Source organism: Phycodurus eques, chromosome 8, assembly GCF_024500275.1.
Source record: "Phycodurus eques isolate BA_2022a chromosome 8, UOR_Pequ_1.1, whole genome shotgun sequence".
NCBI classification, from domain to species: Eukaryota; Metazoa; Chordata; class Actinopteri; order Syngnathiformes; family Syngnathidae; genus Phycodurus; species Phycodurus eques.
Window position 1 is genome coordinate 6719800 of NC_084532.1, and position 144179 is coordinate 6863978.

The 144179-nt window shown below is 40.9% G+C and overlaps 3 protein-coding genes across 3 annotated transcripts; all 3 read right to left on the reverse strand.

Annotated features, from left to right (window-relative positions):
* Window positions 1-16020: 16020 nt before the first annotated feature.
* LOC133406480 (contactin-associated protein-like 4) lies at window positions 16021-106625 on the reverse strand. Its single transcript, XM_061684133.1, has 24 exons — window positions 106454-106625; window positions 98371-98481; window positions 84178-84371; window positions 74007-74154; window positions 73164-73358; window positions 68728-68903; window positions 67409-67552; window positions 65115-65382; window positions 61813-61956; window positions 58694-58865; window positions 42609-42715; window positions 40599-40718; window positions 40182-40379; window positions 37489-37651; window positions 37061-37185; window positions 36554-36724; window positions 31185-31403; window positions 28898-29137; window positions 25489-25713; window positions 24783-24916; window positions 24438-24525; window positions 18882-19097; window positions 18000-18071; window positions 16021-16953 (listed from the first exon to the last, which is right to left on the reverse strand). Exons 1-24 carry the CDS (start codon window positions 106527-106529, stop codon window positions 16757-16759), a joined length of 3903 nt encoding a protein of 1300 aa, XP_061540117.1. The 5' UTR covers window positions 106530-106625; the 3' UTR covers window positions 16021-16756.
* A 26935-nt stretch (window positions 106626-133560) lies between these two features.
* On the reverse strand, window positions 133561-141920 carry ncbp2 (nuclear cap binding protein subunit 2). The gene is made up of 5 exons (XM_061683547.1): window positions 141761-141920; window positions 141177-141263; window positions 139487-139581; window positions 139232-139370; window positions 133561-133929 (listed from the first exon to the last, which is right to left on the reverse strand). The coding sequence occupies exons 1-5, from the start codon at window positions 141833-141835 to the stop codon at window positions 133846-133848; spliced, it is 480 nt and encodes a 159-aa protein (XP_061539531.1). The 5' UTR covers window positions 141836-141920; the 3' UTR covers window positions 133561-133845.
* Window positions 141921-142416: 496 nt separating this feature from the next.
* Window positions 142417-143694, reverse strand: fkbp2 (FKBP prolyl isomerase 2). The gene is made up of 2 exons (XM_061683857.1): window positions 143148-143694; window positions 142417-142715 (listed from the first exon to the last, which is right to left on the reverse strand). The coding sequence occupies exon 1, from the start codon at window positions 143589-143591 to the stop codon at window positions 143175-143177; it is 417 nt and encodes a 138-aa protein (XP_061539841.1). The 5' UTR covers window positions 143592-143694; the 3' UTR covers window positions 142417-142715; window positions 143148-143174.
* Window positions 143695-144179: the final 485 nt, after the last annotated feature.

Sequence of the window (144179 nt, forward strand, 5' to 3'; positions counted from 1 at the left end):
TGTGAAGAGGTTCCACACACAGCGAATCAAAAGACTCGATAAATGTTCATTGTTTTGCTAACACCTGCTACGCCACTCACGACGCAGCAAGCTGCTGGCAGAATGACTTTTGCTTCAAAGATGCACACAACTGGGACACTTAAAGGAAAGTTACCTGTTTATTACATTCGCGAGTCAGCGAGCAAACGAACGAGTGAGCTAAGGGCTGGAGCTAAAAAGCTCACTCGACGGCGGCGACATCGTTAAAATGTCAGCGCTCTGAGTTGTGTGTGCGCGTGTTCCCCACAAAACACACGCACACGTATGGGAAAGTTAACTGTTTGTAAACCATAATCACAGCATCGCACTTTTAACTCATTTGCAACGTCATTGGATTGACAGGTGAAGGTGTCGCATCAAAGTGTACCAGCTTGAGGGCGGGCCTTATTTTACATTCTATTTATCCTTTATTTAAATAGGTAAAAGCTTCTCTCAACTGGGTGCAACTCCAGAATGGAAGACAGTCCACCCCTCTCAAGAGGACAGATTCTGGAGCTCAAGCCGTGTGTTAAGGTGAGTCAACTATTTCTAGTTGGAACCTCTTGACCTGTCACAACAGCTCAGACTCATCTCCTACAGCCAGCTTCTGTAGCCAGGGATCTGACTGCCAAGGTCCTGGTCTTCGGCCCAACCCAGCTCACATTGCCCCTTGGCACCACCCACAGGTAGTTGAACCCATGAAAATTTGGACCCACATTGCCTCTTGGAGCTGTGTCCGGCCGAGCCGGACACAGCTCCAACAGCTCCACGAGCAGGTGCAAGTCATCGAGGCCTGGCTCCAGAGTGGGGCCCCAGTGACCCGTGTCAGTAACAGTTGAAATTAATTTGATTAATTTTAAATTGGAGGCGGCACGGTGGACAACTGGTTAGAGCCAGCCTCACAGTTCTAAGGACCGGGGTTCAATCCCCGGCCCCGCCTGTGCGGAGTTTGCATGTTCTCCCCGTGCCTGCGTGGGTTTTCTCCGGGCACTCCGGTTTCCTCCCACATCCCAAAAACATGCAAGGTAGGTTAATTGACGACTCTAAATTGCCCGTAGGTGTGAATGTGAGTGCGAATGGTTGTCTGTTTAAATGTGCCTTGCGATTGGCTGGCAACCAGTTCAGGGTGTACCCCGCCTCCTGCCCGATGACAGCTGGGATAGGGCTCCAGCACGCCCGCGACCCTAGTGAGGAGAAACGGCTCAGAAAATGGATGGATGGATGGGATCATTTTAAATTGACTACCATAATATTTAAACACCTCCTTTTCTGGCAATGATTTGTGATTCTTCCATAGCTGAATGTGTGCTCAGAAGTCATATTGCAATTTACAACTACAGTATTATCAAATTTGTGTCGGAGGCCTCCTGAAGGCTTGAATATATTTGGATGTGAATCATTTATTCCACCAATATAAAAACCTAATTGACATTACTTTTGGATTTCCATTATTCATGTTGGTGCAAGCGGTGGTCAGGTTATGAATAGGCCAGGAATCGAAAGATCAGGGTAATTACAATATGACAAGCAGAGGTGGGTAGAGCAGCCAAAAATAGTACTCAAGTTCTGTTACTTCAGATAATATGACTCAAGTAAAAGTAAAAACTAGTCCTCCAAATAATTACAAGTAAGAAAGTACTCAGTGAAAAAAAATATTCAAGTACTGAGTAACTGTTGAGTAACTTCTGATGTCTTCTTTAAATCAGAGCATGAATGTCAAATAACTGAATATAATATGAATGTACAAATTCAGACAAACCTTATCACTTAATCTAAAACATAATAAATAACATCTTTATAAAATAACAAATGTTGAATAAAATCTTTATCAAATAACAGAAATTAAGGAAAATTCAGCCCCTAGAAATTGTCTTATGCTTATTTTGTTTCCACTTGATAAAAGGCACAATCGGGTCACTGAGCAGCGATCACAAAAACAGTGACATAAAAAGTCTACACTCCCTTGTTCAAATGGTAGGTTTTTGTGATGCAACAAAATGAGTTTTTCAACTTACTATTTCCTTTAAAGGTCCAATGTTTTGGCTATTTCGACCTCCAAAGAGTGAACCTCTAACATGGATTTCTGGTTGAAGATAGCGGGCACTCGACTCTTGTGCAATCTATTTCATCTATCTGTTGCAAATCTTTATGTGCAACACTGTACTGCACATAAGTTCCTTCCGGAGAACACGCTTTGGCTCGCTAACTTATACCCAGTCACCGTGTGCTACACCTGCGCCACAACATACACTCGCACACACTTCGGATGATCTCGTCCTCCGTAGCGCACCTCCGCCATACGCATGTGCAGTTGTGTGCACACACTCACACTGAGCTCCCTGTCACATTGACGCCAGACAATGCCTGTAACAATGGTGTGCCCTCTCTTCCGCTCTGTCACTCCCCCCCAAAAAATAAATAAATACCAGCGTGCAATCTACCAAAGCTACTTTCGTGATCGACTGGTCAATCGCGTATTGGGGACCCCCGGCCTTGTGCCTTTTGATTGGTGAAATGGAGTTAAACGTCACTAGTGGTTCCACTGACACTGACAAACCAAGAACAAATAGATTGTGCAAGCAATTATTGATAGATAAATAAAAGTAGCGAGAGGAATGTAGCTTAATGCAACAGGGAAAAAGTGACATTTATTCTCATTAAAATACTCAAGTAAAAGTAAAAAGTATGTTGCATTAAAACTACTCTGACAAGTACAATTTATCCCAAAAGTTACTTCAGTAACTGTAACAGAGTAAATACAGGATAGTGCATTACTACCGACCTCTGATGACAAGTGCCCAAATGAATCAGCAGACCGAAATGTTTCCCTGCCAAGGTTCTGTGTATTATTGTGCTCTTTTGTTCTTTAGTCTGGCCTACACACCAGACACCTCGTAGATCACAACTATAGTATAACTCTGCGACCACAAACCTTTCCTTCTAAAGGGCTTGATTTCAGGATAATAAATGGCTTTATTAAATTTTAGTACCCAGTTTATATTACCCCTTCCATTTTGGGGTAGGGATAAGTGTCTTTCATCTGAAAAACAATATGACTCTCCTTATACTGCATTTGCAGAAGGCTAATTAGTTGACAGAGTGAAGAGGAGGGATCAATGGATGATTATTCTGCCTCATATTAAGAACAGAAAATCAACCACACAGACAATCATCCATAACTAATGTGAACATTTATGGGTTAAAGTTGAGAATCAAAGCATTCATCCAGTTCTTTTTTTTTTTTTAAATGAGAAGCCAATCTAAAGTCTGAAAAAAAAATGCCTGTGTTCTGAAACACTATAGCTTTCATTCCTGTACAATTGTATGATTCACTGTGGAGTTGTACTTACATACGGATTGGTGTGAAATGGTTACATTAGCGTCACCTTTTATTCACACTGGGTGTTCACGTACCGGGAGTATCATATGATAAAAGTAAACGAGTCAGTCTGAATTAATGATAATTGGAACAACATATTAATGGGCTGAACATCATTGCAATTTTGTGATATACAGCTGTCATATTGATACTGTATATTCAGAGGAGTCAAGTAACGAAATACAAATAAATCGTTGCTGTACTTAAGTAGATCTTTCTGGTATCTGTACTTAAGTATTTATTTATTTTTTAAACAGGAGGGAGGCCTAAATGCTCCCAACTGTAAACTATTATTCAGCTGACCAATTACAATATCTCATCAAACGGATGCACCGCAATGAGGAGCATCATTCTTGGCTAGAATTGGAACCGATAGACTGCAAAAACATCAAACTCACACATACAGAAAAAAACATTTATTTATTTAATTTTATTTAAGTCTCAAACACCATAAATGTTTCAAGAACCCAATTATCGCATCCACCTTAACGGTTTGGTGGAAAAGTCTAGAAGCTACAGAATTTCAATTAGCTCCCACTATGCTCCCCCCCAATCTGGTACAATCCAGATTTTGAAATGAAGAACATATTTATGACCATAATGAATTGTTCCAAGAATTTCAAATAAGAAGCGGAAACTTCTTTCAATACATCCATCCATCCATTTTCTTTTACCGCTCATCCTCACTAGGGTTGCGGGGTGCTGGAGCCTATCCCAGCTATCTTGAGGCGGGAGGCGGGGCCCACCCTGAACCAGCCGCCAGCGAATCGCAGGGCACATTGAGACAAACAACCATTCGCACTCGCATTCACACCTATGGGCAATTAAAAGTCTTCAATCAACCTACCACGCATGTTTTTGGGATGTGGGAGGAAACCGGAGTTCCCGGAGAAAACCCACCCAGGCACGGGGAGAACATGCAAAGGTGGGGCCGGGATTTGAACCCTGGTCCTCAGAACTGTGAGGCAGATGTGCTAACCAGTCGCACTGTGCCGCCCATTATGAAATTAGTTTATTATATATTTTGGTTCAAAACACTATAATTCCAGATATATTTTTAAAGGACATGCAATAGAGTTCCTGTAATATTAAACATTCAAACCAAGTGATCAAAACGCAAAGCATTGAAAGGATTTTCAAGCCAGTTGCATTATAAAAGAACAGAGAATGGAGTGGGACAATTTCATGACAAGCCAAACATCCAAGCGAAGGCGCCTTTTTTGGATAGAATTAAAGAACGAAGAAGAAAGAAGGGCTCCACGAATTTCAACACACTCCACTGCTGAACTCCATCTGTCCATCCTTTTGATTTCAAATCCTCCTTACTCAACCTGCCATCGTTTTGAAAATTGAAATTAAACTTGGCTCCGTGATTGAGGGTGCTGACAAGTTGACTTTACAACGCTGCTGGAATGCTGATTGGTCAAAATGGAAATGCTGCATTCTGCCCCCCCAAAAAAAACAGTCAAAGGTTTGTAATGGAGCTACAGTTCAAACAGGTATATAAGTGGGACTTGAAAAAAGAAAGAAAAGAAAAAGACATTGCAGATACTAGAGCCTGTACACAAAACAAAATTGTATCTCGCAAATTATCTCTGACATCATAATAAATCCAATAATGTCGATGATGTTCTCTACGAACAAGTTGATTGCCTTTTTTTTTTTATTCTTTATGAAGGTGTTAGTCATCCCACTTTGAATGTGATAACCTCTCAAGGATGTACTTAAGACTTTCAACAGGATAAAAAATGATGCCACTGAAGAAGGACATTTACATTTTGAAACAAATAAAACATAAAGGTCATGGAAATGTCAGGTATTGTGTCACCCAGTTTAGATTATGAATCCCAAACTCTTATCTATCAAATGCCAGCCAAACATGTCACGGGATCTTATTGAGTTACGGCACAAAGGTGCAGGTCTTTAGCTCTGAGCTGCTTATCAGATTGTTTTGTTGGTATTGTTTGAAAATGTCAAAATTGTTAGCTAAATCACATATTTAATGTGTTCTCAGGGCACAGCAAGTGTTGATAAAATCCCTAAACTCCACACTACTGCAGATTGTCCATGTTTTTGGTAGTTCACATAAATTATTCAATGTTTCACAAGTATCTTCAAGGAAAGAATAATTATAAACTATATTTTTCATATTAATTTCTTGACCACGAGTGTTGAGAGAGGAAGAAGTTCAAGATAACAACTGTACATGCCAAATTGCAAAATGCAATGCCAAAAATGTGCAGTATATTGTTTGATGATATAATATTAGTCATTCGAACTGCTCTAAGTGCTGGAGGACTCTGCATCTTTTTGCACAATTGTTTTTTGTCAATGTCTTTATGTCTCCAAAGTGTTCTGTAAATTGACTGACTGTTGTACTAGAGCGGCTCCAACTACCGGAGACAAATTCCTTGTGTGTTTTGGACATACTTGGCAAATAAAGATGATTCTGATTCTGATTCTGATAAGAACTTAGCCATGAGCATGTTGCGATAAGCTTGTCGGATGGACTGTTATCTGCAGCTGTGAACTTTCATGGGTTTTGGATTGCCATCAAGCTCCTTCATCTAAACAAAAAAGATATTAACCGTAGACCCTGAGATGTTTTTTTTCTTTGAACTCTAACAACTAGCAAAGTGTTCAACCCAAAACAAAGACAACTGACGTGTAAATCGAGTAATTAAACTCATTTCATGCATCTCCAGTTTGTGATCCAGCAGAATAATGCATAATTAGTTTCGATGCCCCACAGGCCGTCCAGAGTTATCAGTCAGCAGGCCACCTCTGGCCCCCAATGCCAAGCAGCTGAGTATTGTCTGCACCTCTCAGCAGGCCATTAGCTCTCACGATTTATTTCCTGAGAAGTGTAACACCTCCATAGGGATGAAATTAGCAACTTGGACTGTCACTCACCTTGTCCACCCTGGCAACCACATGCTTAGATTACAATCTACTGGGAAATAGGACCCTGTCTACAAAATACAAGATCAACTGCTTTTGCGGAGGGAATTATTCAATAAACCCCCACATATCTGACACAGAATCCTTACAGGAGTCATTGAGCCAGATTATATATTTGTTACTGGTACGCGTATAGCGGAATAGGACCCATACGGGTGTTAACAGGGTTAAATGTCCTGGCCTGCTATTTCAGTCCATCCATCCAGCCATCTGTTAATTTTTGTTACAGACCAATTTGCTCCCAGATTTACAGGCTCCCAATCAAGCTGTGGCATCTACTGTCATAGACAGTGACAGCGCTACTTGAACCCGTAATGATGGAAGAAAGAAAGCTACGCCCACGGTTAAACCACCTTAACCACTAGATTAGGAGATCTACTGATGACGCAAGATAAATATGAACAGGGGCCCTAGTGAGGCAGCACAGGTTAATCTGGTGGTGAATGTGGTCAACACAGTTCTATGATTAAAATTTGAGTTTAAATTGGAAAAATAGCTGCAAAAGCTTGGATTTCTTTTCATATCATTTCCTCCTGAAGCCGACTTGTGATTGGCTCTCTCTGGTCATGTGCCATTCTGCCGTAGTCTCAAACATTCCATCCATCCATCCATTTTCTGAGCCGCTTATCCTCACAAGGGTTGCGGGAGTGCTGGAGCCCATCCCAGCCATCATTGGGCAGGAGGCGGGGTACACCCTGAACTGGTTGACAGCCAATCACAGGGCACATACAAACAAACAAACATTCACACTCACATTCACACCTACGGGCAGAGGAAGAAGAAGAGGTAAACCACAATATCATACCATGTTGACCTAATGACCAATGTGCACAATTTAGACATCGCTTCATATGACAACCCAGATAAGTGAATGTTCCATAAAAAGTCCATCCAGCCATCCATCCGTTTTCTCTACCACTTCTCCTCACCAGAGCCTATCCCAGCTAGCTTCAGGCGGGAGACTGGGTACACCCTGAACTGGTCGCCAGCCAATCATAGGGCACATAGAAACAAACAACCATTCACACTCACATTCACACCTATGGGCAATTTAGAGTCTTCAATTAACCTACCATGCATGTTTTTGGGATGTGAGAGGAAACCGGAGTGCCTGGAGAAAACCCATGCAGGCACGGGGAGAACATGGAAACTTCATACAGGCGAGGCCGGGATTTGAACCCTGGTCCTCAGAACTTTGAGGCAGATGTGCCACCAAAGGCATGTATTGACCCTAAAGCAATCAAAATCCTTCGTTATTTTGAATTTTAGATGAAGATTTATTGCTTTGTTAGAGGCTTGAGTAGTACAGGCTAACTGTTTAAAAATTCATGTGATCATTAGTATTTTCTCCATCATTTAGATTTTAATATGACTTTCACAGTTTAAACTCATAACATTTAGACTAGGTTATTATGCCCCACTGGGAAGCTTCTGGCTTTCCGTTAGGTCTGGCAGTTGGCCTTTGATAAGTGTGCTGCTTAAAGAGCAGAATAATAATCACATTAGAGTTCAGTGTACACCAGATGGGGGACATTTCAGTGCCACTCATAGGGGTTCAGAGGCAGGACAACGTGTTCAATGGCAAATTTGACAAATGTTCTATACAAATGATGATACTCTTTTTTTTAAAGACAGGAATACACATATTGTAAAATGCACCATTCTAACTGTTTCCCAAACTCAAGAATGAAAGGATATTCAAAGCACAGTACAACAAATACAGGTTCACGTTTGTGGTTACTTTTATGGCATTGTTTAGCATAGGTCACTGATAGTGTAATGGATGGTTCACTCACTTGACTTCCATGTAGGCAGCGTGGTTCAGTTTCCTCAGTGATGGTATCAATGTGAGCATGAATAGTTGTCTCTCTGTACGTGCCCAGTGATTGAATGGCTGTCAATCCAGGCTGGAATCTGGCTTTTTAAGTCAGCTGGCATAGGCCACCCCATGGGTTGACTACACCATGCTGTTGTGCTAAAGTAACATCAGTATTGAGAGTTGCCTGCCCCAAGCCCGGGTTAAAAATTTATGGTTTGTGTCAGGAAGGGCATCCAGCAATAAAGTGTCAAACAAATTATGTGTGTGAGTCGCTGTCGCCACAGTGACTCACGCACATAATTTGTTGTCCCTGTTAGGGACATGGGCTGGCGGCCATTTCAGGGTGTACCCCGCCTCTCACCCAGAGTCAGCAGGAATAGGCTCCAACATGACCGCGACCCTAGTGAGGATAAGCGATATGGAAAATGGATAGAATGAATGTTAGGACAAGCCCCGCGGGGAGGGCTCAATATGTGTCATAAAAAAACAAATTTGTAGCGAAACAATGGTTGAAAACTTGCTGCAAGTTACGTGCATGTATTACATAACATATAAACAATGCAAATATGAATTTTAACTGACCTCATAACATCTTTGTCATCTGACTTTTAAATACTTCCATCCACTTGCCAAAAGTATTGCCCAGAAGTCAAAGTAGCACAAAATAGAAAGAGAACGAAGTCAAATTGTAGCCTTCAAACAGAAAACTGACTGACCATTTTGACATTTTATAAGGCAGGATTTGCCATGACTGCAAGCATTTCAAGGGATCCGTGTACAAACCGGTGATCGACACTTAACACAAGTTATAAAAGGAATGTTATTTCATGTATCTGCAGCATGCATCAATTAGCCAGATGCATTTAAATTCCCTTTATAGACACAATAAAACTTTTGGTTAACTATAGGCTCTCTGTACAATCATTAAAGCTTGAGTGTTCCGATTATTATTAAGCTAAAGGGTTAGTCCTGGTACTTAGACTCAACCAGGGGAATTGAGTGTAGGCAGAAGCATCCTGGAAGACAAGTTGTATAAAGTTTAAAGAAACAAAACAAGAATGATCCACTGTGCTTCACTGTACAATATTTATGTATGGATGAACACTTCCTGTTTTGGAAGGAACAACAGAGTCAATTAGGCCAGAAAATGTTGCTGGCCCATTTATGAGTACAGTGGAACCGCAATAAAATGGACCCCGATATTTTGAGTTGGGGATTGAGAATCGAGGACCGATCGGAACTGGGACTAATGTTCCGGTTCTCCCGGAATCGTTCAAAAAAAAAATAATCGGTTCACAGTTTCGATCCGTAGTCCGCCGGCCCCGAAGAAGAAGTGGCAAAAACCAACAAAAAACGCGCACGAAGACGTACTCGTGCCCAACGGCGGTGGCGGCGAACAAAGGTATGTCTTAACTTTGCTAAAATGAATGACCAGTCACCTCAATGCAACACTTGGAATAAGATTATATTGTGCAAAGGAGACTTTCATGAAGTCTAGCGTCTGACACGCTCCAAGCCTCAGCCTACACCGCGCGGAGCTTCAGCGAAGTCAACTCTCAGTCAATTGGGTGAGTGAAACAATAAAATGCGTCTATGCCAACATTGAGACGGCTAACAAGGTAAACATTGGGTTGCACTTTTGCACTGATGGTTTTTAGCATTTTTTTTAGTCTACAAACTGACGTAAGAACCGATGACAGAAACAAAATCTTAACATTGAGCTAAAACTTCACCGTTATTTTAGTCTACAAACTGACGTAAGAACTGATGACAAAAACAAAATCTTAACATTGAGCTAAAACTTCACAGTTGCAACTTAACATCTGAATGAATCTGGACAAAATTCACATGAACGTTGTCTCAAGGCTGCGCCTTACAATCCATTGCGTCTTATGGTGCGGAAAATACGGGATACATTTTTTTATTATTATTACTAATACACAGTCCCCTCCAAAAAAATATTTCAAAGGCGAGGTCAATTCCTTTGTTTTTGTTTTTGTATACCGAAGACATTTGAGTTTCAGATCAAAAGATGAATATGAGCCAGAAGTTCAGAATTCCAGCTTTTATTTCATGGTGTTTACATCTAGATATGTTAAACAAATCAGGACAGGGCACCTTTTGTTAATAAAGTAACAATAGGTAGTAAAGGTAATAAAATACGGTAACATAATTTAAATTCTTCATCGAGAATCATGCTGGCCACGCCGGGCATCCCCATATCGATATTTCAGAATCATAACTGTTGCCACAGTGTCTCTTTGACGGAATCGGATTTAGTGTTTTGGTTTACTAGGCGGCAGAATTATTTCTTGAAGCCTACTTCACAGAGCACATCTCCCAAGTAAAAGAATGTAGAGTAAAAGGGCAAGTTACTTTGCTGCTTAATGTGAGCTTATGGAGAAAATCCAAGGAGAAGCTCCTACAAGAAAAATGACATGAAAGCGCATCAGGACCTGGTAAAGTGTCGCAGTTTCCAGAGATGGAGAAGGAGCTACTGGAGGTAATAGCAGAATGGAGGGTTAGTGCCTGCGCAATCGGCACGTTAGAACTTTGGCCAAAGCTTTAAAGATCATGAAGGGTAAAAATAACCATAGCTTCATTTAGCATTGATTTGAGTCGATCACAGTCTTTGTTCTTTGCTAATATGAGAAATTGCGTAAAAATAGTGAGGAAGCGACATGAACGTTATCCAAGTCAACGAAATTCATTTTGTCAACACATGCACACAGCAATATTTTTCGTTGAAAAGCTTAGTAAAATAAGGATAATACTTCAATTTTTGAGCACGGATGCCAGCAATTCGGGGTTGAAGTATAATACATAAGTACAAGGCAAATCTGCTGTGAGAGGGCGATTTTGGGGATGTGTATTATATAGGGTTGGGAACGATAAACTGATGCGATCGGATGTCCGTTCGTAAAGGCGAAAGATACGACTGTATCGGTAACAGACTAGACTATCGATACAAAATCCGCCAGGAATCCTTAGATACATCGGTTGTAGGGCTGTGGACCGGATATCGTGAGGCTAGGAATCGGTTGCCTCAAGGTTTATGGTTTTCATCTCGTAAAACAAGCGCGAGAGGTCTCACTTGCGTTGTGCTCCACAGGTAAGGTTATGCTTACAACCAAACGCAGCAGTGCTGGATACTAGCAACGCTACTAGTTTAACTACTTTTCTCCGTAGCATCACTCTTTCAACATATAGCTTTTCAGTAGTTAAGTTACTTTCGTGGTTGCAGTGATAGCAAAGTAGTGTTCACCAGGAGTTGTAAACATTGAATGTGATGTGACATTATCTCAAGTCCGCCATCGACACCGGGGCCGGCGGCGAAATGTGCGCCGCAGGTTGTAAACATGCAGACAATATGGCAAAGGTGGGCAATTTCCTTGGGCTGTAACTGAGCTTCTTCTTGAGTCCTTGCGGTCCACTTATACGTTCGTGTTGGTACTGTGGGACCCTAAAAAGAAACTTCAGAGAGGATACACAGCATGGTATGTCCCGAAACTGACGCAACAATCGGCAGTTGAACTAAGCTAGTCATCGCGACTTAAAAGTTCAAAAAGTCAGTCAGCACTCAGCAAGCAGCAAAAAAAAAAAAAAAAAAATGAAAAAAGGTTTGCTTTCACAAGACACACGGAACCTGGTTTATATCATCTGAACCCATAAAACTGGTTGCAAGACTCCTCATGACTTGCACAGCATGATTGGGGGAAGGAAGTGATTGATGGCTCTTGAACAATGGAACATGGTCACCCACCCCCAGTGGTGATTAAAGACACTGCCTGTGGACATTAAAATGACAATGAAGAATTCCCACGCTTGTAACAAGCAAAACAAACCTTCATGAATATTTTAAATGTATACCTGGATGTCGATGTCATCAATGTGTCAGTTTACAGGTCCGGCTATGCGACTTTGAGAACTGCTCCTCTTGATTTGAAGCCAAAGAATACGAAATGATGTTGTATTGAAGAATAAGTAGTTGATTATTTTTTTTTTTTAGTTTAAACACTCATTCTATATGCTTGATCTGTGAGTAAGACAGTTTCAAAGTTGGGAATCCTTTTTTTTAATATGCTGAGTCTCAACCCCCTGCGTGAGTCACGCAGATAGAAAATGTTAACTGGAAACCCGAGTTGATGGGTGTGGTCTTTCCCCCCCCCCCCCGCCTCAGTTGGTAAACAAAAATCCTCAACCCTTCTTCTTGTGGCTCTTGGCTCTCTGCTCTTCCTGGCTAACATCCCTTCAGCTACGGGGCAGCTTCGGCCAACGCCTCACCCCTCCCCTTTTCTTTTTTCCTTTGTTGTGTCACCACACGGCGCGAGCGACCCCGGACCACGACAGAGGTGCTGTACAAACCCTGCCATGGAGCTTCAATCTGTTTTCCCAGCCTTGATCTTTCCCAGGAAGTCACTTCTGGCATTCCGAACAGTTACGCCGCAGTTGAGAGCAAGAACAGGGCCCGCAACAAGTTCAAACGGCAGGAAAAGTTACGAGGGCCCCCACAACGTGACAAGAACTTTCTTTTGTTTTTACTTTTGGTGCATCTTCTTTTTCAACTAAACCTGCCTCCGTTCTTCCTGAGACAACTGAGAAAGACCAGACCCGGTGGCTTGCAGTACGTCGTGAGTAAAACATTGCAGTGATTGCTACAAAGTACAAATTGCTGTAGAGTAATCTGGGGTTTAAATTAGCGAGCTCACACGAGTCGCAACTTTAATCTCCCTCAACTCATTTCACGCTGACATTACGAGTTCAGTCATTCACCCTATAGCTTCTTCTTTACGAATGTTTATCAGTACCTTGTGTTTTTGTAGATTTAATTAAATTTTCTATAAGATTCCACTTCCTGTTGTGCTTTATGTTTGAGTGAAATCGTAAAACTACTGTAATCAATAACTATTCATTTTTATTAATGTAGCGAGCCTTCTAAGTACTGAGATGGATCGAGGTTTTTCGTCGCTTTTCCTAAAATTTACGAATATACAAAGATACGTGGTGCCCTGCACGAGACAGAGATAGTTTGATTGTAAGGTTAGAAGTACGTCAAACTACACCGGAAGTAAATGCAGGCGTTCACTTTCCGACGTATTATTTTTCCAAAATTATTTATGCTTTTATCCAAAACCAATATACCCTACAACAAGGTTATTGTAAATAAATATAAAAAAGCTTGAAAATGTTAAGTTGCATAATGTAAAGCTTTAAATTTTATCCAAATTTACCATGCCGGTGTGCTTGGTACAGTACTCATCAGAGGCGAGTAGCTTTCATGAGCCGTGAGGAATTAATGTGCTTTCTAGTTCCAAATCTGTTGCCATAGATGAACGGATCGACTTTTTTTTTTTTTTTTACTGTACCAAAAATAGCATGTTCCAGATTCCAGAGACTGTATTCTTCAGAGTTAATAACGCCGCCATACCTCTCTCTTTCTTTGCAGCGCTGTATGCACATTAGACAATAGATATAACCATCATCACCATGGCCGTAATGTCAAAGCCCCACATTCAACATGGCTGCCAAATGGGCACGGGAGGCACGTTTTATAGAACTAGATCTCGTCATATTGTATATCTGTGACTCAGAAATACGTCAGTCCCATTATCTGCCTGCATTGTCCCACAGCAGCAGTAAACATCCATCCATCCATCCATTTTCTGAGCCGCTTCTCCTCACTCGGGTCGCGGGCGTGCTGGAGCATATCCCAGCTGTCATCGGGCAGGAGGCAGGGTACACCGTGAACTGGTTGCCAGCCAATCGCAGGGCACATAGAAACAAACAACCATTCGCACTCACAGTCATGCCTACGGGCAATTTAGAGTCTCCAATTAATGCATGTTTTTGGGATGTGGGAGGAAACCAGAGTGCCGTAGAAAACCCACACAGGCACGGGGAGAACATGCAAACTCCACACAGGCGGGGCCGGGGATTGAACCCGAGTCCTCAGAACTGTGTGGCTGGCGCTCTAACCAGTTGTCCACCGTGCCGCCGCAGTAAACATCAATCCATAAATTTTCCTTATCACTGATCCTCACTAGGGTTGTGGGTGTGCTGCAGTCTATCCCAGCTGACTTCGGGCGACAGGTCGGGCACACCTTGAACTGGTCACCGGCCAATCGGAGGGCACAAATAAACAAGCAACCACCCACACTCACATTCACACCTACGGACTATTTAGAGTCTTAAATCAACCTACCATGCATATTTTTGAAATGTTGGAGGAAACCAGAGTACCTGGAGAAAACTGGGCAAGGGGAGAACATGCTAACTCCACACATGAAGTCCTGATTTGAACACTCAACCTCAGAACTGTGAGGCGGATGTGCTAACCAGTCGGCCACCCTGCCGCCTCTGCAGTAAACAAGAGCGGACAATTCTGGAACAGTTTGTCAACGGCAGTTTAAAGTGGCAAATGGAAACTATTTTTGGACACATTGTTCGGCCCCGATGGTCAGTTTATCCGATATCCGTTATATCGGGGTCCATTATATGGAAGTTCCACTGTAGATAGACTGTGTGTGCGTGTCAGTGTGTGTGTGTGAGAAAGAGACTATTGTGCTTCTATGACTAAATAAATGAGCGGAACAAATTCACCTTGACTTGGATCATTATAGAGTACATTCGCTCTCCTTCTTCACTGACACGAGTAACAACAAAAACAGCTAATGTAATTAACTCTTACAAAAATCGATCCAAAATGCTTATCTCATGAACTGTTTATAAGAATTTGATGTTTTCCTGTGACACAACTGTTTCCATTCCTGACACTCAGTTTGAGGTGAGCAGAGGTGATCTGTCTGAGGGATGAATTCCAACTGTGTGCATGCCCAATATCAATAAAACATGAGGCCTTTATCTATGGAACTACTTCTGCATAAATATGCCAAAGATGTAATCAGTGGCGCAGCAAGGCCTGGTGATCTACTGTGTGTCTGTGTCCTTCTCTGCAGGTTCAATGCAGGACACTCAGGTACAAGATTTATTTTTACCAGAGGAGCAGTGACCTAGGCCAGTAACTATGAGGCATACAATGGCAAACATTAGGGCTCGTATCCATGAAATTCTTTTAGCCAGGAATCTAAGTTTAGCTTGTTTGGCTGTGTGGCATAAGTAAAACCAATTTTTACTTAATTTTAATTCGTAGTTAATTAAAATGTTTATTTTTTTGCTGGGAGGTGGATCAGGTGAATGATTGCCATCATGCCTTTCACATTGGCCCTCATGCTGGAAGCAGCATGAACTAATGTTGTTACATTCGTGAACGTTTCGTTCAGAAGAACAAATCTTTTTAGTGAATGAACTGAACCGAATCAGTTTATGAAATGATTCGTTCTTTTAGCTGGTCGCCGTGAGTCGAGCGAGTCGGCTAGGAGCAGAAACGGAACTGCTGAAGCGTTCTATCACTGACTTCTGAATCTTCGGCGAATGACTAATGAGCAGCGAGCGTGCAGGTGGGGGCGGGACTTTATTAAACATACCGCCATGTGATTTGCGATTCGCCAGCGTTGTCACTCACTTCGATTAATATAACTACATATCAATATTTTCTTATTAAGTCTTATAACAGAAATGTGTGTTTATTTTGGACAAACACAGTAACATTACTTTTGTAACAAATCTACTCTTACGTTATCTTGCGCTGTATAGAAACTGGTGGCTCATTCTTGCTTATATTGTTGGGATGCAGTCTTGCTTACATCCTTTCCGCATTCAATGAATGATAAGTCAAACTAAAATAAAACCACTGGCGTTCTCTATTCATTTTCAATCTTCATCTTATGAAACCCCACGGAGCCCTCAAAAAGTAATTAAACCATAAACGCCTAACCCCCTTTATTTTTTTTATTTTTAAAAACCACCAGACAGGATGTCATAACAAATGGAACTACAAAATATCAAACTAGACAATTATATATGATACAGTATCTATGAAAATAATAACGACAGCAAACTGAGGCACCCATTCTGAAATGACAGCTGCAGTACTGTATATCATTGTCTGAAGCAGCAGAGTTTATGTGGTTAGCACGGCTGCGTCGCAGTCTGAAGTTTTGGGTTAAATCTTGGCTGTGACCTTTCCGAATGGAGTTTACAAGATTGCTGACAGTCCATGTTTAAAACTCCACTGCAGAAGTAGCACTGACCAGATGCCTTCACAAATTCAGCTTACAGAAAAAAAAAAAATCAACATTAAGACAGATATTGAGAAACCACTTGAATACTCCCTCTTATGTTTAACAATAACAGTTGTTTACCAATAATCTCATATAGTATGTAAATTAAATTGGTTGGTGGCTTTTATTAAAATGTTGTCAGTGAGACATTATGACAAGTTTATTTTAAATACTGCACACACTTTATATATTTTTTAAAATCCACACTGTTAAAATTTGAATACTGACAGCTTAGAATCCACGTATAATTGATATTTTACCAGTTTGTGAAACACATTCAGTAGTTACAAATCAAGATGAAAAAGTATAGATCATAGACCCATGGCTTCCAGATACAGTGTCTTAAATAAAAAGATACAGATGAGGGCCACTCTGTCCTGTCAGTCACACTTTTTTTTTTTATATGAAAAACTCCTTTTGGTTGTCCCTGCGAGCACTCTGGTAGTTAGGCTCATCACTTAAGTGGACATCGTTGGCAACGTCAGGCTGTGATGCTTTCATGTCCGTGTTCCGATACGTCTCATTTCTGCTGCAGGTGATTCTGGCGATGATGGCCAGTGCAGACAGAGTGATAAATATACCCACTGCTATAAGACCTAAAACAGTGGCATGAGGTGAACATGAATACGACCAGTCTCACAACAACCAAACAGCCAGATATATCTTATTGCTAAGATATATCAGCAACATGTTATCTAAGCATGTTCAGAAAAAAAAAAAAAATCTGTTGACTTGTATAAGAGATAAATTCTACATGTGCGCTGAATAATGTATTAAACATCATCATTGGTCCACCCTATGCAATTTCAACATCTTAAACTCTTCTGGAGAGGCTTTCCACAAGGTTTAGTAGAGTGTTCATGGGAATTTATGACCATTTGACCAGAAGTGCATTTGTGAGGTAACACACTGATGTTAGACGAGAAGCCCTGGCTCTCTGTCTGCACTCTGTCTGCACTCTGATTCATCCAAAAGTGTTCTATAGGGTCATCCATATCAAACTCTCTCATCCGTGTATTTATGAACCTTGATTTGCGCACTAATGCACAGTCATGTTGGAACAGGAAGGGGCCATCTCCAAGTTGTTGGAAATGTCCAAAATATTAGCCCCTGAGCTCCAATGAAAGGAACTCTGAATACTATCCCAAGTTGATAAAACATCAAATATGCTCCTGGAAGAATGGACAAACATTTCCATAAACTCACTCCTAACCTTGTTGAAAACCTTCCTGCAAGAGTTGCAGCTGTTATAGCTGCAAAGGGTAGACCAACATCATATTAAACCATCTGAATTTAGACTGGGATATTACTGAAAATAATATTTGAGTAAAGCCAGGAAACTGAATACTTTTGGCAATATAGTTTATGTGTGTAAATCTGTGTGTTATATATATGAAATCATTGGAGAAATCATTGTGTTAAACATAAATGCCATGTTTGGAAAAACTGAAATCATGCCGTTAATTTACATTGGTGGTTATGTTTGCTCTATTGGTGATAGAATTCAAATTATATAACGCTGTCATTGTTCAAATACTGAACCTAACTATGTTTTATTGTATTGTATTTTTATTTTCTATATAATAAGGAATTCATCCTCCTGAAATAAGATCTTTATAAACACAATAATCTGATTCATTACCTCCAATTAGAGCTGAGTCACTCTTGATGGTATTGACTAAAGGTTGGCTTGGATCCAATGAAGGAGGTGGGTCTGGAAACAATGTGAAAAGGAAGATGAAGCCAAAAACTAACTAAATAAACTCATGACATATGCAAGCCTAACCTAAATACATGCATACAAACATACTGTACATAAATACATACATACATCCTGTATCGGCATAAGGATTCACAATTTATTGAACCTTGAACATTTGAACCTTTGGGTATGGAAGCCAACATGTCAATAATTCGTCTTACTGGATATCAGAAAATGAGAATTAAAATAAACCCAACACAGTAACTTTCTGGCTGTCAAAAACTTGTTCTTTGGTCTTTCCGATTGGATGCTCGCTAAAATAGATGAGAACCCTTGATTAAAGAGGGTACGGACCAGACCTAATGACCACAATGACCAGACCTAATAACCAGAATGAGGGAAAGATGAGTTAAAGATGTATGAAGAATGATAGAGGGGAGATGCACTCTCAATGTCAAATTACCAGACAGTGTTTGTAGACATCCATCTTTCCGTCCATTAACGTATTGTAACTGTGTACAAAACTGGATGTTCTGTGATAGGGATTAAGGGGTGGATTGTGCCCCATTCCAAGGGAGTCAATCCCAGCACTGCCTTACCAAAAGTAACAAATTGTATCTGTTGTTGTTGTTGTTGTTGTTCACTCTGGTTTACTGATCAAGATGTAAAACACGCGCATAAAAAGTGCAAGTAACAGCCCCTCTGAACAATATACAGTACAAAAAAACAAGATACTGTACATTCCCAATATGGTCGAGGTGGGTTAACACTTATACATGAAATCAAATATGGGTTGCGCAAAGATGCATATGATTGAAGTACCTGGTAAAGATTGTGTTGTTTCTGAGGAATGGGGGTTAGCAGAGGACAGAGAACCACAGTTTGCCTGTGTCAGTGGGCCTGTGATGGCTACATGGCTGTCAGGTTGGAGAAGAGCTTCTTTGAGAGGACTGATGGAGTTAAAGTCAACTGCTGACAAACAGCCGGTGAAACCAAGAACGGCCAACCTGGCCAGCTCCAAGTCAACCATATCAGCCTCTGGAGAAACAAACACAAAGTTAAACACAGACAAGGAGATATAGGATTGTGCCACATAGTGATTTGTTTTTGAGCGTCTTCATGTTGACGAGTCAGCTTTAATGACAAAGTTTTTTTTACCTTTTCTGTGTTCAAAATTTTCATTGTTGAAATGATACACGACCACATAGTTAATGTTACTGTCAAGCTCTCATGAGAATTTAGTAGGATTACGAAGAGCACTAAATTACATTGGAGCGAGCCGTGTGTGGTCCTTGCACATGTGGAAACCCCTACAACAATGCAAACTAAGAACATGTTAAGGTCTATCCACCCATCCATCCATTTTCTGAGCCGCTTCTCCTCACTAGGGTCGCGGGTGTGCTGGAGCCTATCCCAGCCATCATCGGGCAGGAGGCGGGGTACACCCTGAACTGGTTGCCAGCCAATCGCAGGGCACATACAAACAAACAACCATTCGCACTCACAATCACACCTACGGGCAATTTAGAGTCTCCAATTCATGCATGTTTTTGGGATGTGGGAGGAAACCGGAGTGCCCGGAGAAAACCCACGCAGGCACGGGGAGAACATGCAAACTACACACAGACGGGGCCGCGGATTGAACCCCGGTCCTCAGAACTGTGAGGCTGACGCTCTAACCAGTCGTCCACCGTGCCACCACGTTAAGGTCTATTGCATTATATTTCAAATACAGCGGATATGCCGCATTTCATAATGTTGTGTGCCAAAGCCACTATTATTTTTTCACAAGTCAGTTTTGGCATATTTTTAAAGTGAAGTATTTATAAAGTTTGAATTGATATGGCAGCTACTTTAAATAAACGTAAAAATGAACGTAAGAAAACTTTCATATCAAACAAGTGTCATCATTTTTGATAAGGTTTAGGGTTAGGAAGGAATGGGCGAGTACCGATACCAGGTATCTGTATCGAGCTGATACCGGCCTTATTTCAAGGTATCAGGTATTTGTATCGGCTGCCGAAACCAGCTACAAATACTTAAGGCAAAACGATCTGATATTGAATAAGTTCTCCTCGCCAATAATTGGAGCTACATTGCTGTGGTTTGACACGGCAAATTATCGTGCGCATCAAAAAGAAAGAAAGAAAGGAAGAAAGAAAGAGAACATTCTTTGTTCTGTATCATTATCATTGTGTTAACTGAAATTTTATGTATCAGAAGTACTAGTGCTATCGGTACTTTGTATTGGTGAGTGGAGTGAATACATGTACTGGTATCGTTCCGAAAAGAAAAAAAAAATCTCTCTACTAAGGACCACATTCAACTCTGGACAACACCCGGCCATATAACCCGGACAGTGAGAAAGTTAGCGTAAGCATGTCTTTAACAGTCTTTTATTAAAGTAATTTAATAATTTAATAACTTGCTGATTGGTGATTGGCCCCCAAAATCCTGATCGTGTAAAGCCTAGTGAGAATATAACAAACATGACATATCAAGTTTATTTGTATAGCGATTAATCACAAAAGATTCTCAAAGGGCTTCACAGAACCACAGTTGGCAATGATTGACGACATACCCTAATCTAAACCCCCCAATCGGGCAAGGAATAACTCAAAACCCCATATTGGGAAAAAATAAACATTGAGAAGGAACCACAGATAGGGGGGATTCCCCCTTCTCGGATGACCAGGCTGCAATGGATGTCGAGTGGGCAACATTTAATACATAGTCTGGTGCTGTTCAATGTTCATTACAATGGCATAAGAGTCCATTTAAAGAGAAAAGGCGCCGCAGGGTAGGCTGACGCCTTCGGCGGTTCTTCCTCAGGACCTGGCCCGGTCGTTCAGAGCCGAATCCTCCATGATGACTCCGATGGAAGTGGTCCACCTCAGATCTTGTCCCAGTTGGTTGGTGCAGAACCCAAACAGCAACAGCCTCAGATTTGGTCAACGTCACCTAGCACTCTCTCCGAGCAGGAGACGAGGGGGGACCAGATATGACAAGGGGCAGGAATTGGGGTTGTACTTTATCTAAACGCCAAAAAGTAGAAATAATTCTTAAGTCGTATGAACCCAGAACTGGGTTAATATGATCTAACTTTCTCGTCTTCGACAAAAGTCTTGCTGCAGCTTTTTGTACTAACTGCAGGCTTTTAATACGAGACATGGGAAGACCAGAAAGCAGCAAGGACTACTGAAGAACTATGCGTTGTTGTCACGTATTATGAACTGGGAAAGGCGCGGAGATAAAAAGAAATAAAAGTTAAGCTATAAGGTATACCTGACCTATCTCTCGCTCATCAAGCTCTCGAATACCCGGCTTTGGTTGTGACTCAGAAACATCCGCACATATCCTTCCGCGTCCCCTCTTCATCCACACAGGCTCCCACCAGCCTGCAAGACTGCATTCCACCGAGGTGGACAGTGTCATTGACACCAGCACCCGTGCTTCCTTTTCACTCACCTTACTGTTGTTTTATAACACCACCGTGGGAAGTCATATCAAGCAGGATGAGAGCCGGCGCTAAAATGACTGAAGTGAAGTGAGAGAGATGACTAAATGCGACAGGAGGATCGAATCAATCTTTTTGAATGTGTGTTACGCACCAACGAACAAACTATCGACTGTTAGAAAACTACAGTTGCTTGTTTACTTTGCAACTCAGCTTGGAACAAACATGACTGACATCATGCATGCTATGATCATGACATCTATGATCCCGGCGCCCTTTACTGGTCAATCGAGACTTCGATCTTGCTCTTCTCTCTCGTCTACTAACAGCTTCACCTCCTCTTTGCTAAATGATAATATAAAGGGAGCTCTTGTATATTTTACTTAGAAAACATTAGTAGGCGGCACGGTGGATGACTGGTTAGAGCGTCTGCCTCACATTTCTGAGGACCGGGGTTCAATTCCCCCGTCTGTGTGGAGTTTGCATGTTCTCCCCGTGCCTGCGTGGGTTTTCTCTGGGCACTCCGGGTTCCTCCCACATCCCAAAAAACATGCATGGTAGGTTGATTGAAGACTCTAAATTGCCCGTAGGTGTGAATGTGAGTGCGAATGGTTGTTCGTTTCTATGTGCCCTGCGATTGGCTGGCAACCAGTTCAGGGTGTACCCCGCCTCCTGTCCGATGATAGCTGGGATTGGCTGCAGCACTCCCGCGACCCTTGTGAGGATAAGCGGCTCAGAGAATGAATGGATGTTTTATGTAGTTATTTATGATTGTATTATCATTTGAATTATTGTCTTTCATATTTTATGTACAGCACTTTGTGCGTTTGTTCTGAACGTGATATTAAATGAAATAAAGTCGAGTTGAGAAAGGTGGCTTGGTCAGGATGCTAAAGAAACTGAGCAACCCCAAACATCCATTGGATGCATTGGATAGGCTTGATTAGAGTAACTTCAATAAGAAGTTGAATGCACTGAAGTGCAGGACTGAGCAATACAATAGGTCATTCCTGCCCACTACTGACTAACACGCACAAATAACCATGTTTTCAATTTGCATCCATGAGAGTGTATGTATACATGTACACAGTACAGTACATGTCTATATTTGAAAGCCATAATGCTACATTACTCATTGCGCAATTGCATTTGGACATCCTTTTCTCTGACTTGGTACACCTTAATTCATGTTTCACCTCCTTTACATATTTTTGTTCAAAGTATTTTCTACTAAGGTGATACAATACCTACACAAACAAACATCAAACATTAACCATAAAACAAAGGAGTAGCTGCAAAGAAATGTCATTGTCATTTAGTGGATATTTTTTAAAAACTGATCCCTTATTCATTTCAATTAAGTATCACAAGCTTTCACACAGAACGGTTTTTCTCAGATTCTTTTATTGTCCACAATAATTACCATAATTACCAATAAAATAAAACAAACAAATCTCACTTTGTCCATTTTATTGAACTCTTATGTAGCCAAAATGCAACATATCTTTGCAGTAAAATGCAGACTGATACTGAACTGTAGTAGGTGACCCCCTGATTCATTTAAGCACCCCACATCAAAAAACCCTTAAAGGTTTTTATGTTGAAAAATAGGGTGCTGACTCCAATCTTGAAAGTAATTTGCTCTTTTCAATCATTCCTCATTACCATACAATGTGGAAGACGTTTTCTAAGGTTATTATCACAACGGCATATTGTATACCACTGGTAGGCAGACATGAAGGATAAAGACACCGAATGTCAACACTATGAGAACAAATGGCTGTGAAAAAATACCAGCGCTATCATAGCCCTGTACATTACTTCACTCAGCCACGTGGCTTAAAGTGCTTTTAATGCCATTTAAATACATAATTAATGTAAGGGGGTGGCTCCACCTTCAGTGATTTCTTTTCTTTGGTCTTTGAAGACCCCTCTTCCCAGCTCACCTTTACCCTCCATTCACCTCTCCCTTCCTCCCCTCGCTTCCTGGATGAAGCTATTTCATATTAATACATATCTGTACCAAATGAAACCAGGCATTTCACAAATACGTATGTATTTATTTAATTAACAATACGAAAGTAAGGCCTATACTAATATCCTCTTTCACTTCTTTAAAAATAGGCCAAAGAATGCTTTAAAACACGAAATGGAAAATTTCATCCTCATCATCCATCCTTTTTCTTCCTCCCTCGCTCCTCCATACTCGTTCCATTCAGCTATTCACCCCTTCTCCCCATCCATTTACTCCCTGCCCTCCTACGTACTATACATTCCACGTGTCCAGGTTACAGGAGAATACTAACTGCCTTGCTGTGCCCCCAACTGTGTGAGGTTCGGGTAGTTTGGCAATGACAAAGTCTGGAAAAGATGGCTTCATCTTTTTCTTTGAAAGTAGAGCTTGGCTGACCATATCCAGCTTTGCCTTTTCTCAAAAACCTGGCCTCTAGCTTCCCACCATCCATCTTCTGCTGCTGGCCAGTGTAGTTGTAACTTCTACCATTGGCTCAACTTACCCCTGCCATGTGGCTCAACTTAACCCATGGTACCATTTTGAATGTATTAGACTCTACAGCTAATATAGCACCAATTCTGCACCTCATAGATATCCTAACTGATGGATAAGAAAATTTAAACAATGTACTTTGATCATTTACACAATCATCATGAACCTCATGATGGAGTAAATTCTCTTTCATGAGTGAAAAACGTTTTTTGGGACATAAGCATCAAACCACTTCTGCCATGTGACTCTTACCTTCACAGATGCCATGAAACTGACTCCTCTCTCTAAATATTTAGTCATATGCTAAATTTTTGCTATGGTTGCCTAGCAACAACGAGTGGGTAAACTTACTCGCTCATTTTACCCCGATCTCCGCAGAATGTTTAAGAAAAGTGTACAAGATTGCCTTACTTACCACTTACTCTTCCCAGAATAATAGAGTTGAGGCTGTTGAATTCTACATCAGATGTCAAGATGAAGCTCTCTCTGTTATTCTTGTCAATCTGTGAAATTATGTCTCATTAAAGAAAAATTACATATAACCGTAAATTGGCTTTTTTTCTCAAGAAACATAAAAGACTGCAAAAAAAAAAAAAAATCCCCATTACAATCTGAACTGTTAAAACAATGGGCAAAAAAGACATTTTCCAATGTTTCATTGTGCACAATAGCAGAAACAACAAGAAAGAGTAAGGTACAGGAAATATCGCTATGAGCTATTTGTTCAGTTAATTTATGGAAATCTGAGTAGCTTCCGGACCTGAATGGAGATGGCGTCTCCTCGCCTCATAATGGCCACCACATGCAGGCGTCCATCTGCCAGGTTCATGACACTGCTTTTAAACACCTCCACATCTCTGCTGTTGTGCAACCTGTACCTTAACTCCAGTCCACCTGACACAAAAAATTATTGAAAAAACAAACTCAAATGACAAACCCAAAAATATGTAGTATTCAAAATGACACAAGTCTCTTCATTGTTTTTGATACTTTTGAAGGCTTAAGTTAAAATATTGTACAAATTGTTATGTAAGATTACTTACCACCTTTACTACTACTACTACTACTACTAATAATAATAAACCATAACATATCGACGCACTAGACATTATATGCAACCTTGGCCAAAGATGCAATGGACTTTCCCACCACCACCGCCCCAGGAGCGTTGGTACCGTTGATCTATTGTAACACCTGCGCTTTGCTGTGCAGCCAGATGTTCATTGCTTTACTCCGGACTGCAACACTACAGTTTTTCATCATCATCATAATTATTGACATGTTTGTACAGGTAGTGTATTTTACTGTATTTTTAATGAAAAATAAATCAAGGTTTGAAGATGTTTGTAAGCATTTCAAATGGCTCAATTATTCATGGGAAGTCGCTATTTGCAGTCAGGTTTGGTCCCTATCCCCGACGGATAGCGTGGGCCCACTGTACTCTAACAAGCCATGAGTGCCCTTACCATGTCTGTTGATGAGCAGGGCGATGTATTCCCTGTAGAATGAGTTGACAAAGAGCAGCAGAGCAGGAGTCTGTCTGGTCCTGAAGTTCAGGGAGATATTTTCTCCTCTCAGTGTCATTTTGGAGAAGATGGATGAAGGCAAGGCACTACGGTTTTGGCTCAGCTCATAGGACTCCTTAAGGGTATATCTTATGGATGTTGTCGACTTGAAGTGGGCAGAAATCACTAAAACAGATTAGAATTCCCTCATCTGTTACACAGAAGGATTTTCCTTCCCTTAAGTGATGTACTGTAAGTATCTCAAAAGAAAGAAACTCAAGTTGTAGTTTTAATTAATAGGTTAGGTTACCAGGGTAGATACTATAATAGCACTACTCATAATTTAATGACAGTAAAATACACATAGTCCCTAATTTTATGAATTTCAACATGCACACTATAGTTAAACTTAATACTCCTGCTAATTATGTTCAGTAAATTAACATTAGAATTCACTTTTTTTTGTCAACAATACAGCTCAGTGCATGTCTCCTGCTCTTAACTTAGTGTTAACTTAATGTTGACTTTTCCCGTTGTAGATGGCCAGTGATGAATTGCATCTCATGTAAAATGACATAATGAGGTGGAGGAATCCTTCAATGTAAGTTTTACGCGTAACCTATTGGACAGCGTGTTCAATATGGTGATTTCAAGGCTCTCTAGAAAAACCAGACAGTGTCAAAGTGGACACGACTAAGTTTCAGGGTTAGTCTAATATCTACTGACTGAAGGATAATCCTCAGACAAATCACGTTTCCTTTCATTACTGCACCAGGTCATGGTAATTTAACATAATTGTGCCTTACGGTACTTTAACCTGAATCCCTTTGTCAGCCCTAAATCAAATAAAGATGGATATTTGTCATAATATACAATGAACAATTCTCTACTACGTCACAGTTGTAATGTCTGCTTGCATCACTGGGAGTGAAGCAATCAGAGAGCAATATAATTCTTTGCCTGTAAATGTATGGTATGCGTGTCTACATGTATACGTGAAAGTATTCATTGTGGATTCATACCAGATTATGGTGGGAGTTTATTTTTCTTCGTTTTTAAGTATGTGCTGCAATAAGATGCCACTTCCACTTACCCCGGGGTTGGGTCGTAGGTGCAGCAACCTAAGCAGAAAACCTCAGACATCCCTCTCCCCAGCCACTTTGTCCAGCTCTACCAGGGGGATCCTGAGACGTTCTCAGGCCTGTTTGGAGACATCGTCTCCCCAATATGTCCTAGGTCTTCCCAGCGGCCTGCTCCCAGTGGGACATGACCCCAACACCTCACCAGGCTGGCGTCCAGTGGTATTCTAAACAGCCTCAGCCACCTCATCTGGTTCCTCTCGATTCGGAGGACCAGCGGCTCTACTCTTAGCACTTCCTAGACAATCGAGCTTCTCAACCTATCTCTAAGGGAGAGCCCGGACACCCTGCAGAAGAAACTTTTCGGCCACTTGTATCCGCGATCTTGTTCTTTTAGTCACAACCCACATGTCTTGACCATAGGTAAATGGTAATTGGACTGCACTTATATAGCACTTTTATCTACACCATCACAGTGCCCAAAGCGCTTTACAAAGCCTCACATTCACCCATTCACACACACATTCATACACCATTGGGCGGCTGCTGCCATGCAAGGCGCTGCCACTCCCAGTGGGAGCAAATTGGGGTTCAGTGTCTTGCCCAAGGACACTTTGACATACAGACAGTTGGAGCCAGGATTCTAACCGGCGACCCTTCGGTCACTGGACAACCCGCTTTACCAACTGAGCCACAGCCGCCCAAAAGGTGAGGATAGGAAGGTAGATCAACTGCTGAAGCGAGAGCTTTGACTTTCAGCTCAGGTCCTTCTTTATCAGATCATAGTGATAAAGAATTTGCATCATTGCAGAAACTGCACCAATCCACCTGTTGATCTCCCACTCCATTCTTCCCTCACTCGTGAACAACATACTAACTTCCACAGCGCGAACTCCAGCCTTTTCTCACTGAGGACCATGGCCTAATATTTGGAGGTACTTATTTTCATCCCAACCACTTCACACTCGACTGCGAACAGCTCCAATGAGAGTTGAAGGTCACAACGTGATGAAGCCAACAGAACCACATCATATGCAAAAAGCAGGGCATGGTAACAGCAGGGAGTCCAACCCTCATGGGAAACAAATCCGACTTTCTTGACAATGTGGATCATACTCTGATATCGGTAGTACAGGAACCGAACAGCCTATATTAAGAGGGCCGGTACTCCATACCGTCCACAGGACTCCCAAGGGACAGGGTCAAACATCTCCAAGTCCACCAAGCACATATAGGCTGGTTGGGTGAAATTCCATGCACCCTCCAGAACCTCGCTGAAGGTGTAAAGCTGTTCCACGGGCACGATGAAAATCACGTTGTTCCTCCTGAATCTGAGATTTGACTTCCTGGATCCTCATCTCTAGCACCCCCCAAACCTTACCATGGAGACTGAGGAGTGTGATCCCCCTGTAGTTGGAACAAATGCTCTGGTGCCCCTTCTTAAAAAGGGGGAAGACCACCCCGGTCTACCAATCCAGAGGTACAGTCCCCGATGTCATAGCAATGTTGCAGAGTTCCTAGCAGAAGCGCTGTCCAGCACCCCCTCCAAGGATTCAAAAAGGGTGGGTACTCTGAGCTGCTGTTTGGTGAATGGCATAAACAACAGTCAGGACTTGTCCTCCCACCCGAAGGTGGAAGGAGGGTACCCTCTCGTCCACCGGAGTTAACCCCAACAGACAAGGTACAGAGCTAGGGAACAATAATATGCCCACACCCGCTCAGCGCCTCTCACCGTGGGCAACTCCAGAGTGGAATTGAGACCAACCCCGCTCAAGAGGACTGGTACCAGTGGACAAGCTGTGTGAGCACGACTATATGGAGTCGGAACTTCTCAATCTCGCACACCAACTCAGGCTCCTTGCTTGTCAGAGAGGTGACATTCCACGTCCCTATAGCCAGTTTCACCAGCAGTGGAGCGGACCACAAAGGTCCCTATATTCTCTCAGCACCCGACCCCATCGGCCCCTCCTACAGGCGGTGAGACAATGGAAAGGGTGCAGGCCCAGCTCCATGGGTGCAAGTCCAGCTTCCAGGAACTCACCACCCAGTCCCACCTCCAGGCCTAGCTCCAGACGGGGACCCCGGTGACCCACATCTGGGCGAGGGAAACCAAGGTCCAAATAAGGAGAGGTTTATCTAATACAATGTGATGTCATGTATCAATTATGAATTTGATCTGTTTTTGGTTATGAGAAAGATAGGATTTTTGTTGTTGTCAGTAATTACAACTCCAGCTCCAATTAACTGATCACTTCACGACAAAATATGATGTCTAATTTGAACACCCCTACCTTTATGGCAGAAGGTTCCAGTGTAGGCTGACTGACTACAATCACAGTAGAAACCATTGTGTCTTTCCACACAAAGACCCTGGTTTTGGCATAGAAACCTATAGCTGTTGCAGTGGCCTGGGCATCCAGGTTGAACCCCAGGCGTGATCCTTGCCCTCTCGTCCAGATCAAGAGTGATTCCGTTTAACTGCAGAGAGCGGATACAACCCAGAAAGCCCTTTTGTCTGGAAGCTGTACCTCCTGAAAACGGAAATAAAAGAAAATAGGAAACTCAAGTCACTCTTCCTTGAATTATTTTTCTGCTGATGCAAGATTTATCAGAAGTACAGTCTTGTCTGTGTTACAAAGCCAAGAATTAGGCTGATAGATGTGCCAACTGGCAGCATTGCAGATAATTTACTCTTTTCACTAAATGAGCCTTTTCCCTCAACAATAAAGATTCTACAACTTCACATTTTAAGATCTGTAATTCCCCACCATTATGGCAACGCAACAACTGAGAATAAATCCTAATCACTATTATGGAGTCAAAAAGGTTCTTGTCTTGCGCCACATTCAGTGCAGTGAAAGTGTGACATCACAGAAATAGATGATTGATACATTAACAAACCTTCCACAAAGTGAGCAGATGCCTTTCAGAATAAATACACAATGCAAATAAAGCAAAAACACAGGTGTATCAAAAAAAAATAAAACAATATCACTCAGTAGAGTGGAACCCTCAACAAAGTTGAATTCATGCCAAATTTTTCTCTTTCATTGGCACACACCTCTGGCACAACACAAGCTCATAATAACCTACTGCTTGGTTGGTGAACATATCTTTACACATTAGTTTAAAAAACACTATGCATCTTTTTAAAATCGTTGCCGGGTGTCTAAATAAAAGGTGTCTGATATTCTTCTGTCAAAATACGGATAACAAATGATATCCACTTGTCACACACTGGGGCGGCACGGTGGGCGACTGGTTAGCACATCTGCCTCACAGTTCTGAGGACCTGGGTTTAAAATCCAGCCTCGCCTGTGTCGAGTTTGCATGTTCTCCCCGTGCCTGCGTGGGTTTTCTCCAGGTACTCCGGTTTCCTCCCAAATCCCCAAAACATGCATGGTAGGTTAAATAAAGACTTTAAATTGACTGTAGGTATGAATGTGATTGTGAATGGCTGTTTGTTTGTGTGTCCCCTCCAATTGGCTGGCGACCAGTACAAGGTGTACCCTACCTCTTGTCCAGAGTCAGCTGAGATAGGCTCCAGCACACCCGTGACCCTAGTAAGGATAAGTGGTATGGAAAATGGATGGATGGATGTCGCACATTGCTTGAAATAAAAAATCTTTGTGTGTTACCATGACAACCGCGGGTGGAGCTACAGCATTTCGATTAGGCAAGGGTTATTCACCCCTCTGTGTCCAGACTACAAAGCCATCATAACCATATAGCCATAATCCCCTTACAAAGCGACGAGGCAGCACTTCATGACCATGATACCGAATTACATTTTTCATTTTATGTTTGGATCTGTGCATGTTGAAGCGGACACACTGACAAATACCACTTCACCCCCACGTCTAAAACTTAGCTGAAAATTCTCGTAATGTAGCAAAATAAAAATACTTTGTCACCGTTCTTAAATTGAATTTTCATGTGTCTGTACTTTACTTCGCTACTTATATTTCTGGCAACTTTCATTTTTAATCCATTACGTCTCACAATATATACTTTTACTCTAATGTATTTCCCCTAACCATCTTCATTACTACAAAATCAAATCAGAAGAAACTGTTCATTGATATAACGCCTGAACTGTGAAGCACAAAGTGGAAGGATAGTCCTGCCCGATGTGGTAGTGATACCGGTAGGGGGAGGTAATAAAAATGAGATGAAGGTAATCAAGTAGTGTTTATATGGGCGCACTGGTAGTGTTTGTGTGTGTCTTTTGGTCCTTCCCACTTGAGGCCAACAGACGCAAGGGTCACATGATGGCCAGACTAACTTCGCTCATTAGCCAACATTCAGATCTTTAACTACACCACTGAAGTAAACTAAAGAAATAAACATTTAATTTAAATAAAAAGCAATCACAATTGTACCCAGTCATTTTTTAAATACCTTTAATTCCAATACTTAAGGACATTTATTATAATTTTGATTAATTTTGATTTTTGATACTTAACTACAGCAATTGTCAAATACTTTAAGACTTTTTTCTACAAGGTGACTTTAACTTCTAGCAAACGTATTCGGGCCTGGCGGAGGTAACAATACAAATACACACTTGCTCCTTACCTATAAACAGTTGACTGTTTAGCTGCAGATGAATTTGGCCATCAGAAGGAGCCTCAAGCGTGGCTGCAGGGAGGTCATCAACATGAAGCATTGCCTCCTTTACATTTCGCTCGGCTCGGACGCTGTGCCAGCGGTTGTCATTCATGGGGACATTTGTTTCCACTCTGACCTCCATTGGCCCGTTCCCCACATCAAAAGAGAAGATCACCTCAAAGGGGGCTGCAGTTATGGAATGAGTTGAGGAAGCGTGATAAAGATGACGATAAGACCAACACACATGAATTATATTAAACTGTTGTCTGAATTCCAATGAACAGATCAACAGATCAACCCCTATTAGTCTGTTCTATCGAGGTTCCACTGTACATGCATTTGAACAAAATTGAATACAATACCAAGCATTACAATTAAGAAGACCCGTTTGGGCCTAGGTGGACTGGTTCATTCTTAATAGCAACTATAGTGGGTTTTCATTCACAACAATCAGTTGGCCCTCTATTGAATTTCCCAAAAAGAGGGAAAAATATCAACTGGATGGGGGAAAAAAAGTTGGACTGGTGGCTGGTTTAAAGTGATAGCAATGCAAATGTAAATCATAAAATCACAGCCACAGCATGATATATAGAGGAGGAAAGCATTATTATATAAAAATAGCACACAGAATATACTATTGTTACATTCAAATGTCTCAGCCAAAAAAAAAAAACAAATATGAATGCAGGGATCCATCCTGACTGCATGATGGAGTCGGTGTATTTCACGAATGTTGGTGCGTTCACTGTATGGAAATAGTCAGTTGATTCACTGTACTTAACTAATCCACTGCCATTGACGGCTGTTGAATTCAAATACCCATATTAACATGGAGGACTGGAAGTGAATGAGTGTTCTCTGAAATCTCAATTTAGAAATTAAAATTGAAATAGTGCTCCGAGAGAACATGACGACAAAATTGGAATTAGTGATTTTTTTTGTCCTGACAAGAAACTGTCATGGTAACTTATTTCCCTCATGTGCCAATCTGAAAAGCAGAACTTCCCATGTTTAGTGGGTGCGAAATAGCTTCTTCTCCTGTCCATCTGTGGACACAACTGTACAGCAGGTGGACCAGCTGGGCCAGCTATAAGAAGATTCAAGGAGGCTGTAATTTCAGGCGCTAAACTGTGCCAGTGCAGTGAAAAAACTAAGTCTCCATCTTATCATACTTTTGGGACATCAGTCATGTCAATTACCTTCTTCAGTGCAGCTGTACACACTTGGCTGGGTTCATGATGACAATTTGCTCGGGCTTGACTCAGTTTCACAATAAGGAAAATTCACACTTGTATACGCCAAAGAATAAAAACAAAACATTTATTTAATTTATTTAGCATCACACTCTTTTGTTGACTTTTTAGATGTTTAGAATATTAACACAACTATTTTTAGAATTCACAAAGGTTTCCATAAAAAGTAATATATTATTTGTATTTTAACTGACAGTCTACTAACAAAGTTCTGGTCTCAGCTATAATCACATTTCTACTGTTATTATCGCTTCTTCAAGTTAACAACTGAAACAGTTATTCTTGACTTGAGACTGTCACTGTAAATATTCTGACATGACAGTATAACCGCACAAACATATTAAGAGCGGAATGGCTCATCATGAGAGTGACTGTCTAAAAATTTAATATGTGTTGATTTGATCTCAAGTTCCTCCAGTATGAAAGCATCCTTGAGTCCGATCCAGACAATCCAGTTTTCATTCTGGTGCTGCTTTTAACTGTACTGTATGTGTTTAACTGGGGCCTATTTTTCTTCCAGGGAAGCATTAACCTTTATTACTGCGTGAGCCTGTGTTGATATGGTGTCTTTTAAATGTGTATTTTAACCCAGAAAACCATGAATGATTTGCAGTGTAAATCAGACCAACGCAACATACACACTTCAATATTAGCTCAACACGGTGACCTATGATAAAGCAATGTAACTCAAAGGTGTCTTTTCCATTAATCATCAAACTACCAGACTGCATGTATCCACATTTAGAGATGAAGTCAGCAGAGTGCTGATTCTTGTTTGAGAACTATCCTCTTATGGAGCATGTAGAAAATGTAAAGAAACTACCGGATAGTGTTGTGGATTTGTGTGACGCCGTGCGTCGCGTCAATGCAGGGTGCATCTGACGCTCACCATCCCGTCATCGGATAAAAACATTTTCCATTCTGGAGGGTTGACGCGGTGACATAAAAAAGTTCTTCCAATGGGAGCGGGGCTTGCGGAGTGATTTCTGATTTCTGTGCTATTTTGATTTCTGTGCTATTTTGGCAGACTTGTACTGTAAACGGCAAGGGGGGTAAATGGAGAAAGGCATAATAACTGTGGTGTCTCTCTATCTCAAACTTTGGGCCAATAGAAAAATAATATATCGAGATATCTCTGTGGGAGGCTTTCAAACTCGCTTTCAAAGCTCCCTGCTCAGCCTGAAATCCACCTCGAAGCGCTCTTCCTGGAACTAGAAAGCTCAAGGACGACTTTAACTCTGAGATGCTGCCGTGAAATTAGTACGGGATATTCCCATTTCCTTTTTTTTTTTTTTTTTTTTACTGCTGTGTCACCTCCTCCTCCTTAAAATAAGCAAAATAAGGGATTTCTTTCGACAAATACATATTGCCGAGTTGTGGTCCATTCAGTGGGGAAAGCCTCCTGACTTGGAACACATGTACCGATACGAATTCAGGATTTAAAATAAATGTAACTGTAATCTGGTACAGTAAAGAAAAAGGACATGAAATCAGATTACAAGTACATTTATTCAAAAATTTTATTATTTCGCAGGATTACATTTTTAATGTGGGGAGAAAGAGAGGCCGATTGTTGATTTGAGCACTCGTCCGCTTTCCCACTACCGGATCGAGCAACCTTGTCAAGAATTTAGCAGAGCAACAAGTGGCTAAATGGTCACAACATAGCTAAATGGACCACAGCCATCACAGCAACTGTTTAAAAGTGAAGGAATTGAATGTGACTCTGGATAGTATTCACTGGACGATTTATTCATTATGGACAACATTTACAAAGAAACCTGTGCTGTCAAAGCCATTCGGAGGAGACTGTAGCTAATTGTCAGTAAACATTTTACTATGACAATCTCGTCACCAATTACTATTACTGCGTTACTATTTAAACACTATTACCAATACCAGCTGCTAAACCTGGGTGTGTTTGTTTGTGTGCACACGTGCTCGTTGTAACAAACAGAGTGTTTGGCTCGTAAAAAGGTTTTAAAGCTTTGTTATGAAGCTAGTAAATGTAATTTCCCTCACGGGATTAATATCGCTCTCTCTCTACATATCCATCCACCCATCCATTTTCTGAGCCGCTTCTCCTCACTAGGGTCGCGGGCGTGCTGGAACCTATCCCAGCTGTCATTGGGCAGGAGGCGGGGTACACCCTGAACTGGTTGCCAGCCAATCGCAAGGCACATTTAAACAGACAACCAATCGCACTCACATTCACACCTACGGGCAATTTAGAGTAATCAATTAACCTACCATGGATGTTTTTGGGATGTGGGAGGAAACCGGAGTGCCCGGAGAAAACCCACACAGGCACGTGGAGAACATGCAAACTCCACACAGGCGGGGCCGGGGATATATATATATATATATATGCCTTGCCAAAGTCAAAACAGCCGCATACAGGCAAATATGGATAAATGGCTGAAACACCCATTTCCTCTGGATTCAGGAGAGGGTTCATATAACACTCTGTAAATGTTATATATAACAAAGCTAGGTTTATCGTTTTGATTTCTTTTTTATATTTTTTTCTTCTTATTATTATTATTTTTTTAGGATTACTTAATTTCAAGTTTAATTTGAGTTAAAAAGAAGACAATGCCTGACAATTACATGGTCAAATTAAGGAGATGAAATAAAATGATTTTCATTCAATAATCAATTGCATTAAGTTCTACTTTTGGAGTATCGTCCACATGCGTGAGGGGGTACTTATGGCATGACAAAACTTTTCAGGGGGTACACAAAGCAAAGCAAAGCAAATTTCTTTATATAGCACATTTCATACACAAGGTAACTCAATGACCTTTATGTGATTAAAAATCATTTTAAAATAAAGGACGAAAACCCATCTTATAAACATTTAAAACAAACAAAGAGAGTGCCTGCGTGGGTTTTCTCCGGGCACTCCGGTTTCCTCCCACATCCCAAAAACATGCATTAATTGGAGACTCTAAATTGCCCGTAGGCATGACTGTGAGTGCGAATGGTTGTCTGTTTGTATGTGCCCTGCGATTGGCTGGCAACCAGTTCAGGGTTTACCCCGCCTCCTGCCCGATGACAGCTGGGATAGGCTCCAGCACGCCCGCGACCCTAGTGAGGATAAGCGGCTCAGAAAATGGATGGATGGATGGAGAAAAAAGTACAATTAAAACAAAGTACAAAAGTACAATTAAAACAGCGTACAGTGCAAGAAATATTTAAAAGTGGAAATGCTCTAAAATGTTTGAGAAAAAAGAAGAGTTTTTAAAGTGGACTTAAAACATTCACACTTGGGGCTGACGTCAATTCTGTTGGCAACTTATTCTATTTGTGTGCAGCATGATAGCTAAATGCTGCTTAACCATGTTATCTTTGGATTCTGTGCTCCACTATTTGACCTGAGTCTGTTGATCTCAGAGCCCTACTGGGTTTATATTTTTCCAATAGCATTTATTTCATGTATTCAGGACTTCAACCATTTAGTGATTTATAGACCAGTAGGAGAACTTTAAAATCTTTTCTAAAACTGACTGGGAGCCAGTGTAAAGACTTTAGAATTGGAGTAATATGCTCTGACCTCTTTATTCTGGTCAGAACCCGAGCTGCAGCATTCTGAATGCGCTGCAGTTGTTTAATGCTCTTTTTGGGGAGTCCAGTCAGAAGACCATTACAATAGTCAACTCTACTTGAGAAAAGCATGGATGAGCTTTTCCTGGTCTGCTTGGCACACGTAAGCCTTCACACTGAATACATTTCCAACCTGTTCAGCAGTATATTATGATCTACTGTATCAAAAGCCGGACTAAGCTCCAACAAGATCAGAATTGACACCTTTCCCAAGTCAGACAAAACATGTCGGGAACCACTGGCTAAGGTATGCTAAACACAATAATATTAATATAGAGCCATCTAACCACCTGCTGCTATAACAACAGCAGCCAAATTGGAGACATGCTCTGCGGTGTTTTTGAATGAGAGAAGGAAACTGAGAGAAGGACAGAGGAAAGAGAAGGCTAAAACCTAGAGCCAAGCTTTTTAAGGTAAAAATGAAACCAAAAACATTCAAATGTTATATTGAGGAGAAGGAGCTGAGCTCTCACTTACATCTCAGTTCAATACGGATAAAATCTTTGATGCCCAGATTTTCCAGGAAGACCCCAGAGGACGATGTTGTTTTGAATAAAAAGGAGATGTCTGCATTTAGTTCTCCATGAAAGGTAGGGAAGTGAAGGTAGGATGTCTCTTTATCAAATAGTGCAGAATTCCAAAAACTTTCTGGAACACAAAAAGTGCACCGGTTTGCAAAGTCCCCTTTGAATATGTTAATCACAAGCTCAATTGAATATTTGCATTGATGCTTAAAACTGAGAGTAAATTTAAGACAACCCAGAAAGTGTTGAGGTAATTAGTTGGGAGCCAAAGCATAGCTGCATCGATGCAGTTTCTACGACAGAAAGAAACCTGACATGTAGTAATTCAAATACAATAGAATTTGAGGATTGGTGAAACCAAAATATATTTTATTACTTGGGTTTATTGTTATAATTGTGAAATCTTTCAATGTTGAAAAATGATTTTTTTTTTAACACAACATATATGAAAAGAACCTACTGTCTCCATGACAACGTAGAGGTCCCACCTTGTAGTAAGCTTCTGAGCCTGGCTCTATGACCCCCAGTACCAGAGATTGGACTGGGAGAGTCTCCTTATGGGTGAGGAGACCTGAGTCATTAGTCCTGGGGGTGGTCAAAAGGAGGAAAAGCAAAAGGATAGAAACATAATAAAGAAGAAGGTGAAGAACAAAATAAGAACCACTTGATTTGGGTAAATCTCTGGAAAAAAAAAATTATATATGAATATGAGTGCCCTGTAATTGGCTCGCGACCAGTTCATGGTGTACCCCGCGTCTCTGCTCGAGTTAGCTGAGATAGGTGCCAGCATACCCACAACCCTAGTGAAGATAAGCGGTATGGAAAATGGATGGATGGAAGGATGCATTAATCAAACACTGTACATAGGAATATCTTAAATTATAACACCATTGTTCACTGTCAGCATCACAGTTGCACTGGACGTTTGAATTCAAACAGTTGTTGTGCAGTCCACAAGCACACTGTTGACTGCCTGGCAAAGCTCCACCCCAATGTGTTTGGATCCGTCCAGGAGCTTGACCTCCAAACCACCAGCTTAGTGGCGTACTGTCTGAAACATAGACAACATTTACCACTCTGTGTTTTACACAGACACTCATTAATGGCACTCATGGCCACAGAATTGGGTAAACCTGCACAATGCAATGATTATTAGCTTTACAGATGTAGATTTTCTTTTTAATGAAGCTCTCTAAGCCTGGTGCATACATACTGATTTTTAACATCTCAAACATTTTTTGTAATATGAAAGACCCTAGACATGACAGGGAAAAAAATGGCATGCATGTCCTTACTGCTCTTTTACAGTGGTAATGTCTTGTGTTGTTTTGTTCTTTTTTTGTATACAGTAATGCCTCGTTTATCACAGGGGTTAGGGTCTGGAAAAGCGACAAAGGAGCGACCACATATTTTTTTAAAGCTGTATGAACCTCCCCTGACTTTATTAATCTTCCTGACACTCCTATTAACCTCTACCATACTATATACTCTTAAATACCTTTTAAAATATAATCATAAATAATGCACATTGTTACTGTACACCATGTACATTTTATTCCTTGTAATATGTATTTTAATGATTTTTTTATTTTTTTTACATTTTTAATGTTTTAGGCTAAGGAAGCATTTATTTTACCACCAATTATAGCATGCTGTACATTCAAAATTCCACAATATGGCGAATTATGTGCGATATAAATATGAAAAAAAGTGTGCAATGCACTGAACTTGCAATAGCTGAACCGCGATATAGTGAGGGAACACTACTTTGGCTATATCACCCTTGAAAAAGAGACCTCGGCCTCAATGAGTTTTTATTTACTGGTTAAATAAAGGTTTTGAATGATTGATTGATTTTAGTGTGTGGTGTACTTGAGATAATCAACACAGCACACCACATACATAACGATACTTGTTGTAATTGTATCTCCAAAAGTAGATGTCTGGTGACTGATGGGCAGAGGTGGGTAGAGTAGCCAAACATTGTACTCAAGTAAGAGTACTGTTACTGAATACTATGACTTAAGTACAAGTAAAAAGTAGTCCTCCAAACATTTACTTGAGTAAGAGTTAGAGTAATCAGTGAAAAAAACTACCACTGAAACTAAGTAAAGAGTAACAGGTGAGTATCTTCTGATTAAAAAAAATAAAATAAATCTGAGCATGGATGTCAAATAAAATAAAAATTAATAATATATGGGAGTCCACACACACCTGCCACAATTTAAATTTTTAAGTGCCCAGAATTAACAACACATGAACTGGGCCCTACAGAAACATTATTTGCTTTATTCACTTAAATGACTGAATGAAGAAGCTAGTTGCTGAACAGACCTATTGATATTGTGTGTGTGTGTGTGTGTATGTGTGTGTGTGAGCGAGAGAGAGATTACAGCATGACATGTACCTCAAAAGATGTTATTATGTTATACAATTAGTTATGACCATAAAATAGGGCAAATGTTGTCATATTCACTGCCAAAACAACAACAGAAACATCTGCTACTTATTGCAAGGTGTTTTCTCAATTTAGAAGTGGGCTGAAATGTGCACGTTTGGGCAGACGCAAGACTACATCTTCATAATCATCATCTGCATTATAAAGCTGTTGTTTTTCAGTCTGTAAAGTAAACACTCGCACGGCTGGTTTTTTTTCTTTCCCCACAATGAGTCGTCCCCGAAGGCTTTGTGTGCAGTCATGTGACTGGCTTGTGCCATCTGATTGGTGAATTGGAGTCAAATGACACTAATGATCTTGTTGGATTGGCGCAATGGCGCCCTATGTGGACGTCGAAGATAAAATCTAAAAACAGGTCGCGCACCCAATAACGGATAAATAAAACTAGCGAGAGGCAGGTTGTTCATTGTAACGGAGTAAAAGTATTGACTCTTCTTAACATAAATACTAAAGTAAAAGTAAAAACTATAGTGCATTCAACCTACTCTGACAAGTACAATTCATCCAAAATGTTACTTGAGTAAATGTAACGGAGTAAATGTAACGTGTTATTACCCACCTCTGTTGACGGGTGAGAGGCAGCATCAAATCAGAGAGCAGCCAGACTGACAGAAAATAGTAGTAGAAGAAGCTAGGATAACTTATCTTATCTTATCTTATCTTATCTTATCTTATCTTATCTGGTAATAACATCGCAGTGGCAAACTCTTGTCATCTTGCTCTTCTATTGTGTCTGGCAACAGCGCAAGCTTCAGGTCGCTTCCTAATTGGCTATCTTTTCATTTAAAGCGAGCCTGTGGCTCGGCTGTCGTCGGTGTTGACAACATACGATTGTCGGCCCCAACTGTTTTCTGGGCAGATTGGGGGGGGGGGGGGGGGGGGCGGTGCAAAAATCAGTCTTAATGCATCACACACTACGGGATAATCCCTTAAAATAATCTTTTAGAGGCATCTGATAATCAGTCCTTTGGTGACTTTGATCAGAAAAAGGGGGAAATGCTCAAATTAGTCCCGATTATCGGTATGTGTGTACCCTGCTTAAATTATGCAGGCTTACCTAATGATGTGTAAATTACAACAATTCATGTTAAGCGGAGCTCAAGCATTAACTTTGAACTTTCACCTGGTTTGTTGAGGAGACGGGAATTCCTGCAATAGTAAGATAGTTCCTGCTCACAATGCTCTGATCGGCTGAGGACCACCGCTAACTGCTCCTCTTCTGAAGCATAATGGAAATGGACTATATGCTGCTTTCTCTCAGGGCTTGAATGCAGTGGGGTCAGTTCTGTATTATTGTGCTTGATCACCGTCCATGCCCTGTCTTAAGTAGTCACACAGAAGACGTTATCATTTGCAAATTCTAAGTTAATGTAGCACTTCTGAAGCAGAAAATTAGAGAGAACAGATTAAGGAAATATTTAATAGTTAAATAAAATAAATATGAACAAATTAAATTTCCTTTAATTAGCAAAGAAAAGATTTAGTAAATGTTAGATTGAAATTGTGTGAATAAATAATGCCGTGTGTGTGTGTGTGTTACCTGTCATGTTACAGTACATGAGCTGAGGTTTGATTGGTCCACTGCCATCCACATCCACATAATAATGTCCTGATGTTTTTCCTTTGTGTTTGTATACCTCACATGACTGTCCATACCTTGCTGTGCAGAAAAATAGAAACCAGCTCAAAATATCCACAAAGTATCTTATTTAAATACTCAACCTTTTTTAAATTGTCTTTAAATTAATTAATTTATTTATTTCCATCCATCCATCCTTTTTCTGTACCGCTTATCCTTCCAAGGGTCGCGGGCGTGCTGGAGCCTAACCCAGCTATCTTCGGGCGAGAGGCGGAATACACCTTGAACTGGTCGCCAGCCTGTTTATGTATTTATTTATTTATTTTACTTCAGACGCGGCACGGTGCACGACTGGTTAGAGCGTCGGCCTCACAGTTCTGAGGACCGGGGTTCAATCCCCGGCTCCGCCTGTGTGGAGTTTGCATGTTCTCCCCGTGCCTGCGTGGGTTTTCTCCGGGCACTCCGGTTTCCTCCCATATCCCAAAACATGCATTAATTGGAGACTCTAAATTGCCAGTAGGTGTGAGTGTGAATGTGTGAATTTGTTTGTATGTGCCCTGCAATTGGCTGACAACCAGTTAAGGGTGTACCCCGCCTCCTGCCCGATGATAGCTGGGATAAGCGAGGTGAAGAGAAGCGGCTCAGAAAATGGATGGATGGATTTGACTTCAGACAACATTGTACCGTTTTGGAAATTCCTGTCCCTGCCTGATGCTTAAAAACAAAAATATTCGGTTATCACCTCCAAGCGGGATTATTTTAAAAGTCATTTCACTGACTTCTCGAGTATTGATTAGAACTTGGAGAAGTGATCGCATTTCTACTGTGGCATCTTTATATATCAAAGTCCATTTCTACATACAGTATTTAATAATGCGAAATAAAAAATCTAAGAAGCTTCCTTATTGTTTCCTCTTCATATGTTCAAGTGCAACAAATAATAAACTCACATCATGAGGGGCACTGACGTTCATTTGGTTAATACTGTGTGAATAACGCAAAACGTTTTTCAAGTAATACTGAACTATGACAGTAGTCTGCTATAATAATAATAATAATATAATAATAATAACACTAGCTGTTGTGTGTGTTTTATGCAGCGCAATACCTTCCTTGCTTACACTGCGGTGCTTGTATTATTTTTGGATAAAGACTTTTATTATGTCCTCAAAACATGTTGAGATGTCAAATATGTATTTACATCTAATATACATATTGCCCTGCCCAATGCTAATGTTGCTGCATGTCAACTGAATCTTAATTGGTCTTAACAGAAAGTTTCACAGCCCTTAGGTTAGCAGAAAGAAAAAATAATGCAGCTTTTCTTAAATTATCTAATTCAAATGATCCGTCAGTGTCTCTAGGGGGTGTAATGAATGTGCAATAAATATGTATACAGTGCATAGAGAGATATACACTGTATAAACACACACTATATATGTGTACTGTACAGTATACAGTGTTTACTTACCCTCCCTGAACTCATTCATTCATTCATCTTCCGCACCGCTTATCCTCACTAGGGTCGCGGGCTTGCTGGAGCCTATCCCAGCTGTCCGAGAGGCAGGGTACACCCTGAGCTGGTCACCAGCCAATCGCAGAGCATATATAAACAAACAACCATTCACACTCACATTTACACCTACAGGCAATTTAGAGTTTTGTTCCATGATTCCATGATTTTGGCATGTGTAACCGGAGAAAACCCACACAGGGACGGGAAGAACATGCGAACTCCACACAGGTGAGGCCGGATTTGAACCCGGGTCCTCTCAACTGTGATAACCAGTTGTCCACCGTGCCGCTTGCCCTCCTTGAACTATTTTATTTATTTTCAATGTACTTGTAGGTGACAGGTGGTAGGTCAAAAGGTTTGAAATGGTTTATCTTGGTCTTGTTTTTATATACATGTATGTCATAAAAACCTGGAATTTGCAACCTGGACTCAACTAGGAGATGTATGTTACTTACAGCTGTGGCAGGTGGCACCTCTGTAGCCACTGTCGGAGCAGTTACAGTGGAAGGTGCGCCATGACTGAGTACATGTTCCTCCATGTTCACAGTGACTAGGGGAGCACCTGAGAGGCAGACAAGCGAACAAAGTAAGAGGGTTCGAAATGTGTTAGATAATCGCTCAACGTTTCTCAAGAACTTTAGAAAGCAAGCTACACTGTTATGAGTTTCTGCAGTACTATAAAGAAAGAACCTGAACAAAAGCACCTTCAAACCCCAAGTTTGTTTTTAGTTCAGCACAGGTGCATTTTCTAAACGTTGTACAGAAAGTTGTAACTGTTATAACTGTTGTAACTGTTGTAACTATTGTAACTGCCACTGCATCACTAAGATGCTAAACTCTTAAACTCCTGATGATAATCAAGACATATGAATTTTCATTTTTTAAGAGCATCAGGCAAAACAAAGCAAAGCAAAGAAAATTTTGTTAGATAGGACATTTCATACATAAGGTAACTCAATGAGCATTTAAAAACAAAGGGAAAAAAAGCAGCTGCTAAACACTGAAAACAAAGAAAAGTACAATTAAAACAGCGTACAGTGCAAGAAATATTTGAAAGTGGAAATGCTCTCAAATGTTTGAGAAAACCTGGACAGAAAAACATTCACACTTATTGCTAGCAGCAGTTCTGTTGGCAACTTATTCCATTTGTGTGCAGCAAAATAGCTAAATGCTGCTTCACCATGTTTGCTTTGGACTCTGTGTGCCACTATTTGACCTGAGTCTGTCGATCTCAGAGCCCTACTGGGTTTATATGCCATTAGCATTTCATTCATGAATTCAGGACCTAAACCATTTAGTGATTTATAGACCAATAACAGAACTTTAAAATATATTCTAAAGCTGACTGGAAGCCAGTGTAAAGACTTCAGAATTGGAGTAATATGTTCTGACCTTTTTGTTCTGGTCAGAACCCAAGCTGCAGCAATCTTAATGAGCTGCAGCTGTTTAATGCTCTTTTTGGGGAGTCCAGTCAGAAAACCATTACAATAGTCAAGTCTTCTTCTTCTTCTTCTTCTTTTCCTTTCGGCTTGTCCCGTTAGGGGTCGCCACAGCGCGTCATCCTTTTCCATGTAAGCCTATCTCCTGCATCCTCCTCTCGAACACCAACTGCCATCATGTCTTCCCTCACGACATCCATCAACCTTCTCTTTGGTCTTCCTCGAGCTCTCTTGCCTGGCAGCTCCATCCTCATCATCCTTCTTCCAATATACTCACTATTTCTCCTCTGGACGTGTCCAAACCATTGAAGTCTGCGCTCTCTAACTTTGTCTCCAAAACATCGAACCTTGGCTGTCCCTCTGATGAGCTCATTTCTAATTTTATCCAACCTGGTCACTCCAAGAGCGAACCTCAACATCTTCATTTCCGCCACCTCCAGCTCTGCTTCCTGTTGTCTCTTCAGTGCCACTGTCTCTAATCCGTACATCATGGCTGGCCTCACTACTGTTTTATAAACTTTGCCCTTCATCCTAGCAGAGACTCTTCTGTCACATAACACACCTGACACCTTCCTCCACCCGTTCCAACCTGCTTTGACCCGTTTCTTCACTTCCTGACCACACTCACCATTGCTCTGGACGGTTGACCCCAAGTATTTAAAGTCCTCCACCCTTGCTATCGCTTCTCCCTGTAGCCTCATTCTTCCCCCACCAGCCCTCTCATTCATGCACATATATTGTGTTTTAGTTCGGCTAATCTTCATTCCTCTTCTTTCCAGTGCATGCCTCCATCCCTCTAACTGTTCCTCCAGCTGCTCCCTGCTTTCACTGCAGATCACAATGTCATCTGCAAACATCATGGTCCACGGGGATTCCAGTCTAACCTCATCTGTCAGCCTATCCATCACCACTGCAAAAAGGAAGGGGCTCAGGGCTGATCCCTGATGCAGTCCCACGTCCACCTTAAATTCTTCTGTCACACCTACAGCACACCTCACCGCTGTTCTGCTGCCCTCGTACATGTCCTGTATTATTCTAACATACTTCTCTGCCACTCCAGACTTCCGCATGCAGTACCACAGTTCTTCTCTGGGTACTCTGTCATAGGCTTTCTCTAGATCTACAAAGACACAATGTAGCTCCTTCTGACCTTCTCTGTACTTTTCCATCAACATCCTCAAGGCAAATAATGCATCTGTGGTACTCTTTCTAGGCATGAAACCATACTGTTGCTCGCAAATACTCACTTCTGTCCTGAGTCTATCCTCCACTACTCTTTCCCATAACTTCATTGTGTGGCTCATCAACTTTATTCCTCTATAGTTGCCACAGCTCTGCACATCACCTTTGTTCTTAAAAATGGGCACCAGTACACTTTTCCTCCATTCCTCAGGCATCTTCTCACGCACTAGAATTCTATTGAACAAGCTGGTCAAAAACTTCACAGCCACCTCTCCTAGATGCTTCCATACCTCCACAGGAATGTCATCAGGACCAACTGCCTTTCCATTTTTCATCCTCTTTAATGCCTTTCTAACTTCCCCCTTACTAATCATTGCCACTTCCTGGTCCACCACACTTACCTCTTCTACTCTCCCTTCTCTATCATTTTCCTCATTCATCAACTCCTCGAAGTATTCTTTCCATCTAGCAAGCACACTGCTGGCACCAGTCAACATATTTCCATCTCTATCCTTAATCACCCTAACCTGCTGCACATCCTTCCCATCTCTGTCCCTCTGTCTGGCCAGCCTGTATAGATCCTTTTCTCCTTCTTTAGTGTCCAACCTGCCATACATGTCATCATATGCCTCTTGTTTTGCCTTTGCCACCTCTACCTTTGCCCTGTGTCGCATCTCAATGTATTCCTTTCGCCTCTCCTCGGTCCTCTCAGTGTCCCACTTCTTCTTAGCTAACCTCTTTCCTTGTATGATTTCCTGTACTGTGAGGTTCCACCACCAAGTCTCCTTCTCTCCTTTCCTGCCAGAAGATACACCAAGTACTCTCCTGCCTGCTTCTCTGATCACCTTGGCTGCAGTGGTCCAGTCTTCTGGAAGCTCCTGCCGTCCACCGAGAGCCTGTATCACCTCTTCCCGAAAAGCTGCACAACACTCGTCCTGTCTCAGCTTCCACCACATGGTTCTCTTCTCTGCCTTTGTCTTCCTAATTTTCCTCCCCACCACCAGTCATCTTACACACCACCATCCTATGCTGTCTAGCCACACTCTCCCCTACCACTACCTTACAGTTGGTAACCTCCTTCAGATTACATCGTCTGCACAAGATGTAATCCACCTGTGTGCTTCTACCTCCGCTCTTATAGGTCACCCTATGTTCGTGCCTCTTCTGGAAAAAAGTGTTCACTACAGCCATTTGCATCCTTGTTGCAAAGTCTACCACCATCTGTCCCTCCAAGTTCCTTTCCTGGATGCCGTATTTACCCATCACTTCTTCATCACCCCTATTACCTTCACCAACATGTCCATTACAATCTGCACCAATTACGACTCTCTCTCTGACTGGGATGCTAAGAACTACATCATCTAGCTCCTTCCAGAATTTCTCTTTCACCTCTAGGTCACATCCTACCTGTGGGGCATAGCCACTAATCACATTACACATAACACCCTCAATTTCAAATTTCAGCCTCATCACTCGATCTGATACTCTTTTCACCTCAAAGACATTCTTAGCCAACTCTTCTTTTAAAATAACCCCGACTCCATTTCTCTTCCCATCGACACCATGGTAAAATAATTTAAACCCTGCCCCTAAACTTCTAGCCTTACTGCCTTTCCACCTGGTCTCCTGGACACACAATATATCAACCTTTCTCCTCATCATCATGTCAACCAACTCCCGAGATTTTCCTGTCATAGTCCCAACATTCAAAGTCCCCACATTCAGTTCTAGGCTCTGTGTTTTCCTCTTCTCTTTCTGCCGAAGAACCCGCTTTCCACCTCCTCTTCTTCTTTGACTTCGACCCACAGTAGCTGAATTTCCAACGGCGCCCCGCAGGTTGACGGCGCCGGTGGCGGACGTTGTTAACCCGGGCCACGACCGATCCGGTATGGAATTCTTTGGATGAACGCTCATATTTGTTTGGCAAGGTTTTAAGCCGGATGCCCTTCCTGACGCAACCCTCTGCATTTATCCGGGCTTGGGACCGGCCTACAGTTTGCACTGACTTGTGCCACCCATAGTCAAGTCTACTTGAGATAAAAGCATGGATGAGCTTCTCCTGGGACCTCATGTACAAAGACTTAGATAGAGTTCCTACTGAAACATGGCGTACGCTCCAATCCAGAAATCGCCGTAGCCACAAAAATATCCAGATTTATGGTGCACTGGTTAGCACATCTGCATCATAGTTCTGAGGACTAGGGTCCCAAAGTCATGCATGGTAGGTTAATTGAAGACCCTAAATTGTCCTTAGGTTTGAATGTGAGTGCGAATGGTTTATATGTGCCCTGCGATTGGCTCGCGACCAGTTCAGGGTGTACCCCACCTCTCGCCAGAAGATAGCTGGAATAGGCTCTAACATGGCCACGACTCTAATGAGGATAAGTGGTACAGAAAATGGATGGATGGATGGACATCGGTTGCATATGATCAAAATGTGTTAAAATTACACAATTTATCCCTCTTCTCCTAAAAAAAAGTATGTCACTTTAACACATTTTAATAATGAGCAACCAATGTACATGTTCAAATTAAGTAATTTCAAAGGACTCTTTTTTTCAGTGCATGTGCTGGAGTCACAAGAAGAGATTGTGAGCGCAAAAGGCGGCATAAATGATCACCTTGATCAATTAATAGGTGTCCTCACAAATATCAGTGGTTCATGAAATACACTGGTTAAAAAGGGCATTCCGAGTCCTTGTCTTTTTCACATTGTTGAAATCAAATATTGCTGGGCATTAATTGTTCATCAGTGCTAATTGTTCATGTGTCTCGGGTATGCAGATTTATGCTAAGTTTCCCAGCATCACCAACTCTGTCACCACAGCACCAACAGCTGTACAAACGTGCGTACGCCAGGCATGAAGGTAGCGTGAGGCACCGCACATTTCCACAGTCATTTCACTCTTGATACATCTGTAAAAAGAACGTACGCCACATTTTTGTGCATACGCACCTTTTGTACATGAGCCCCCTGGTCTGCTTGGCACAAGCAAGCCTTCACTCTGGATATGTTCTTCAGATGGTAGAAGACAGTTTTAGTAATTGATTTGATATGACTGTTGAAAGTCCAGTCGGAATCTATCAGTACACCAAGGTTTCGGACTTGGTCTGGTTTTTAAAGAGAGTGACTCCAGGTATTTACTAAGGCAATCCTCTTTTCTTTTTTGCCAAAAACAATTATCTCAGTTTTGTTGTGGTTTAATTGAAGCAAATTATTTTATTAAAGTTATTTATCTGTTTTAGACAGTGACACACCACCTCAATTGAACTGTAGTCATCTGGAGACACTGCTAGATAGAAATGTGTGTCATATTCATAGCTGATGAGTCAAAATTAAAGTTCTGAAGAATTTGACCCTAGGGTAGCATAGACAGGCTGAACAGGAGGTGTCCAAGCATTGACCCTTGAGGAACCCCATAGGTAATTGCCATTCAATGAGATTGAACACTTTCAACGGTTACAGAATAACTACATTCCTTCAGGTAGCACCTGAACTATTTAAGGACTGTTCCTTTTCATCCTACCCATCTTTCTAACCTGTTCAGCAGTATATTATGATCTACCAAAAACCGTACTAAGATCTAGCAAGACCAGAATTGACACCTTTCATGAGTCAGTATTAAACCTTATATCATTTAGCACTATGATTAGAGCAGATTCTGTACTGTGATGAGTTCGGAAACCTGATTGAAATTTGTCAAAAAGTCAATTTAAGTTCAAGAAATTGCTGAGTTGATTAAAAATAACTTTAAATGTAAATTTATTTCAACTTTTGTTCAATGGTTTTCTGAAATGTAAAACGTGTCTCACAGTTTGTTATATTGTTTTGCACATCCCAGCCACGGTAGAATCTAATGCTGGTAACATTGTTAGCTAATTCTAATCTGGGATAGGAAAGTAGATAAAGCATTGTACTCAGTAGATAGAGAGGATGAAATTAAAAATCACTTGACACAAAGTCTGGAATCGATACCAGTCTTACCAATACTTGTGGGACACTGTGATCTGTACATTTGTGTGTCTCACACAATTTAAATGAAACACATTTTGTGTTACAGACAGCTGCAAAATGGGTTAAATGTATATTGAGAGGCTGCGGAAAAAGACCATTTGCAATTGCTGTTTCATTTCCTTACTTTAATTATATACTGTATAGCAAATATGCTACAAACCACTGTTGTATATCAATAAAATATTATACAGGAAAAAAATATATTGGGGTGTGAACCTGAAAGTACAAGGGCTTCAGGGCTCTGAAACACCTACCAGATGGGAGTAGCGAGAGCAGGTGGTGGCAGGGCTGAGTTATGTTTCTCACAATTTCGCAGGCTGTGCTGTCAGAACAAAACCTGCACATGACTGTTAGAGGGGTCAGGGGGAGGCCAATGTTTTTGTGGGTAGTTTTATTAATATAAGCTCCATTGTGTTAAGGCTATCATCTGGAAGGCTCCTATAGTTGTTTTTATTAGTGTAATTGCTACAGTAACCCATAACACCAGAAGAGCACTCAGTAGAGCAAACACTTCCGTTGTGGTTAACTGTTAATAAAAGGGCAAAGAAATAGGGACTACCATATTTCTGTTTGTCCTACAAACCCCAATGGAAATGTTTCATGTTCATCCATCCAGCCATTTTCTATACCTCTTGTTCTGATTAGTGTCACGGGGGAGCTGGAGCCTATTCCATCCGATTTTGGGTGAGAGATAGGGTACACCCAACCGCAGGGCACCCCCAACTCAGATTTTTCCCATACCCACAGCGTATCCATATTGACTTTATTAAGTCTGAACAGCAAAAATGACATACAATCTGATTTGGATCCCAGACTACATGGTAGTTAGGTGAAGCATAGCAACATGATAGCAAAAGTACAGCCATGGCCATCTACAGGTATGTGCAGTGTTGGGAAGAATACTTTGGAAATGTAGTTGGTTACCATTACAAGTTACCCTGTTGAAAATGTAATAGTAGTGTAACTATTTAAATTATTTTGGTCAAAGTAACAAAATTAATTGAATTTGATTACATTTTGATTACTTTCCTTAAAATTGACTAAATGGATCAACCTTGGCTGTTTCATTTAAAAAGTGGATTAAAACCATAGTTAATTCTTTTGTAATTAAACACATATTTGTTGTTTACACAAATAGTAAACTGATAACAAAACATGATGAAATTTAAATACATAATAAAAAATGTTTCTGTTGGATTATATGTGTACAGCATGTGGAAAACTGCCATATCATACCATGTTGACCTAATGACAAATGTACACAATTTAGACAATGTCGCTTCATATGACAACCCAGATAAGTGAATCCTCCATAAAAGGTCCATAATTATAAAGATGAAACTTCAAATGTCATTGTTCGTTTATGTGTTTAAAAGTGTAGCTATGAGTCTAACTGTTTTAAAATCTGAGACAAATGGGATTCCATCACAATTGGGTTTTCGTGGTAGCAAAAGAAGGAGGATCCAAGTGCATGGGAACAGGGAGGCAGAAGTCACGACAGGAAGGGACACTGACATACCAGGACTCAGGAAATGTGACTTCTGACGACACTGCACCGACACAGACAAAGTTTAAATACAAACAAATTGATGAGACAACGAGGCACATCAGGATAAGACACAAGTGGCTGGAGGGAGCTGACTGGTTAACATGGACTGGGCTGACAAGAACAGGTGGAAACAAAAAACTAATAAGCAAGACATGAGCATGGGACAAGAGAAAACAAGGCATAACATGAAACAAAACTAAATATAATCCAAAGAACAAAAACACAGTGTAGCAGGCACGCCATGAAAAGATGACATCCAGCAACCCAGTCTCCGGCGAGATTCGCTCTTCCCACCGAGATAGACGCCCACGGAGTAGGCGAGACGTAACTTCACATACAGACACTAAATGAATCAACAGCCATAATCAACAGAAGCAAGACACAGACATTTGCGTTGGCATGCCGACGCTAAGTGAATTACCAGCACCCGGAGCTTCAAAGCGGAAACCAAAGATACCGAGTTCGCCCTAGGACACTAAGTTAATTAACTTCCACTGCCAGCCAGCCCTGAGGATTTCACCAACAAAGGCTCCTCCACTCTGCTGGGTACTGCGCCATTTGGAAGTTTGAACAGGAAACAGCGACACCCACAGGCGACGGAACGGCACTACAGACACGGGTTCATGAAACACAGTCTGTACCGGACTTGGCTGGGAGTTAATATTTTAAGAACTTTACCTGAACGCCACTAGTGACTGTATTGCTGCAAACTTGAATGTCTGATGTCGAATGTTGTCAACTGAAACAGATGAAATGTTTCACTCCACACCACACAAATGCCACATTAAAAATAGTTGTGTTCCTCAACAATCACATAACATTTGAAACATTCGTTACAGGTATTAAAGAGGATGAGCGTGGGACAATGCCAAGCGGGGAAATGGTCTCGTTATCTTAAATCCAATCATTAATATTTAATTCCACTTGTTTTAAACCATGAAATATACCAAAATGGGAAATTAACACTCAGAGGTGGTCCAGCTCCCCTTTTGGTCCCGAAGGTGGTAAAGGAAGGCGGGAGGGGGTAAACCAACCCCTTCTGGCTCGCTTCGGCCATAAAAAGGCCGGAGCTATGCTCTCTGGGTCAATCTGTGCCAATCTTCTCTTGCCGAAGATTGGCACACAACTCACCCCGAGGTGACGAGGACACATCGGAGCATTTCCGACTGCAGAGCATCCTGCAAGCGCTCCGAGCTATACTGTTTGGGGGCCTGAGCTCACCCCGAGGGAACGGAAGCGCCCGTTCCAAATGTCTTGCGAGCCAAGACACCCAGGCTCCTGCTGTCCTGTCTGGGAACCTTTTGGGCTCCTTTTTTCCTTTTTCTTCTTCCTTCCCGCCAAATCCACCTGTTCCCAGTGCGGACCGGGCCGGCCGAATACTCGATAGCTTGACCTGGCTCCCTCAAACGTGTTCAAGACACCTAAGTCCAACATTGCGGTCTACTAAAAGTACAGATTAGTGCATAGTTGGATTTAAATTAACGAGAACAGGAACCCCAGCTATATGCATTCACTCCATGCTCATTCTACCAAGCTCACATCACAAGTCAGTTTCCTTTGCCAATGTTCGTCTGTACTTTGTTGTTTCGTGTTTTTCTGTGTTCTTTCCCTATAGATTCCTCATGTTAGATCATTACATTTTCCATAAAATTAATTACCTGCATTATTGTGTGTGTTAGGGTTCGAGGAAAAAACCCTCTGGACGTCTATAACTCTTATCAAAATTCAGATTAGGAGACTGATAAAAAGGTTTCTCGTCGCTTCTCCTCAATTTTATCGACATAAAAAGCGACGTGGTGCCCCTCTTATATATAAAACAGCTTGATTTATAACGCTGTAATTTAAAACGTCGCTTCCGGCTCAGTCTTTCCTCCTAAATTAATTACATTTTCATTTAACCCATATACGCTACAACAGATCATGACAGTCACATTCAATAAGAGTTGAATTGGGGTGAGCAAGGAGTAGCAAGCTGAGACAGGTTGACACAAGGCATATGATGCACCACAATTTACAATGTTCCAATAAACTTACAATATTTGTTTTTGTGTAGGGCAATGCCAGCATGTGTCGTTACCATAACAACCTATGCAGAAAGGTCAGTTAAGAGTGCTGATGTGTGAACACAATGAATCCGATGTAGTCACTTGAGAATGATCGTGCAGACAGAAGAGTGCAGTCCGAACCATATAGACCATATATACATAAAGCAACTCTTACACAAAAAAACATAAACACACATACATAAATTCTTACACCAATGGACAATTTAGTCTTCAATTAATCTGACATGCATGTTTTGAAATTTGGGAGGAAGTAGGATTACCCTGAGATTCAAACCCACCTGGGACTTCTACAATGTGAGGCAGAAAAGCTAACCACAACTGCACTGTGATGCCAAATATTTTATGCACGAAACAAAAACAATTATACAGGAAAATATTTCAAACATCCATCCATCCATATATATATATATATATATATATATATATATATATATATATATATATATATATATTGCCAAGGTCCCTGCCTTCGGCCACCGCCCGGCTCACACTGCACCCGACCCCTATAGCCTCTCCCACAGGTGGCGATCCCATGGGAAGGGGGGCCCATGTAACCCTTTTGGGATGTGCACGACCGGGCCCCATGAATGCAGGCCCGGCCACCAGGCGCTTGCCTTCGAACCCCAAATCCAGGCTTGGCGCCAGACCGACGCCCCGGTGACCCTCGTCCGGGCAAGGGAACCCTATATCCATTTATTTTATTCGTCATAGGGTGTCTTTTAGTCGTGCTTTGTCTGGTCCCTCACCGAGGACCTGTTTGCCCCTCCTTCTCCTCCCTGAGCCGTCACCTTATCATGTTGGAGATGTTTGTGTGACCCAGTGATCCTAAGAGCTAAGTTGTCTGGGGCTTTATGCCCCTGGCAGGGTCATCCATGGCAAACAGTTCCTGGCATTTCGAACATTGCTTTGTATATTTTTAATGATTCTCAGACCAAGTTCAAGGATGTGAATACCATACAGAATAATCCGGATAAAGATGTAATACCAAAGGGAAGAAGAAAAAAACTTTTGGTGAATGAGGAAGCCGCAGGGAGAAGCTGAGAAAGGTGATGAAGTGGAGGCAAAAATACATGAAGAGAATCAAAGTGGGGTGATGACAGTGATTAGAATGCCAACTGTACCTGGAAACTGAAATGAAACCATGGAAAAACGGACTATGTGCCTATGGTTTGAGAGAAATGGTCAAAAGAGACCAGGGGAAAATGTCAGTAAATTATTGTGAAGCATTATTCATTTGGAAATGACCAACCAAGATTCAAATTCTGCAGTCAGATGCTTACCACAAGAGCGAGTGCTGTCCTTATTTGCTCCATTTGAAGAAAAACAGTTATACAATCCAATTTTGTTCTCACTCTTGTTGTGGCCACAATAGGAAATTATTCTCAACTGCTCAACGATGGTCATTATCTCAGCATCAAGTATAGTAATAGTCTGTTTTGTGACGTGGGAAGAAATTTGAAAAAACATCAGTTCTGAAGCCTGTGCCAAGAAAGTTATTTTCATAAATGTCCTTGCTCCGGGGAATGAGCCAGATGAACAGGTTTCAAAGACAAAATACTACATTTGATCGTCAACCACAGGACTCCTGATTTCACTTCGAAAGCTGACCCTGTTTCTGATCACAGTTTCATTTGGTGCAGAGTGGGAGTCCCCATCTCATCAATGTGTAATAGTGGTTATGACAAAAAACAAACCAAAAAAAAGTACCACCTACATAGTCACATAACTGCCCAACTACTAGACTTCAGAATTGCTAAACAATGACATTCATATTGCAATTTAATTTTAAGAAAAGTAAAACCACTTTTCATACTAACTAAAATGTATGAAACCAACTTTTTTTTCTATATTAAAAAAGCTTAAATCTAGAAAATGTTATTGGTTCTTTTAAAATCTTCAGGTTTTCTTGTTACAAACCTAGGTTAAACAACCGTGGGATTAATAGGAGCTGAATTTATAAAATGTCTTTGTTGCAGTGCTTTACTTTTGGCCAGATTGTTTTTTGTATTTTCAGATCTCAATTTTAAATCTGTGGAGTTTTTCTGGAGTAATATACCATTAACCGGTAATATTGCAGTAATTTCATGCAGATATTGGTAGTTTTTATATTATCCTTTAGTACATGCCTCTTCCCAGTCTTTCATGTTCCGTAAGTTCCTTCTCCATGCCTCTACCCTTTCTACAGATGTTCCTCTACATCCATCGACCAGGGATTCATACATTTTGGAAATTAAGCCCTTCTCTAAACACTTTCTAATTATTAGTTTTTCCACGGCAGACACTGAGGGAATGCATCGTGTTTGGTTTAGTTGAGTTCAAATGAATTTTATTACATTTGCAGCAGATATTTAAAGTGAGCTATAGATATTGATTGACCATTTCATCAAAAGACATCATCTCCTTTTGCGAGTTGTCACGATCTCCTATTTTTCATGGAGGTAAAGAATGATTTCTCCATTTCGGACTGCAGAGAGAGAGGAGCTTTCTTTCAGAAACTTCCTAACTTGGTGCCACACAACAACTATCTTCGTTTTTAGCGTTTGCTGAATACAGGTTAAGTAGGAATGGGTAGATTAAGATGGAGTTCCTCCATCTCCTTCCAGAGAGGAACATCTTTTTCTGGAAAGTAGAACAACATTGGTCTCAGATGTGCAGCCCCAAGGCTGCAGTGGATTGGAACATTTAAGCCCCCTCTGTCATGAGGGAAGTGCAATAGTGACAGTCTTGTCGGGGCACATCTGTTATTTCACGTCAGGTACTTAACCAATAGTCTATTTAGTTGAGTGAATACATTACTTGGAGAAGAAAGTGGAACATTTTGAAAAAAATTCAGTCGTTTCCACATTATATTCATCTTAAGGACGTGAATGCTTCCAATTCGTGACACTAATATGGGAGTCCGTATGTACGACGGTTGGGAAATGCACTTTTACATTTCAGAAAACAAAATGAAAGTTGGAACAAATTTACAATTCAGAAACCAAATTAACTAAAGTGGAAACAAATTTAAATTTTAAAAACAAATGAACAAAACAAATTTACATTTCAGAAAACAAATGAACAAAACACAAAACAAATTTACATTTCAGAAAAAAAATTAACAAAACCCTTTTACATTTCAGAAAACAAATTAACAAAACATGAAACAAATTTCAATTTCTGAAAACAAATTAACTAAAAGCCTGTAATTGCTACCCTTGGGTCAAATCCTTCAGATCTATAATGTTTACGATCATAGCTATGCAGATGACACACAGTTATATCTAGCAGTGTCTCCAGATGACTACAGTTCAATTGAGGTGTTGTGTGTTGTGTGTGAATAATTGTGAGCCAAGATTTTCTTCTATTAAAACACAACAAAACTGAGATAACCGTTTTTGGCAATAAAGAAAAGAGGATTGCTGTTAGTAAATAAAATCTCTTTAAAAACCATAGACTAAATCCGAAAACTTGGTGTTCTGACTGACTTTCAACAGTCATATCAAATCAATTACTAAAACTGCCTTCTACCATCAGAAGAGCATATCCAGAGTGAAGGCTTGCATGTGTCAAGCAGACCAGGAGAACCTCATCCATGCTTTTATCTCAGGTAGACTTGACTATGGTAATGGTCTTCTGACTGGACTCCCCCAAAAGAGCATTAAACATGCAGCTCATTCAGAATGTTGCTGCTCAGGTTCTGACCAGGACAAAGAGGTCAGAACATATTACTCCAATTCTAAAGTCTTTACACTGGCTTCCAGTCAGCTTTAGAATAGATTTTAAAGTTCTGTTACTGGTCTATAAATGGTTTAAGTCCTGAATACATGAAAGAAATGTGAATGGAATATGTACCCAGTAGGGCTCTGAGATCGACAAACTCAGGTTAAATAGTGAAGCACAGAGTCCAAAGCAAACATGGCGAAGCACCATTTAGCTATTATGCTGCACACAAATGGAATAAGTTGCCAACAGAAAGTTATGTCAGCCCCAAGTGTGCATGTTTTTAAGTCCAGGTTAAAAAAATCTTTTTTTCATGCTTTTTAGAGCATTTCCACTTTTAAATATTTCTTGCTCTGTATGCTGTTTTAATTTTACTTTTATTTTTTTTCTCTTTGTTTTAGATGTTTATAAGCTGTTTTTTTTCTTTGTTTTTAAATGCTTTCAATCATGAAATGAAATTTGTGTATGAAATGCGCTATATAAATACATTTGCTTTGCTTTGCTAAAACCAAAACACTTTTCAGAAAACCAAAACACTTTTCAGAAAACAAATTAACAAAACACGAAACAAATTTAAAAAAGCCAAAACAAATTACAAGTGACACAAACCGGAAAGGGAACATAGCATATCACAGATTGACATGGATTCCCACATGTATTATTAGGATTCCCATGCATTTTCCTCGCAGGACATGCCCTCCTCCAATATTAAAGGCTCCAGGACATGCGGCGCTGCACTATGATTGGCTGCTGTTACCCGGTAGAACACGCCCTGCTGCTTCCAGATGGTAAAAGAAGTATGTGACTTTTTACGTGTGGCGGCTATAATATAAATGCAATTAACCCTAAAGCCACACTCTGTGTAACGTGGTCGGACCATTGCTTAAAAATAAGAGTTGCCGACACCCCCCCACACACACACACACATTGAGCGATTGTATATATGGACAATGAACAGCGAGCCTTTATTTGCATTTGATGCAGTATATATTATATATATTGTAGTTTATCAGATTTCTTAAACCACAAAAATATTAATTGAGTTAAGAAACAAGCAGGTAACTCAAGAGAGAGGATGTTGTCGAGAATTAAAGTGGATAATGTGGATATTTGTAAGGAAGCTCGCCGGCTCCATTCATTTCAAAGTACATTCTGGTCACAAACTTCGCTTTTTCATCCACAGGCATGAATATAGGTTAGTATTGATGTAAAACAACATTCGATGCTTTACATACTATTTATAAGGGTTGAAACGAGGAGACACGGCGGCACGGCTCGCAAACCCGCAAATTTATTGGTCTTGTTTGACCTCACTTTTTACCAGTTGGCTTCCACCTCATCGCTTCCAGAAGCACTTTAGAATGCTTTGTTTCTGGGATGGAGTACTATTGTTTATTTTTTTATTTATTTATTATTTTAAATCAGTTTATCTTGTGTCGGTCGATTGTTTTGTGTTAACTTGTACCTTCCTTCCCCTGTGGCTCTGTCCACCTCTTTTTTGTTTGTAATTGCTATTCACATTTATTTGTTTTTGCAATTACATTTATTGTCTCACAAATGTGCTCTTTTTCTTTTTTTCCTTACGAGCACGCTGCTGTCAAGGTATAGTGGGAAATTGTTTTTATTACAAACAGCACACGCTACTATGTTTTCATTTGTGTAATTTAACTGTTTTTCTCTCTAATTTAGATAGCTCGAGTTAAAGCGCCCCCCTCCCACCCCCGCCACCCCCCCAGGGACTGACAAATGGTCCGTAATAGTTTGGACTGCATACTAAAAAGATGTTTACTTTGTCAACAAGGTACATGCAATTGTATTTTGTTAGCCTAATAGCATAAGTGACACAGTAAGTCATTTTTAACTTGTTGCAATATCAATATAAAAAAATTTGCTTGCTAAAATCTGTTTGTTTGTTTGTTTTTCTTTATGTTGATTCTCAGTCGGTGACACGGTGGACGACTGGTTACAGCGTCGGCCTCACAGTTCTGAGGACCGGGGTTCAATCCCCGGCCTCGCCTGTGTGGAGTTTGCATGTTCTCCCCGTGCCTGTGTGGGTTTTCTCCGGGCACTCTGGTTTCCTCCCACATCCAAAGAAACATGCATAGTAGGTTCATTGACAACTCTAAAAATGCCTGTAAGTGTGAATGGCTGTTTGTTTATGTGTGCCCTGTGATTGGCTGGAAACCGGTTCAGGGTGTACCCCGCCTCCTGCCCGATGATAGCTGGGATAGGCTCCAGCACGCCCGCGACACAAGTGATTAGATGCGGCTCAGAAAATGGATGGATGGATGGATGATTCTCAGTCATCCATGTCATGGTCATCTGCAGAGGTAGCCTTAAGGCAACTGGACTGTTGAATTTGATTTTTTTCATTTTACACAAATGTTAAATGACTTAGTAAATTATGCTATTAGGCTAATGACTTGTTACTTTTATTGGATTAACTTGATTTACCAAACTTTATTGGGTTCAATGAACAGAAAAGCTGTCAAAAAAAAAAAAAAAAAAAAAAATTAATAAGGAATGACCAGTGTGTTGTGGCTTGGTTTTGCAAGGTCAGTGCAATCATTGCTTTTTGGAGCTTTACCTGTCGGTGATGGCACACATATCAATCTGCAAGTGGCTATAATTTCCCAGCGGCATATGCTGAATCTTGATGAAGTCCACTGGATGTTTATTCACAGTCACAAGGCGCATACAACCCTGGAAGGTTGCAACGGGGTTCCTACACTTGTGATTACCACCCAGTGGAGGACAGCCTGAGGAACAATATGCATGACAACAGTTAATGGAATTGCTACCACTGTTGTTGACTAGTGTCTACTCTGATGCTGATGTATAATTACCACAAAATTAAACTAAATTTTGTCAATTATATGAGAGCAAAGTGCAAATGGCAGCACTCAACACTGCAACATTCTTATGCTGATTAAATTACTCAAGGGGTTTTCAGTCAGAGGCTTCCTGGGACATCATTATGTGAATGTGAGCAAGAGAAATTTAAAAAGAGAGGCAAAATGCAGAGAAGCAACCATATTCATGAATGGTAATGCATAGCTTTTATTTTAAAATATGTACAGTGTTTCAGCATCTCTTTGAGAAAGCGTTACGACTTAACCGCATTTAGGAAAACGAAATTGAGCGTAGGGCAAGCCTTTTTGGACACTTGACTGAAGAGGGGCCATCCCAATATGTAATCATTATAATTAAAGGCAGCAGAGTGGATAGCGGTTAGTAGGTTAACATGTTTTGTTTTTTTTAATCAGTTGTAAGCATCTTTTCGCCACTGACTGTTTTCTGCTCTTTGTCTGCCGTTTGCTTTTGTCGCGTGTCTGTTTTGTCAAACACTTTTGATGACATAGTTCGGATGAGCGCGCCGTGCGCACATATTATATCCACATATGAAAGAGGCCTGGTTTGGATATGAACAATCTGGGAACATTAGTAATAATGTGCAAATCACGATCCCAAAAACAAACATGGTAGGTCAATTGACAAATCCAAATTGCCCGTAGGTGTGAATGTGAATGCGAATGGTTGTTTGTTTGTATGTGCCCTGCGATTGGCTGGCAACCAGTTCAGGGTGTACCCCGCCTCCTGCCCGATGATGGCTGGGATAGGCTCCAGCACGCCCGCGACCCTAGTGAGGAGAAGCGGCTCAGAAAATGGATGGATGGATAGATCAAAGATAGTTTGGCTGTTGGTAAAGTTAATAAAAGATATAATTTTGGTTAGCCCCACAATATCTCTTTCATCAGGAAACTTGAATGTCCAGATTTTAATTTCTCAAATGAAAATAGTTTATTCAACATGGTATCCCACCAATGTACAATGAATATATACTGCAGTTTTTTATATTGATATTTTTAACATTAATTTGTTTGAGTTAATAAATAAGCTACAGTAGGTAAAGTGATCACACTGTAACTGTGCTTTCATTTTTCTATCACAATGCATGAGAAACAAATGGAAATGTCTGGCAGGATATATTGTAATGGGCTTCGACAATGCATTTTTACTTTTATTCGGTTGACATGCACGGTTTTGTCTTTATTCTGCTTGTTTTAAATTAAAAGTGTTTCAGATCATTGATACTGTACCATGTTAATATAAAAGTATTCTCTCCACCACAACACAGTAAACGCCCTGCATATTATCTATCAGATATTCTTTCTTGAGGCTGATGATTATTCCCTGCTGTTCAGGTTACAGGCTTTACATTACTTTAATTATAGTGAGACTATTAGGTGCAGTTTGACAGCTCCCAGCAGAAAAGAGGAGAGTGAGAAAAAATATTAATTGTGTATCCATCCATCCATTTTCTGAGCCGCTTCTCCTCACTAGGGTGGTAGGCGGGGTACACCCTGAACTGGTTGCCAGCCAAACGCAGGGCGCATATAAACAAGCAACCATTCGCACTCACATTTACACCTACGGGCAATTTAGAGTTCTCAATTAACCTACCATGCATGTTTTTGGGATGTGGGAGGAAACCGGAGTACCAGGAGGTAACCCACGCAGACACGGGGAGAACATGCAAACACAAGGGAAGCCGGATTTTTTTTGTTTTGTTTTGTCCTGTTCGGCTGTTAGGTCAAGCAGAATGGAAGATCAGTATCCCTTTTATGCCGGAACAGTTTTACTGTTTCACAGTGGAGTTTTTAAGCTTCCGCTGTGGTTTCTTACTATTATAATTGAAGTTTATTGAGAATCAGAGTCGATCAGTCGAACAGAACAAAGTTTCTAGAGGGGAGAGAGAAACAAAGACAAAAGACAAAGCACTAATTGTAAACAGGTTGAGAGAAGTAAATCATAACATTATCTACAACAATGAAACAGAAATATGAGTGTTGCATGGGCTGTAGTGCTACACCCAGTGAGGGAAGGACAGGACAAGATAGAACAGGACAAGGACAGGAGAAGAAGCATGCAGGACAAGGGTCGTGAACCCGGCTGTACAACTGAAGTCTGGTGGGGTTAACTATGTAAATTATAAAAGTCTACAGAACGAGAGTATAAGTGAGGGGATTCACAAGCGATTTGCATATTCATGAGTTATTTGTCGCAATAAGTGCGTGGCCCCACACCCAGTGAAAGAGTCCCAGGGATTTGTGCCTGCGGACACATGCAAGTGAATTGACAACGTTTTACATGCACAAAGACTGACAGAAGTGTCCTGTAATTGCTGTGCCTGCACCACGGAGGCTGAGGACCCCACCCAATCAATCGAGGGGCGGGATCGGGCCCAGGGGTCCACCTGACAGCAGCCCGGTGGACAGGACACGTCCCACACCGAGGGACCCAGGGCGGTCTACCGGCCCCACCGAGGCGCCCGACAACTGCCTGGGGGGGGGGGGGGGGGGGCCCAGGGACCAAATGCCAGCCCCCCAGACAAAATCCCCCACCCCACACCACGCCCCCCGCACCCCCCCTACACCCACCCTACACCCCCAGGTTGAACCAGATGCCGCCCCCAACCCGCAGGGCCCGCAATGGAGCCATTATGCGCCCAGCCCGAGGGGCCGGAGAGTGTCCCTTGTTTGGGTGTAAGGGCTGCCAGGCACTGCTGCCTAACAGCCAATTACTGATTACATCCCATTTTAAGCTTTTACTATTAAACTGTGGTTTATCCTAGTGTTGACATTTTGCACTGAATCAAAAATATATTTAATATCCTATAATATTGCTTTGATCATGTTTTCTTACCACCAAAGAATAGGTGACCATCAGGATGCGGGATGCCTGCAGTCTGAGCAGTAGCACCTTCATCTTTGTCAACTGCGATACTCAAGTGATCTCGTCCACAACTCAGCTCCACTGAATGCCACTGACCATCGTTCAGCCCCGAACCTGACACACATAAATGTCAACTTAAAATCAAGTTGCCCGATGTGAAACATTGTTTATAAACCCACATCGGATCAAAAACATTTAACATGACATTTCTGGAATATGATCAATAGCAGATTGATCTTTCTTACATGAGGAAAAACAATTATATAGAAAGTTCACTCATCATGAGAAGGGTTCGGTACAGCCTAGTTTAATGTCATCTCTGACAGAACAAACCTGAATTCAGCTCAAGGCTTGGCATGGAGACTAAAAATATAAAGCTTGGATTAATGCTGGAAAGACTACTTCAATCTTAACTCATATTGCTTCTGGAGATATACTGTACCTTGACTTACCAGTTTAATTTGTTCCGTGACCACTCGTAACTTAATTTACTTTGTATATAAAATACATTTTCCCAATTGAAATGAATTGAAATTCCATTAATGTGGTCTGGCGTGCACAAAGAACACCCCAATTTTTTTTTTTTTTTTTTAAATTAAGAAATAGAGCACTGTATTATAAAAAAAAACAAACTATAAAACATAATAAAAGAGAATGTACTATAAACTGGGGTAATAAGAGGTTTTCTGATTATTCCAGGAAACAAACACCATATGGACGACAGAGACATATGCCATTTTGTGACTACCTGGTCACTCTTCTAATTGGTTTAAATGGTGATCGGTTATTTTCATCCCATTATAATTATTATTTTTTTTTAATTGACTGTCCCTTATTACCTCAGCTTTGGGCTTTTGGGGACACAATTGTTTCAGTTGATATCCCTCTTTCACCTAAGCGGGTTTTAATATTGTTTTTAGAAACGACAGGTGAACAACAAATGTATGTCTGAGATTCTGGAATGCCACAGAATCTCACATTTCCTCCTAAAATGCCGTTATCAAATACAAACATGAACATTGAGGTTGTATGAGTTTGTGCTTAAGTTCCTTTATTTCCAGGAATCCTTTGTTGAGCTCTTTGGGGCTCACAATTTTATGTGTGACGTTTTCCACTGGATACCAGAGGACATCCTCGTGTTTTGGCTACTTCCAGTTTGAGCCACTTCTTACCATTGCTTGTCTTCTTTTTCTGTCACAATCCCTGGATACATTTCATGATCGTACTCAAACAGGACATACCCGTCATTTGTCTTCTTTTTGCAATTTTCATAAGAGGTTCTTGTCTCAGAACTGTCTGACTCTAATGAATCACTGGTTTCTCTACTTTCGTCCGCACCATCACTTTCTTCACTCAGTTCCAAACTGTTCTGCAGCTTTCCTATAGCTCATTCCCTTGTCTACAGCCTTTATAGCGTTCAAAATGTCCTCTTTGGCATGTGTTTTGAGAGTCCTCCCTCCCGGATGTCCGAGCTTCTCACCCTATCTCTAAGGGAGAGCCCGGACACCCTGCGGAAGAAACTCATTTCGGCCGCTTGTATCCAGGATCTTGTTCTTTCGGTCACGACCCACAGCTCATGACCATAGGTGAGGGTAGGAACGTAGATCGACCGGTAAATCGAGAGCTTCGCCTCCTTCTTTACCACAACGGACCGATACAAAGTCCGCATCACTGCAGATGCTGCACCAATCTGCCTGTCGATCTCGCATTCCATTCTTCCCTCACTCGTGAACAAGACCCCAAGATACTTCAACTCCTCCACTTGGGGCAGGATCTCATCCCCGACCCTGAGAGGGCACGCCACCCTTTTCTGACTGAGGACCATGGTCTCAGATTTGGAGGTGCTGATTCTCATCCCAGCCGCTTCACACTCGGCTGCGAACTGCTCCAGTGAGAGTTGGAGATCACGGCTTGATGAAACGAACAGCCGGATTTAGACCAGAATTTACTCAAAGCCGTCCGAAAGTCATTTTCCATGGCCTCACAGAACTCCTCCCATGTCCGAGTTTTTGCTTCAGCGACCACCAAATCTGCATTCTGCTTGGCCAGCCGGTAACCATCAGCTGCCTCAGGAGTCCCACAGGCCAAAAAGGCCCAATAAAGACTCCTTCTTCAGTTTGACGGCATCCCTCACCATTGGTGCCTTCGGCCGGGTGCACCCCGACCCTGTAGCGAGCGGCTCTGTGCAGCAGGGGGGAGCGGCCCCTCCTCCGCCTACCCGGGGCCAGCCGGGGTACCAATAATACAAAACAAATGCAGGACATAAAAACGCTCTTTTCAAAAACACAATAAAATCACAAAATAACACCACACATTAACAACTCTCATACATGGTCTGGTAAAGCCAGGGAGAACATTTATTTATTTTTTCATTGGGGGGGTTAATCTAACCTGCAGGGTTCCAGAGTTTGGGCCTGTGTTTCAACTTTGCTCTTGGAACGACGAGGAGAGATCTATCGGCAGACCTCAGAGACTGTGTTGGAGTATAAGGGTGTAAAAGTTGAGAGAGGGAGGATGGAGCCAGCCCACTTAGTGCTTTAAAATGCTGTTTTTAAATTATTTTATTTATTAAGGGGGGAAAAAAACTATGCTACCTCACCCTGTGTGAAAAGATAGTTCCCCTCATCACATATTTTGGTTCCTTTTCACTAATCACACACAAGCCTGATTATCTCCACAGCTGTTAAATTGGGTACTGCAGCAGGACAACGGTCCAAACACACCAGCAAGTCAAACTTCTGGATGGCTTAATAAATGAATGAATGAATGGATGAATGAATACGTAAATAAGGTTTTGGAGTGGCCTTGTCAAAGTCCAGACTTGAATCCGATTGAAATGCTGTCCATGACCTTAAACAGGCCGATCATGCTCAAAAACCCTCCAGTGTTGCAGAGTTAAAAGAATTCTGCAAGGAAGAGTGGGCCAAAATATCTCCATAGAGATGTGAAAGACTCATTGTCAGTTATAGAAAATGTCAAAATGCTTGATTTCAGTTGTTGCTGCTGAGGTCCAACCAGTTTTGAGGTTTAGGGGGCCATTACTTTTTCACACAGCTCCACGCAGCTTTGAATAGTTTCCCCCCCCCCCACCCTTAACACATAAAATCACCATTTTAAAACTGCATTCTATGCTTACTTTGATTATTTTTGTCTGATATTTTACATTTGTTTTATGATCTTAAATATCAAAGGGAGGAAACTATGCAACAATCCGAATTTGATAAGGGGGCAAATACCTTTTCACAACATACTGCACATACTATATGACCAACCTGTATTGAGCTCGAGCAGCACCCTGACAGTGTCATTGATCTGTAGTTGGAGTCTGGCATCACTCAGGTATAGCCAGAGAGTTCTATGCTGCTGCAGAATGTTAAAGGTGAGCAGTAGTCCCTCCTCATTCCATGTCCGGAATTGTAAAGCTATAACGACGAGCCCTGATGCCTCCGTTGTGTGTCCAGGCAACTGGAGGAAGCTCTGGGAGTCAGTGAACGTTACAGCCACTGAAATTGGCTCATCACAAGAAAAAGTCACATTGCCCTGAGAAGAAGAAAGAAAGAAAGAATGCAATATGAAAAAAAAAAAAGACCTTTTGGTGACACGTCTCATTGGGAGCTCTCTGAAAAACAGGTTCTCACAAGAGTTTAACAGTCAAATGTAAATAGTGAAGCACTATATAAAATTCAAACTTGGATCAAGCTGCACTTTTGTGATGCACCTAACCAAAAAATGCCAAGTTTAGTTGGAAAAACAAAACAAAACATTGCAGACATGTTGGGTCGAAGAAAATGCTAGGGAAGTGGAATGCCCAACGTCAAACTCCTCAAAAGTTGTTCAGGATCATTATGTCTCGAAGTCAGACTAAACGGTGGTTGAACAGCCATCACGTGTGATGCCACGCGAGACATCACCAACACGTAACTAAAAGTCAAATTATAAGTATGTTTTTGTCCCCCCCCCCGATGTTTTTATTTTCTTTTACTTTTAATTAAAAACACACCCAATTCCAGTAATACCTATAAAACTCCACTAGGTGATGTTAAACTGTTATCGCACTGCCAAAAAAGGTAAGTCATTTTACTTTAAATGTATTTAGTTCTTAGGGTGAGAAGCTCGGTTATCTAGGAGGATCTCAGAGGAGAGCCGTTACTCCTTCACATCGAGAGGAGCCAGATGAGGTGGCTGGGGCATCTGATTCGGATGCCTCCCGGACGCCTCCCCGGTGAGGTGTTCCGGGCACGTCCCACCGGGAGGAGACCTCGGGGACGACCCAGGACACGCTGGAGAAACTACGTCTCTCGGCTGGCCTGGGAACGCCTTGGGATCCCCCCGGAAGAGCTGGATGAAGTGACTGGGGATAGGGAAGTCTGGGCGTCCCTGCTAAAGCTACTGCCCCCGCGACCCGACCTCGGATAAGCGGTAGAAGATGGATGGATGGATGTATTTAGTTCTATTATACAGTGGTGCAGTGACTATGGCCCGATTGTCACTGCAACTGTTATTTTTGTGCATCTTCTTCTTCAACCAAACCTGCTTCATTTTCCGTCTGAGATGCAAGGAGAAAGACCATGCCAAAAGACCCACGGATCTACAGTCATGAGTAGGACACAACAACCGTTGCCAGCGTGTACACAATTAGTGCCTAATAATTTTGGGGAAGATATTAGCTTCACCCAAATATCCCAACTTTGCGCTCTCTCGCTCTGACTCAAAGCATTAAACGCTCACATTTTCAATTTTAGCCCAGCAACACACAATATCCTATTTCCCTTTTCGTCCACCTATTTTTCTTTCTTTCGCCATTTTTTGTTTGCCCTTGGTGTTATTTTATTTTTGTAGTTAACGCCTCTGTGTGTTTCCCTATAGATCCCTCATAGATTTCATTAAATATTCTATAAAATTTCAATCCGTGTTGTGTTTTGTGTGTGTTTGGAGTTTAATAATGAAACCTCTGCGATCTAGAATTCCTATTTCCTAAATGTAGCAACCTTCAAATTATGAGACTGATAAGAGTTTTTTTGTCGCTTTGTCCTAAATTTTAGACATATAAAAAGAGACGTGTTGCCCATTTTGAGACAAAAATAGTTTGATTGTGACCTTAAACCGTAAATTGAACTAACCCGTTTGACGAATTTATTCCTTATATGTTTTATACAAAGGCCAATATATGCTACAGTGGTTATCTGCGCTTTATACTGTACTTAAATGATGGTTTGGAACACTGATTCTGCAATTAATGAAAGTTGTATAATGGCAGCAAATTGAGACAAGAACAAATTCATTTACATTACGTAATGAAAGAAAAAAAAATTCAAAATTGATCATTTGGAAGTTATGGGACAGACTATGCTTGTCAACTTGTTCCAGTGTCTTTTGCCATTAAAACAATATATGTTTCTATTACACATTTCATACAACATTCTTGGTATAAAAAGCTGAAAACAAAACAAATGATCTATATAAAAAAAACAACAAGCTATATACAGGATAAAGGAGTCGATAACTACTTGATGGCACCACAGTTTAGCAGTTGTAGTACATTAAATGTGAGAAGATGCTAACTTACCACCACAGTGACCTGAGGGTTGTTTTGTTTTGCCATGTCTATCAGGTTGAGGTCATTGTAATGCAGGTTTTCCACACAGCCATTGAAATTCTTCTTGTAGGGGTTTGACTTAAGTTCAGGACTTTGGACGGCTCCTACACTTAACTGCACAAAGAAAATCACTGCATAAGCAGGTACCCCAGGTAACTTCGAATGATCTACACAAAAGCTAATGAATTGGTTCAATTCCATCTCGGGACTTTGCTTGGTGATTAAAAGATGCAGGTTCAAGACCCCCCAAAAAAGGCCCAACACCGAAAAGGATGAAAACTGGGACTAGTTATTAGTGGGATTAGCTACTCTGGGTATGACGCTGCTTTCATTTTTGTTATATTTCAAAATTCTACAGACATATCAGATAAAACAATGCATTTGAGGAGACATTAAAGGGTTATTCTTCTTGTATGTAAAACCCATCTACTGTATCCTACAGTACCTTTACACTACAGTAACTACCTTTTATGCTGGAGTAGAATGAATAAAATGTGACATCATGGATTCATAAAATGTCATTTTTTTTGTCAGCTGCATGTAACTATGGAGGGCATAATATTTCTCAAATCCACGCATCCGTCCATTTTCTATACCATGCAAGCACGGGAAGCTGTGCAAACTCAACACAGGGAACCCTGAGCCTCTCAACCATAGGTATAAATAGGTTTATATGACATGACCCTTTTGAGCTGCGTTCCTACGGCGACGCTAACCTAGGAGGGTAAAAGTCGTCAGCTCATTCCATGTGTGTGGGTGGCAAGAAAACCAAAAGACCAAGGATGTCGGTGCACTGCCGTACAATTACAACAGTTCACCGTTTTTGTTTTTTTGGCTTTTGTTTAAATGTTATGTATTGATAGCACACGCTTTGGCGTTGACAAAAAAGTAAAACTCGAAGAAAAAAAAAAACACCGACCTGGGAGGTGGTGGGAGGGTCATCCAAAATGGGTTTGAGTGGGCATCCAACTCACCCCCCTGTCCCCTGACGATGTGGCCACAATGAAATTCGGTTGGTCACGTCATTACATCATCCTCCCCATCCTCGATCGGCGATTGGTAGGGGGGGGGGAGTTTGATACGCACGCATATGTGTGTGCGTGTGCGCGCGTGCATGCGTGTGTCAGGAAAACAAGGGATTGACGGTTATAGACCTTATTCCTGGCATAGTCAACATGCTTTAAATAAAATCCATTCATCTATGAATGTTGTACTGCGCATTGTCTTTAGGGTCATATGTCTGACATGTCAAAATGGTTGTTGATCGTGTTGCGTAGTTTTTTTCTCACCCAGTGAATGTCCCAGTGACTGAGATCAGCTGGTATGACAACGTACTGGGTATTCTTATCCACAGTAAGGTTGAGGTGGGTGCCAATTCGCTCTAGCTTTACATGGTGCCAGTGTTGGTCGTCAAGTAGACTACCCATTGTTGAAAGGACATGACCGCCAGAGGATGAACTCCAACCTGTAGTATGGAAGACATGGGGCAGTGTATGTCAAAGTGAAGATATTTTCAACTGTGCACATACTTTCCAGACAAATATGACGATAATGAATGCCTCTAAAATGCATAAAAACTGAGAGTATGAACTGTCATTCATCCATATCATGCAAAACCTCAGGGTATGTCACTGAACCACAGATCTGCGAGCATCAAAACATTGACTAGCGTGCAACTAGGGCGATTTTTCTTTGGCTGACGTTTTAGTAATTTTTTCCCCCCAATGAATAACATTGAGACAAAAAAAAAAAAGAATAACTGAAATTTATGGCCATTTTTCCCTCTACCTACTACCATACTTTGTCCAGATAGCCAGGGTCACTTTATTGAAAAAAAAATATATATTTTGTTTTATTTATTTTTTATTTGAAACATGCTTACAAACTCCACTGTGACACACTAAAACTGTTCCGGCATAAAAGGGATACAGGTCTTCCATTCTGCTTGACCTAACAGCCGAACAGGACACAAAAAAAGAAAAAGAAAAAACACACGTCTGTTATGGTTTCATAGTCTAAACTGTGGACAAAAGATACCCCTTTACAAAACATCCAAAAATGGTAGACTAATTGTTTGCCTCTCTGACGCTGTTCAAATGTGGTCAGCAACACTTATCAGCAATTGTCCATGAAGCACAGGGGCAGCACACACTCACTGGCCGCTGTGTATTTGCTGCCTTTTTATTACAGCGTCTCTTGACAGCTGAGAATTGATCTGAATTGGCAAGCAGTAAAGTACATTACAGCGAACTGACATTTTGATGAGTCCAAAACAAGGAAGAAATGGGACTTTTGAAGAAAGTACTGGTACGTAAATCTTAATGAGCTATCATTTTATTCCAACTTCTTGCCATATTGCGTGTTTGTCTCCGTTTTGCTGTTACTCATTCCTCCCTTCTTATGTATGCATACAATAATCATTGTATGCGTGCACAAACAAATGCCCTGTCTCTAAGTTCTTAATGAACTTATGTTCAAATTTATGGGTTATACATGTTTGATTTGCTTTTTTTTTTTTTTTCTCCAGCTCACAAGTTGTCCTCATGTGACATGCATTAGTATTTAACAGTGCCTTAGGACCAGAGAGACTATGAGCAGCTTCTTAGAAGTTCTCAAACACTGCTAGAAATATAATAAATATCTCTATTCTCGTTTTTTCCCCCTCTCCTTAACTGTTGAGCTGCCAGCAGACAGTGTCTCTGGATGGATGCATCAAGCTATTGAGTTAAATTACACTCTCTGCCCACTGTAAACCCATGGGAGAGTGGAGAGACAGATGTGGTATGCAATAGAGAGGCGTTGCGCACAACAAGCATGCTCCTGAAACTGGCCAGTGATATACCTAACAAGGAGCAGGAACAGCAATATGTGCAATGTATGAGAAATGTTGGTAAACAAGAATAAAAAGTCTAAAGAATGGAAAAAATATAGTAAAAGAGGGCTGCGAGGATAGCAGGAAAACATCAACAGATTAGAAAGATTGGAAGATTGGACGACGTGACTTTTTTCCCTCTCGCTTTGCAATACATCAATGCATTGTCATTAATATTTTCTGTGACTCTGTGACAAATATGATACTTTTTTTAGCCACCCTTCGAGCCAGGTTAGCAAAGGTGACAAAAAGATTTTGTCATGGAGGGAGATGTGACGGGCATCACACGCTGAGAACAGATTAGATCTCAATACAGGAGAGTGACAGTCGCCAATGCCACCAGGGAATTAAAACTCCTCCCAAATAGAGAGAATTCAGAAATAGTCTATTTTCATTTTGTTGTCAGGTTCTTTTTGCTGTGTGGAGAAGGTCACTTAACAGAGACAATCGTAAGAATCGTATTAATGTGACATATGCACTATGTGGATAGAATCATGGGGCATGTCTTTTAATCAATAAATTAACCAATCAAGGACTGGTCTAAACCCATTTTGGTACTGACTGAATGGCCAAAAATTCCCACAGATAATCTAAAATGAATGTAGACTGTAGACTGTAATTCTTAAAATAATGGAATCAACAATTAGTGAAATTAGTCTCCATGGAGGTGAATTTTGAAGCAAAATTTGCCGCCGAGCACAGCAGGAGGTGTCTCCTCACTCATCTTTGCGCTGACGTAGGCATTACCCTGATCACTGACCTTGTAGCAACCTGCGCCGCATTTCAAATATGCATCCGCGTTTAGGGTAAAGGAGCGTGTGTGATCAAAAGAAATTGTGTGATTAATCTTAGTTAATACATGCTTAATGCAATAATTCTTCTCTGATTAATCATGCCTAAAAATTAATTCCAAGTTCTTTAATAGAGCCAAATCGAGCGGTACAGTTACGTCGTGAGATACGAGTGACTCCAATGCCGAGCGATTTTTTTTGCTTTGATATGTGAGGGTAGACTTGGGAAAAGAGCGCTGTATGGTGGCAGTGAACTCAACTCAACAGACAAATAGTGAACAATTCAGATTTAAAAAAATATTTTTTTAAAAAAAGAAGAAGATTCAAGCTGTTTAATGCCGCTGCCAGTTGAAGTTTACTGTTAAACTAAACATAAACAAAAATAATGAAATCCTTTTCACACTGCACTTGGTTTTCTTGCGGGGCAGCATGCAAGGACGAGAGCGCCCTGTGGCAAGCTCGCCCATCTACAGTATTCCATCATCTTTCTGGCCAGGGTGGATGCAAGCTACCGCTTCAGAATGTTGGATGTGGGGACTTTTGGATGCAGCGGCGGTGGGGACATTTTTGCTGCATCGGCACCTCTTCCTTGTGCGGATCACCAGGGCCTTATACATGACCCGTTTTCAATAGGAAAAGATGATTTCGGACAAGTGTATTGAGTTACGAGTGTGGCCACAGAATAAATTCAACTCTCATCTCAAGGCACCACTGTACATGTCATATTCTGCTTGCTTCATTACTTAACATGCATAATCAGATCACGTTGCCATGGTGATAAAGTCTCCATGGCAAAACCAACATAGAGTAAGGCAGGGGTAGATGTTGCAAATACAGAGAATTGAACACACACATCAATAACACAGTCTCCCCAAAATGTCTTTTGCGCACTGCTCTACACTGAAAGAGACCAAGGGACAGAAAATGCAACACACTGTGCTCCAAAGGATTCATCCTAACACGTTGCAGCATCCATCAAACATTAAAGGAGAAAGCACGCGAGGGGAGATGTCAAGCAGACACAGAAACACAAAAGAAAGTGTCACAGTATAAACTGAAGGAAAACTCAAGAAGGAATAAGCAAAAAGAGGAGTTTACATGTCAGAAAGACTCCATCCTCATCTCCAACGTTTACCTAATTGTCCAATTTAGTGTGAAACACTGCTTATAGCAACCACTACTCAAGCACCTACTGAGAACAATGAACAAGCCATGCTGGTATTGACAGTGCTGAAAAGTTTCCAAGCAAAACAACGTTAACAGTAATTTATGAACATGTGTCAAAAGTTCCAAGTTCACTGCAGTTGTGGGTTTCAGCCCTAAAATTGAGAATGCTGCCTTTTATATCATAATAGTGTAAAACTTTCAAATGGAATTTCTTCCATCCATTTTCTATACCGCTCGTTCGCATTAGGGTCACGGAGGAGCGGGGTACACCCTAAACTGATCGCAAGCCAATCGCAGGGCACGCAACCATTCACACTACATTTAAATTATTCCATCCTACAATATTCACATTTAAAGTTACATTTCGTTCAAATAAATGGGAGAGGCACATGTAGACACACGTTCACACTCACAAACAATTAAAGATATTGAATGAAAATTAACCACAAAAAGAAGTCGTTTCACAATGCCAAATTTCTGTTATCTATATTTTGTGAAAACATCCCATTTACTCAACTTATGAGCTCTGCTGCATCTAATTGGAAGTTTCTTCTCAAGAACTGTTCAATAATCAACACCAAACAAATAATAATTATAGTAACACAGAGCCAAAATTACATTAAAAATGACTCATTTAAGAAAAATGTAACATAAGGACACTCGCTGTCCGTGATAATTCTTTGAGCTCATCAATTTATCCACTAGAACCCTAAGACTTAATGATCCTAATGTTTTAATACTTTGATGACTTTTAAAAATACAGTATGTGTGACATAGTATGCAGCAAATACTACCTAATTATATTACACATGTAATTCCTCTCAATCTTGTGAAAAATTGGAATAAAAGACAAAACTGCAATACCCTTAACTTGCGGATTGAAAGAAGAATGTACCATGTTGGTGAAAGAGCAGAAGTTTCCCTTTTTCCAAAGCGAGACTGAGGCTGTGATCTCCCTTTCCCTCAGCATGGAGCAGGATCCCAACATTCTTTGGGGTTTTCAAATTCAGAGAAATGGCCATCGCGCTCGACCGAGCACTCAGTCTGTATAGCACGCTGCTGCTGCCATCAAAGTTTGCTACATCAGAAGCTACAGGAGCAGAGTTCAAACAAAGAACAACATCAGAAAAGAAAAACATTATCGAACACACAAGATGACCATAAAAATGCTTTCGATCCTGCCTGGGACCTGAAGACTTTTACTGAAGGAGCAACAGAAATACAATATTCTGTATAATCATAAATAATTCAATCATGATATCGCCATAAAACAAGTTTCAATCATGTATCAATTCACATGGATGTTACCATTTAAACTGCCTTTTTGTGTTTACAGATGTTCAGTTCAGCACTTTGTATCAGCTAAAACAATTTCAGACTTTGTCTCATTCTTCTGATTCCCAATTCTAGAATATTTTTTAAGTCCTACCCCTTGAAATAGCATCTCCCTTACACCATATACCCACCATATGCTATTATGGGTTGAAACCTTTCTGACTCAGTCTAAAGTAGTAAGAAGTATCCATGTGGGAAAAAGAAATATCGGCAATATCAAGCACAATCGTACAATGTTAAATACTTTGTAACTTATTGAAAAAAAGGATTTGATATACTATAATTACTGTTGTTTGATGATGAGTCTAATTTAGCTAGAATCAGTGAAAAATAATAATCCATCTTCTTTTCTTATGGAAATAATGCATGCATAACACAAATTTTGTTCAGACAGGTCAATTACCATAGTGACAGCCATATATTTCTAGTCTAAGTCCAATCCTCCCATTCGGGTTCCAGGCCAGAGGGATGAGGCGGAGAAAACGAGTTACCACCATCTGTTCAAGTTTGTACTGGGCCACAGTGTCAGCATTGCTGTTGCCTGGAAGAGCCTGGAAAAAGCAGGTCTTTTTTTTTAATTAAACTGTCCACATTTCACAAAACGTTCAACAGTGAATGACAGCGTTATGAGAGCGATAACCATTTCAAATAAATCCGTTACTTATTCACATGGACACACATCAGGATTGCGTTTCCAATCTGCAAAGCAAACTAAGATGGAGCCATTGTTAATTATGTTGGGAGCTCCTGTATTTAAAGCAACACTTTTCGGCAGCTTAAATGCGGCCTTCTGGTTCTCAGGTGAGCAGCTACAAGTTTATCAAAAGCTCTAATCTTCTGAAGTATTGTGCTTCTTCATCATTAGACATTAGAATGTCCCTTCCTTTTACAGTTTTTAAGTAACACCACGTCTTTGAAAGATTACAGAAGAGGTATTACCAAAAGTTGCTTTGTTTACACGACATGGTTCAAGGGCACCAGTCCATTTTTTTATGTATTTTGTTTTATTTGATTTCTTTTTAATTCTTTTGCTCTCTCTAGGCACTATTTGGTTATGGGTCGTGCCAGGATAAGAAAAACAAAATGAATGGAATCAGATATCCGCAGACTGTAACACGGCTTCTTTTAACTGTGAATAATAATCAGATATGAATCTGAAATATGCCAATGTGACTGCAGGGTAAAGGCACATATCGGCTCTAAAATGAGCTTGATGTTATTTAACATTAATGAGTGATATATATATATATATATATATATATATATATATATATATATATATGTGTGTGTGTGTGTGTGTGTGTGTGTGTGTTTTGTTCTTGTTTTTTTGCGGCGCGGAGACCGGGCAACCTCTGTTAAGCATTGATATGAGTGCGCCCTTACGACACTAAATGTCCTGTTGACGTTCTATATGTGATGTGATGATGTCATCACACTCAAGCAGAGAGCAGAGCGCGCAGTGTTGATGTGAACGCACCATAAATATTGGAGGCTAAGAAGGCAATCATGCCCGTTCTACATATTCTCCACAACGCAAGGACGGGTCGGGAAGATGTCGGGGACACTGCATCGCTTTCCAACGCTGCGGCGGGCGTGTCCGCTGAAGGCTTTGAAACCACACCCTGTTCAGCTGTCAACTATCAATCGAATACCCCTGCTAACAACCTAGAAAAATGGATGTTACTCCGTCTGTCTTTATTATGCCTCCACATTTTGTACAGCTTACCTGCGTCTGCAGTTGTCATAGTGACAGATGGAGTTAGATGTCATAGATATGCCTGTTACAAACATTGCATGTTGCCATTGTCTTTTCCCCTATTTTATCAAAAACATTATCTTGAATCCAAAAGCAATCATCCTTGGCGCTCCCTCCGTAATAGTCGCTCTTAGGGCCATATTCTCCGATATCCTTAAGTTCGAAAAGCCGCACAGCTACGCAGCTTTCCATTTATGTCTATTATTTACACACCTTCTTGACAGATACGCAGTCTGGGTGGAGAAACCTTCAAATGTGGGTGTTCCCAGTCAAATCTGTTCATCTGCGCATTCTCCCGTCGACTTATTCAAATGTCCTTTTATGTGCTGCGGAGGCTGTGGTAAGTTTCGCGGCCATAAAGGTGAAACGTCATATTGTACTTAAAGTTTTTCAATATCCGCCGCACGTTGTAAGACACTTCCAGAATGCTATGAAATGTATATGGAGAGAATGAGCAAAAAAAAAAAATTATTTTATTGTGCTGACCAAAGAGTCACTGTATCGGCTATTACCGGGTTTTATTCGTGATATTTATTGGCGAAGAATATTGGCGCTCGATTACCTTTTTTCCCTTCTACAACTGCATAAAGCGATATTCTGCTTCAAACATGGAGACTTTGGAGTTTTTTTAAGTGCAGGGCTCCCACAATTAAAACAACTACAGTCATAGTGAAGGTGCAACAGTGAGTTAGACATCTAATCATTTACAGTATTTTTATTTGCTTCTACGCCAATTATCAAAATATGAAGTGGGTCGCCTGGTCCGTGGTGCAAGGAAGCTTAGGCACCACTGATCTTTATAACAGCAGGCACACACCCTTGTTTTGTATCTATGTATTTAGGTAGTTATAAGCACAAAATCTAAGGTAAATTATTTTTACTGGCTGTATTCTCCACAGAATAAAGAAAAATGCTCTCCTTCGAAGTGATTGCATGTTAGCCAAAGCGGTGCACACATTCAGACAAGCTGATGACACATTCAATACCTTATATATACTGAACAAAAATATAAACGCACCACTTTTGTTTTTGCTCCCATTTTTAATGAGCCGGACACAGGTGTGGCATACCAAGATGTCGATTAGACAGCATGATTATTGCACAGGTCTACCCTAGGTTGGCCACAATAAAAGGCCACTCTGAAATGTGCAATTTAATCACACAGCAGAATGCCACAGATGTCGCAAGTTCTGAGGGGAGCGTGCAATTGGCATGCGGACTGCAGGAATGTCCCGTGAATTGAATCCAAAGGCGTTTCAGACAATTTGGCGGTACATCCAACCGGCCTCACAACCACTAAGAAATGTGCAAAACTGCACATTTCTTAGTGGACTTTTATTGTGGCCAGCCTAAGGCACACCTGTTAATCATGCTGTCGAATCAGCATCTTGATATGCCACTCCTGTGAGATGGGATGGATTATCTCGACAAAGGGGAAATGCTCACTAACACAGATTTAGACAGATTTGTGAACAATATTGGAGGGAAATGGCCTTTTGTGTATGTGGAAACAAAGTTTTAGATCTTTGAGTCCAGCTCACGAAAAATGGGAGCAAAAACAAAAGTGTTGCATTTATATTTTTGTTCAGTGTATGTAAAGTGGGCTACAGTATATATTTCTGATGGTTTTAAATGACATTCACAAGTCAAACATTAACAGCGAGCCTCAGAATTGAATGAATCACAGCTCTTTGGTGTTTGCGCACTAATTCCCAGGTTACGCAGGGTGGGTATGTCAGACGTCTGGACAGGAGAATGTGCGTCGATGAAAAGTGTTCAAGCCCAGGTGTGTAAAAGAGACTTAAGCACCAACAGGAGAATAAGCCCTTAATTAGGTTGCCTCAGCACTCCACCTCTCAGTTAGCCAAGTTTGGGGTGTGCACAACACAAAAACAACTTCTCTTTCAAAAACAAAAGGCACATCCATCCATCCATTTTCCACACCACTTATCCGCACTAGGGTCCGTATGCTGGAGCCTATCCCAGTTAACTGCGGGCAGGAGGCGGGGTACACCCTGAACTGGTTGCCAGCCAATCGCAGGACAAATATAAACAACCAACGATTCTCACTCACATTCACACCTAAGGGCAATTTAGAGTCTTCAATTAACCTACCGTCCATGTTTTTGGGATGTGGGAGGACACCGGAGTAGACGCACACAGACACGGGGAGAACATGCAAAGTCCACACGGGCAAGGCCGGATTTGTACCCGGGTCCTCAGAACTGTGAGGCGGATGTGCTAACCAGTCGACACCACGTGCCGCCACAAAAGGCACACTATATGAAAAAAAATCCGATTTTCAAATGTCAAAGTCAAATCGAGTCTCATGAATACCAAGCCAAAGTCAAGTCTTGCATAAAATGTAGCCAAGCAAGTCCTCCAATTGGCAACTCAAGTCTGACTCGAGTCCGTCACGTCAAAGCAGGCCCTCAGAGTGTAAATGCAGCCTAAGTGTAATGATACTGATCAGTCTCTCCCTTGGGAGATTAATAACTCCACAACCTTAAGGCTGTCCTTTGGTTACTGATTATGACTTGTAAAATCACAAATACTATAGCCATTGCAACTGTGAAATTAGGCTCTCTGGGTGACATTAAAATGTTTTAAAAATAATTCATATGAACTGTGGTTATGTGCCATACAATTATTCAAGTGCATAACCTTTGTTTCTGCCATCTTCTTCTCTTGAGAAGCTGAGTGTTTGATAATGTGCGTGTGGATGTCTGTTAAGTACAATTGACGTGCTGCTCTGTGACTGAAATTGGCTTATCTGGTTGTGTGTAATTGTCATCTCAGTGCCGCCTTCAGCATTCTGAAGGTCTTATCTGTCTGGGCAGTGAAGCATTAAGTTCACCAAATAGCTTTGAGTAGCATCTCATTTAGTTTTTCTCAGCATTTTTGAAAGATGAGTACCCTCTGACAAGTCTTCAGTAAGCCAGTCGAGGGTGAGAGCAGGAAGACAAGCATATGGAAGAATCACAGGTAAAAGGTGACGTAATCAGATCATACCATCCATGACAAAAATATGCTGTTAAAAATTCATGGGATTATTTAAAATTGTAAACCATTGATTTTCCACCAAACACTCATTCCGTACACTCTAATCACGATACTGTGTAGGGATCTTTATATTGTGGACTTTATAGTTCAGTCGAGTAGTTTTCAAACAATAACAACAACTGTCTGCCAGTTCTTTTTTTTTCTTTTCTTGTAATGCACAGTGCATCATAGGATATACGTTATTGCTTTTCTAGTGACCATTTGTTGTTCACTACTTTTCAAGATCCATTATTGCATACTTTGAGGGCACTATATAGGAACAGCACTATACTGTAGTGGATAGGGAGGTATTATGAACACAGCCCCATTTTTTTTTTTTTTTGGGATTATAAGAAGCACCAAATTGGGTTTGCAAAGCACATTAAAAACAAATGAATGTAAACATTTCTTACTTATTGAAGTTACATTAGTTTTGAATTGTGAATTACCATAAATAGAATGCAGTCCAAATACAGCACGAATGTTCCACTGGAATTTGTGGTTCACTTATTTCACATGGATTTAAAAAATATATTAGTCACTTCTATACAGTGAACAAACTACTACATTGCAGTTTGTTAAGTTTTCTTTCATCGGCTGAGTATGTTGCTTTTTCTAACCTGTGTCCTTTTGGGTGAGTATTAATCAGTCCATAAGGTCTTTGTTTCATGTGGTATTGCTTATTCGCGTGAGCTGTGAACACATTGTAAGTAAAACGAAGTTGACAAATCCTCACCAGTAATTGGAAGATCGATGTCAATCTCAAAGACCATGTATTATAAGTGAAGGAAAGGACTGGGACAAAGTGCCTTTTCATTGTTAGAAACAAGCAGAGTATCAATGTGACGCAGGGTATTTTCCACAATTTAGAAGATACAACACTGACAGGCAGCTAAAGACTCAAAGCAGAACAAGCCGCACACCAGGAAACATAACAACACTGATGAGAAACTGAGGAATTAATCACATAGATGAGACACAGCTGGGTCGAACACAAGGACAGGCAGGCAGCTGATTGGCTGACACAGAACGGGGCTAACAGACCAAGTAGCGCTAATGAAAGACCAACACAATGGGAGTTTAATACCAATCAATCATATCATGAGGGACATGCACAGTCAGGCAGTGTTTCCCAACCTGTATTGACCCAATGCACCCGTTTAACATTAGAAAAAGTGCACGGTACACCAAATAAAAATATCACAAAAAGGATGAATACTAACTTAATGATTCACAATTTGAGTTACTCAATGTGAAATCTGGGTCTGTGTAATTATGATGATATACTCACAGGAAGCCATGCCTTGTGAAAAGATTTGTTATGCTACTTTTATACAGATTTGAGAGATTAAGTTTCGGGTAATAGACTGTGTTCAGAATCGCTCCATATCCACTTTAAAGTGCCCTATATTGTGCGTTCGCTATTTTGTAGTGCTGTTGGAATATAGTATCAGTATAGGTTATGTCCTATGTAAATGTATGTATCCCACAATGCATTTTGAACAGCAAGGAACAACCGATTGTCACTAGAAAAGCAGTACAGTTGTGGCTTGAGGTGCGAGTGACCCGACACACACCAGAAAGAGCAGAACAATGTGCATTGAATTGAATGAGAAAGTGTTTGTTTATTTAAATTATGTCATTACTGTATGTTTTTATAAAGTATAAGATGATAGAGTGCAATTTGTCTCATTGAAAACACATTACATAGAGAGAGAGAGAGAGACAGAGAGAGAGAGAGAGAGAGAGAGAGTGGAATGATGCGATGCTGGACGTTTGTCAGTTGAAGCCAACCACCTGTTAAAAGCATCATAGTTTTTGAGCAGACAATATAGGACATACGATATAGGACATGCAGCTTCACGTATTTTGTACATTTTTATTTATTTTCATTAAACCGTGAACTCCAAGTCGTTGTTCTGCCGTTTTGCGTTCAAGACTCAACGTTACTCTGGCTTCAAAGGTGCTTTGTTTCTGCACCAACATGAACGAAAGAGTTCACGATGAAAAAAAAATTAAAAAGAAAGAAAAGAAAAGAACTCAAGTGAGAAGGGAGTTGGGCAGTGTTTATTGGGCCCAGACACCCATTTTACAATAGAAAAATTTAATGGTACACCAAAGAAAAATGTCACAAAAAGTATGCATACTGAAGCTGATATACTTGCAGAAAGCTACGACTTATTCCGTTGTATGGCAACTGATGGATACACAGCATTTTATTTTTCCTCCTGTCTCTATATGTCGCTGGCATGAATAGATGAACAAAGATATACTGTATTTATTATTAATGAAAAATAATTTCCTGACAAATTAAGTAAAATTGGCTGATTTCCCCACTGCAACCCTTTAATACTGTGTCTCTCGGCACACTAGTGTGACACGGCACCCTGGTTGGGAATCACTGGAGTAGGAAATGCACTAATGCAGCTATAGAGTTATGACACAAAACACGTGAAGTGGATTGAGTGAGGAGTTTAACAGTGAAATAGTTATAGTTGACACATGTCTGGTCTCAGTGGTGTCCACAAAAATGCTCCCTGATTTTTAAGCAGACAAAAGATATACGTACTTAATAAGATTTTTATTGTAATATTCTCTGATTCTGCATATCCGTTCAAAACGCACTTTTTAAGATGTATGAGGTCCAAATCACTTTTCACGTTGACAGTACTTTTTACAAAGAGTCACAAGAACCAGACAGCCCACCCATAAAGAAGAGAAAACCTATTTGACCGTGAGGCCGAGAGACTTACTCATTGTATTTTGCTCAGTGGAGATCCTACATTCTGCAGTCTAGTATTCTTGCTTTTATTTCACAGATCCTATGAAATGCTAACAGAGAAAACAGTAATTGAATATTTGTCATGATCTGTATTTTTGTAGGTTTTTCAAGATTTAAAGTGATTTCAATTGTCTTTTGTAAGGGATTGTGATGTGGTCCCGGTTTGGTTTGTGCTCCTGTGTCTCCTGTTTGTGCCCGTCTGCTATTTAGCGGTATGTCTCTGTCTCCACCTGGTCTTAACGGTTCTGCTGCTCATGTATCAACCCATCAGCTCCCTCCAGCCACTCGTATCTTTTCCAATTGTACTGTACCTCATCTCAGCGTGTTTGTATTTAGTTCCCTGTTTTGTTTTACTCAGTCTCTGTCCTTTGTCCTTTGTCGTGTCATGTAAGCCGTCGTCTGTAGGGGTGGGCCTTTCCCTCGTGCTTATTTTTTCACTTTTTTTAATCAGTTGTTTCGGACTTCCCATCATAGTTTTTGGATCCTGCACTGGGCTACCATTGTTTGACTTTTGGAAAATTAAATACTTTTATAATATTACCTCTGCACTGCTGCCTTGCCTTAAGCGTGTCTCCTTCCTTGAGCTTGGGTCCATCTGCCTTTTCGCCTGCACTCCACCATAATGAAACCCGTCATGTGACAATATTTGCAGATATGGAGAGGCTGGAGAAAATACTGTATTATGGCAAAAATAACTTTTAATGGGTACTTGGAAATTACGAAGTCTGATATTAGGGCTGGCTCATCAAGGCTGACACACAATGACTGAAAACAGTAATTGACTAATAAAACCACATAGCTTTTGTCAACAAAGGTTAAACAGATTGACAGTGTCTCCGTGCAGTCAAATTGAGCCATTTACCCTTTCATTGTTCACTCCACTGGAAAATGAAAAACTAACAGCTCCCAGTGAGCGGTCAAAAAATGGTAAAAAAATAAAAATAAAAATAAAAATTGTACCAATAAAAACCTTCTGTTCAGGAAGAAACCCCCACCATTGTCACTGAAATAACTTCAATCCGACAAGCATAACATAAATAAAGCAAACACTGAAAATCGACTTGTGAAAATCAGGCAAAGCTTTTTTTGTGGTACATCATAATTATCTTGAAATTAACTCATCAACTGGCCTGGACAAAAATAATGATACCTTTAACTTAACATTTTGTTGCACAACCTTTACACTACATTCCAAAAATAATTCACTATGAGACTTGTACAATTGTCGACAGGTATTTTTGTGCACTCCCCTATAGCAACCTGTTGTCTCAGTTTTTAAAGCTCCAGCATCCATCCATCTTCTTCCGCTCCAGGGTCAGATCGTGGGTGAAGCAGCATAAGCAGGGAAGCCCAGACTTCCCTCTTCACGACTACATCGTCCAGCTCTTCCAGGGGAATCCCTGCGCGTTCCCAGGCCAGCCATGATACAAAGTCTCCAGAGGCATTGTCATCAATGTCCACACAATGTTGCAGAGGCATGCCAACCAAGAGAGCCCCACAATATCCAGAGCCTTTTGGAACTCTGGGCAGATTTGATCTACCCCCGAAGCCCTATTACCAAGGAGCTTTTTAATCACCTTGGTGACCTGAACACCAGCGATAGGAGAGACCTCCTCAGAATGGCCAGACTCTGCTTCCTCATAGGAAGGTCTGTCTGTGGACTTCAGGTGGTCTTCAAAGTATTCAAGTATACGGTGGTGTGTGTTTGTTTTGGCTGAGACACAAGTATTCCTGACAAAATCAAAATGTTTCTGAAAAATTATTCAGAATGTTTCTGATAGGTGATGACAGGGGTTGGCATCTCTGCAACTGCTCAGTGCGAATGTGGATTTAAAAGTGTTCGTTTGGTGGTGTCCTCCGCTCCGCGGTGCGGCCACAGCGATTACAGGACACTTCTGTCAGTCTTTATGCATGTAATACGGTATCAATTCACTTGCATGTATCCGCAGACACACACCCTAGGACTCTTTTTCACTGGGTGTGGGGGTCACGCACTTACTGCGACAAATAACTGATGAATATGCAAATCCTGTGTGTATCCCCTCACTTATACTCTCGTCTTGTAGACTTTTATAATTCACATAATGCCACCACACTTCAGTTGCACAGTCGGGTTCACGACCCTAGTCCTGCATGCTTCTTCTCTTGTCCTTGTCCTGTTCTATCTTGTCCTGTCCTTCCCTCACAGGGTGCAGCACTACAGCCCCATGCAACACTCATATTTAATGTTTCATTGTTGTAGCTAATGTAATGATTGACTTCTCTCCTGTTTACAATTAGTGCTTCGTCTTTTGTCTTTGTTTCTCTCTCCCTTCTAGAAACTTTGTTCTGTTCGACTGGTCAAGTCTGATTCTCAATAAACCTCAATTATAATACCACAGCGGAAGCTGAGAAACTCCACCGTGACACAGTAAAACTGTTCCGGTATGAAAGGCATACAGATTTTCCATTTTGCTTGACCTAACAACCGAACAGGACAACAACAAAAAAACTTTGGTTCAGTTCAGTTCAGTAATGTACGCATTGATTTTTCCATTCTTAGGCATCTGAAACTCTGCTAACCTAACTGTCCCACTTTGAACTGGTTGCAGTGGTACGATTCTGTACGCTTGCACAGGGTGGAGCTACAGTTGATTCGCTGCTGTCATTCAATTGGTTGGCTGAGTAAAATGTCTGCCCAGCTTTTGTTTTACGGTTTGTTTGGAATTAATTGAATATCAGAAAATAAGATCCATCACAAAATTACTGTGGCTTATAACAAAAGAAGGATTTAAAATCCATGTTTCTTGTGTACAGATAATGGCATCATACCGCACTTTACACTGTCATGTTTATCTTCTTTGTTAAATTACTTGGTGTCTTGCTCGTACGATGTCACAATATTTACAAAACATAGCGAAAAACATAGCAAAGCTGATCAGAAGTTACCAATCCAAACTGTATCTTGATAAAGTAAAGTGAACATTAAAATGTATATGCTGGAGATTTAATTACCCCAAAACTGTCTTCTTGACGATGCTGTCTCCAATTGTGGCCCGTGTCGCTAAACATCAACAGGTAGGCCGTCAACCAGTCAGAGCTGCCGTAGCGTCCCTGGGTGGCAACAGTTGTGATACGTGTCCTCCTCCCCAGGTCCACCTCCAGCCACTGGTATTCGTCTGAGATGAGAGGAGACCAACCTCCAGCTCCTGCAACGAGGAAAATATTACTTCATACAATGGTGAGTGTCTGCGACAGAGAGGAAGGTGCTGTGACAGATCAACTGAGACAATAGGGAAACTTAATTGGAAAGATTTGCACTTATCAGGCAGAGTTTATCGGGCTTAAACACAACAGCGGTGTAGGCCAATGGCAACATTGTCAAATGCCGCTCAGTATTAATTCTGTATACTGCATGTATTAAATATAAAATACAGTACACACTGGAAAGAAACAGCTTCAGCAGCTTTACCAGGTGAAACTGGCAGGGGATTGCCCATCATGTAGACTTGCCACTGGATAGTTTTTAATTGTAGGTTTGGAGCAAAGAGCAAGGACGCATTTAATGTGTACTTTTTACAGACTGTAACAGTACCTGTTTGTACACTGGAGCAGCTATATGTGCATATGTTCGTAGCATTTTAGACTAACATCGGGGGAGTTGCTCCAGTGTAACCATCTAAGCTTAGCAAAGATGTGTTTGTATATCCCACGCGCAAAATTCTTCTCTGGCAGAATTGTCTGTAGTGTAATGAATGCTGTTTCAGTAAGCTTTCCAGATGCTTTCTTTTGTGTTAGGGCATATGTATTGCCTGTTGAATACATCTTACCCCCTAGAGTGGGTAATCAGACTCCCCAGTTCAATCCCTAGTTCCTCGTGAGGCTGTGCCAAAGTGTCCTCAAGCGAGATTTGCTATCAGTGTGCGATCTGTTGTTAAGCACGTTGAGTGCTTCGTAAAGTCGAAAATCCATAATAACACCCCCGATGCACCAACACATTCCACCCGATGCAGAACAGTCCTTTTAGCAACAGGCTGCTGCAGCCACACAGCCAAAGGGAAAAGTCCACACACTTATTCCTTCCAGCTCCTATCATAGATTATCATAGATTCAATAGAGCTCTCAGTTGGCAACTATCTCCTTGTTTTATATAGCAACATCTTTGTCATGCTGACCTGATAGTATAATATTCAGTTGGCAATACTTTGGCTAGTATTAACGAGTTTGGTACATTAATTCCTTATGCTGACACTCGCTTATTCTTACTTAACTCCTTTTTACTGTTACTGTAACATTGTGAAAGTGATATATATAGTGAAGTATTATTTTATCATATCTCAGGCTTTTGTAGTAGTACTCTTTCTTAGTGTCTGACGTGTTTTTAACACGAAAAGAGCAGTATACATTATTATGAAAATGTTATGTGATCACATACTGATCGAGACAGACAGACTTTGTTATCAAAGACCTACATTGAGTAGTCTACCTTTAAGCAAATAACACAAAATTCAGAACAAATGAACATGCACAAGGACATTTTGGAAGACAGCAATTGGCTCAATGCCAATTATGTTTACGCCAAAGGCAGAGAGCCAGACTGTGCGACGGCCATCAATTCATCAATTGTGCCCCCTTGGCCGATTGTCAATATGGAGGGGGTGGGGGCGGGGTGGGGGGGTAGCTGGAGGAGATTTGCATCTGGAAAAAACAATGTCCGACTGGCGTCGCGCCCTATGCAACGCCACCCCCCTGAACGATAGTCAACGGGGGCGCCATGTGTGCCGAAACCTCACAAATGCATGTTGAATCATTATCCTGGTTATTTAACAAATTAATTTTTTTGCTTGGCAGAATCTTTCATAAATTATTAAACAGGGGACTCAGGGGACCTATAGTCAGCTGAAAAATAATTGAGTCAGCTGACAGAAATAGACGGACACACACGCAGGAGGACATTAGTCCTGAAACAGCACTATTCGGTTTTTGAGGTAAGATTATTCAAACACATTGGATGCCAAATGAATAAACATTTAGTCTTCATGGATTAAGCAGCATTGTTTTAACACAGCAGTAATAACTGGATCTAGTTGGGCACTGGTGCACATGAACCAAATGCAAAATCAATTCCGCATCTTTCTTCATTTTGTGTACTGTTCTAATCAGAAACATTTGGCTACGTATATAATAAGGATTGTTTACATGTTTTCAATGTATTTTTCATCAAGACTCACATGTTCACTGACACATGGTTATTTCAAATCAGAAGCCTGTTTCTTTAAGTTTTCCCTTCTTCAGTTACCAATGTGATGATGATGATATATTGTAGATGTTACCCCCAAAAAATATATATGTACACACACACACACACACACACTTATATATACTACTTTCTTCCCATGGTCTTCCCATGGGCTCACCACCTGTGGGAGGAGCCATAGGGGTTGGGTGCAGTGTGATGACCTAGACAGTGGCCGAAGGCAGGGAGCTTGGCGATCTGATCCCCAGTTACAGAAGCTGGCTCTATGGATGTAGAATGTCACCTCTCTGGCAGGGAAGAAGCCCGAGTTGGTGTGTGAGGTCGAGATGTTACGACTAGATATAGTCGGTCTCGCCTCCACACACGGCTTGGACTCTGGTACTAGTCCTCTTGAGAGGGGTTTGACTCTCTTCCACCACTCCACTCTGGGCAACCACAGTGAGAGGCGCCAAGCATGTGTGGGTATATTTATTGCTGCCCGGCTCATTGCCTGTACATCGGGGTTCACCCCGGTGGATGAGAGGGTAGCCTCCATCCGCCTTCAGGTGTGGGGACTTGTCCTGACTGTTGTTTGTGCCTATGCACCAAACAGCAGTTCAGAGTACCCACCCGTTTTGGAGTCCTTGGAGGAGGTGCTGGAGAGCGCTCCCGCTGGGGACTCCATCGTTCTGCTGGGGGACTTCAATGCTCATATGGCCAATGACAGTGAGACCTGGAAGGCCGTGATTGTGAGGAACAGCCCCGCGATAAGAACCCGAGTCGTGTTCTTTTATTGACTTCTGTGCTCATCACGGATTGTCCTTAATGAACACGATGTTCAAGCAAGGGTGTCCACACATGCACCTGGCACCAAGACAACCAAGGTCGCAGTTCAATGATCAACTTTGTGGTCGTGTCATCTGACTTGCGGCCACATTTCTTGAACACTCGGTTGAAGAAAGGGGCAGCGATGTCAACTGATCACCACCTGGTGGTGAATTGGCTCCGATGGTGGGGGAAGATGCCGGTCCGACCTGACAGGCCCAAACGTATTGTGAGGGTCTGCTGTGAAGGTCTGGCAGAATTCACTGTCAGAAGGAGTTTCAACTCCCACCTCCGGCAGAACTTCACCCACGTCCCGGGGTAGGCGGGGGACATTGGTCTGTTACAACTACAGGGGGCTCACACTCGTCAGCCTCCCTGGTAAGGTCTATTCATGCTGGAGGGTCTGCTGGGAAGTCGAATCTCAGATTCAGGAGCAGCAGTGTGGTTTTCGTCCTGGCTGTTGAACAGTGGACCAGCTGTACACCGTCGTCAGGGTGCTCAAGGGTGCATGGAAGTTCGCCCAACCTCTTTACATGTGTTTTGTGGACTTGGAGAAGGTGTTCGACCGTGTCCTCAGAGAGTCCTATGGGGGTGCTTTTGGAGTATCGGGTACCGAACCCCCTGATACGGGACTGTTCGGTCCCTGTACAACCAGTGTCAGAGTTTGGTTTGCATTGCTGAAAGCAAGTTGGACTCCTTTCTGGCGAGGGTTGGACGCTACCAAGGCTGCTCTTTGTCACCGATTCTGTTTATACGTTTTATGGACAGAATACAGGGGCCCAGTTTGGTGGCCTTAGTATTACATTTCTGTTTTTTGCAGATGATGTGGTTCTGTTGGCTTCATCAAGCGATAATCTCCAACTCTCACTGGACCGGTTCACAGCTGAGTGTGAAGCGGCTGGGATGAAAATCAGCTCCTCCAAATCTGAGACCATGGTCCTCAATCGGAAAAGGGTGGCGTGTCCTCTCCATATATATATATATATATATATATATATGTATATAAAATTTTGTTTTGTATTGCATCAGTTCCCACGTAATGTCCCAGACAGTAGCTCCGTAGTTGTATTTTGTCTGCATGTGTTTACATGCTGCAGTAAGGTCTAAAACCTTTAAAAACGTTGCGTTGCATTTTGTTTGTGTTGCAGACTAAATTGTGATTCAGATGAAAGTAGATGTAATTTTGTCTCTTGCTCAGTTTTATCAGCAGACGAGTCAGTCATACTCTTCCTGTTCATTAGGGGAAGCAGCTTAAGGCCACCGCTAATAAGTGCCTTAATAACAGACAAGCGCACTGACAGCACAACAGCAGAGAGCAGACACTCTTGACCTTTGCTTGTTACAGATGGCAGAATTGCAGAGGAGTTAGAGAAAGACAGCAACTTACAAAGACACCAGAATCAAGACTATGCTAGGCAAAGTATTGTAATGAACATAACTTAATGTGTCTTGCTGTACCTCACTACCATTGAGTGAATTGGTTGAAATAGTCGCAGACTCAGACTATAAAAAAATGGCAATGGATGAGTGCTTGCTTTTGCAAGGTGTGACCCAAAAGATTTGGTTGATTCTTACCAAATATTTTATAAATTCTACGACCAAAAAAAAGGTGCTGGTGTGATCTAGAAACAGAAAAAAAGGTGTGCTGGCTCTAAAGTATATTGTATGGGTATGGTGGAGAGAAAGTGGTCCTCACTCTATATGGGTAGTAGCTTGTGTTTGTTTTTGGGTTTTTTTCCTGTCTGCATGTTTGTGGAGTGTATTGCACCAGGAATTAGGGAATTGCGCATCTGCAGGTACAGAGGTACCTTGATTTATGAGAATATACTGTATTCTCACAATACATCAATTTTACCTACTGAAAACATTTGAAATGCCATTATTCCCTTTCAGACACCTAAAAAACACACTTTGATACTGTACATGTTTTTGATAAAACTAAATAGCACGGTATTGTAAATATATATAAATATATATATATATATATATATAGTAATAACAATATAATAACACATACTAAAACAGAATAGAAAGAACGAAACTCATTTTTATAAAGTCTACTTAAGGCAAAAGACACACATGGCTCATAACTTTAAAAACTCCTCATTTGGGGCATTCATAAGTCAGGGTACATGCACTATACCTCATACAAGTCCAGTTGCTGAACATGAGTGCAGGAATGCTTAAAATATGCTTCCCTTTTTCAGTGGGACTTCAGTGAGGGTTCAAAGTTTGAATCTTGCTGCAGATAAAAAAAATGAATAAATAAATAAAAGGTTGGAAAGAAATTCCAGATCCATGCACTCAGTGGTACCAAATGTAAAAAGCTTTTGCTTGCTGCAGATCAAGTTGGAACATTGGGACTGGTTGTTGGAGAGAGTCGCCTTCTTGACAACTGTTGAGGTGCTTTTGCGCAAGGCACAGAACCTCCAAACTGTTTAGAGCGACGACAAAGTTGAGCTCCCTATCTATCCATTGCCTGCATGTGACTGTATTGCTCAAAATGTGTGGAGTAATGTACATAACATTAATATACTGTAGCAGTGTCAAACATTTCCTGTCAGAAATCAATATTGTTCATTATTTCATACTTTAAATAAACCAGTGGTTTCCCAAACCTTTTACACCAAGTATCACTCAAAAGATATGTAGCGCTCCAGGTACCACCATGATGACCGACATTAAAATACAGTAGCATAGGATTAGGTAGGCCTAAGTGTTAAAAAAAAAAAATTAAGCAGAGAAATGAAGCACATTTAAACATGTATAGTTTCAAGTAAAAATTCCACCGAAAAACACAGTCCTTTGAGTTTACTTAATTTTGTGCAGGCGGCGTAGGTGACAGTGTAAACGCGAGTGTCAATGCTTGTCTGTCGCTAAAGTAGACACAGTATGCCCTGCCCCAGTCAATCATAACTGGCAACCAGTCCATTTTGTAGTCTGTCTTTCGTCAAAGTTGACTGGAACAGACTCCAGATCCCCGCAATTCTGATTTGGATAAGTAGCTATAGAATTGGATGAATGGAAGAACAATTACAATATTGTGGAAAAACATATTACACAAAACTGTACTTTATTTATTTATTTATTTTTTTACTTCAAAGTTAATGATTAATCAGAGGCATTGTTCCACTACAGGCAATTTACTGTACAAACCGAAGTAACAGAAAATGATCTTCACATTAGATTCGAATTAGAACAAAATTCAAATTAAACTGACTAAATATGTAATTAATTTCGGAATCAGTGAAATGTCACCGAATATTTGCTCTATTGAGCAAAACTGACAACCTATCATGCCAAATAATCTACACTGAACCAAATGAGTTATGTTGTATCATAATTTTGTTAATTCACAGCTTCTTTTTGGCTAAATTGTAATCAGTAGGCCACCACCTTTCTGAATTTGAAGGCAACTGTTTTATTTATGGCCCCACAGACCTAACCTGTAAAAAAGCAATTGTGCATAATGAATATTTGTAAATATTCTGAAATATGCATATAACTGACATAAACTGTGTGTAAGCGGTCACTGGACCGCAAAATAATGCATTCAATGTCTGGATTTTGGGTAGCTGAAATGTTTGCATTCCACAAGCATATATTAATGGGACTTGACTGGTCAACGCAACAAAATGTTTCAATTCAATTATAAAACCCTATACAACACAAAGACAAACAACTTTGTGTTTTGTACAATTTAATTGAACACAACTCCCAATATCTTATTATCTATGGAGATTAAATGTATGCTGTAAAAAAAAGTGCTGCTTTACCCATGAAGAATCTGTTTTAAGAATGTACCCAGATACAGTTTTTTTTTTTTTTTTAAAGCTAGAGAACTGATTCTGTGATTCATCAAAATTAAATTAGACATGCTAGAAAATTACGTGAGATTAATGGGTAGTTATCAGTATGGTACAGCGAAGTTCACAAGCCATTTGGATGTTAAATACCACTGTTGACATTTTCCTAGAAATGTTAAGTGCATTCATTATCATTTGGCTGGACCAGTGAATTAGGTTATCCCAGTGTTTTCCCTGTAACTTCCATTGTAACGATGAATAAAACATTATTACAAATACAAAACATAAGGAAAGGGAGGAAATAATTGAAATCTTTAAATTAAATTAGCTTGTCAGGATTTACATGTTGAATGGGGATTGCATTGGTTTTCTCCAAGGACTTTGGTTTCCTCCCACGAAACTGAAGTGCCTGGAGAAAACCCGCACAGCCACGGGGAGAACATGCGAAACTCCACACAGGTGAGGCTGGATTTGAACCTGGGTCCTCAGAAGTGTGAGGCAGATGTGCTAACCAGTTGACGCCATGTGAATGTTTTATTTTCTCTACATAATACCTTGCAATTGACTGGCGATTACCCATGCCAACCCAAAGTCAGCTGGGATAGGCAGATTGCATCCTGAGATATGTGGCTATGTGAAAATAAAAAATTGAAATCTGAAAAAGATGTGAGATGAACAACTACCATTCCATTAATTGTCAAGCCACAGTCGCCATGTAAATTTACTAGGTTCAGTTTTGTATTGTTGAAATGAAAGTTTGGCAATATGCAACACAGATAGTTACAGTATATGAGATGCCCAAAATATGTCACAAAATCAGACATTGTTTAAAAAACCCCCAACAACTGTAGTTTCCCACACCACAAAAACATTTCCTGACCTTTTCAAATGATCGTCACAGAGGGAAGTCAAAAGCAATTTCGATTTGTTCCACTGGAGCATTAATGCAGCAATTATAGCTGGGGTGACTGTGTTATCATAGTAATTACCATAAGCTCAATGACCTCCTCACATGGGAAAGGCTTGAGCCGTTTGACAAAGATTTGGCTTAGCTTGGATGATATTGAAATACAGTATGTGCAGGGGAGACTGGATTTCAGGCTTCTCCCTTTTTAATTCTCAAAATCTTGAAAATCTTCACTTAAAAAAAATAAAATCATCAAAAATACTTTTACAAAGTAATCAAAAAAAAGGAGTGGTTTACATTTTGGGTGTGGAGGTACAATACAGGGGCTCCAGCGCGCTTGTGACCCTGGTGCATGATAAGCAGGACAGAAAATGGGTGGAGGGATGGATGCACGGTACAGACATATTTTACATCATGATTATATGAGGTTTGTCAGGAAAGTTCGAGGACTGGTCAAACAAAAGATGTATTTTAAATCCAAACCGTAAACCATCGTTTCTCCTCTACAAAGAAATCCTCCTGGTGTCTAATGCACTTTCCCAGCCTTCTCTGCCACACCTCTTCTGGGATCCTCCGCAACTCTGTCGTCACGGCCCTCTTGATGTGATCCACATCTATAAAAACGGGTCCCCCTTGATGACGCCCTTAATCTTGGGAAAAAGTGTGTGTGTGTGGGGGGGGGCATTTTAGTCACGTATGCGCCCAATGTATAATTTCTCTAACCAAATGTATTTTGAAGCAAACAATTATTGTGTTGTGAGCCAAAGTCATGTCATTATCATCTATATTGATGAGTTATTAATATATATGTTTCAATGTATCTTGAAGGGGAAGAATTCAGTCATGCAGTAATACCAATCGAAAAAGACGCACTTCAGCATCAGAGTCACGACACAGTGATAGACCAATTTGTCAAAACAGACCTCACAGTTCTGAGGACCGGGGTTCAAGTCCCGGCCCCGCCTGTGGGGAGTTTGCATGTTCTCCCCGTGCATGCGTGGGTTTTCTCCGGGTACTCCGGTTTCCTCCCACATCCCAAAAACATGCATGTAGGTTAATTGAAGACTCTAAATTGCCCGTAGGTGTGAATATGAGTGTGAATGGTTGTTTATTTGTATGTGCCCTGCGATTGGCTGGCAACCAGTTCAGGGTGTACCTCTAAAATGGATGGATGGTTGTTCACTTTTGATAGAATTGCTGCTATAGAATGACCGCCATTGTACCTGTATAAAAGCTTGCAGTCATTTCTTGCTTTTGTGACATAAACTACACTCATTCTTCAAGCATATCTCCTCCTAAATGCTGACTGATTCACTATACACCACTATTCTTGTCTATCAAGCTGTCACTCCAAAGCCTTGTCTTTTTCAAATATAATCTCACAGAAGTGTAAAAAGAAAAAAAAAGAGGAAATGGTTTAGTACCAGTTTGTCACCGAGCAGTATATGTCAAAACTGCAAAACGTTCCCTCCAAAACAAATCAAGATTTTCCTTTTCTACACCCAGCATCTGTCCACTCCTCCTTGCATCTATTTATCTTGTCTACATGCATACAAATGCAAATTTTCTGACTCCCCATCATCACGAAGCTCTCTCAGACGGTGTGAATCCAGCACACTCGCCTTTGAAGTGTTGTTCTCTGTGTCCTGGAGAGCCAGAGACGCTTGCACTTCTGCGATCCGCATCACAGAACAAAACAGTCAGGGTGAACAGGACAGGCAGGGGACATTGCCTTTTGAAGAGCTCAATTTTCAGTCTGTTCACATCAGTTCACTCGCCTGAAGCGTCTTCTTGACAGTCAGTGTCAGCAACTGTAGCAAGTGCAAGAAGCTTAAGATGACAAAAGGGCAAAACGTTTTATTGATGTTCTCGACCAAAACAATTTGTTGTTTCCGTGTACAGAGCAGGCAGTTGGGTTAACCACGGAACCTAATTGATTTTGCATATCTGTTGGAATTGGTTCAATGCAGCTCCAGCCTCTTTATTTATTTCACTAATGCAGGTCTGTCTCTTTGGTTGACTTTGACAATATTTAATTCTCAAGAGAAGAAGAACTATTAACAGGGGTCAACTTGTATTATTTGTACACCTGTATGACTGTTATTTAAAAAAAAAATTCATAACATTGATAAAGGTTTTACCGTGGCAATATTTTGACACCGGAAGGAATTTTTTTTTTTTTCTATTTTCATTCTTCCTTATGGAAAGAAAAATTGTTTTAGATTGAGGTATGGATTATGTTTGACCTCAGAGGTTCCACGGAACCATCAACAACAACAAAAAAAAAAAAAAAAAAAAAGTTTTTCAAGCAATGTTATTCATAGACACAGCAGTGGCGGGTCCTCGTCAATAAGGCCGCTATGGGCACCGCCCTACGGGTCAGCTGATTCACTACCTTGAATAAGGAAAAAAGTTAAATAATTACAATTCACATGAAATATTATAATAAAAGTATTACAAATTATATGTATTTGTAGTGTTACTTGAGCAGGATGAATTGAATATTGTTAACAAAGAGTAAAAAGGATTTACTTCTTGCTGCTGTCTTGTTCTATGACGTAATTTTCAGTCTAGGGATGCTCAGACATGAATCGGTAAACTGTCGTTAAAAGTTTGACATGCGCATTGGGTCCTAGTGGAAAATGGTGGCAGAGACCTTAAAAAGGTCAGAGGACAAAGATGTTATGGGGTCAGTTAAAATTCATATTTGCATTGTTTATAAGTTTTGGAATACATGCACGTCACTTCCAGCAAGTCGTCAACTGTAATTTAGCTAAAAATGAGTTTTTTATTCAGCGTATTGAGCACTCCCCGAACCTACCCGATGCTCAAGACACCGGGGTGTGGTTACTCTATCCACCGCATGGGCTACCGGAAGTGACGTTGCACTTGACAAACACAGCGTCCTACACTCTATAAGCAATGGCGAGCAACGTGTCGGGATATGAGGAGGAGGAGGATCGCGACGTACAGGAGCACGCCACTGAACTCGGCATCGTCAAACCGTACATGTCGGCTGTTGGCTTGTCATATAGGCAAAAGTACAGACGACAGGACTGAAAAGTACCGCGTGGGTCTTGTTTTCCCCACTGCCGAGTGCATAATAACCATAATAGAATCGTAGGTATATACGAGGAAATCCTCACCTCTGGTCTGCGCCGCTTCACTGCTGCACCGTGGCGGGTGCGAGATTTAGTTTTCTTGCTGGCAGGTTGAGGTCCCGATGGCCGTAGGAAAAAATAGTTGGCACCGCAGCTGGTTTCAGCCTCTGCCAAACTACACCTGTGTATCCCATGCTTTCTGCTAAGTCTTTTTCAAAACACGCCGATTCCAAGTGGTCGGCACAGAGTTTGGAATGCTTGCTGACCACATTTCTTCCCCTGTCGATTGACTTTCCCCTATCTACTGGTCACGTACTCCTTTTCCACTTGGAAAGCCAAGTCACTTCTGGGCACACATACATATGCAGGGGTGCCTGGGGGACTGGTATGGGGTGCGGGTGTCGGACAGGGTTTCAGTATGTCTGTGCTGTTTCCCGGTCTGGGCGCCCTGCCCCTCCGCCCTGCCTCCCCCCCAGGATTTTAATGCATCACACACACTCATCCCCATTGCTTTTAATGTATCACATACACACATCTCTGGGGGGGAAGTGGGTCTTGGGTGGGGGGGGTTTGGCTGTTAGGCAGCAATGCCTGGTAGAAGGCGCATTCTGAATCATATTTGTAGATTTGACTGCTGTATATCTGCTATATAATCACTTCAAAATGGCAGATGTAGTTTGTAAAGGGGTTCTAGAGTTATCAAGAATTTTTTTTACATCTTTGTCCACTGACCTTTAAGTAACTCAGTGAAGTCTCTTAAAGTAGCACCTTTTGAGAGAAGACTGTGAACACAGCTGCGGTGTGTCTCAGCATGCCGAGAAACGTCGCACATGTATTTAATCATTATAGTGCTATATTGCAACAAAGTGAAGGAACAGTGCTATTAAATGACAGATCGATAGATTGATAGATAGGATTGATAGATGGATGATAGATATTTTATACATTCCGTGAGGAACCAGCCACACCAGCAGTCAATGTCTCCGTAATCAATGTACAGTATATTCCTTGGGATCAATCTCGTGGTGACAATAAATAGCACATTTTAAACAGAGCCGCTGTGTCATCAATTATTTTCTTCCATGAGGTGGTTGGAATTAAACAGTCATTGACGATATGTAAAGTGGACTTGTTTAGGGTATATTTGACAAAACAAAACAAGTTGGATACAATAAAATTAGTGTATATACACTTTGTGAATATATATATTGGCGGCACGGTGGGCGACTGGTTAGCACATCTGCCTCAAAGTTCTGAAGACCCGGGTTCAAATCCGGCCTCCCCTGTGTGGAGTTTGCATGTTCTGTCCGTGCCTGTGTGGGTTTTCTCTGCGTACTCCGGTTTTCTCCCACATCCCAAAAGCATGCATGGTAGGTTCATTGAAAACTCTAAATTGCCCGTAGGTGTGAATGTGAGTGTGAGTGGTTGTGCCCTGTGATTGGCTGGCGACCAGTTCAGGGTGTACCCCGCTTCTTTCCCGAATATAGCTGGGATAGGCTCCAGCACACCCGTGACCCTAGTGAGAATAAGCAGTATGGAAAATGAATGGCGATATATATATATATATATATAGAGAGAGAGAGACTGAACAAATAAAAGCAAAACTTTTGTTTTTGCTCCCATTTTTCGTGAGTTGGACTCAAAGATCTCAAACATTTTCTACAGACACAAAAGGCCATTTCCCTCCAATATTGTTCCAAAATCTGTCTGAATCTGTGTTAGTGAGCATTTCTCCTTTGTCGGTATAATCCATCCCAACTCACAGGTGTGGCTCTCATACTCTCTGTGCATTGAAAATGCCATCAATAAAATGCACCTGTGTTCGTTGCCCATAACATACGCCTGCCCCATACCGATCCACAACGTGTGTGTGTGTGTGTGTGTGTATATACATGGATATATATATATCCATCCATTTCCCCTACCCCTTTATCCTCACAAGGGTCGCGGGCGTGCTGGAGCCTATTCCAGCCATCTTCGGGCGAGAGAGAGGCGGGGTACACCCTGAACTGGTCGCCAGCCAATCACAGGGCACAGTGCACATATAAACAAAAAACCATTCGCGCACACATTCACACCTAAGGGCAATTTAGAGTCCTCAATCAGGTGGAAGGAAACCGGAGCGCCCGGAGAAACCCCACACAGGCACGGGGAGAACATGCAAACTCCACACAGGCGTGGCCGGGATTTGAACCCGGGTCCTCAGAACTGTGAGGCTGACGCTCTAACCAGTAATCCACCGTGCCGCCTCCTGTAGAATATTAAATCATTGAAAACACGACTCACTCAGTGTGGTGAAAAAACAGCAAAGAGCTCCACCACTGTGGAACCAATAACTTAAATCAATTCACCCCAATGAAATACCGGTCATTGTTGTGTGCAGTCAGCCAAATACATTCTTCCCACGAAATGACAGATTTAACAATGGATCGTTGTAAATAGGTTATTTTTAAACTAAAGTGACAAAGCACCCCTTACTCAGGAAAGGTGGACTCAACTATTAATTAGTTTCATCACCTTTCCCACTCTCTTCTCACTCGGAGTCCTGTTGGCAGATGAGGTGGGGGCTAGTACAGTTTGGGTTCCTCAACATCTGTGTTCTCCCTTAGTATATTTATTTCGCTGATGCAGGTCTGCCTATTTGGACAGTACCGAGTCTTTTAAAGCAAATGTAGTTCCAATTGAATTATAGAAAGACTCAAGCCACCAACCAGTGAGATGCCTACACAGATATCATGTGCAGTTTTGTGAGCATAGCTGAGAAATCATTGTTTTCCATACAATCCCCAGACACGGTTTTATGAAATAAAATGTACATATAGCCTCTAACCTTACCTGACACACTCATAATACAAGCAGGGACAAATCTAAGTAATGATCAACGTTCAGCTAAGCTTATTGTCCCATATGGTGCATTTTTCTTTGTCGTTTTTTTCTCTCTCTTTTTTTCATTTGTGCTGATTCGCTAGCTAACAACCAATCTGAATGATCAGTTGTCACAGATGGGTGACGTCCTTTTGTGCTGATGAGCAGATGACACGTCAGCCAATAAGTGCGGCATGTACGCGTCATGTGATGCATATTGTACCAATGGCTTTTAGGTGGCTTTCACTCATTTTTTCTTGATAACACTTTTTACTGTTGTCAAATAGGTAGTGGAGGTAAAATGTACCCTAATTCTTAGGGTACTCTAAAATAGTAATGTCAATTTTAGATGATTTTCATGGATTATATTTACCACTCTCCAAAGCCATTTTTAACAGTGTATTAATTGTCTTTGTTCACCCTGATTGTTCTCCGTGGATCATTGCATTAGCTGATCGATAGTCTCACCTTCTCTCCTGTTGACCTTTGCGTAGACTGGTCCATGGCTACCAGACAGCTGTGATGAGCTTCGGAATGATGAATGGGGCAGATTAGACACCAGCGGGCTGTCACAAACATCTGTTGACAAATCAAAAAAGGGAGGCATGTGGGATGAGGGGAATGCATAAACATTAAAAAGTTGGTATTGTCACACAGCCAAGAGTGAGGGAATTTTTTATTTTCTTTTTTTTGTCATAAATGAGGGTTTTTGTGGTGATGTGGATGCAAACGTGGGCCCAAATGACAGACAGGGGAACTGGAGTAAGCTTTAAAAAAAGTCTTTACTTACAAAAATGCAAAAAAAAAAACAAAAAAAAAATGTATGTGGTAGGTTAAAAAATACAAAACTAACAAAGTCCATAACACAAGACTCTAAGTAACAAAGAAACATAGGAAAAACACTCACCACCACAGACTATGGCCAACATGATGTGACAAAATCTCCTGAAGTGCATCCCAAAAGTTTAGGTCAGGGTTTCAAAGTTCTGTCACACCCAACTCATCCAAACATGGACTGAAGGACTTTTGTCAGAAAGTATAAAAACACGTGAAGGAACAACTTTGTCGTGTTTTATTTAATTTTTGACTTACAATCCCTTTTGTATTGCAAAATCACATTTCCTAAAAACAACAACTTGCAGTAATTTTACCTAAAATTAACAGCTTTAAATTTTTATTCAGGGCAAACTAGCTTGTAATAAGAATAATAGCATCCATTATATTGCCATGGTGACTCATGATCGCATACATTAGCGCCCTATATATATATATATATATATTAGTCCTCAATAATTGTCTGCAGCTTTATACAAACCTTTTCCAGCAGGCTACTGTTAATGTACAGCAAAAACATTCACTAGTTTCTTACTTTCAGGTCATTAAGCTCACTCATAAAAATGCACATGTAACACTTACTACTTATCGCTCACTGGAGCATTACATACGCCTATGTGAGTGTTGTAACGCAAGCTGAGTCAGCGTTTAAGTATTTCTGTTCATAAATCACAGTGCCCTTCCAAAAAAAAAAAAAAACTTTGCCTTTTGAATGTAAAAACAAGTAAGTGCAATCATCATGAAATCGAAGTCTAATATCGTTCTGCACACACACGTCCTTGCAAATGTGTGACAGATAACTCATGCCCTATTCTATTTGCTAAGACATTTGCTAAAATTGGATTGGAATACCTAATATACTTGTTCACACTTTATTCAGTTATCCTGGGCAACCTAATGGTTAAAAAAAGAAATCACTTTCTGAGTAAAGAAAGCTGACTCGAGCTTTTTTTAATGCTTCCTTTTTCTTTATTCAATTGTATATGGGAAGCCTTTAAGTGGCCCTTAATGGCTGTTGTATGAATAGATTGAGGTCGATATACCAGAAAAAAATACAGCTATCCCCGCGTTGGCTTAATATAAAATTATCGGCAATTTGACATTTTTTGGTTTATGACTGATCGACTCTGATTAAATTTTATCCCTAGAGAAATGTATTAAACTCTCTGAATAAGACTGGCCCCATTATTTCAATCGACAACAAAGAGTTCATGAAACTTTTCAACTAAAGACACCCTTCTGAATATTGTAATAGACATTATACAGAGCCTCGCATTTAGCATTTCCAGTGGAAAGGTCAGATGTCAAAAGACTTTATGCTGGAAGTATGTTATACGTCTGTTATTACATGTAACAAGATTATGTAAATGAATGACAAAAATGTAAGTCATTGAATCCTTTATATTACTGGGAGAAAGTACTGTATGTACGTTGTAATTAAATTACAGTTGCTTTTGGAATTTTCGATTATTATTGTTTTCGTTACATTTGAAAAATCGCCACAAAACTCCAATTGATCGACTGGTGTGGTATCGTTCGGGACCGCTTCGTTCAGAAGAACGAGTATTTTTAGTGAATGAACTGAACCGAATCAGTTTATGATTCTGATTTGTTCTTTTAGCTTGGCCGGCGCCCTCCGCCGTGAGTCGAGCGAGTCGGCTGGGAGCGGAAACGGAACTGTCGAAGCGTTCCGTCATGCACTTCAAAGTCTTCGGCGAATGACCAATGAGCAGCCAGTGTGCAGGCGGGGGCGAGACTTCATTAAACGTACTGCCTTGTACTTTGCGATTCACCCGCGTTGTCACCCACTTAGGAAAATGACCAATGAGCAGCCGGCGTCAGGCAGCGCCGCGCAGGCGGCGGAGGGACGAGCTGAATATACGATTGAACTGAATCTACTGATGAACTGAAAGTGAATGTACTGTTAGCCACAAGTGATTCGTTCGTTGAACATACAGTGCGCCGCAATAGATTATAGGCTTTACGGTCGTGTTGAACCGTACCGACCAATCACATGCGAGTTCAGCCAGCCCCTTCAGCCAATCAAATGTATTTTAGGGCGTAATCACTGATTGCACAGAGCCCAGACAGAGACAAGGAGAAAATGTAGCAGGGGACAGAGAAATACATTCAGTGTAGAAGTTGAGTTCAAGAAAAGTAGTCAGACATTTAGAACTAAAGGCTCTTAAAATGGAACAGTCAGTGTCATTTTTGTTTAAATTTCTCAATGGGAGGTTCCCACTGGAAGCACTGATTTAAAGTGCATACAGGTACAAAATAACAGACAATGAGTCTGGGGAATTAAAAATAATAGTGGAACATGCACGGAGTCTCGAAAATACAACGTAGTCATGAACCCATTGTTTTGCTTGCTTTGTTGTCAGGTGTAATTGTGCCAACGCATGTAGGAAAAAAATACAAATGTCCTCCAAAACAATTATGGTGTAATGGTAGATTTGTTCCTCCTAACTTAGTCGCTAGTATCTAAATGTGTTTAGAGAAATGCGAGCAGGAGACAACAGAGAATGGGAAAAATGGACCTAAACCGGTTACTGTTGATAAAAGGTTGTTGGGTGGCACTCTTGTGAAATGGAATGACTGAAAGGATGTCATGCTGTTTTTCATTGATCACGTTTTAAAATTAGAAAACATCCGACACCATGGTGGAGTAGTGGTAAACACATCTGTCTCACAGTCAAGAGATCAAATCTCCATTTGAACAGCTCCGTGTGAAGTTTGTATGTTGTCCGGGCGATTGCGTGGGGCTGTCTCTGGATTTCGACAACACAAACAATAAACGCAATAGAATATAATGGATACATTTCACAGGGTTACACGGAAAATAGAAAACTGATTTCTACAAAATCTGGAGGGTTGGCACATAAGCTGCAAAGTAAAGAAGAACCCGTTACATTTTAGTGAAGATCTAGATAAACGTGGATGCGGCAATGTATTTCATAATTCATAGTGGTGTGCCCATCTGTTCGTCATCCTCATAAAACATGCTGACTAAAGAAAGGATGGACAAACAAACAAGAATTTGATGTGCCACAATTTATTTCCACTTTTGTGGGCATTCCTTCTATGCGGCCCGGTAACAAATGCCTCGCGGACCGGTAGCGGGGGGTTGGGGACCATTGATCTATAGTCATCTGCAGACTTCTACATTTATTTGTGTATTTATTTTAAAGACAAGTTTTTGTAATGTCTTGGCATTCAGGCGATTACATTTTTCTTCATACAAGTTCTCCAGCTTTAGAGAGCATCCTCTCACGTGCCTTTTATGGACCTTCCATTCAACATGTGCTATGATGTAATGTAATATTGAACTTGTTACTATATCATCATATATCATATGTCATAAATCATGGGACAGTTTGTATATGTATTTGCTTCTATTTTGCTTTGTTTTATTCTGCTGTCTGCAGCCAGGTTGGCATTGTAAATACGTTACCCGGATAAGGTTGAATAAATAAAGAAATAATACGTAACTTCATGGACAGCTCGTAGTCCGTTTTTAAATACAGCAGTGTGAAGTATTTGGTTTCGGTAAATATTTTTGCACGGAAAAAAAAACCTACGTAGACCTCTCGGAAGACCCTACCCGCCAGGAGGAATGATATAATCCAGGGGGAACCTTCAGTACCCTGGTAGTTTTTTTTCAGTGGCGACACAGGGGGAAATCAAAGTACCGGGGTAGTTACTGTACGTAAATTCCTTCAAAGGTTCCTGCCGTGGGAAAGCCCCTCTTGTTACACAACAGTAAATTGTGCAAAACGTATTGAAACAATGCACAGTTGGACATGTCCATTCCAAAGTTTAGAGAAGTTCACATGTAAAGGCTGTTGTGCATTTCAGGTTCATTCTGAAATTTTACCAGAAGGCCTAACTTTTTGTAAGTAGTGTAATTTATAGGGGGATGAGGGGAAATGTGTGATATTGTGTGAAATGAAAGAATATTGTTCTTTTGAGCTCTCTTATGATGTACTTAATGATTGTGGCTCCAAATGTCCTACACCTTATGAAGACTGGGAGTGAATGATGACCTCAGCAGAATGTGGCTGATCGTTGGCCCAATAATAAGTCATCTTATACAGCATACTGTAATGACAGCGCCTGTTGATGAATGGCTTAGTTTTCGGGTGACTTCCATTTACAGGGAGCAGGCTTTGGCCAAATCTAAAATCCCACAGGTCGCATAGTGCTGTTGGATTGACTGCAGATCTTTGTCACGTTTATTGCTTAACTAGTATTAAATGATTCGTTCGCGACCGTTTCGTTCAGAAGAACGAGTCTTTTGAGTGAATGAACTCCACCGAATCTATTAATTAACTATGAATAAATCAAGATTCACAACAGGCGGCCACAGACTTGCATCACCCCCCGCTGATATCTGTACATAACCTTGACTTAATCACAAGCTCCTTTTAACTCCATTTGTCCAAAACACATTGTCAGAATGACACCAAGTAGGCGTAGGTGATTTATCCACTACTTATCCCAGATCTCATTAAAGCATAAAGGATGGGGCAGGGGCTTCTCAAATCTCTAGCACATTCACAGCAAATTGATTTTATTCCTAGGTTTATGGTATTGTGGAGCCGTACAGCACCAGCTCTTTGAAAAGTTATAAATTCCGATGGGACAGATTTGTTTGCATGAGAAGCAGGGAGCTAAACCCAAACTGAAATCAAACCCGCATGCAGCATGCTTGGACCTCTTGCAATTGAGTCAAAATGACTGCCCCTTCGACTTCAGCGATTTTAATAATCCGATCCCATAGCTCATTTTCTCAGCCAACTAATGAAACACCCATAAGGAAAGCAATCAGTATGGGGATAAGCAGATACTATTGGTAATATTTCAGGTCACCTGCTGTGTAGACATGCTGCAGAAAAAAAGAATGCACACGGTTAAGGTGCCCTTGAGCAAGGCACCGCACCCTTAACTGTTTTATCTAACGATTCTCCAATCACATGTGTTTTATGTAAAACAAAGAGTTCAAACTGAAACTAAAATATCATCGGCATTTCAACAAGACCAAAATAATCAACAGATGAGTTGGATGAAACAGGAGAAGGTCACAAAGGTCATCAAAGCGACTGTCGGGCTTATGAAGCATAAATCTTTAACATTGCGTCAAATAAACCGTTTCCTCTGAATCATATGCCTGATAGTGCAGTAGCCTTACTGTTCAGATTTGATGTATGTCGTATATACTAGTAATAATAGAATACAGGTATACCCATACATGTTATATGAAATCATAATAAGCGTTATAAACATTTGATAATACCATAAGAATATATATTTTTATTTTCGTTAGTTACTGAATATGGAATCATGGTGGCATTTTTATTGCATAAAATTAAAAGAAATTGCTCCTCGCCGCTGTGGCCAACTTCGCGAGTTCATCGCAACATTCAGTGGCTTTTCTGAACTATCTAGCGGCGTATCAAAAAAGCGACCCGTGACAAATCTAGCAACTATTGTCATATTTACTGTATACAACATTGCTGATAACATCTGATATCGGGCAAAGCAAGGTTCCCCAACCACTGGGCCTCAGAGACAGGTGAACCACTCCAATTTATGCTTTTAATCAAATAATTTCAATATGATTTTATTTTTGGACAAAACAATTGCTTTCATCCATGCTTTGTTCCCACATTCCCTTGTCTCAGTTTTCATGTGAAATTGAAAAAAAAATGTAAAAACACTTTTAAGAGGAAAAGACCAAAAGTTGTCAACACAACAGTTGACATCGTCTTCTCTGTGTAATGTGGAGTGCTCCTCCTCCAATGACAACCGAGAATTGCACTTTTTATAATGTAATATTAATTTACAGCAATATGGTTTATAAGAACACATCACCAATGACTGTTGTCAGACATATTCAGCACTAGTAAAAGGATGTGTTTGTTTTCATAGCCATCAGTTTTTGTTATATATTACTTCCATGTAATAATGGCTCTAAATGACAACATTTTATGTTCCTCCTATTAAGGTAAAATGTGTTTACAAAAAGCTCACAGTGTTATCAAACAATGTATGTACATTTTAAAATTCAAATGATCTGAACACATTTATCTGACTCCGTTCACTGGAAATATTATTGTCAATCTTATGCTTAAAACATTGTACTGTACAAGGTTACTGTTTTGAAGGACAATTGTGGCAATTCAATACTGGCAATAAATGGAGATACAGTATACTGTATTGGATTTTTATCAGACAATGGTGATATCTGGATGTACACATTAATAGTTGTATACGTTAAGCCCACCATTGTCATTGATTATCATGATGATAGTTTGATATTGTAAACTAATTTCATTTTTGTTATGCATGGGATTGGACTTTGGACAGCAAAACAAACAAACCAACCATCCCTGGCCTGAACTTAATGTAATATGTGTTGCTGTTCCTTGGAGAAAGAAAAATAATAATAATAATAATAAAAGGTGGCAATCACTGATATAGGGCTGGAGAGCTAATTTTGGAACAGATCCATACGTTGTATGTTGAGTGGCAAAATTGGCTGACAGTTCTGCAGTTGGAGTCATTGCTCAAAATGAACATGTCACATCATGACATGTCAAACCGGATATGGATCTGGTCACTCACGCTGAAAGCTCTTCCATTATCTCATTCTCTCTGCCCTGCTATATCCTAAATCATCTTGTCATCATATCATTTGCAGCACCCCTTAAATCGTACTATAATAATTTCTTTTGTTTTGTTTGTTTTGTTTTGTTTTGTTTTGATGGCAACAGGTCAAGGTGCTGTTGTGTCATGCGTTAAAGAAAGCAAGAACAAATCTCTGATGCTGTTTGACAATGACATACACCCTTTCCCATTAATGAGTTCTCTTGTTTAAGCAACAGAAAATCTGCATGTTTATGTAAATTTGGGTCAGGGTCAGCCAATGTCTTTCCTTCAATATATTCATTTTCTGTTTTGTTGCCTCTCCAAACAATCAATAGTTGAGAAAGTCCAACAGCTATTTATGCTTACAAACCTCCTCTCGTCCTCCATCAATCCATCACTGCTCTCAGCAACCACGTTTCAAACAATAATATAGACAAACACAAATAATGTTTGCTGTCACTTGATACATTTCCATGAGAAGATATTTTCGACTTATTTTCTTTCATAACCATATAAGGTAACTCGGACTGACACACTGTGGAGTAAAAACTCTCAAGAGCATTTTGCGGTGCAACCACACTCTCAAAATTAATGAATAGGATACTATGTATACATGTATGTACTTTATTATAACTCTGCAATGCTATTGCAATGTTTAAAGACCCGTCTATTATTCTTTAACCTTTTTTTTAATCATTTAAAATTAAAATGAATTGGATTTTTGTTTTTTGGTAAAATTTGCCTCTGGTTGATTTTGATGTATCTGTTTCAGATTTAGCTCACGTGCTTCAGGCAAGGGAAAGATAGAACATACCAAGTCATCGGTTTGGACATTCTTGACAATACTGGAGAGAAAATATCAGCTGTTGTACAAAACTGTTGTCCGTATGAGCATTTGAGCATTGCAAGTTTCTTAAATTGATCTGTTTTTCTGACGTACACTTTTAAAAAGCTGTCATTCCTCAAAGTAAGCATAATTACCCCCGTAGATGTACCATACTACGGACATAATAAATCCTTTCAAAAACACCCTGCAGCTCAGGTTGAAACTAGAAGGGCTGCTCACCTGTCCCATGGGAGCTGAGAAGCAACGAGGAGATCAGCACAGCAATCCCAGGCAGTGTCGTACTCCTCAGAGGCATGTCGAAACCACGTTACTGTGCACAATATCAGTCCTAACTGAGAGAAGTCCTCTCCTCTCCTCTCCTCTCCTCTCCTGTTTGCTGCCTTTCTCTCCTCCAGCTACACTCAGCTGCTGCTACAGTCTGTCGGCGCAGGCGGCAAGAAAGGGGGTATGCTCCCCCACCGTCTGCACTTTGTCAGGTGATGGAGGAAGAATAAAGAAGGAGAGCATCAAGGGTGGGGGGCTTTTACCAGACACGTTGAGGATTATTAATGTTTTGGGGTTTGACTCTCACTGTAGTTGTTCTGTCCACTTGCTCTTCTAAGAGTCGTTAACTCCTTTTATTCGAAGTGCGTGCGGCATCTGGGATGCAGAGAGCAGTTCGTGTTCACTGCTTATGTTTTGGAGAAATGAAATAAAACTGCTCAATACGAACAAATCATATTATTGTGACAATATACTTGATGACAGATGCTGAGGGAGAAAATATATCAATATGAAATCTTCACAAAGAGATTATTTGGGCGGCATGAGGGCCTGGCATCTCACAGCCCAGCACTATGCAGCCAGATTGACTTTTGCCAGCTAGAACACAAGGATTGGACGATTTGTGTCCTGTTTCGTCAGAGGGCACATTGGGCCTCATTCCCTAATAAATGTATAGAAATGTGAGAAAAAGAAATGTCGGATTCATGACACGTGAGTACCGGCCAGTTTTCTTCTTACCACTGCGCGTATGTTAGTGAATCAGAATTCATTCTAAACGACGGGCTCGTTCCTGTGAGCTGCAATCTGCATAAACTTCGCCCCTATTTCCCTTTAAAAGGGCATATATGTTTGATGCATCTAATGGCCCCAAAACTTTCATAACTTTCGTAATCTTTATCCGGGTTTCATCAGAAAGCTTGCTACAAACACAAACTGTCAAGATATCATGATAATGTTCATTATTTTTAATTAATTCCAAATTCCCAAGTTCAATAAGAACATTTGGCAATAAACATGCATAGAAAAACGAATTATGAGTTGAGAATGAGTAAACATTTTATAACTTGTTAAAACATAGTAAGGAATAAATATGGCATGGTAAAGAGGAAATTTGTAGTTAATAAAATTCATGAATTGGAAGGGACAGAAAATATCTGAGGCGTATGCCAGTCCACGTTCCATCACAATCAACAACGCCAGCGGCGGTGTGTCTGCAAATCAATCAATTTAAATCACAAAAAAAGATATAATTCAGATTATCATGGGTATTTAAAAGAATAACTTACTCGCCTTTGGTGGTTTTTGACCGTTTGTCAACTGAGAATTTCATGAAATGTTCAACATTTGTCACGTCGATACCAAAACTTTGAAGTCTTGGATAAACTAGGAAATGTGTTCTTTGTCATCAGAATTTAATCTACACCCACATCCCCAAAACATGCATGGTAAGTTAATTGAAGACTCTAAACTGCCCATAGGTGTGAATGTGAGTGTGAATGGTTGTTTGTTTCTACGCGCCCTGCGATTGGCTGGCGACCAGTTCAGGGTGTACCCCAACTCTCGCGACCCGTGTGAGGATAAGCGGTACAGAAGATGAATAAATGAATGAGTCAACTCATTAGCAAATTTCCAGTTTCACTTATTGTTCCAGTTTTTATAAATGGCTGTGTGATGTTTGAGGAAGGAATTAGACGCAAAAGCTGACACTGACTCCAAAGTAGCAAATAAATATTTAATTGAACAAAGAAACAAAGTATCAAAATAAACGAGAGCCGGGCATGGCAGCGACTGAGCTGCAAAAGAACAAAAAACAATCAGTCCAAACACATGTCACTGAGAAAAAGCCACAGGGAAAAAAATCTCAAAATTCCAACAAAGTAATGAACTGAAAATCACTAGTGACTACTAGAAGCCAGAGCGAAAGTTTAACCAAGGGAGGTAATACAACTTGAAGCGAGCAATTCAAACAATTGGGAATAGAAGGCAAACGTCACCAGTACCAGGCAAGTAACAAAGACGTTCTGGAGAGGAGTGGAAGTCAGACCGGAGGTTAAATACAGAGGGTGATGAGTAATGGGCCACCTGTGTCAGGAGCTCGGCCCACCTGGCCACGCCCAGCCCTGAAACAAAAGGAGAGGCAACACAGGAAGCAGGACAGCGACGATGTCAAAATAAAAGAATCAAACATGACTCACAACAGGACTGTCTTTTCAAGAAGTTATGCATCTTGGGTAAAAGCTGCGTGTGTCATGTTTTTTTCAAAAGCTGGTCCTTCATTATTCGTGCGTACGCATGGTCTGAGGAGTTTATAAATGTATTTTCAGAGTACGAAGACGAGAGATTTGTGCTTCTAATGTGCATACGCATGATTTAAGCTGTTAGTGAATGAAGCCCATTGAGTTTCTGATGCAAGTGAGTCTGGGAGACGCTGTGGAGAATGTCGCGCTACCTGCTGTATCCTCTAGCATGACTGGTTTGGTGGTCTTTGATGGCTTTTCAATGCTTATTCTTGGAGAGCTGCACAGACCACCACATGCTAACCACAGGTACCCTCTTGCACCACCCCTCTCAGAGCATACGTGAAAGTTTTTTTAGCTGCTTTAGGACAATTTTGATGCGCGGAATCCAAATATCACATTGGTTTCAGGTCAAATTTGTTAACTATGGCCACATGTTTTTGTTTACATGTGTAGGTATTTGTGCTTTAGAGGTTCAAATAAATGGAGGTTCATGGGCTGGATTTTGAACAATGATGACGTAACATTCAATTTACAGGTATCTACTTTTATCCATGTGTACTATTTAATTTACAGAAAGCAACATTTTTAATATTTGATTAATAAACTGTTAACTTGGCATATAAAACCTGAAGAGAAACGATTCAGATTCAGCGATTCGTAATTGTAACCCAGTGTTATCAGACCATATGTTTCTGGAGTGTACTGTGTTCCTTCTGGTCCATCGTAATCCCCAGCCTTCTGTCAGCTGTTCTCGGAAGATGTTCATTTTGACGCTAATGACTGGCATGTCCATTCCCCAGACCCACATCCAATCGAGCAACTCTGAGACCTTCATCTATCGTATATAATTGCGTCCAACTCAACCACAAAGGACCAAAGAATGTTCAGAAATTACTGATGCCCTCAAAATAAGATATACTTCGTCTCATCAGGGGCTGACTCAGACAATCACAACATTATTATATAATCATAAATCCATCCATCCATTTTCAACATTGCTTATCCTGGTTAGGGTCGCGGGAGATTGGAGCCTAGCCCAGCTGACTTCGGGCGAAAGGCGGACTACACCCTGAACTGGTTGCCAGTCAGTCGCAGAGCACATATAGACGCGGACAACCATTCGCACTCACATTCACACCGTCACTGAGTGGGAACTGAACCCACGCTGCCCGCACCAAAGTCAGGCGAGTGTACCACTACACCATCAGTGACCAATAATCATAAATATACTCAAGAATAACAACTTTTTTATGGAGTCATCAAACACTCATTTCTGGATCAAGTGCATGAACTTTGACAGCTAAATATAATAAGAAGATTTAACATGAGTCATTCAGTGCTTCTTAAGCCACCAAAGACATTTACCGTCAAATTACTATGTCATTTTACAACAAAAATATTAAAGCACAGCACTGCGACAGCACAAGATCAAAAGTCCTTGTACTGGTGTCCTCTACTTTAAGGGGGGATAAGTAAGGAAAGTTTTTTTTCCTCTGTGACATGTAGATGTTACAGTAAAGGATACGCCATGCTGCATAAGTCAGCAGTGACAAATGTTCTAAATAGTGTGCCAACTGTCACAAAACAAAGGTCCCAAAACCGCCAGTCTCAGTTTCAGATAGAGACAAAACAGTAGAACACTAACAAGCCTTAAGCGGTAAACCAGAGTGGGCGGTGTGGTGCTCACGTCATTTCCCCTTTGAATACGATGCACTACCATCCCAATGTGCAGCATGATTATATGCAAAAGATCATGCCCTGTAAAGGAAGGATAACTGGGTGCAGAAATGAGAGGTGGCACATTTAAGAAAGGACAATGACTCAGAAAGCAGCCCATGAGAGGAGGCACTGCAGTGTGTAGAGAGGAGCAACACCACTCTATGAGAAGCCGTTAGGGACATTATTCAGGTTTAGCTCTCACACTTACGATTCAAATTATTTTCACAAACTACTGAAAGGCTCTCATAAGGACTAGCTAAACACTCTCATACGCACGAGTCTTGCTCTCATTAACACGAGTCAAATGCTCTCATTGACTACTCAAATGCTCTCATTGACACTACTCAAATGCTTTTGAGTGCATTTGAGTAGTGTCAATGAGAGCATTTGAGTAGTGTAAATGAGAGCATTTGACTAGTGTAAATGAGAGCATTTGACTAGTGTTAATGAGAGCATTTGAGTAGTGTTACCCTTAACCTCAGTTTTAAAGTGGCACTCAGCAGGCCCCCCCCCCCCCAAAAAAAAACAAATTGTAAATTCCACACAACACAGAGAAGAATAATGTTAACAAGTCTACCAAATTTGAATGAATAAAAAATAAATAAATAAATTGGTGAATATATCAAATCAGGTTTCAAAACTTCAATAATTAGGGCCACCTCTCAGCTCTCAACGTTGTGGGCGTGTCGAATGGATGCGCAAAAAGGAATCAAACCTACCAAGGGGGTGATAGCTTATACAATGTAAAATCAGGCTAGGAGGCTTAACTTAAAAATTGATGGTTATTGTGGACTATAATCACAAAAATAAACACACAACCCTCGTTGTTGGTGTCACAGCCGAACAAGGCACCTGATGACAGCGCGACGGTAGGAGGAAGCCCAGGTAGCTAGACAGTCGGCACTGCCCCATTCACAAGTTACGAAGCCATGTTGTCTCTGGTGAAGGTTTACAAAACTATCCGTCGTAAAATGCTCACTGTAGAGTCAGCTGGTGGTGTTGATGTTCAGCTCCCCCTCTGTGTGTGTCTTTAAAAAGTTACTACAACGCTTTTTTTATTTTCTCCTTATTTTGACACTTATTTTGAGCTGTTCTGTAAATTGAGGCATCCAGGCAAGACTCATTTTCAGGGTGTAGCTATTAGCAAACCAACTGCACGCTGGAGTGGTAAATAGGCCTCTTTTTTTTTTTTTGTCCTGTTCGGCTGTAAGGTCAAGCAGAATGGAAAATCTTTATCCCTTTTGTGCCGGAACAGTTTTACTGTGTCACAGTGGAGTTTTTAAGCTTCCGCTGTGGTATTATAATTGAGTGTTAAATATATTGTAGAAGTTATCATTTATTTGCTTAGCTTGCATTAGTATTATGGACGATTTTGAGAAAGGAAGATGTCTTGCCTTCAAGAAGACGACTCAGCAGGAATCATCCGATGGAAAGGCGCCTTGACCAAGGACGTGGTCGGGGACGTGGCAGGTGTTGGTGCCATGTCTTCACCTTGAAACCCTACCCTTAGTGTGTTGTGTCTTGTAGCTTATTACGTTATGTCTTGTAAAACCTCCCTATTTCAAATAAATACAGGAGCGACGGGAGAGATTGTTTAGAGCGTGTTGAGAGGCTGTAATCTGAACAATCTCCCATACGCCCTCCTCATGAGAAAAAGAAACAAGCGTCTTCATTCCTTTTGTGTCTATTTTTTATAATGTTGGGTAAGATAAATCCAACATTGAGGTTTATTGAGAATCAGACTTGATCAGTCGAACAGAACAATGTTTCGAGAAGGGAGGGAGGGCGAAACAAAGACAAAAGACAAACCACTAATAAATATTTCAGCCGCTATAGATTCTGTTCCACCACCAATCTGGAATCCAGTCCTCCAAGACATAAATCTTGCATAATCAAACGTGATCTAACAAAAACACTACTGGATTTTTTGTGCCTATGTTTCCTGAGTATTGCTGAAGAAACCGGTAGCGGGAGTGTTGTAGAATGGTGATGTCGTCAGTAAAGACTTGGAAAATACTTCCTGACGTCTGATGAACCCACTTACAGTGTACAAAACACAACATTGGGTAGGACGTGTTTGTTTTTATTTATAGCCACTTCCTTGTTCCTCAGTCAGGTCACTTTTTGATTGGGTACATTCCGTTTCACGTCACAATTCACGGAGACATGACTTGGGAGGCTTTCCCTACGCATGAAGATTTTGGTTGTAAACATTGAATAGACATTTCATATTTCATATATAAAAAGTTATATCACGTGACATTGATGTGGGGCGTGGCCACAAGGGACGCTATTCACAGGTGTGATGAGAAATAAAATTTGTTGTTGACAGTATGACCGTTATTGACACCCATTGTTTTCCTTTGTTCCTAGAGGAGGTGCCTTGGATCACAGGTGTCCCCTATGATGATATCCTGCAATATAAATGCTAAGGACATGATGTAATGACGGTTGTGACATCGAGTTGTTTTCAAATGTCACTGGATGTGTCGTCATTGGGCGAAGGTGTCCCAAGAGGTGACGTCATCGGGCATATCTAACTTTAAAGTGTGTGCAAAAGCCTCTACTAAACAATAATATTCCCAGTGTGTTCATATCCTGCTACAGAAAATAAGTTGGCAGTGACAGGAAATGAGGGGCTGCCAGTATTTTACCTGGAAGTGTCGCCTGTCCAGACACTACACGGAATATGTTGTCCTTTGCTTCCGAAGGATATCAAAATCTTGTAGCTGTTTCTCAGCATACTCTGCTTGCCCAATTTTTTTCCAATCTGTTTTGCAAACCAAATGCAGTCAGCCAAGTGATCAATGTTCTCTTCCTCGAACTTTATATGAAAACATCTGCTGCTGGATTCCCGGAGCTTTCGGCAGGTCGTTTGGCTGGAAAATATCCGGTGTCTCCAATGCTGCCAGCTCCTGGAAGACCTCAACATGCCCACTTGCATTAATCTTTCATTTTCAAGACTCGACTTCTTTTTAGGGCCACGTGAGGCTGACTTCCCTGTTAAGAGAGATGCAACACACCCACTGGCATATGTTGTACTTGGAAAAAGCCACAGTAAACGGTGAGCGGTTTTTGCAAATATTGTAAGGTTCTGGTAGCCCATTCATTTTCTGTATTTCACAACAGTTACATTGACTCAATGGCTTTTGAAATGTTGACAGATTAGTTTTTCTGTATGGAAGAATGTCTATGTCATTAGATTTAGAATCGGAACTATTAACACTGAATCATTTTTTTTTACCATCAAAATATTCAATGTACTTTTCAACTTCTAAAATTCCACATATTCAATTGCAAATTCAACATTCAATTCAACATGCAGCTGCAAGGTCAACATTCAGTGTCAAATATTCAATGTATTCAGTTGCAAATTCAACATTCAGTGTATTTATTTTTTTAAACGTAACCTTCGGCGTGTGTTCCATACGGAAAGTCGCCGATTTCTCACTCCCCCAGAGTTGGCTTTCAAAGATGGCTGCCCTGAGTGTAAGTAATCGTAATCGTAAGTAGTAGCTCCTGTCATAATCAGTTTCATATTACTTGTGAATATTTTTTGTCACACTAAATCAGCTGTATACATGGTATTGTTTGGTCTAATTGTTGGAGTGCAAAATACCTTTTTCATTATACAAGCTACAGTGCAGCCCATGCTAACAACGGCTAAGATTAGCTCGGTGGCTTTGTGGTAAGCATGCATATTCTGAATGTTGTTTTGATTTATCAATTGTTTATCAACGACCATAACATATCTCTAATCTGGATATAAGAGAATTGCTTCTGTGAGATCTGTAGCTCTACTTCCTTATAATCCTATATAACTATTACTTTATTTAACATCAATATAACACTATAAAAATATAATGAGTAAGAAATAATATATACACATCTTTAATCCTATATATGCTTAACACAATAATACAAATGATGATAACAGTATCTTTATTGCAAAGAAAAAAAAAGATCACAAACAAAACAAAAATACCTATACATTTATATGTATTTATTGTGACATATGATTATTATTGGTACTACTACCTCCTCATATTTTTTAATTATCATTTCTGTTTTTAAATTGATTGATGTTTGCACATTGTTTCACCTCCACACTAATCTGTTCATTAGTCTCACTCCATTATTTGATATGCAGAAGCTTTAATTGTGGTTCTGAATTTTTGACAAACTTCGTCTTATCTCTTACTTTGTACTTCTTCTTTTTCTTGAAATATTTTCAGGATGAAGTGCAAGTACACCCGGATTTATGCAACGGTGATGATCATAATGGCGGCGTGTTTCCTCTACAACACGTGCATGGGTGCCTGGGAGAGCTGCCGGGAACATCCAAATGAATGCCCAAGACGGGCAATAAAGGACAAGCTAACGACTCGAACACCTTCTACTGCAGTTTTGAAAAGGACAAAACCATTCGCACTCACATTCACACCTATGGGCAATTTCGAGTCTTCAATCAAACGACCGAAATATAATAGTTTAATAAAATTCAAAAAACAAAAACAAACGTTTCTCTCAGTAATAAGTAAACTGTAAGAAAAATGTCCTCAATTGAACTCTTACAGTTGATCTACCAGTCGACCCATCAGGGCCTCAAACCCTTGCTGGGCTGACTTCAGTTGAGTCAACAACTCTTCGTGGCACCTCTGACTTGCCTCCTCTGACTCATGGAGGAATTGGAGGGCGTCATCTTGTTCCCGCCGACGCTTATGACGCCATGTGGGTGTTGGTGCCGTGTGGAGCAAGAGGCAGGGTGACACATGAAGGTCCAAGGTTCTCTGGTCTGGTCTGTGCTCTTACTTCCACACTCGCCTGATGTCCCAACCACAGGAAAGACATGATGCCCTCAGGTTAACAAGGAACAGCGTCTGGTCCCTGTTAAAGCCTTTGTTTGCAGGCATGGCAAGGGCTGAGGGTGCAGGCATCATTCTCCACCAAGCTCTATACAATACATATGAATAATGGGCTAAAAAAAAACATTGTATTATAAACATCAACTTTGTTCCTTTTATTATTTATTTCTAACCCGTTGTGATGTTACTGTCCTCAGGCATAATCAGCTTCACCACAGTGTGCATGCAGTCACGTTGATGTAGTTCGTAGCGCCATCGTGCGTTCTCTAGAACATATGGGCCAGGAAAAAGTGTCGTCCTGTGTGGATCCAAATACAGGCCAGTGTTGTAGTCCACTTAGACTAGAGGGGGAAAACGTTTACATTACAGCTGTTTACCTCAGTGCATTTTTGCATCACAAATGTTTTGGAATAAACAATTCTGTTACATCCAGATTGCTAGGAATATGCTCTAGTTGTTGATAAATGCTAATTTATCAGTTCAAACAATATTCAGACTGTGCATCCCTAGCCCAGCGGTCATTCACTGCTACCTAGTACTTTGCTTTTAAACATTCTACACATTAACAGGTATTGAAAACCAAAGCTGGGTAGGAACACGTTACATTTACTGAAGTAACATTTTAGATCCACTCGCTCCTTTTATTGTTTTTATCTAATCATTGCATGCGCGATCTTTTTTTAGACTCCGCCTTCGACTTCCACATAGGGTGCCGTTGCGCCAATCCAACGTGATCACTAGGTCATTTGAATCCAGTTAACCAATCAAACGGCACAACACAAGCCGCACCGAAGCCTTCACGGGCCAATCAAAGTGACTCGTGACAGCCGCGTGAGACTCGTGTTTACATTACAAACTCCAAAATACAACAGTTTTGTCAAGCAGTGTAGTCTTAATTTGTGACCGCCCAACCTTGGATATTTCAGCCCACACTTGAGAAGATACCTTGCGGTAAATTGCAATGTTTTTGTTTTAGATCTACTTTAATAACTTTTAAGACGCATCTTTGGGGTACGTTCTGTAATCTCTCTCTTGCTCTTGCTCACTCGGAAACGCACGCATGGGCGCACCCACACAGTATTAATAAGCCTGGGCAACATCTTCATTCAGTCATTTCAGTGAATAAAGCACAAAAAAAAATGTTTCTGTAAGGCATGCATGTGTTTAAAAAAATGAAATGGTAGCAGCCTGGCAGGTGTGTGTGTGAGTGGACTCCCATTTAAGTTTGAATGTGATTGGTTACTCCTGAACACAACCACATGCCAATTCTAAGAGGGACTGCGCCATTCTGCAACCAGATTTATTTGATTACTATATTATTTTAATTATGCCCTGCGATTGGCTGGCAACCAGTTCAGGGTGTACCCCGCCTCCTGCCCGATGATAGCTGGGATAGGCTCCAGCATGCCCGCGACCCTAGTGAGGAGAAGCGGCTCAGAAAATGGATGGATGGATGGATTATTTTAATTAAACTTTATTTAACCAGGTAAAAGACGGGTTGAGACAGAACATTTCTTTTGCAATGGTGACCTGAACAACATTTATTTTCACCTCCCCTCTCAAAGATAATTGAAAAAAAAAAAAATCCCTTCATTGGTGTAAATTCTGTCACATTAATGGTGGAAAAAGTTTAAAAATGATTTATTTTGGTCTAAATTCTTCTTCAAAAACCTGGTATTCTAACAGGGGTGTGTAGACTTTATATCCACTGCAGCCTTGTTCCTGTTTTTGTAATCTCCTGTTCAGCCCATTGTACTGTTTAAAAAGTGAAAAAAAAATCATTTTATGTAGTTATTTTTATTTTATTTGACGTTCATGCTGATTTACTGTAAGTTACTCTCCATATACTCAGTACGTGAGTATTTATTTTTCACTGAGTACTTTCATACTCATACTCAAGTAATTATTTCGACTACTTTTTACTTGAATTGTGTTATTCGAAAGTAGCAGTACTCCTAACTTGAGTACAATATTTGTTTACTCTCTCTAGGTTAACTGAATACTCTATATTACCCATCGATGTGAATATGATGTGATGGGACGTTTGTCCTGCGATTGACTGGCAACCAGTTCAGAGTGGATTCCGCTGCCAAGGTCAGCTGGGATAGGGTCCAGTTACCCACAAGCTTAATGAGGACAAGCAGTATAGAAACCAGATGGATAGATTATTCATTGGTAACGCTTAGTATGATGGTGTACATTTCTTAACCGCAGCCTAACAGTCACAACAATAAATATAGTGTCAAATGAATACCGTTAGGACAGTGTCAATCAAGTGAGAGTATTATCTTTGCAGATAGAGCTCTTTGGATAGTTCTCTTAGAGTGGATCTCATTAGATTGCGCCGATGTACCGAATGAAGTATCTGGAGAATGCATTTTATATGAAATCAGGTACGAGCTCTGCTTGATAACTTTGTTTGTGCATCTTGATGGATGCACTTAGTATGGACCTTGTTTTACCTGTCTCACATGGGAAAGGCTATCTTCGCATGAAAATTCAAAATAAAGAAAATGTGATTATTTTCGATATGGGTGCTACCCAGCGCGGTCAACCATAGCATATTTATATATTTCCACAATATTTTAAAAGACAATCTCGCATAATTCAGCTTTACACAAAAATACACATGCACCTCTGCTACCTTCGGTTGGTATAGATACAGACTGGGGTTGTTCATATTTGCACTGCATCCATTTTTTATGTTCACCTCAATTAAACCTGGTTAGAAATTGGTGACTACCTGTACATACTGTATCTACAAGTGATCAGCCCAAACAAAACAAACTAAAACATTCAAAGTGATACAATTATGTATTTTTTGACGTATTTTTTTGGGCGGCACAGTGGCCGACTGGTTAGCACTTCTGCCTCTAAATTCTGAGGACCCGGGTTGTAATCGGCGTTGGTTTTTGCCAGGTACTGCGGTTTCCTCCCACATGCCAAAAACATGAATGGGAGGTTGATTGAAGACTCTAAGTTGCCCATAGGTGTAAATGTGAGTGCGAATGGTTTGTTTCTGTGTGCCCTGTGTGGCCGCACTGAATCGGTTGCCAATTAGAGCGTTTATTTGCCGACATATGAAGGCTCGTATACAGTGTGTTCAGATGGGTTTTTACTGGAAGTCCCTAACAACACCTGGCACTCTTTCTTGAATGAAAATGAACTCTCGTTCGAAAACCGTTCTTTGACGCCAGAATGAGCTCGTTCTCAATTACGTTCATCAGGCAGAAATGAACTAAGTTCATTTCACATTCGCGTTCAGTTCACATTCGCACAAAGTATGAACTCGTTCATGAACCTTCCTTCACTGAACTCGTTCAGGTACAACACTGATTATACATACACTCAAAATAACCAGTTGCTCCTTTGTTTGTGTCCACGAATAGTGTGAGTTTCAGGTCTATTCCGAATTGGCTATTTTTCTGTTCAGTGTCTGTGGCTCAGCCAAACTGTGTTGACCACACACACACATGGTTATAAATACTGAGCAGGTTTAACATTTATGATAGTCAGCATCTCCAATTTCTGAGCAGATCGGGCATGAAAAATCACTTTAAACTCAGCCTACACCACAGTAAAATCATCAAGATAATATTTTGGAGATCTGATACTTGGGCTTTGCTGACTTTGATGGTTTTGTGTTGGGACTCCCAAAAATGAGAATGTTGCCTCTCAAGGGACTATCTTAAAATTGAAATGGAACAAATGGGGGACAAATTAGCCCCAATTGTCAGTATGTTTCTCTCGCTTTAAACTGCAACAGCAGAGACATCTGTGTTAAGTCCAAATAACCCAAATATGATTTATCCTTTCCTTAAACATTTAAAATAAGCATGACATTTGGGAATATACTGTTCCACTCTTGTAAATGTTAGCAATGCACTTTGCTCGCCACAGCTGTACTTGTACCTGTGTTTGGGGTGATTGGACTACGTGTGAAGCCGCATTAAACACATCAGTCAAAATAAGGCACGCTAATAAACCACAATGTAACCACACCTCACATGAAGGGTAAGACTGAACACCTTCATTGTTTCACTTGCAATTTCTGAAAACAATCATGTCTTGTCTTTTCACTTTATCGAACTTTACCGTTGGCTCCTGGATACCACTCTTTACATACTGTACACTAACTAAAGTATTGAGCACTCAGACCAGCAAGGCTTCCTATGCCGGCCTAAACACAATCTGAAGCACTGACCTAAATTTACAACCTAAATTATAATATTTATTCCATGAAATTGTAATAGTTTATTCCCAACAGTCTATTCTCTTCATTTTCTCTTGGCTGCACTGCTTTCAGTATGTGAATGTGGACGTTGGATGTTTTCTGTCCAATCAGATTTTATTGTCTGAGTTGCCATGTCAATCTAATCTGCCCAGGGCTTTCACATTCAGTTGTGGTGTTATATTCACGATGGGATTATTTCTTTAACCAGTCAGATTTCAAATCCGCCTCAGAGGGCCAGCTAGCTCTGATTGGTTGGTCATAACCAGCCAAGTTTGACGAGTAATCAGCATCTCTGGTGAGTATGATGTATATATTTGTCATTTTATTAGATAAATATTGATCCTGAACTGTTACAGATGATGTATGTGGCATAGCTCTGTGCTTTTATAGTGTATTGCGTTTGGTTGGTTTCTATAATTGCGACATGATAGTGATGGTATTAAGAGGAGGATTGAGTCAGGCCCAGGTACCAAGTGCACAACCCGCCACTGCTTCCCACCAAATATTTCTCATGTCTGTGCATGAACAGAAAGCTGGGTGGTTGATGAAAAGGTCAAGCCTACTGTATAGGTAAGTATAAATGATGAATGCCACTGGTGATATGATGACGCAATAAATATTCATGTGTTTTTTAAGTTAGCAGGGGTTCAAGTAAAGCAAAATGACAGTTAACATTTTGTTGATGACTGATTTATTCTTACACCTTATCCATTCATCCGTTATAAAGTACATCTAATTCTGTTCAGGGTCAAAGGAAAGCTGGAGACTATGCCAGGTGACTTAAGGTGAGAGCCAGGATACACACAGGACTGACGACTGCTTCACACCTATCCATGATTTAGTTTTCAGTAAAGCTATCATGTTTTTATTCTATACTACTGAGATGATCAATTCTGTGGAATATTTTCATTCGGTCAGAGAGGAAGAGAATAAAACATTATCACAAGACCAGAAACCTTGTGGCGGTAAAGATGATAAATGCATATTTCAGGAGCAGGTCAGCGCAAAAACACACAAGAGAAAAGTTCACACAATGGCCATGAGTTAGCAAGGTAAACAATTCCAACAAGGTGCAGACAGTGTGCAAAAACTTCAAAAGGTCAAACACGAGGAATGGCAAGACAGCACAAATGAACAAGTTCTACTGTCCAGAAGGCATTGTTACTCAGGAGCCATATTGTACTCAGAAACGTGAGACTTGTGTTGTTATTTGTGTGTGTGTGTGTGTGTGTGTTGTCTGTCTCTGACCTCTATAAATAATGAGGGAGACCTATGAATTTAAGTCAGCAGGGTTGACATCAGTCAGATACTTTTGAGCGCTAGAATGCCCAGATCAACCTCAATTAATTCATGAATAATGGAAAACAACAACTACAACATTTAAGGTTTTATACACACAGTACCCAAAAGTGTTTTACAATGTTGCGTCCTTTTATGCTTTCACACTGACTGAATGTTTATGCACTGGTGGTGGAGGCTGCCGTAGACACCCACATGAGCCTTAAAGTGGAAGGAAAGTGCCCCCACTAGTCTAAACATGGTATTATGATTCATATTGTTTTTTTGTGGAATAAGAATTAAACAGATAAATTCATCAAATTTCTTCACCTATTCCAGGAGGCGGCCATTTTGGTCAATATTGCCCTCGGTTGTCGACTGTAATTCAAGTCACGGGTGCCCTCGTGGACGTCACGTGACCAAACCTGGAAATCAGGATGTCAGGCTCTTCCTCGATGCTGCGATAACTAGCAGAACTAGGGGTTGATTACATGATGGTTTGGACAATATTCTAGCAATTTTGACTTCAAGCCATCACGTAATCAACCTCTGCCTCCAATCAAAAAAATCAAGAGAGCTGCAACAAGTTTAAAGCACAACGGCATTTAAAACAAGGGGGGGGGGGGAAAGCACCACAGCTATTCACCAGACACCAGTCCAACAAAGTAAAAGCCACACCATTGGGCTCAATGCCTTGTTAGGCTTTTGCCTGTGACTATTCTCATTTATCCAGGTCAGTTCATTCTCTGGGAATTAATTTGATCGCAACTGGACAAATAGAACAGTCCTATTGCGATCAATTCAATGCCCTGAGAATAGTTAGGCTTATATTTTGAAGTTGGCCTCCGCATCTCATCACGGCTTCGGGCACGAACAATGCTACGGCCATAGCACCAGTGCAGGTCCGACCTCGACTCCTTGACTGAATGCTGTCCTGACCGCAGTATGTATCATATACTGTTGCCACCAACGTCAACTCAACAGCATCCCGAAATCATGTTCAATCGCGAATTTAATACGCTAAATGTATTATGCTGTCATTGACCAAAGGGTAGAATATGGCGCTAGCTCGCTGGCAGTAGCAGCTAGCAGCTAGCTACACGAGTTCCCGGTAGGCTTGCGACAGCCGGCGGAGTACTTTTCCGAGGCAGTTTAATGGGCGAAAATTTATTTGCACATTTACCGTTGATGCTGACAGCATGACTCAATTGCAGTTCCTATCAATCAATTTTTAACAAACTAAGCTTGCTTGCCCTCTCCAGGTCGGGGATGAGATCCTGCCCCAAGTGGAGGATTTCAACTATCTTGGGGTCTTGTTCACAAGTCAGGGAAGAATGAAACCGGAGATCGGCAGGCGGATCGGTGCTGCTTCTGGAGTGATGCGGACTTTGTATCGGTCAGTTGTGGTAAAGAATTAGCTAAGCCGAAAAGCGAAGCTTTCAATTTAGCAGTCGATCGAGGTTCCTACCATCACCTGTGGTCACAAGCTGTGGGTTGTGACTGAAAGAACAAGATCCCGGATACAAGCGGCCAAAATGAGTTTCCTCCGCAGGGTGTCCGGGCTCTCCCTTAGAGAGAGGGTAAAAGCTCGGTCATCCGGGAGGAATCTCAGAGTAGAGTCGCTGCTCCTCCACATCGAGAGGAGCCAGATGAGGTGGCTGGGGCATCTGATTCGGATGCCTCCCGGACGCCTCCCTGGTGAGGTGTTCCAGGCACGTCCCACGTGGAGGAAACCCCAGGGACGACCCAGGACACGCTGGAGAGACTATGTCCTTCGGCTGGCCTGGGAACGCCTCGGGATCCCCCCCGGACAAGCTGGATGAAGTGGCTGGGGAGAGGGAAGTCTGGGCGTCCCTGTTTAAGCTACTGCCCCCGTGACCCGACCTTGGATAAGCGGTAGAAAATGGATGGATGGAAGCTTGCTCAAACGTAAGGGCACATAATAGCTAGCATTAGCTGTAACATCACTTCCTCCCTTTCGCCCGAAGGAGAGACATCACAATCTCGCAACCTTTGCACACGGAATGACGTGAAATTGGTTGCTTACGATGTGGTGATTTTTTGTAAATATTGCAGTCACTGCAATCAAGCAATTTCTGTAAACCTCCAGACTGTATGTTTCACTTGCTCAGTAGGATTTACAGGGAATTCCCTCAAAATTAAGTCCCGCCCTAAATTTTGTTAGAATTGCCTATACTAATGGTTAAATATACCACATAATATGATCCCAAAACACTTTAATATCATTTTAAACTCATCTTACTTTCCCCTTATAAATAAAAAGCTTACAGATGATTTCTATCCATGAACGTCACGGGCTGCTGGAGCCGATCCCAGCTATCTTTGGGCCGGTCGGCAGCCGATCGCAGGGCATATAGAAACAGAATCAGAATCATCTTTATTTTGCCAAGTATGTCCAAAAACCACACAAGGAATTTGTCTCCGGTAGTTGGAGCCACTCTAGTACGACAACAGACAATTGACAGCGAATACTTTTGAGACATAAAAGATATTGAGGAAAAACACTGAGCAAAAAAAGGTTGCTAGTAATCTGGTATTGCCGTTACATTTTTTTTCAGACTTCAAGGAATGTATGCAGTTTAAAGTGACTAGTAGTGCGATAATCTGGGACAATGTCGATTGTGCAAATGTTGCAGATACTCCTCAGTCAGTCTGCAAGTGGTGCAGATGCTACTCTGGCATGAGTGGCCAGTATTGGTCAACAACAACAGTCACAATAGACACCCGTGCGGTATTGAAAGTACAGTGAAGCATGAACTAAACTATTAGGGTCAATGATCCCAACAGGAGGGAGGTGAGTCCTAAAAACCTGCGAGCATACTGGACATACGCTAGCAGCTGTGACTGCCATGGGGTCGTGCAATCGTATTTTGTACTTTCTGTGCTTTCAAATGATCAAAAAGATCTATATCTATTATTTCATGCGTCTTTTTTTTTTAAATGATACATGACTGTGTGAGCACCATCTTAACTCTTCTGTGTTTTTTTTTTTCTTTGACATGATATTTAAATGATAGTTGAAGGAATGGATTTTCGTTTTTGTCAAAATCTCATTGCATTTCCTCTGGTGAGTCATTAACAGCTCTGTTTAAATGTGCTAGATTATGTGAAGCAACATACTATACTAACTAAGCAAATGAAAACCCAACTATGTACCTTCTGAATTTTTAAAATGTCCATGGTACTTCAGTGTTATTTTTAGTTATAATAGTTTACAGAGTGCATCACTTGAAGGAGCCAAAACTATTATAGGAAATTAATTCAAATTACCATCAGTGATGAGGCAGCTTCTTATTTGCACTTTATACATTTGATACTGCCTAGGGCTATTGCCCTCCAATATAATCTGCAGATTTGTTAACGTTCCCTAACTTCTCAGTAGAGTGACAGCGAGAAATGGAACAAGAAATCAGGGGCGCAGATGGGATTTTGGAAAGGGGGGACGCATTTACAGTTCAACAATGCTCTTCAATCTTGTGTCATGATGTTGTGCGCACTATGTATAATTAGGGGTGCTCCAATCAGTGTTTTATGCTGCTGATTCCAGTACCGGCAGTCCATGAGTCAGATCTGACGATCAATCAGTCACTGGTGATACCCATCATATGGATTAGCTGTAAAATTTTCAATTTATTTATGGTGAGCGCTATTGGCTTTATGATGGGACATGTTTGTTTCAGTTTGCTTCGCATCTCTTGCGCACCTGCTCAGTTTGAAGGGGCAAGGGGACACTAGGGTTGTGCGATTATGGAAAAAAATATTAATCACGATCATTTTGTTTGGTATTGAAAAGGATTAATAAACACGATTATTTATTTCAAAAAAAAAATGTATTCAACTACCAAAACTCAACTTTAAATATAACTTAAAAGAACAACCAGAAAATAAATTCGTAACCGTTAAGATAATAATATATTAAATTAATAGTAATTGGGTAAGAAACTAAGAAAAAACTAAATACATTCTTGGCTAAAAACGTGCCAATGCTTTTAGCCATGACTGTATTGTCTACTATAGTTGTCTAAAAAAAATATTCTCATTATTCTGGTATTGAGCAAATATAAATAATTTTGGTAATCCTAATTGACCTAAAACAGGAAGGGTTTAGTCTGATTTCATGTCAAAGTCAGGTGTCTTTTTAGACAGTCAATGACTGTATCTGGTGTTCCTGCTGTGTGGGCCTTGGCCTCCTCGGGGCAGTGTGGTGCGATGCATGAATGGAGCTACTCATTTTCCGTAAACAAAAAAAGAGTAGAAGAAGGGAGTCACGATATAACGTTAATGAACTCGTTTTTCACAGATTAGAAAGAATGTATGCCTGTGAGTGTTGTTATATTACCTGTCTGTATGTGTTACTAGGGCGCTTGTGCTTGAATATTTGTTTTTCGAAGGTAAATCCCTCCTGTGACCAAATGCTAATCCTAGCTAACCCGTCAATGGGAGCGTTCGCCTTGTTGTCACCAAATGGTCACGTGGTGTCTCGGTTGGCAGAAAGCCTATGGAAGTCAATAGCCGACCACGAGTTATCAGGTTATTCACACTTATTTCCGTTAATTACTAAATAGTAGTGTCGTCTTGGGTTACGGGCTGTCCATACAGATTGTCAACGAAGGATCCTTATAGCTTTTATGGCATCCGAAAGACACATGAAGCTTATTGAAAGCTTACGTGCAGCCACATTACGTGACACAACTGGACCCATAGTGGCCAAGCATGTTTGCTTTCGGTGCTTTATATAGTAACGGTAAGACACATGTTCTGCAATATAATATTATGATATTATATATATTGTTCATATTTAATGCGATTTGGCAGAGACAAGCAAAAGATAAAACATCTCAGTCTTAAATACTTGATGCCTCTGTTACTTTTGGTGATATTACTATTGTATACAAATTACAAATGGATTATAATGCCTTATAATATGCAAATACACATCACGTATGGAGATGTTTCGCCGTTTGAACATTTTCCATTTAACAATTGAATGATTGACACGTCTAGTCGTCAAGAGACTTGTACACTTTCATTAAATCTTTTGTGTAGGCCGAAATTAATAAAAGTTGTCAATCAAATATATCCCCTCCGTCAGGCCAAGTGGAGGGATTTGAGACACATTTGTGCGTAACTTCGTATTTAAAGCAAATTCTGGTTGCTGCTTTTGTACAGAAGCTTTGCTGCATAGCTTTGCTTGGCATCAGCTGGCAAAAACTTGCATACTGTGATAAAAAGCCTGAAAATGCAGTTTTGGGCCATTTTCGGTGAGCCTGAGTGGGCCGGTGTCTATACATAGGTGTTGGCCCGAAACAGGGGGGTTTTGGTCCCGGGCGATGTTGGACCCTGCCATGGGATGACCGCTTGGGGGAGCTCCGCTCATTAAAGGAAGAGGACCAAATACGAACATCTCGTCATCAGGTGTCGAAAGCGGGGCTGGAAGGCGAAGTGCGTGCTCATCGAAGTATGCTGTAGAGGATTTGTGGGTCAGTCACTCCACAGAGGCCTCAGCGTACTGGGTATCAAAGGAGGAGCAAGGGGCAGAGCCATCAAGAACATCACCAAACCAGCTCAGAAAGCCTCGAGATAGCTCTGGATGCGGAGAGAAGGTCCATGGGTGCAAGCGAATGCCACCTGAACACATACCACGGTCTGATCAACCATGGTCGGGTTTTTTGTTCATTTGTCATGCCTGGTACAACTAAAAGATACATTTGTTTTGACAAATCTAACATTGACAACATATGTAGCTCATAAGCGTTGAATTTAAGAGCTGATCTTTAGCCATTTTCCATGGTTTTCTTTATAGTAACCAAAATCACTGGGAATATAATTAAACTTAAGCATATAACACACACACACACATTGGGGCACAAATATATTCAGGCATCCACCAATTGTGCAAGTTTTCCTACTTAAAAAGATGAGCGAGGCCTGTAATTTACATTAAAGGTATACCTCACCAATGAGAGCGAAAATCACATTGTCTGATTTTTTTTTTTTTTTTTAATAATTTATGAGGAAACTATGGTGGAAAATAAGTATTTGGTCAATAACAAAAGTTAATCTCAATACTTTGTTATATACCTTTGTTGGCAATGACAGAGGTCAAATGTTGTCTGTAAGTCTTCACAAGGTTTTCACACACTGTTGCTGGTATTTTGGCCCATTCCTCCATGTAGATCTCCTCCAGATCAGTGATGTTTTGGGGCTGTCGCTGGGCAACACAGACTTTCGACTCCCTCCAAAGATTTTCTATGGGGTTGAGATCTGGAGCCTGGCTAGGCCACTCCAGGACCTTGAAACGCTTCTTACGAAGCCACTCGTTCGTTGCCTGGGTGGTGTGTTTGGGATCATTGTCATGCTAAAAGACCCAGCCACATTTCATCTTCAATGGCCTTACTGATGGAAGGAGGTTTTCACTCAAAATCTCACGATACATGGCCCCATTAATTCTTTCGTTTACACGGATCAGTCGTCCTGGTCGACCAGTTCAGGGCGTACCCAATCTCTCTCCCGAAGATAGCTGGGACAGGCTCCAGCACGCACGCGACCCTAGTGGGGAGAAGCGGAATGGAAGCTGAATGAATGCATGAACTTCCAATTGGATTCAGATACTTGAAGATAGGATTACGCTGACAACCATACAAACTCAATCCAAACCAAATAAGTGAAAATTTATTATTTTTCACAGCACAACCTATGTAAGAAAAAGATGATGATTCCCTTAAGATAACATTAAATTTAGGAATAAGAATTCTTGTTGTTCTGTTATGAACAATAGTGATTGTAGTATAATTGGTGCATCTATTGATAATGGCATTAAGTTATTTTTTTATTGCATGAAAATGTTCTTTGTAATCTTTCCAAAATGCATTTTTTTTTTAATGCATCAAAAATGCAGTGCATTTTTTTTTGGAAAAAAAGAAATTATACACAACGTAAAAAGTAAAGTTGTTGGCTGATCACATGCATTAATGGTGCATCTATTGATAATGGCATTAGGTTATTTTTTTTATTGCATGAAAATGTTCTTTGTAATCTTTCCAAAATGCATTTTTTTTAAAAATGCATCAAAAATGCAGTGCATTTAAAAAAAATAAAAATAAATTATACACAACGTAAAAAGTAAAGTTGTTGGCTGATCACATGCATTAATGGTAATGTCCTGCCTGATGGGCCCGACCTGCAGGAGCCATGCCTCTTAATCACTCACCTAGCACACACTCACACAACTCACTGTAAATATTTTTTTCGTGAGTTACATCTGGGCACACACACATATTCAGGGTTTCCTGGGGGGCTGGTGTGGTGCCAGGAGAGTGCGGGGGCCAGACCGGGTTTCAGTATGTCAGTGCTGTTGCTCGGTCCAGGCGCCCTGCCTCTCCGCCTTGCCTGCCCCCCAGAATTTGAATGCATAAAACACACTTTATCCCCTGTAGCGGACATGCTCACCGCAAACTGAGGTGTCACAGTGACGCCCCCACAGCTTGATAAACTGCATTCTTCCAAGCAGCCCTGGTCTGAGATGACCACAAGAAGACGTCTACTGGACCCTAAAGTAATTAGCAGGTCCCATCGAAATCTTGGTTTACAGTCATCAAAGAGTCCTTTTCTTCGTTTGAACTGGCAGCAGCCGGGAGAATGCGACAGCTGCTGGTGTTGAGAGGAACTGCAAAGCCGAACCGTGAACTCGCATTTGATGTTTAACCAAAGAAAACATTCTGTTTTGATATTTTACGAATTCTGCCGAATTATTCCAAATGTATGCCTTGATGTCTGTGTCACTGTGTCAACTTTACAACCGCAGCTGCGAGATTTTGAGAACTGTTTGTCTTGATTTGACTCCAAGCAGCATGAAATGTGATTTAAACCATAAGCAGTTGATTTGCCAAGATTCTATCATTCTATATGCTTGACCCTGTGAGTAAAGAGTACAAAGTTGGGGGTATTTTATATCAATATATGATTTTAAACACATTTTATGGGTCAAAATGGTAGACGAGATTTAAGTCTTCTCCGTTCCTCGGTCCTCTTCGACACTCCCCCACTACCAGCCTCGCTCTCTTTTGTTTTATCCTCTCTTTGTGTCCTGGTTGGCTAATCGCGCCACCCCTTCCCTCCTCTTCCCGAGATGACTGAGACAAGACTACCCCATCTACCAGCTGATCGTCGTTCGTGAGTAACACACCAGTGTTTGCCAGAATGTCCAATTTTAGTGCCGACTCAATTTTGGAGAAATGACTAGCTTCACACAAAATCCCAACATTGTTCTCTCTCTCTCTCGTCCGGACTGGATGCATTAAACGCTCATGTTTTCAACTATTTACCTCGTGTTTTCAACTTTTTATCTTTTCGTATGCCTATTTTTCTTCTGTTTACCATTATTAGTTTCATTTTCTTTCTTCAGTTAGACCCCCTTTTCGTGTTTCCCTCTAGATCCCTTGTCAACGTCATTAAATATTCTATAAAATTCCACTCATTTCATAAAATGTAGCTGTTCCCGGGTGGACTCCTGGGCCTGATCCCACCTCTCGATTGATTGGGTGGGGTCCTCAGCCTCCACGATGCAGGCACAGCAATTACAGGACACTTCTGTCACTCTCTTTGCACTGTCAATTCACTTGCACGTGTCCGCAGGCACACACCCCTGGTACTTTTTCTCAGGGTTTGGGGACACTCATTCATTGCGACAAATAACTCATGAATATGCAAATTGCTTCAGTATCCCCTCACTCACACTCTGGTCCCCCTCCCACCACACTTCAGTTGTACAGCCGGGTTCATGACCCTTGTCCTGCATGCTTCCTCTCCTGTCCAGGTCCTGTCTTATCTTGTCCTGTCTTCCCTCAGAGGGTGTAGCACTACTGCCCCATACAACACTCATATCAAATGCGTCATTGTTCCAAAGCCACAGGTATATGATGCATCACTACACACTATTTCAACAAGCAAAGCCCCATTTAGACCAGGCTAAATGCAGGCACTGACTTAATGAAAGAAACTATTGACTACTATGACCGTGAAAATTAGTATTCCACTTGTGGTGAAATCATCCATCCATCCATTTTCTGAGCCGCTTCTCCTCACTAGGGTCGCAGGCGTGCTGGAGCCTATCCCAGCTGTCATCGGGCAGGAGGCGGGGTACACCCTGAACTGGTTGCCAGCCAATCGCGGGGCACATAGAAACAAACAACCATCCGCACTCACAGTCATGCCTACAGGCAATTTAGAGTCACCAATTAATGCATGTTTTTGGGATGTGGGAGGAAACCGGAGTGCCCGGAGAAAACCCACGCAGGCACGGGGATCACATGCAAACTCCACACAGGCGGGGCCGGGGATTGAACACCGGTCCTCAGAACTGTGAGGCAGACGCTCTAACCAGTTGTCCACTGTGCTGCCTGGACTTAGCATAAAAGTGTCAATTTCGTTTCAAAGAACACCTTTTTTTGGTCACCAGTATCCAGAGAAGGCCTCTCTGACAGCTACTTCTGTTTGACCCAGTTTTGTATCCGCTTTGTCCCTATTTGGCTAAGCCCCCTTTCCTCTGATTGGTTGCCTCAGTGTAGAAGACTTGTGAGAGCACACGTGTTAAGTTGACAGCCTTGGCTTGGTAGCAGAGAACTTCGCTAGTGACATAGATAAGCTCAAGAAATTGGAACCTGATTGAATTTCTCTCGGTAGAAAAACATCTGGAACTCAGGAATACGTGGACAATTTTAATTCATTGTTCACATGTTCACTGAGGCTCCATAGAGCCAGTATTACATCCCAAATACTAGAAAAAGTTGGTTTGGCAAAATACGGGACCTTTAATATTACATTATTGGCTCAGGTATAACATTAGCATTTTTTTTCTTTTACTGGGCCAATAACGTAATAATCAGCCAATAACGTAATAACTTATTTGACCAATAATAATAATAATAATAATAATAATAATACAATGCTTTCTGTACAAAAATTGTTAAGATTGCAAAATCTGTAGAATCATCACAACTTTCTTTAGCGGACATTCACTTTCTTGATGTGGCTAAATCCATTTGAGAACATAACATTAATTATAGACTTGCCTTGTATAGTAACCATGAACCAATGCAATTTAGTAATTTCAGAATTAAATAATGCACAAAGAAAACTCAGACTAAGACTTAGTAAAATGTCTATTTAGTGCATATTATACCAAAAAATGAAGGCTGCTCTATGTACAATACAGCTGGTTTTGTCCATTTTGGTTTGCCACTGTTATACAATACAATATACAAAATACAAATATCCATCCATCCATCCATCCATCCATCCATCCATCCATCCATCCATCCATTTTCTGAGCCGCTTCTCCTCACTTGGGTCACGGGCGGGGCTAGGGATTGAACCCCAGTCCTCAGAACTGTGAGGCAGACGCTCTAACGAGTCACCACCGTGCCGCCAATATAAATGCAAAATATACAAAACAATAATAATAATAATAAGCAGTTCTGTTAAAGTTAGGTAAAAATATTAGCCAAAAGTATTTATACCAACAAATTTTTTGTTCTTTTATGTGAATGGAACCAAATGGAGTTGTCTTTGGTTTATTAGCAAAAAGTAACAACGCGTTGGAGATAGTTTCATGAGCGGTGCAACCATGTGTGCCTAAACGAAGGGATGCGATCTATTTTTTGACTTGAGTTCGTTGTCACATTTCTGTGGGGCCAATTATTTATTACTCGTGCACTCACTGTAGTTGTCTCGCCATGCTGCACTATTTGCATATACTGGCCACTCATGCCAGAGTAGCATCTGCTCCATTTGCACACTGATTGAGGAGTATCTGTAACATTTGCACAACCGACATTGTCCCAGATGATCGCACTACTCGTCACTTTAAACCGCATACACTCCTTGAAGTCTCAGCGCCCTTTGCACAATGGTCATTGCACCGGACTATTGCAATATTAGTCGTTCGAACTGCTCTAAGTGCTAGAGGACTCTGCATCTTTTTGCACAATTGTTTTTTGTCAATGTCTTTATGTCCCCAAAGTGTTCTGTAAATTGACTGTTTGTTGTACTAGAGCGGCTCCAACTACCGGAGACAAATTCCTTGTGTGTTTTGGACATACTTGGCAAATAAAGATGATTCTGATTCTGATTCTGATTATACTCTGAGGAGGGGGTAGGGTGGAAGGTGCCGGAAAATTCCACTCCTTATAAGGCAAACAACAGAAGTTAAACCTTCACAAATGAGCCCAGACAAATAACTTAGGTTTGCGAATACACAGTAAATTCTGTTCTGTTCCTTCTCCCAGGCTACACTTGTCTAGATCTCACAAAACCCTTTTTGTTTCTGTAGATATGCAGGCATTACATCTTTATAAAAATATATCAGTTCCACGATTATAGCTCCTCTGTGGTGCCTCCTCGATGTGCATCTAAGACAACTGTGATCCTCTAATACGGTGGCATGATAACGACTTCCGAGTGACGGTCAAAGCCTCAAGGAGCACAATTAAAAGTACACTCCACGTTTGTAAGGGGAAACAAAACAAAAAAACAGTTCTTGTTTTTTGTGACTTTAATGACCACGGTGCTTTCCTGAGCTAAAGCAGGTGCTATCAAACTGCATCATCTCTTAGTAGGAAATGTCAGGCAGCCAAAGTAATCGCTTTCTGACTGAGGTATCTTTTCCCCGCACATTGGGCCATCAATCCCTTCTGGACTTTGCATCCAAAATGTCAATTGATTTAACTTTTGCAAACCTGAAAGTTGAGCAAAAGTATAATACGTGAACTTCCCTCTAGGCCTTCTAAGACAGTGGATTGGTGTAGCATGGCAATTTAATCCCTGTTGAATTTAAAGATAAAACTAATGTAAAATAAGGCCAAACTGAATACATTTAATTTCCCTCTCTGTACACCCTCACAAGCATATAACTGATTAAAATAAATCAGAAGATGAGTTATTTTAATTAAATGGTCATTGAGTACGAGGAAGAGCTGTGAGCATCGGTGATAATGAAATGTGGTAATTGTAGAGATCGAGGAGAGGAAATGATGTGGAGCTTCAAAATCTCTATAATACCCAAAGTCCTTTGTTTTTAAATTCATACCAATGGCAGTGGAGATTTCATCATGTTACTGGACTTCAAACCATCGAGTATGAGACTGTTTCAGTCAGCTTGCGCCCTCTTGTGTATATGTTCAGAAAATACATAGGAAGCTCGTACACGAGAGATAACTGAACACATTTGGAAATAACAATGCATACCACTTACAGTCCCCTCCAAAACATGAACATGCATGCATGCATGCATGCATGCATGCACACGTCATTTGTTCTCTGCAATTAACCCTTCACAGTGAACTCATACACATGTTAGTGGAACACACTGGAGCAGGGCGCAGCTGAACCGCCTGGGGAGCATTTTGGGGTATCAGTGTCTTGCTCTAGGACATCACAGGCGTGAATCCGGGGGATGTTGACAAATGGTCCAGTTGGGGTCTTGAACCTAGGTCCCCCACAGTGGCAGGCGATGAAAACTGCTCATTTTTATTGACACCACCAGAGACAGAAATGAATTAAATGTTTTGTTAAGACATCATGGCTTCTCCACCAGACTTCATTATAATGTGCTTCTCTCATTTGATTGTAGTTATTTCTATGGCCGAACAACCAAACACACACAATCAATGAAAGCGCATTGGCAGAGGTAGAAAGGTATAGCTTTATTTAAAAAAAAAAAAAAAAAGAAAATGTACACACAATGTGGGACGTTTTCATTCCGGTAAATTGTTGGGGAGAAAAAAATGCAATAGCATGCTTGCTTTCTGTTCCTCCTGCAGCAGACAAATACTGTATCATGAGGCTGACACGGTCTCATTAACACGCCAACTCTTGGTTTCTGCATCAGAAATAATGAACATTTTGGTTCTTTCAAGGTGGTGACTTACTTATGATGGCAGTGTTGGGGGGGGGGAATTGATCCATGGAACATCAAGACGAACTGTTTAAAAGCTACTGTGGCCCTCTGTGCTGCTGAGCCAACTTTCCATAACCGCCTCTGGCTGGGTCGTAGTCCTGCCTGTACTCATCCCTGACCTAAACAGAGAAACATCCCGAAAGAATCACTTAAACTTAAGAAAACACTTCTGGTTCATTCAATTTTCTCATTTTGGGCAACTTTATTGCACATCATATGTTAAATGTTGCAATCAGAATAAATGCACGTACAGTAATCCCTACCTATACTGCGTTTGACGCTTCACAGTCCCGCTATATCGCAGATTTTTTTGTGGATTAGTTACCGTCTTATTTTATACTGTTTGTACAATATTTGTTTTATTGTATTGCTTTTGCTCTCTCTCAATGTTTAAAGTACTTGTATTGTTTTCAAAGTGTGTTTTAAGACCTTGAAAAAAATTAAGTGCAATAAATGTTATACAAAATGCGTATGGTGTATTTAAATGGGGTATTTCTAATTGCGGATTTCACTTATTCAAGGGCTGCGAGTGGCTGGTGACCACTGCAGGGAGTACCCCACCTCTTGCCCAAAGTCAGCTGGGATAGGTTCCAGCTCGCCTGTGACCATAGTGAGCGGTACGGAAAATGGATGGATGGAATTATTGCAGGGGTGGTCTGGAACGTGACCCCTGTGATGGATGGAGGATTACTATTTAGAAAAAACAAATATCTTTGCAAGTTATTAAGTTTATTGTGGGCCGAAAAAGCTTACTCGAAAATAAGGACCAGCTTCATAAAAGGCAGTTAAGAACATAACACTTTAGCTACAAACTATGTACATTGTCACTTACAATCAAACTTATGTTTTCCACTAATGAACTTTGTTTCACACTTGTGATTCAATTAAAAAAAGCTTAAAGTGACATTCGTGAGGCACAAATGTGACAACTCACGTTTGCATTACACTGACAGCACTGAGACTTTTTTGGTTTTCCATTTTAATATTAGAAGTTGGTTAACGTATTACACTAGGATGACGCTTAAAATTGACCTGTTGCTGTGGTTTTATAGTGGCTACAGTTTGAACATGGAACAGATTATTTTCACACAAACACATGAACATTTTTTTTTTTCAAAATCCATGTTCCAGAACGGAATGTGTTCAACCTCTGGGGTTTTACTGGATTGACATTATGTAATGTCATTATAAAATATTTTTATTTTCAAGAGTGTGAATGATGAAGAGGTCTAAAATAAAATTAAACTTTCCCAGTAATCATGATCCATTCTATGATGCCTGGACTTCCAAATTGTTCCAATTTAAAAATATTTTTTAAAAGAGTTAATCCCTGGCTCCAACTGATTATTTATTTAAAGAGATCTTTTTAAAATGTTGCCATATATTGGAAAGTTATTTTCTTAAAGCACACTGAATGAATAAACAAATTATCTTTTGTCACGGGAAATTGGCTAAGCTCCAACACGACCACTGACATGCAAAATGTATGGGGATCCATCACGCTGTATATAAAAGTCTGTTCATTCATCGTAACAACACACAAACCACTTCTGGAAAGAGTGAGAGTGTCGATTTTTTAGTGCCCCGTTGCATATTAAAAAAAAATAACATTTGACACAGCCCGCAACATTATCCGGTGTGTGTATAAAAGTTGTGTGTGTGTGTGTGTGTGTGTGGGTAGCAACACTACTACAAATAGTAATAAAATGGTTTTATATAGTTTTTCTAGATGTGCAAAAAAAATAAGTAATACAAATTACAAAAGTAAAATGACATTAAAATTCTCTTTATAATGCCCTGTGTGTCAGTTTGAGAAGATTTTTTTTTTTTCTGCTTGGAGTCAAGATCTGATTTGGGAACATATCACATTAATGATGTAATATGATCCTCAAGTAAACACTGCTTTAAAAATTGTCCGTTTATTACAGATTGTGAAATGTTTTGGTTTGGATTATGGAAATCTGATCAGGGCAGAGGCGGATCCTTTTTAGCGGGATACAGGGCTGCGGGCCACCCCAAAATCATGGAAAATGATTACTAAACTATCTGCCTTATCACCATTAACAGAAAGTTGTCTTGGAGCAGTTTCTCAATATAATGACAACATATCACTGCTTGATGGATTGTTTGTTTCATAAAGTCAAACAATGTCAAAGTGGCCCTTGCATATTTAGATTTTTCTGTTTGCAGCCCTCGGATGAAAAGGTTTGAAAAGGTTTCGCCTGCTCTGAAGCCTCGGCACAATTCATTCTATCACTAGTTGTAAAGTGGATGTTCTGCGTAAATTTCAGACCCTTTCCAAAGAAATTGGAATACCATGGAAAAGTTGATTTATTTCCATAGTTCCATTCAAAAAGTTTAACTTTCACAGATTATAGATTCAGGGCCCACAATTTAAACAATTTCAAGTATTTATTTGTATATTTTTACATCATTTGGGCTTTCAGCTCATAAAACCCACGAAATCAGGAATTCCCAAAATTAGAATACTGTGAAGAAATCAGCCCAAATCTTGTAGGCCATAAAAGTGTTACACACTAATCATCTACTAAAGTCAAAGCACCTGCACAGGTTTCCCCAGGTGTCATTAAAATGTTTCAGTTTTGTTCAATTGTCTCAGTTGGGTTCAATTTGGGGAAGACTGCAGACTTGACAACTGGCCTGAAGACCATCATTGATGCCCTCCATAGGATGGGTAAGTCACAAAGGTTCATGGCTAAGAAGGCTGGCTGTTCAGAGTTCTGTGTCCAAGCATATCAATGGAAGGACAAAATGTGGCAGGAGAAGATGGACCAGCAAAAGAGATGACCGTGGGCTTCAGCGGATTATCAAAAGGAGAAGATTTTAAAAAAAATGAGCAGAAATCCAGAAAGAGTGGAATGAGGTGGGAGTCACAGCTTCAAAAACCACCACATTCGGACGCATCCGGGAGATGGGCTACAACTGTCGGCTTCCTCAGGTCAAGCCGCTTCTGAGTCTGAGCCAACGTAGGAAGCGTCTCAACTGGGCCGAGGAGAAGAAGGAATGGACTCTTGGCCAGTGGTCCGAGGTCCTCTTTTCCGATGAAAGTAGGCCTTTCATTCGGGAATCAAGGTCCAAAGTTTTGGAGGAAGACGGGTGAAGAACAGAACCCAAGCTGCTTGAGGTCCAGTGTGAAATATCCACAGTCAGTCATGATTTGGGGTACAATGTCCAGTGGAGGTGTTGGTAAACTTTGCTTTCTTAAATCCAAGTTCACTGCAACAGTCTACCAGAAAGCTTCAGAGGACTTCATGATTCTTTCTGCTGAGGATCTGTTGGAAGCCATCACAGTGCTTGACTGGCCAGCCAACTCGCCAGATCTAAACCCCATTGAGAATCTATGTCGTATTATCAAGAGGAAAATGAAGGGCACCAGACCCAAAAACAAAGAAGCAAGCATCAAGGAAATCTGGGCTCCCATAACTCCCAGGCAATGCCACAGGCTGATTGCCTCAATGACACGGCGCATCGAGGAAGTGATTAAAACAAAGAGATTCCCAATCAACTATTGAAGATTAACATATTGTTTTGAAAGTACCATATTTTGATTGCTTTCAGGTGACCCTAAATTTCTTTTACTACAAAAACTGAGAATGGTGATTTCGTCACAGTATTCTAATTTTTGGAATTCCTGATTTTGTGGGTTTTATGAGCTGGAAGCCCAAATTATGTAAAAATAAACAAATAAATACTTGAGATTGTTTAAATTGTGGGCCCTGAATCTATAATCAATGAAAGTTTAACTTTTTGAATGGAATTATGGAAATAAACTTTTCCATGATATTCCAATTTTTTGGAAAGGGTCTATATGTGCTGTCCATTGTCTGTGAATACAGATTGTAAAGCATTCCCTCCTCCTATGATTTTTTTTTTTTTTTTTAATGTTCTAATTTAAAAATATTTTTTGAAAGTGTTAAAAATGACTATCGAGAGTAACTGTAGAGCAATGTTTTACAGGGGATTTCTTGCTGCACTATTTAATGAGGTTTACTTTTATTTTCAACGCCAAAGAGTGAGCTATCAATACAGCTTTTTTATTTTTAAAGTCACAAATTTGACTTTACCTGTGAAAGCTTATTCCCAGTTCCCTTGTTGTGATTGTACACCATTGTGCGCAACCGTATTCAGCACAATGTGCTCATATCCTATTTCTTTGCGGTATCTTGCCATCCACAAACATGGAATGCGCTGATCACTTTGACCTTAGCGTCCCCGGAGGCACGCAGCTCAAAAGGGGCACATCGTATCTATCTACCTATTGATACCTGAGCATTAGATTATCAATTTTCTCCGCCGGCCAAGAGTAGTGCACTCTGCAACAAGTCTCGAGGAAGTAGAACACTTGTGCGTGTGTGAGCGCAATGCCGCGTCCTGCAAAGACAGGCAAGTTTCCAGATCCTTGTTTGAAAAATTTTCATGACACACATGCCACAACCCCGCAACGTTCTCCACAGTCCTGAGTCTGCTATGACATAGAAACAGGAGGAGGAGCAACAAAGAGCCAAGGAGAACAGGCACATAGGACAGTCAGGAAGAGGGCAAGGGACAGTCTACAAGGGGAAGCTGTTTTTTAGGCCTTATGCACTCATATTACTGTACAGTACAAAATTGTTTTTTAGGTTTGTCATGGCCTAAGATGCAGAGTATAGTCCAAAGTTATTGTAAATAAATGTTTAAAAAGCTTGAAAATGGTGACAATGTTGACTTATAGTACTCATCATAGGGGAGTCGCTTTCATGAGCTGCGAGGACTTTTGTGGTTTCCTTGTTCCAAATCTGTTGCCAAAGGCGAACGGCTTGACAAAAAAAACTGTTACTCCACCAAAAATAGTATGGTCCAGACTTCACAGACTTGCGTTTTGTATTCCTCAAAGTTAACACCGCAAGCCATGCCGCTCGCTCTCTGCAGAGCGTTCTATGCACAACAAATATAACCATCATGACAAGGACGCCACGTCAATGCCCCACATTCAACATGGCTGCCACGTTGGCGCGGAAGGCACGTCTTTTGAAATTGGATCTAGACATATTGTATATATGTGACCCGGAAATTCTTCAGTCCCATTCTCTGCCTGCATTGCGCCACAATGCCAGTAAACAACAGCAGCCAATTCTGGAACCAACAGACTTTTGTCAACGGCAGCTTAAGTGACAAATGGAAACTAAATTTGGACAGATTGTTTAGTCCCGGCGGTGCATTCTATTCGATATCCGTTATATCAGGGTCTGTTTCATCGAGGTTCTACTGTATTTACATTTTTCCTAAATTCAAACAGTAAAACTCTTTTTGGTTTGAGAAATGGCCTTACAGACAAATGTCTAGCAGCTCATACATTTTTAGCATAAACCCCTACAGAGAGCACCATACTGGTAGACGTACTGAGAGTGCCAAGTGACTTACTTGTCCTCCAGACTTGCCACGACCATATTGTCTTCCCTCCTTAAAGCCAGTGTCCCAGTCTGTCCTGATCATGCGATCATCAAGACGTGTTCCATTTATGAAGCGCATTGCATGTTCTGCATCTGCCCTTGTATAGTATCTACACAAGCTAGGGTTAAGTTCTGTTGCATACTCTTTGGGCATTCTGTGAGAGTGACCATATTTCAGCTAGCTCTGTCTGGGCATGTGATTAAACCGAACAGGGATAAAGGATACTCGACAAAGCAGAAGCCGCAGGCTGTCTTCTTGACTTTATCCAGACCAATGATGATGCGCTTTACATCTCCACTCTTAGAAAAGAGCTCGTGAACCTGCTCAGAAGAGAACAGACACGTAAAATATTTTCACTCGCTACTTGGAAAGATGGAACATGTACCATGTTCTCTTGTAACAGCACCAATTAATCATTTCTGAACATACAGTCCCCTCCAAAAGTATTCAAATGACAAGGTCAATTCATTTGTTTTTGTTGAATACTGGAGACATTTGGGTTTCAGATCAAAAGATTAATATAAGACAAACGTTCAGAATTCTAGCTTTTATTTCATGGTATTTACATCGAGATGTGTTAAACAACTGAGGACAGAGCACCTTTTGTTTGAAGCCACCCACTTTTCAAGGCAGCAAAAGTATTGGAACAGACATTATTAAATTAACTTAAAGTGAATAACATTTGGTATTTGGTGGCATAACCCTTACTTGCAATAACTACATCAAGCCTGTGACCCATCGACTTAACCAGACTGTTGCATTCTTCATTTGAAATGCTTTCCCAGGCCTTGACTGCAGCCTCATTCAGTTCTTGTTTGTTTCTGGGGGTTTCTCCCTTCAGTCTCCTCATCAGGAGGTACAATGTATGCTCTATTGGGTTAAGGTCCAGTGATCGGCTTGGCCAGTCTAAGACCTTCCACTTTTCCGCCCTGATGAAGTCCTTAGTTGTGTTGGCAGTGTGTTTTGGGTCATTGTCTTTTTTCATGATGAAGCTTCTCCCGATTAGTTTGGATGCATTTTTCTGTCAAGTGCCAGACAAAATGATATTGTAGACGTCACAATTCATTTTGCCGCTACCATCATGAGTTACAGCAACAATAAAGACTAGTGAGCCCGTTCCAGAAGCAGCTATGCAAGCCCAAGCCATGACATTACCACCACCATGCTTCACAGATGACCTTTTGTGTTTTGGATCATAAGCAGATCCTTTCTCCGTACTTTGGCCTTCCCGTCACTTTGGTAGAGGTTAATCAACGCCATTGATGGCTTTAGGAGGCAAATATCCATGTTAACTGGGAGTGCTAGCAGTGAATGAGTTAATCTTGGTCTCATCAGTCCATAAAACTGTTCCAAAACTTTTGTGGCTCATCTCTGTACTTCTTTGTTAACTCTAATCTGGCCTCCCGATTCTTTTTGCTGATGAGTGGTTTGCATCTTGTGGTAGTTTCTCTTATTCAGGACATTCCAAATTGTTGCTGTGGCGATGCCCAATGCTCTGATCGATTTTCCCTCTTCTCTCAGCATCAAAATGGTCTGCTTTTCATCCATAGACAGCTCTCTGATCTTCATGTTTGCTCAACAGTAAGTGCAGTTTTCACAGGTGAAACCCACAGCCAAAAACAAGCACCGTCTAATGTTTAACCAATCTAAAAGGCAACACCTGAGCAACTAGAAACACCCATCAGTCACATGTTCCAATACTTTTGCTCACTTTAAAAGTGGGTGTGTCCAAACAAAAAGTGTCTTGAGTTGCTCAACACATCTAGATGTAAATACCATGAATAAATACCATATTCCTCTTTTGATCTGAAACACAAATGTCTTCAGTATACAACAAAAACAAAGGCAGTGACCTTGCCATTCCAATAATTTTGGAGGGGACTGTACATATATATATAGTGCAGTGTCTAACTACCTGCTCTTCTGTGGTGTAGAAGGAAAGGTTCCCCACATACAAAGTGTGGCTTGCCTTCAGCAGCTTCTCTTGTATATGACACTTACCCTGGAAACACAATAAAATATTCACACAAAGATCAGCAAATGTTACCAAATAGATAACTGGGGACTATGACATGCGGTGATGTTTTAAACAATATTACACCAAAGTTCTCATTTAATCATTTTAGCATTTACAGTTATCAATTGAAGTGTCTATTCTTACTTAGATTTAGATTTTTTTTATTTTTTTATATTTGTGAATTTAGTCCAAATCTAATTATGAACCCTTCCATTAGGCTAAAACAAAAGCGATCCCTCATCAAATTAGAATCTTGGCCCAAGTTAACCATTACTTCCATTAAGTGACAAACGGTACAATAAGAAAATCGCTGCATTCAATAACTGGGTCGAAACAAATGTATGTCTTCAAGGAACACAAATGTTCTGGAACATTCCTTCGTTGTCAATTTCAGCTACACGCCACAATTTGCTTACATTAATTAGTGAGCGAGACGTCAACCCGAAACGTAAACATGTCGGCTATTTAGCGTTGTGTCTTACCTTAAAATGTTGGTCTCTGTATGCACCGATATCGGTGTACGAATCGCTATTTAAAGCATTCAATTTCACAGACATTGTGAATAACCAGACAAGCGAGATGACTTTTTCTTTAGTAGGCGTCGCAGCAGCACAATTATGGAGTTTTTCGATTTGTGACTAGTCCGTCCCTTAAACAGGTCCGTGTGCAACAACTCTCAATTCTCAGTTCTCAAGACGTTATGCCGTGCTGCTGTCAGTACCCGCTTTCCTGACTAAGCATGGAAAAAAATCTTGTAATGCTCTATGTTCTACTTCCCTGGAATAACATTTTTAAAAAAGACGTAAAATTTAAGAACCCTTCTCCTGGCCTGCATTTAAACCCATGATCAACTAATTTCGAACTGATTCCTTTGGAATGTGTCTTTGCACAGTTATTCTTCTAACCTTGTGTGTAATGTTTTCACTGCATGCTCCTTTACTGTGGTGTTGATGTCTGCAAATTCCAGCTACAAGGTCTCTAAAAAAAAAAAAAAGAGATCGTGAACTGAGGACTCCTGTACTCAGAAATGTGGGTGGGGACAGGGACTGTACAATTCTACGAGCACAGATTTAAAAAAGTTTACTTTAAATATATTTTACAAGCAGGCAAAAAAAAAAAAATCATATCAAACTTTAGTTTTTGCAAAGGTATTTTTTATTGTCATTTTACAAATCAAGTCAACAACAGCTGATATGATATCCCAGTCAGTGGAATTATCTGCCGAACAGATTTTATGCCTGCAAATAACAGAAAAAAAATAAAAATGTGTATTTAATCGGAATGCTGCAGTGTTTTTATTATCGTAGATCAGTTCTTATTCTAGCGACCTTGATCCAGTAAAACAAAGTTTGAAGAGGTGATGGTTGAAGAGTCCCATCCCAAATTTGTCACGTTGTCTTCTTCGCCTTCGGATGTCCTCTCCAAGCACAATGTCTCCTGGAAATCGAATGAACAAACATTACGTTTGTGAACAATCTACTGCTTATTAGCACTTTGTATGTACAGGTTACATCAGGCCGTTGTCGGTGGACTGATGTAACCATCCAGAAAATTATTCACATAGTCCACATTATGTTGAAATGACATTTTAATGCATGACATCTCAGTCAGGGAGCTGGTTGTCCTTGTAATTGTGTGTGTGTGGGGGGGGTTGGGGTTTGAGTAGACACTTGGCAGGTGGCGTGACTCCTGGGGTCAGGGGCCCTTCTGGTAGGCCGGGGCGTGGGGATTGTGTGCGGCCACTCCCTAAAATTATTTTACAATTATTTATTATTATTATTATTATTATTGTGTCACCAACAGAATGATTTGAGGAGTAGGTGGATATTAATTAGGTGGAGTATTCGGTAGGTGTTCCCGGTTTCTTACCAGGACCTTTGAGCTTCCTTCATTTCATCAAAGATCGGATCTCCTCTCGATGCTGAGCAGCTCCACCTCAAAGATTAGGGTCGCTCCTCCGGGGATCTTGGGCGGCGCTCCTCGGTCTCCGTAGCCGAGCTCGGAGGGGATGACCAGCTTCCTCTTTTCTCCCTCGCACATGCCGAGCAGGCCCTGGTCCCAACCTTTAATCACTTGGCCGCTGCCCAGCGTGAAGGTGAAGGGCCTGTCGCGGGGAACGCTGCTGTCAAACTCGGTGCCGTCCTCCAGCTTGCCGGTGTAGTGCATGTTCAGCACGTCTCCGTTGCGGGACTTCAAGGGGCAGTTGTCCACGCGCTTCTTGATACCGATCTGCAGTTTCTTCTTCTCGGACGCGCAGACCAACATCGGGCTGAGGGACAGCGCCGTCATCGCTAACAATAAAAATGCCCGCATGGCTCAAAATCGATCTGTGGTTGTTTTTTTGTTGTTTTGTTTTTGTACCTTCTACAAGCTGCACAGTTGAGTCAGCACATAAATCGCGTGCGATCAGTCATGAAGGAAACGGAAGTAGGTCATCAGTCGCCGGAAAGTTCCGAAATGCTCCGAGTTCTGCCGTTTACGCACAGCGCCGCCTTTTGAAAATGAACTCTCAAGTGCAAACAAAAGGAGAACGCCGTACAGCAATTTCCCAACTTTGATTTTAACACAGTGTATGTGTTTCTCAGTTGACAGTTTAACAGCTTCTGCACTTGTGTTTTCTCACTTGGCACTTGTATATGACCACGCACATGGCAGCTAAAACGTTTCTCGCCGGTGTGTATTCTCACGTGTCTCCTGTCCGAGAATCGTTTGCCGCAAATTGAGCAGTTGAACGGTTTCTCCCCAGTGTCCTTCTCACGCGCCCCTCTCATATCGTGACTGTGTCAAAAAAAAATTGTTGCAGATGCATCACGATTCACTCAGTCAGTCAGTAGGTTCAAAGATAAAAATACATAATTTTGAGGATATCATTTATTCCTATTGGAGACCAGTAGCCCATAG

Bases quoted from the DNA above. Each gene is read 5' to 3' on its own strand.
- LOC133406480 (XM_061684133.1), bottom strand. From the start codon at position 106,529: ATGCCTCTGAGGAGTACGACACTGCCTGGGATTGCTGTGCTGATCTCC. The intron at 68,904-73,163 runs GTACATTCTTCT...TCCATACTACAG, and splicing joins TCTGCTCTTTCACCAACATG to GTTGGAGTTCATCCTCTGGC. The intron at 18,072-18,881 runs GTACTTCAATCA...CATTGTTTCCAG, and splicing joins AACAACACAATCTTTACCAG to ACCCACCTCCTTCATTGGAT.
- ncbp2 (XM_061683547.1), bottom strand. From the start codon at position 141,835: ATGTCTGTGAAATTGAATGCTTTAAATAGCGATTCGTACACCGATATC. The intron at 141,264-141,760 runs GTAAGACACAAC...TTGTGTTTCCAG, and splicing joins ACAGAGACCAACATTTTAAG to GGTAAGTGTCATATACAAGA. The intron at 133,930-139,231 runs GTAAGTCACTTG...TTCTCTGTTTAG, and splicing joins GTGGCAAGTCTGGAGGACAA to GTCAGGGATGAGTACAGGCA.
- fkbp2 (XM_061683857.1), bottom strand. From the start codon at position 143,591: ATGCGGGCATTTTTATTGTTAGCGATGACGGCGCTGTCCCTCAGCCCG.